General features: G+C 43.3%; 3 protein-coding genes across 4 annotated transcripts; all 3 read right to left on the minus strand.

The window, feature by feature from the left end:
* Positions 1-391: 391 nt before the first annotated feature.
* GLIPR2 (GLI pathogenesis related 2) lies at positions 392-27,511 on the minus strand. The gene is made up of 5 exons (XM_063326381.1): positions 27,152-27,511; positions 14,359-14,467; positions 10,865-10,968; positions 3,015-3,092; positions 392-2,010 (listed from the first exon to the last, which is right to left on the minus strand). Exons 1-5 carry the CDS (start codon positions 27,162-27,164, stop codon positions 1,850-1,852), a joined length of 465 nt encoding a protein of 154 aa, XP_063182451.1. The 5' UTR covers positions 27,165-27,511; the 3' UTR covers positions 392-1,849.
* A 12,501-nt stretch (positions 27,512-40,012) lies between these two features.
* On the minus strand, positions 40,013-46,793 carry BLOC1S4 (biogenesis of lysosomal organelles complex 1 subunit 4). Of its 2 annotated transcripts, XR_010069985.1 has the most exons (6): positions 46,520-46,793; positions 46,054-46,125; positions 44,951-45,052; positions 44,332-44,466; positions 40,724-40,971; positions 40,013-40,473 (listed from the first exon to the last, which is right to left on the minus strand). XR_010069985.1 is itself a non-coding variant. In XM_063326380.1 (5 exons), the coding sequence occupies exons 1-5, from the start codon at positions 46,733-46,735 to the stop codon at positions 40,873-40,875; spliced, it is 624 nt and encodes a 207-aa protein (XP_063182450.1). In that variant the 5' UTR covers positions 46,736-46,793; the 3' UTR covers positions 40,013-40,872. The 2 variants fall into 2 exon arrangements, 1 of the variants encoding a protein (XP_063182450.1); XM_063326380.1 differs by having other exon boundaries at positions 40,013-40,971.
* Positions 46,794-47,701: 908 nt separating this feature from the next.
* On the minus strand, positions 47,702-116,801 carry PARD6G (par-6 family cell polarity regulator gamma). Its single transcript, XM_063326382.1, has 3 exons — positions 116,659-116,801; positions 102,898-103,120; positions 47,702-50,619 (listed from the first exon to the last, which is right to left on the minus strand). The coding sequence occupies exons 1-3, from the start codon at positions 116,728-116,730 to the stop codon at positions 49,760-49,762; spliced, it is 1,155 nt and encodes a 384-aa protein (XP_063182452.1). The 5' UTR covers positions 116,731-116,801; the 3' UTR covers positions 47,702-49,759.
* Positions 116,802-144,179: the final 27,378 nt, after the last annotated feature.

A 144,179-nucleotide genomic window follows, 5' to 3' on the forward strand; every position in this document is an offset into this window, starting at 1 on the left:
GTTGCAACATTTGTCAGCCGAGGGTTGAAGAGGGGAGGGCCCCAAGGCTGTGGTTCCCGAAAGACGCACACCTGAGGGGGAGTGGAGCGGGTGTTCTTTACCGAGAACACGTCGACCGAGAGAGGGGCCAGCAGAAATGAAAGGAGATAGGAAGCAGGAGTTCAGGAGAGAAAGCGGTACGCCTCTTCAGCTTCGGCTCCAAGCCTTAGCTCAATCTTTGTATAAAGGGAGGACAGACGATCTGCTGCACGATTTAGCGTTTCTCTTCTTTCTTTCCTGGACTAGAATACTTGCTGCTTTTATTTGCTCCGTGTTGCAAAAGCAATAATGTTAACATCCTGGAAATAAAATTTGAAGATTCTTCAACAAAGACTCAGGTAACAGCAAAGGCTTGAGTAATTCATATTCAAAAATATTTAATTTTCAGATGTTCATTATCTGTGTTAAATTCTTGGTTACCGCAAAAATATTGTAACGTACAGCATCACAGTGACATATAATCAAGCCGTAACAGTGCAGTTTATTACAACTGTGTATGTAAACAAAAAGAAGTATTTCTGTAATGACACTCTTCATGAACCAAATTCTGGCATACAGAATCTCAGCAGAAGTCAAAAGAAACATTTACCAAGAAAAGAAAACCCCAAATTGAAGCACAGTATATGAACCTGGCCAAAATGGCCCAATCCACATTTCAGAAGAGAAAAAAGTATCCTCAGAATTCTTGCTTGCTTGCTTTTAAAGAAATTCAATCTGAATTTTTTCAAGGCATCAATCCAGCGTGTGAGATATTTTTACTATTATTGAATGATATGCACGAAGAGTAAACATCTCTTAATTACGACCATGTGAATACCTCATACTGTGACATTATTAAAGGAGACAAGAGATGACTTGGGAATGTTATCGTCTGTATAGCATGACACCTGCAGAAGATATTCCTTTGGAAGTAAAAATAAGTTCTTGAGAAACGAAATCCAACGCCCTCCATCAAAGAAACTTTTTTTGTGCATAAATATCTAAGAGAAAAAGTAGTATCTTACTTTCCTGTAACAGAAGTAAACGATTTGATTATAAGACAATGCACATACTGTAAACTGTAAGAGGGGGGTCGAACTTGAAATACACTCATCTCAAAGAGATTTTCAATATTAGCACCTAAAATGTAACGCTGGGATTTAAACAATTTTAGTAACTTTCAGGTCATGCACTAGTTATGGCTTGCTGGACAGATACAATTTTGCCGGCAACATTTTAGTGTTCCGTGAGATCCTCTTAATAAAAGCACACAGGTCTGAATGCCACTACATTTTACACGTGTATCTTTCATACGGGAAGTTTTTGCATATGTTCCACCTGCAGAGAGCAGGCCCCACGGTAGCAGGAGGTATAGATAGAGCAAGGAAGTTGCAGTTATTAAAAAATACTGGAAAACTGGGAGTACGTGATACAATCATAAGCTGGTATCTTCAGTTTACAGAAAGCTATAAATTCGCCTGTTTAAAAAGAGACACCCAACATGTGCTTACTCACATGCTGACACAGAGTTCATGCAAACTATTAAAAAAAAAAACAAAACAAACAAAACAACCTTGTAAATTTTACCCTTCCGAAATGCTGCATATACTTCATCCTCAAATAAACTGAAGCCCCCTCAGAAACAACAGGGACCTAATGTGCAGATTGACTCAAGCAACATGGAATTGCTTCCTCTGTAATGAGAAGTGAACAGCAGTATCGAACAGGAAATTTCAGTGAATCGTACTTCATTTCAAACACTGTTAGGTCCAAATCCAGGTTCACTTGTCATTAAGCAATAAGACTACCTTTATAAGGAAAAAAAAAAAAGTTATTTTCTTGGAGGAAGGACATTTTCTTCATAATAGCCTGGATTTACTACATTTCCAGCTGGATCATATCTAGCCACCACAAACGTAGAGCCGTCACTAGCAGATGCTTTTCCAACTCCCATCTTTTTTGTGTTCTTCCAAACCATTGCTGTGAAGTGACCTGAAGAAAGAGAATTAAACATACGCATTTATTTTAGGTACTAAACCTATAACATTCCCTTTAACACGAGGGCACGGAAAGAAAGAACAATACAAAACTGTTTCTTTCTCTAACAGGAGAACGAGCTAAGGGCATGAAAAGAAAACTAAATCTAGCATTTTGTCTTGAAAAAGCCTGATCTGATCTGGTTCCGCACTACTATTCCCATTTCCATGTCCGTTATCCAAATAAGAACACCTAGTAAGAGAATCATGAAAAAAGTAGTTTGACGAGTATCTAATGTAAAACCTGACAAAGGCATCAGGGTCTTTACTCCCTGCAGTCTGAATAGCAGTTCCGACAGTGGTTATTATTCATTTGCTTTGACCACCTCATACTCCCCCATGTGTCTGCATGTGCAACCGCTCAAAATAACACTGTTTTTGTGGCTGCTCCTGCCTAGTTGTTATAGCCACCTCTGCATTGTGCTGCTCTGACAGTTGTTCCCTCTCTGCACAGACAAACCCCACAGGAGAAAATCATTACTTTCTTCATCTGAAGCAAGCTCAGGCATATCTCTTGCTTGAGCACTATTCAAGGAACAATGTTCTTATGTTCGTTCAGATTGTCAATACGCAGTCAATGGCCTGTGGCTGATCTCCAAATTATATCTGAAGTTACCTCCATGATTAAAGTGATATAACTTGGTAGAGGACACATGTCCATGTAAGCAACAGCACAGTACATTTAGTAAGACACCTATATGATTCCAATTTAGTATTTTCTACAAATTAATCTCCCTTAAAAATAAGTTGCCTTTTAACTTACTCATTTCTCAGTTTCCTTTTACCCTTTTGTCAGTTTCTAATGTAAAAATTTGGGGAAATTCTAATATTTTTTCCCTCTATTTTTTTTTTCCTAAGAAATAAAGGTAGATTATTGAAAAATACCAAAACAAGTTGGCTAGCCAATTTCCGAAAAGAAAAGCTCCATTGTTGAAGAAACGGTGCCTTGTCTGAACTTACCTGTCCCAGAAGAAAACCCTGGGTTTTGAAAGCTGTAATTTTTTATTTCACTGTACCATCTGTCAGCCACATCCTTTCCTGAAAGACAAAAGAAATCTGCTGTGGAATCACGACACAAACACAGAAGCGTAGCTCACTTATAGCCTGGCCGGCCAGATCTTCTGTTAATAGGTGGCAAGAGCTTCTAGAAACAAGGAGAAACAGCCTTTTTACTGAAAAGAGTTTTTGAAGTGTAGGTAACGTGGTAGTATGTGTAATTTACCAAATAGTGTTTTGCAATAGCTGTTGCTACTCAGTTACTAATTAGTCTGATGCTTTTTCTCGAGCGTCTCATGCCATCAATGCCACCAATGAGTTGAGTTCTGCTCGATGCAAGCACAGTCCATGAGTTCCTCCCCTGGAGTGCCAGGGACTGCGTGGCCGGCACGGCCCGGCTCAAAGCCTGGGCAGGCCACCCACGAAACAGCTGTAGAACCGGGCAGAGTTCATCCCCCTCAGGGAAGGTGTCTGCAGCAAGGTGCTCGCCTGGTAGGACGGAGCTGATGAAGAGCGCTATGCTATCACCAACAAACAGATCAGGAAACAGGACCACCCACCAATTCTCGCCTGCGGTTAAAACTTTACGACGAAGTCAGAAAAATCTTTGGACAAGAGAGGCCTGCGTGGCACAGCATTTGGACTGAGATGGGGCAGAAATCCCTGTAGTCCTCAAAGAAATCATCTGGCAATTTAACACATTGAGTTTACATTTTTTTTCTGCCCGCAATCTTCTGTAACTTTCAGTCTGGAAGGTAGTAAAGACACATCTCCTGCACCTTGGATGAGTGCTCCTGTCATTAGGCTTCTACATACAGCTTTCACCAGCTCCTCCCTCTTGGAAGGTGTTTGAAAAAACTTAAGTGAGCCTTGACAGGTTTTCTGAGCAAAAGCGCCCAGGGACCTTTTCTACAGGATGGCCTCCCACCTGTGGATCCAGGTGTACGAAGATATCCCCTTACAGCTCCAAGCAAACCAAAGTAAAATGACACTTCTGAAATCCTCTCGTTTTCCGTGTTCTCATCAGCATTTAATACTCCAAATTTCTGAGTGCATTTATTTTTAGCTGTTCTTACTTAGCATTTGAGCCATTGCGGACGTCCGCTTTGAGGCACTCTAACTCAGGGCACTACAGTCAGGCACCTCAACTACACGTGCCTAGGAGCTGCTGCTGCGTGGAAGTCCTTGTGTCCAGCGCTGGCTCATCTCATCAAAGGCTTTTACTGTCTGTATAAGCTGTATAAGGACTATGACTATGGCCAGTGATGTAGTACTGTATGTCTGTGAGTCTCTAAGGCTGATGTTTGCCAAAGAAATAATGCTTCCTTGTTTTCTGTTGAACAGTTAAGGATAGAAAGGAGAAGATTCTGGTAATCTGCAATGGATTCAGTGGAACAGGCAGCCCAGAGGGCACGAACTCAGACTAGAACTTGCTCTGTACTCAAAAGTCAAATGTTACTTCTTTTCCATTACTGGTTCTGAGGAAATTCTTGTGTCAAACACTGTGGGGGGAGAAGAGGGCAGGTTTTTCCCTGAGCTACATCGATAATGAAATTTCTGCTTAGCATTCCAGGAAGCATAACGCAAGGCCACTTGATTTCATAGCAAGCTGCCAACGCTGTTAAGCCTACCGTCATGAAGAACGCTGGTCCCTGGTGGACTGTTGGCTGCAGATCAGCAATGACTCATGTTTTGCTATTTTGCAGCAAAAAGTCTTAAACTTGCACTGTTCTAGAAGTCAGACACTGCGTTAACGTCTTTAAACTTCAGTTGCTTGTGAGTGCAGTCTGCTGAAAGGATGGCGTGGTTAGCCTGGCAAGCTGGCTGCCAGAGCCGTCACTGAAAAGAAAATATTGGATGAAATGCCATCTCTTGAGAGGTTTGTGAACTGAAAGTACTATGAACTTATCTATGCCACGCTGTTTGTTAGGAATGGTGCTCTCTTTGTAAAGTCAATTTACATTTTCTACATAAAAAGGTAGAAAAACTTCTCTTGCCTCCCAAGGTAAATGTTTCAGGAATAACAATAGGTTCCTTCTTTCCCTGCTCTCCCTGTGCCAAACAACAAACCCTGCAGACTTGTTTCACAGCTCAAGTCTGTAACACAAATAAATACTTGTTCATTTGTTACTCACACTAAAGCTAAAATGAAGACTGAAAGAAGTGCAAAGAGCAATCTTTATGCAATACAAGGGGAAAAGAAAAAGCACAGAGTAAAAAAAACCCCAGCAAATCATCCTCTCCTACCCCAGACTTCAAAGCTATGAATGATTTAGATGTGTTTGTGGCAAGCTGGGTCGCACAGAACGTGACTACAGACATATCAGGCCTTACGAAGCACGTGTATTTTATGTGCTTAAGTGACTACTCTGTGCATTTTACAGATGTAGGACCGCACTCCTACTGCTACCAGCGCTCCATTCCCTTAAGAAGTGTACCTAGGCCCCCTGCGACAAGAACTTAAAATCTCCATAATGGAAATATTGCAGGACACCTGTAAGTTTTGACAAACACAGTATCTCCTCAAAATACTTTTTTTTTTTTTCATTTAAAGAATACCATCCTGTGAAAATTTGGTAATTCTTTAACTCAAGGGAAATGGCAACGGCATCAGGTAATCCCTCAATCCTGTACATGAAAGACAACGAGCATAGTTAGGTAGCACTATCTATGATGCATTAATTCCCAGCCTTCGTGGATGAAAGCTTCCAACTTCTTGCAGCCGGGCAGTGAAAGCCTAGAAGCTGATCGCTGTGCTCCATTTTTCATGTGCAGGGTCAGGTTATCATTATATGGCATTGCTGTCATCCTCCTTGAATTAAAAGAGTCATTGCATCACAGGCTGTGAGAAATTAAAGACTGGCTTTTTCCCAGGAAAAGAGAAGATGACCAAAGGACTAGGTAACTTTTGACAGTCTCTGTCATGAAATCCTGTTAAAGAGATCTCCTGGAAGTGAAGGGAATGAATTATATCTGTCACATGCCGCAGGAGGTGAGGGGAGTCCTACGTGGAAGTTGTTACCACATGAGAAGACAGGTAGGTACCTGGTGATTAAACACGCTCCCTTTCCTCTGAAATACTTTCCTTCTGATTCTTTAGCCTGTGGGGAGCAGTGAAAAATGTGGCGGTGGGACATAAGCCAAACTGGTGTTGGAAGTGACCGCTGATACACCGGGGACTACGGGAAAACTCTGTGACAGCCCAAGCTTCCCAGGGCCTAGAGAAAATGACCCAAAAGGGAACAGCAGAGGGGTCTGCAGAGCACCGAGCCTACCTGCTTTAGCAGCAACTTCCATCCTCAGGCTTGCTGGTTCAGAGAACTGACCACAGTGTTTCCATTTCAAACTATCACAGAAGAAGTGATGCAGTTATATTTAGCATCCATTTCCCTTGCACTGGAATGTTTCATTGAAAACAACTCCCACTCCAAAAAGCTCCCCCAAAACAGGCGTTGGTTATTGTTCAAAATGCATTTCAATCAGAAGAAAAGAACACAGAAATCTCACTCCCACCCCCTTCCTGATTATAGCAGAAATAATAGAAGTTTACTTCTATCAAAAAACACAGATCTGTCCTACAGTCAGCGCTGCAGCTTCTCTTCTGTTGCTCCCCTTGCAGAACCAATTAGTAGATTGCTATTTTTTTTTAGATATCCTTCCTGTTCGCTTTGCTGTAAACCACATTCACAGTTTCAAAACTTTCTCTATGGAAACACAATTCGACTCCACCCTTCTCCTAGCGATAGCTGACTGATGAGCTGCTCGGTTAGACTTATTAGATGTTCATTTTGGAACAGGCTGAATCTTGCTCTAACGAGTTTCTTCAGTACCATGACCCTCTGGAAATATCTATATTGTGCAAAAACTTGGTAAAACAATCCTCGAATTAGTACCCGGGTATAGTTCTGCCCAAGACTAGGTCCAGAATCAGCATAGTGGTTTTATTTTATTTACCCAAGCTAAAAGCTAGTAACGTGCCCGCGCTGACTGTGCCTCCAGCTGACCATCTGAGGTCAGTCCATACACAGGAGTAACAGTCCTGGTGTGAAGTTCTTCCGCTGATACCACTCTCTGAAGGATACAGAGATAAAAAGGGGCCACTGCATGCAAACAGGTGTCAGTACTCTTGCCTGGCCATACCCAGCATCTCATCAGTTGTCCTGTTACCTCATTAAAATCCATTTCTAACTATTCCCCTGGGTGAGGAGCTCTGTTCTGTGTGGATGTGCGTGGGGGGGGTGTGTGAGTGCCAACAACTGGTATCAGACCAAGGGTGGCAGGAACCTGGGTGTCTGCGGTGCCAGCAATGGAGCACCAGCGCGGCTGCGAATGCATGAGGACGAGCAAAGCGCAAGCTGGACTAGCTGGCGAGCAGGTGAAGCGGTCCGGGAGGAGTCGCTACAGGAGCGTATGGGCACTGCAGGGAGAAGGGGAGTCCTGGCTGATGGACAGGGAGCTGTGTGTGCGAGACACGCTGTACCGGCAACTGCAGTGGAAATGCAGCCTCAGGGGTTTGTTCATCCAGGTGCCAGCAATGGGGAGACTGGGATACAGGGGCAGCTACTGGGCAGACTGAGTGTCTGAAACCAGCTGCTGCAGGGATCCACATTGGAATTTTACTTCCATTACTGAAATATACATATAAGATATATTATTTGATGTTATAAAAATATAAATTTTATATGTTTTTTTAAAATCCATTACTGGAAAAAATATTTTTACATGTATATATTATTTTCTTTATATATATATATATATATGTTCCAATAATGGACTTCACTGCGATCGGCCAGAAAGGGGAACAGGATGAGGCCACTGGTGCTGTTCATTTGAATGCCGACTGCAGCTGTCTGTGCTGATCCGTGTGGCCACCTGTATATATATATAAGCATGTACATGCTGTAAATGTGTGTTTGTGCGTGCAAGCCTGGGAGTACACTCTCAGCCTCACTACTGGGGGCACAAAGCTGTGGCAGACCTACCACTGTAGTTGGCTCCCCCTAACATTTAATTTCTCTGGGCCCAGCTTTACTGTTTCTCCTCATACCAAACCATCGTTAAACCTTCAAGTAATCCCACTGAGTAAACTGCTAAAAACATTCTAATAAAATCACACAGGACGTATTTCTGTGCAAGGATGGGCAGCACCGTGGCAATCTACTAGGTACCCCAAACTTCAGAATTTTCCTCAGATGTTATTCTAGCTTTTGTTATCACAACCTTCCTGCCACCAGTCTGAGAGGAAAGAAGGTAGATTTAAATGTGCCTCAGAAATAAAATATCTACCTAGATCACAGTCATACTGATGGTTTTAGGAAGTAATCCTCTACTTCCAGCATTCTTCATGCAAGTCCTTATTTTATTTTACTTTATTTTGTTTAACAGTATTGTATAAGCCTTGTCTTAGATAGCAGGAGATGCATCAAGGCAGGCTCTCATTTGGAGCATGCTCCTCCAGGACTTTGGCAGAGGGTGTCTGGGCCGCTCTGCCCACTCGTCCTGATCTGTAGGCAGACCCGGGTTCCTCCCATAACAGGCGACAAGGTGACAACATCCAGTGAGTTTCTCTTACGAACTCTTTAGAGTTCACAAATTGCAGCGCCCTTACAGGCAACACGGCACATTCTTCATGACCCCACCAGCCGTCCCAACCAGACTTTAATCATCCAGTGCTTGCCTTCAGCCTTCCGCCACATGAGAAATGAGACGAGGCATCCTGAGAAGCCTGACATACTACAGCTGCCAAGGCAGGCTGCGGTCTCTCGCATTAGTGGCAGATGACAGCTCACTTATTTGAACACAAAGAAAAGTCTGCCACGGAGCAGTTCCTGCAGAACTGGAGGGAGGAAACAGCTGTCAACTATTTCTTGGATTACAGGGATAAACATATTTCCAGCCACAGCTTTAGGCTGTGTAACTCCAAAATCCTGAATACAATTCAAGGTATTCTTGTACCAGGAGAGGGGTCAAACCAGAAGGCTCTTATAGTTGAAAGCTTAAATCTTTCTCCGAAACAAGAAATACATCTCCTGGCATTATTACAGAACTCAGTAAGAGCCGAAATAAACAATAGCATCACTTTTTTTAGAGAGAATACAGAGTATGCTGGAGGTTTATTGAGTTTTGCTTTATCTGGGAAAGAAACCGGAAGACACTGCCTGCTTTTGTTAAGCCCTTGAATGGATGCCTTAATACAAATTTCAGCCTCATTGAGCAGGGTACAAATTAACTATCCAAAGAGAACTACATGAGAAAAAGAGGAAGAATGAACTGACTCCACAGAGATGAAGACTAAGGCCAGATGAGAGAATAACTTTCTTTGAAGAACCAGTTTTCTCATTCTGGTACTTTAAATGATCCTGCTACATAGGAAATGTAGAAGTGTTTTACAGAACAAAAGAGGATGTAGCTTAATTTTCTCAGCAAGATATTCAATCCTGTGGATAAAAAAATAGCAACAGAACTGCTCAAATCTGGCAAGTTATGTATGGAAATAGTGCACTGAAGACAACAAACAGGATCCAGAAAGACAGGCATTATATAATTTATGGAAGGATTTGTGTGGTTTGTTTCCAGAGCTCTAAATGGGAAATCTGTGACTTTAACCTCGGGGGAAGGAGCACAGGCGATTAACACAAACAAGAAGGAAGAAGTAAGCTCAGTCAGTGAGTCATAGCCTCTATACAAACTTTGCCATACATCTGTGTTTTCCCATGCTGCTCTGAACCCTTGCCTCAGCCTCTTGCAATGGACAGAATGCCAAATATGAGTAGATCAAATCGTATTTTTCCACCCCAGGTTTCTTTTTCAACATGAAAAAGTACCCATTAGGGACTAGAGTTGGCACTTGCAGAGGAACTGAGGAGCGTCCCCAGGTCTAAAACCCGCTGCCTAAAATTTCCAGCTCCTTCAAACAGGGCCTCCAGCCTGCAGAAATGAGCTTCTGTTTCCCTGAGGCTCCGCTGGAAATTCCAGGGGTAGATAGGAATAAGGAAAGCAAGTGGTCACTTTTAATACATCCCACCTGCTGTCTCAGCAGGCTAAGGCATGAGCCCTGCCCGCCGGAGAAGGCAGGAGGGAAGAGCCTGCTGAACATCGCGCTGACTGAGGGCTCACCGCAGGCCGTCAGCCTGGCCGAAATTCAGCTCCTCGGGCTTCCAAACCAAAGGCTGCCAGTTACGTGGTACATTTACGACCAGAAAATATACGGAGTATTTTTCTCTTCAAAAATGAAGGCATGGAAAAGGGCTCCCTGCTTGCTGGCAGAGCAGGAGAGACTAGACGTCTAACACATTAGCCTCTGTCACTTTGGTGTCCGCCCTCTCTCCCCCTGTTTTTGCCCCCACAAACCGGAACTGCTGCGTAGCATCCAATGGCCATTTTTCCACCTTCCTCACCACAGCTGGCCTGTGGTCAGCCCTGTCTTTGGCTGAGACAAACTGAGGATAAAGGTGATGTACAGGGCACTGACAACTTCCTCCTCTCCACCCGTGGCCATACAAGTATCACTCAAGACAGCTCCACAGCTGGGACATATGAAGCAGCTGAGCTGCCAAGTCCTAGCTCCAAAGGGACAGAGCACAGTACCACAGTCCCTTACCCCCTCCATGCGGGCACGTGCTCCTTGCTCTCAGCACATGTAGATGACTGCAAACCACTATCCTGGCCCCCTGGAGCCTGGGCTGGGCTGTGGTGGATGCATTTTTGAAGCAGAGGTAACACCAGTACTCTTGCAACCAGACGCTCTGAGCACAAAGTACCTGAGACAAGCCATTTATTCAGTGTCTGTGAGACAACAAGAGAAGAAAGCTTACCTGGTTGGTCATAGGATGCCCATGCAAGGTTTTCTCCACATTTTCCATTAGCAGACTCGGAGCTGTGTTTGAGGACCCTCGTGGTAGCCAGTTCTTCTGCATACCTAGCAAAAGAATCCACACATTGAGTCACGGACCACAGCCACAGCGAGCAGAGAGGAAGAGGAGCAGGAGGAAAAGGAGGAGATGCAAGCAAGAAATTTTGCTGGAAGATGACAGCTTGAGCCAAGTTACTCAGCTGCAAAGCCCTGAAGCCAGGGATGCTTTGCGCTTACATAGGTCTAGGAGTTAGGCAAAGGGAAGGCCTAGAGGTCATTTTCCGTGTCTTTCATGAGCACATGTGTCACTGTTAAGAAGGACCTAGAAGAAATCAAAGGGCAGATTTCCCCTCACCATGTTCTGCCCAGCACCTGGAAATCCACCGGCCATCCTCAACTGCAGCTGCTGGGGAAAAGGGAAGTACCTGCAGCAATTGCTACAGGTGTCACCTCCCAACATTTCTAGGCCCCCCATGGGAGTAACTTAAATGTTCTTAATGAGATGAAAAAAAGACAGAAGCAGTCAAAGCAAGTGAAAAAACCCCACATTTACAAACGTTAAAAAAAGTCAAATGCAAAACAAGAGCAATGTGCCAGGCAACAGTATGGAGAAGGGGACCACTTGGAAAATCTGAGGCAACAACTGTGTACACCAACATAGGGATAAGCAGCACTGTTTCTATAGAAGCTGACATGTGTGAGAGCGTGGGATGTATTGTCTTACAACAATAGGGTTAAGAAGAACATCATGAGTAAAACAATAATTCTCTTTATTCAACATTGGAAAGGCTTCAGTAAAGAGTGAAATTGGAAAGACCATTTGTTACTTCTCAAGGCACAAGAAATAGGAGGCAACGCACAGAATCATCAGGTCATAGATTTAGAAGTCAAGTAAGACACAGCACTTTTTCCACGCTGTGCAGCAGAAGTCATTGCCATAGGACGATGCAGACATGAAAGCACATATGGGTTTGAAAAAGAGCTAGACAAATTTACAGCGGGAATCTTCAGGGCTTATTAAACAACAGCAACAAAAAAAATGAGGATTCAACCTACTGCTTAGGAAAACCATACTTTCAGGAGAAATCTGTGATTTCCAGGAAAAGATAATGGGGGAAGGATCACCACATTTGTTTTGTCCTCCTATTCTTTCCCTAATCGTGAATTACTGGCATCTGCCAGAGACAGGAAATTTGTCCAGCTGAACATTTTGGCCCAAACTAGTACTTCAGTCATTAGGTTCTCATTTCCTTCTGTCCTAATCCTCCCACCAACACAACAACAAAAAAAGTATTTAGCTACGTCCGTTAACCTAGAAATAATGAAAACTTGTCAGCTGTCAGCCTGCTAGATCCTGAACTAGAGGATCTCTAGATGCTCCTTCATGCCCTTTATCACTACAGTCCTGTAATTTTTCTCTCCAAGGATTCCCACATCCCAAGCAAGAGGCAAGACTAGAACAAAATACACGCTGCACATGGGCAAAGTTGCCAAGGATTTGAGACAAAGGGTGATTAATTCGCTCTAGCTTAGGCAGTTGAAAGCATGAGATTTGCATCTGAGATCATCACCCTATGCTTCATTTCAGTCAGAGATAAACAGACACCTGCTGAGGGTGACTCATCTCATGCTAAAGCAGGGATCCATAGTCAGTTCATCTAACCTGTCACAATTATTGGAACTGAAAATAGTAGGAAACAGACCGTTTTCAACACAGATAGAGAAGCACAGAAAAGTACCCAGAGATACACCAAATATATACCAACAAAGATATCAGATATAGCTGAAGAAATGGCGAACTACTTCTTTGAATTTAAGATTATGCAAAATCTGTCTTGACAAATATGAGATTTCTTATATTTCATGTCTTTCGTTCAAATCAAACCATTTCTGCTTTTTGCTATCGACCAGTTTCACCAGTTTCTGAACATTTGTCTTTTAATTCTTCCAAGTTACAGACCGCAACCAAACAAAGGTTTCCCCATCACTGTAGGGAAAGTCAGCTGAGACCAGAGAGGACTGTAAGGAATTCCAGAATGATCTAAAAATATCCAGCAAGGGCAATAGCACACTTAGAGATAAATATGGAGCAATGCATATTTGACAGAATAATCTAAACTATTCATACAAGTTGACTTGTTCAAACCAACTGTAGCACTTTGGAGACGCGACAAGTGTTATTGGCAAGTCAGTGAAATGTATTCCTCGTTGTGAGGCATCACGTAAAACAGAAACAGAACAACCATTTGAAGAAGGGAAGGAAAACCCCAGCAGATTACAAAGGTATGTGGATGAATCACTGGCATTCCATCTCTTAGAAATACTGTATCCAGTTATCATTGTGTCTCAAGAAAAAAGAATGTGAAAAAATAAAGACAGAATCAGATTTTGCTTGCTGCCAGAGGGCACGTCCACATGCCACATACATGGTGTGTTGTACAGCACAACATCTGGTGGAGACCTCTGGTCCGCAGTGCAGGACCTGTTGCATCTGTGTGACAGCACAGTACCGTGCTGGGACAGTAAATCAGGTTCTGGAAAGGCTACAGCCTCTCTGGCTCCCAGCCAGCTGGCATGGAGAAGTCTGCATCGTTATGGTGGAGAGCCTAAGGGAAGATGAGGTCTCAGGGATCAAACTGGCCACTATTTAGCTATGATGGAAAGACACTTATTTTCTGCAGAGTTTAACCAGCTTTTACTCCTTCAGGTATCTCCTTTGTACTGTGAGGATCAGCCTGAAAAAAATGAAGATTTTCAAATCTACTTTGAAAAAGGTTTCTGTAAAGGGAAAGGAAATAATCTGGTTGTCACGTCTACAGCAAAGAGGACTCAAATTTCTGGAAGGAAGACTTAAATCCATCCAGGAAGGCGGATCCACTGTACATTAGACTGACAAGAAGTTGTGCAGTCTTCAGCAAGGGAGAAGAGGTAAGATATGTCCCTCCTAACAGACTAGAAAACAACGTATACTCATTTCGCTTTTGGGGCAGGGAGAGAGACAATTTGATCTGAGATTACTTCCTTCTGATTCCATTGATCTTAGACCAGTCATCACTTCCTACCGTGAAAAAGATTATTTTCTCCGCTATTTCAGCGGCAGTGGGTATTCTCCTGCAGATGGCAACCCATCATCTGACAGAGGTGGTGGTGAAGCAAGTTTTAGGCAACTGTCCTCTGCAGAGGAGACACACCAGTGTAGACAGATGCAGCCCACGTCTGGAAAAGGGTGCAAGAAAGATTTATATAGTTGTAACCATGGAACCAGCTGGCGCTATGTGATGGAGAAAGAAGGGATGAAAAGAGCTGGGTAGGGAGACAAATGGAGTTCACCCATCCAGCAAGTCTTCATTGAATATCAGCACGTCAAAAGGCAAGTATTTTTGCAGTATGCACAGTCAAACCTAGTAGATAAAAGTGTCACAAATCTCATTAGAGAAAAGAAAGGACTGAACTCACTGTTGGGCTCCTCTGTTTAACTTCTTGCAGAGTTTTAATGGGGGAACTCCGTGTTTCTTCCTGTAGTCATTGTGTGCTTTCAAGACTTCTTCAGCAAATTGTTTGGAAGCTGAAATCACATCAAAAAAATTGGAAAGGTCTGTCAAATACAGACATCAGTGAAGATGGAAAAAGCATACCCTGTAGCTAAGATGCTGGTGCAGGCTGGACTGAAGAACAGAAGCATACAACCCTCATTACCTGGGAGGAGGACAAAATGAACCGTTAATGCTGTCCATCCAGGAACTAACTCTAAGAGACACTCCCAGTGGGATGGTACAGACTCACTAAAGGTTGAAGAAAAATGTGAACCTTATTCCTTTCTTCAACAGCAAGGTGATTTAAGGTTAGTCTGACTGACTTTCATTTTGGGATTTCAGCGCGCTGCATCACCATTGCAAAGTCTCAGAGTAGGCAACAAATAGGTCCTTTGAGGAGGTGCACTAAAAATGCAAATTACTGTCACTGGTAAATATTTGAATTGCAATGCTACTGCAAAGCTTTAAAAGAGCTCATGTTTGTACCCTGGTAAACTTGGGACTTTCAGCAGTGCAAGGCAGAGGACGAACAACAAGTCACAGTACAATTCACTTTGATGGCAATTTCATGTTACCTCCTTTTATGACTTTGCTGATTTTTCCCAAGATTCAGAGGAAAGAAAAATATTCTCTGTCATGGGTCACCCTGTGGAATTTGCTGCTTTAAGAGAAATTTGGAACCTGAAACAGGGTATTGGGACACTTAGAGAAGTACGGATAGCATCTTCAAAACAGAAAGACAGTTTTCACTTTCTCTGTCTTGATGAAGCTTCTGAACAGACCAAGACATTTTTGAGTATTTACTCTGCTTTTACTGTGACAGAGGTTTCTGCATTTATTAATGATTCATCAGCTTTATTTCTGAATATCGCAATTAGCACGACTACCATCATTTTCCTTGTAAGACACTTTTGAAGCCCAGACAGACCTCATGATTAGAAAGCGTTTCCTGTTCTTAACTTTAGATTTCTCAGCTTCCTCTCACTACTCGATCCTAACAACTATAATCAATCATTCTCTCCTTTATTAGTGTGTACACTATTCCGCTGTTTGTCATGACGCATTTTCCCACAGTAGAGCTGTCAGTTTGCACATACCGCTCTCGTAACTTTTTCCTAAGGTGATTACCCAACCCATGCTCATGCTTTAAGCTGTTCTCAGAGTTCTCTCCAGTTTCCCCAACAGCTTTAGGATAATACGGCAGCCTAAGGTAATCTCAATATCCAATGCACATTACTGTTTCATGCAGTAGCTTAAACCTTTTGAGCACGGTCTGTAGTTAGGCTGCCCTTTTCCAGACCAGAGCGTCATTGTGGACATATATCTAATATATTCTCCATCAACACGCTTTCAGGCTACATTTTTTTGGTATAAAATTATTGGCGTGAGATGGCTAAGAATTCATCAACATCACTGTTGAGCGAGATGAGATCTGCCCACCACTTTCCTCCTCTTAGGTTTTCCTTCAGTTTTGTGTGTCACAAATTGCGTATCTTCAAACAAAACAGGCACCTCCACTCTGGTGTTTATACACCCACGCACCCTTTTGCTAACAAACCTGTCCCATTCCTCTTATTACCGTTGCTCACAGCTCACTGATTCTATTAGGCCAGAGTCCTAAACCTCTCATTTGCTCCATCATGCGGCGTCATGACCTATTTCTAAGGCATCTGTCATAAATTACTGAGGAAAGCAAGCCTATGGCCAGCTCACTTAACTTCACTGATGCAGGGGTCCATGCTTCCAGCAGGGAAATTTTAAGACAGCCTGAAAATCAAAGAAGTTGAAATGCACAGCTTTGGAAGTTGCATCACGTACTCCAGGCTGCATTTTTCTGCACAAGACCATCTTAAAGCTTGTGGCTGTTATCACCTAGACTTAATATCTCATCCACTCAGCATTAATTACTAGACAAACAACCTGACCTGGAAGTGTGAGGGTTTCTATTCAAATTATTTACTGTCAATGACAATAACAAATTCAAATTCTAAAAAAAAATAAAATAAAGTCGACTGAAACACAGGCTTTGTCAATTGTCAGTCCATCCATTAACAAAAGTATTGCACAATCCAGTTCTGTACTAATACTCTGACTTACGAAGACCGACAAGGCATGGACAAAACTGAGTTTCTTTTAGCCACAGCAGGCACCGCTATGCTGTCCCTGGAGAACCTCCGTCCTCAAAGGTGGCTGCTATAGAAACACTTATCTACCGTGACTCAAGCTCATGTGCTAACCGCCCCCCTCCGCACGGCTTCTCCTGTGCGTGCTGATGTGTGGAGAGGGACGCCCAACTGCCAAATGTATTTCAGATTTGTTTTGGAAGACATGTTAAGTTTTTCCATTTTCCCAATGTTCCATACGCTGAGAAGCCAGACATTAAAAGTGAGAGTTAACGGGAGTTTTCAGGCTCCCACCCAAATGGGAACAGCTTCCCAAAGAGCTCTGGAGACGTACTTTTTTCCCTTCATGTAATCTGCTTAAGCTGCTAGAAAAAATTATTTCCTGCTGCCAGGAAGTTAGTTTTGGCCATGAATCATTACACAGCTTTATAAGTAAAACAATTAAAGGTATTAGATACAGCTGCTTGCTTCTCATTATTCAATTATTTACCTCTATTTTGGATTCTTCTGGAACATTGGCTAAGATAATGACAGCACATGACAATGAATTTCCAGGCTATGATATGGTACAGAGCACACCTTACAGTTGTTATGTTTTTGGAGTTACAGTTTCATTGATCAACTTTGTGTGACCATGGAAAAGTAAGCAGAGATATCTAGGTTGCCTTATCCCATCAGATTTGTTTTTATGAGTATTCTATTTCTCCATTTTCTTACTGTCTCTAAACAGTGCCAATCTCTTCTTTGAACCCTGTCTTCTCCTGCTCTGTTCTTCCCTTAGTTTGGACATCAAAACAGAAGCAAGTTATCTGAACGTGCTTTCCACAATACTAGCTGCTCTGCATGATCTTTGCAGCTGTCTACTGGACCTACTTTGCTGCTCTTGCAGAGCTGCGAGATGATGTGCAGAAAGAGTAACAGTAAAATATTTCACAAAAAACCAAACATGAAACCTCTCCACCTAATACCTACAAAACAGAAACGCTGTGGGCAGCCCTTATGTCACCATTCAGGACGCACAACGTTAGACCAGGCATGCACTTGACTAGCAAAAGAGGCATGTTTTTTTGTGACTAAGTGTTCACCCCAGTGATTCAAGGAAGAGCACAATATCAGTTTCTAGAAGTATCATTGTCTTCTCAGTGCTCTCCGTCCTATTGCTTATGGATTAATCTGCACTGGCAATTTTGTACTTTCCATACATACTAATTATTTCTATTTAGCCTTCAGATAATTAACATATAACACAAACAACAAGAAATGGACCTCATGTAGAATCCTACACAGAAGCATACCATTATGTTTGTCTCAATCCCTCTTTGAACCATGACACAGGCCTCAACTCTTCGCTCAACGTGTGCATTACAGGTAAGTGGAGATAATGACCACAACTTGCAATTCTGCCCCAAAATAAATAATTCGAAATATGCTCATGTAATGGCTAGAGCAATATAGCTGAAGAAAGCTACAAAATACACTTCAGAGGACCCACCCTTCTGGAAAGGGGTAAACACAAAAAACTGATACCAACAGTCACCAATGTGACTCATATTACCCGGGACACTGCATGTTACCTCCACACTCGTTCCTGCCCAGAACAGAGAGAGGAACATTAGACACCCAGGCAGAAAGAAGCCAAGCACCAGGATAAATGGAGAGGACACAAAGGCAGAGTGGACAGAAATCACATAAAAAGGTAACTGGCTAGCCATTTAAAGAAATCCCTTCAGTCTCCTTTGACTCTGCAAAATTGCTTTACCCTACTGTGATAGCAGCAACGGAGGGTGGAATGAGAACGCAGGAAATCCAACTTTTAATATGCCCAACAGCTTTGTGAAAAAATCCACTGAAGGCTTTAGGGAACTGCAAAGAAATGATATCAAGAAGACCTTTGTTACTATCTGAGGTAACTGAAGATACCTCTATTTCGACAAACGTCTCAAAATATATTAACAGATTGGAAAGAAACAAAATTCTTGAATAAAAGACATTCCGGGTTCTAATGACAACATTTTCATGCAGACCTTTCTAAGAGACCCGACATATTTATTATTAACAATTTTTGTTAATAATCTTTATCCTCACTTGAATTGTAATACCCTGGAAACTAGCCCCAGCTGAATCTTTCACACTCTGAGAATAATGTTCCTTCAACGGAGAAGTGACGGGCACTTAACTGATATGAGAAATGTTAAGAAGGTAGTTATGCCTCTACTGCATTTTGCCTCTGCACTTCCGTTTGAAGACACAAACGCTCCAGGATGGACTTATATTGGGCGGCTGCTGCGGTGCCACAGAGAGTGAATACTCCATGTTTCTTTCACCATGTATTTGACAGTAACATCTTCAAAGACCGGCCATTAATGCTATTCCTAAATACGTCATTTGAGAGGATGGATCTGACACTCCAATTCATTAATCACTTCCGGCCGTAAAAACTGACTTCCTCCAGTGCGAAACTCCCCTGTACTCTTTAACAAAACTGTCTGATTGCTTGGAAACATATAGAAGAAATGAAATCTTGTACACATCCTGGACAGAAGGAAAGATGAAAAGCCTCATAAAGCCTCATATCCTGTGTGGGGTTTAGTTTTCTTCTTTTGCAGCAGCTTTGAACTAAGAATTCAATAAAAGGGCAGCATCTCCATCCCATACAATGATGGTAGACTATTTCCCTTCCAGTTTGAATTATCCTATGACCTTACTAAAAGCTAGAAGAGAAAGTATTGCTTAAAGGCACGAAAGAAATTGTGGGTTATAATTAGACATGAGTTTGAATTAGACACGAGTAGTTTCCTGGAACTTTCTTGTGCTTATCAGGCTGCTCAAAATAGCTTTCCCTTCAGCTCAGGAGATTCCCCTTCAGGGAGGAGATTCTCTGTTCAGTTTTGCCTGAACTTTTCTTACACACCTGCTTATCGCTGGGGCGAGCTTCAGGACAACACAAAGATGTTTGAGGTAATTGAATCTGATGGACAAACTTCTCACTCATTATCTGGGTTTCCTCTACAGCAAGCTGGCAACTTAATAACCTTGCATTACCTGTGCCATATGACGTAACACACTGTTTTCCCCCATACCCCATTTGAGGCCTATTGCCTGAGAATATGAAGCTGCCGGTGTAATAATGTTTCAATGACATTAGTCATGTCACTATTTGATTGCAAATCCTATTCTTGCTGTAATAGACAGTGTTGATTACTTCCTCACTTAAGGCCTTTTATAAACTGTTAGGCAATTGACTGCCCTGATTAAAAAGGAACACCTGGTAAACTGGAAACTGCACAGCTCTGAGAGGCAGCAGAGCCGTCTGTGATATAAGCATTTTTAAAAAAAGCAACGCTAATCAGCAGTCTTGAGCACTGACAGAACCAAGATGTCACTTTCCTTGAGGGCAGGGGTGGGGGAGAAGTCCTTTGCTTGCAGCTCCTCTCTCCTCCAAACAATCAGACGAACAAGCCTGTCAACAAGTAGTCACTATCATGGAATGGTCATCCTGCACAGGGTTGGAACCAACTGCTCATCATATCTAGAGAAGCCAATGTTGGCTTTGTGGGAGAGGCAATCAAAAGTATTATTTTTATGACTGTTCTGCCATGGTGGACAACTAAATACTGTAATCGTGCCACACACCCACACAGGCAACCCTGGCAGACAGTTAACGTGTAAGATGTTAACCCTTTTAAAAAGGCTAAGGAGGCCCTCTCATTAGCAAGGCCTTGTATTCTTAAATCTAATTACCACACGATTCCTAGAGTACATACACTTCAAAATACAAAGCCCCATGCAACCTCCAGGTGTTAGAACTGACCACACTATGCAGGAGGAGAAAGCAAAACAATCTTCTCCATTTCTTCTCTTCCTCCCTCCCCAACATCATACCTGCTTAGAGTTTCTAATTACAGTAATTTACGAAGAAAATAAGGTGCAATTGTATTCACTAATGAGCAACAGCAGAAATCAGAACTTCCCTACTACCAAATCTGAACTTCAGCCATTAGGTTGTGATTGCACCTTATAACAATGTTTGCATGACAGCAGCAATACTCTTCAGCAAGTAACAACTCTTTAAGCCCTCTGTAAGTTATTTGCATGTCGAAGTTGAGTAATTTTTGCTGGTCACTTATTCATATTTTGGACGATGCACATTCTTGTGCTTTGTGGATGGGCAGCAATAGAGAGAATCTTGTTGGTACCCAGTGCCAAGTTCATTTTACATAGCGCTGTCTGGTGCTAATCAAAGACTTGCAAACTGAAGAATTTTGCAAAGAAGAAGAAATGAAAAAAGTAAGAACCATCCCCCTTCTTCTGAGATATGCTCCACCATTTTATACCTCTACCATTTATGTTCTACCATTGCTTGGGGTATTCATACCTGAACTAGTTTTCAACTCATTAGCTCCAATACCCTCCCACCTTGCTTTTCTGCCAAGAACGTCCAAGCTAGCTGGGGCAATGCTCAAAGTATGTTTATTTATGCACCTCCCTGAGTCTTGGAAATACGGCCATGCACATTTCTTCTGATCACCGATGTGTAAACTCACCTATCCAGTAGCCCAGACCAAGCAGGGAGACACAGGAAGTTTTCTTTACCCACGTTACACAATCTCATTCTCATCCCCCTGCGCAACAGGCTAAACCCCAGTTTTCATAACTCAAAATCTTGAAAAACATGTTCTCTATTTCATAGAACCACAGAATGGTTTGGGTTGAAGGGACCTTCAAAGGTCATCCAGTCCAACCATCCTGCAACGAGCAAGGACATCTTCAACTAGATCAGGTTGCTCAGAGCCCCGTCCAACCTGACCCTGAATGTTTCCAGGGATGGGGCATCTACAGCCTCTCTGGGCAACCTGTGCCAGTGTCTCACCACCCTCATTGTAAAAAATTTCTTCCTTATATCCAGTCTGAAAATAATATATTTAAAGGATTGAACAGGCACATTGCCCCTACACCAGCCCCTGGAAGGTAAAATTCCACCTAATCCCTGAAATCTTTAAACCTCTTGATTTCAATGTTCCTTCTGCAGCTCCTGTTGCTTACACACCAGCTCAGTGCTTGGGACCAAAAGAAAAAAGAGAGATTGAAGTATATGCAAGGAATTTACATGCATGCCCACACCCAGTGACTGCAGTTCCTTTGCATTTCTCCAGAAAGCCAGTGCCACACCTACAACATATGTCATGGACATCCCCTCCTGTGACCTGCCATGGGGGCAGTTGAGGGGAATATACTCCTCACAGTCATAAATCCTCATACAGCAGAGCTGTAGAAGCTATAGAAGAACTATCGAAGTCTGCACACCAGAAAACACTTTTTTTCATTGTCAGGGTGACAGAGCACGGGCACGGGTTGCCCAGAGAGGTTGTGGAGTCTCCATCCTTGGAGATATTCAGCAGCCATCTGGACACGGTCCTGGGCAACCAGCTCTAGGTGGCCCTGCCTGGGCAGGCCTGTTGGACCAGATGACCTCCAGAGATCCCTTCCCACCTCAACCAGTCTGTGATTCTAAGCTGAGGTCTGTTTGAGTAATAGGTCTTCATAAGGGAAAATTCAAGAACAGGTCATACGCTACCACAGTTCATGCCAAATCACCTATTGAGGATCACTTGTTAAGTGCCCAACACATGCCAATGGCCCACAGAATTTACAAGTGTGATAAACACACACATAGGGTACAGTGAAGCATGTATTCAGTAACTTAACATCTGCCTGTCATAAACCATCATCAGAGCTGTCTCATGGGAAACAGTCCCCCCGTCCCTTGTATTTACATTTACAACAGGGCATGGAGACCTCAGCAACACATGCGACCCCATTTCAGCTTTGTGACACCCAGGTGTATATGAGGGGCCAGCCCTCACAGTCGTCGTTAGAAGGCGGCTCCCAAACACTGCACCTACAATGGTAGCACGGCAAAGGTTCAGAAGGAGGGTTAACTTACCATTTCATGCAGCGCTGCAATGATCACGCTTAAAGCTGAGACCACATGATTTCTGTTCAAAGTGGAGATTCACTCAAGTAACTCAGTTCAGTCAACATTAAATGATAATACATAATGTTTGTGGTGGCCTTAAACAGGCCCATATTTTCTTCCTCCACAGCACCCCAGACTATCACCCCCTCATGCCTGCTTGCACAGGAGACAGTTCTGGACCAGAGCTGTTGGCCACCCACTTGGCCTCACCTCACCCCCCTCTGCAGGGCCACCCAGCCCAGCTCTGGCAGAGCTGCTGTTCAGACCTTCAAGGACCAGGCAGAACTTGGTTACATCTGCCTGTAAAAACATAACCTAGATATGCTCCAGCTAATCTTTCGGAGAACAACGTGGCCTCTACCAAAACAGCGATCTGAAAAAGCCTTCTGGTCCGTTGAGATATGTAATAAACAACAAAGCAGTTAGAATCAAGAGACTCATTTTCTCATACTTTTTGTTCTTGCAACTAAGGCAAATTCGAATCTAGACAAGACAAATACCATCAGCTGCACTGATAGAAAACTAAGGGTTTGAATGTTTTCACTGGATTCCAGTAATAAAAGCTTTCTTCCTGCCTAATTTTTTTTTTTTTTGCCAAAGATTTCTTGGAAGATTCAGAAAGGAGAACTGACGGTTTTTGATGTGCAGCTCTATGGCATGGGAAGTTTGGTAGGCATCTCGGTTACTAAAGACCATCACATTCTGTCTTATTCTTTGTGAGCTCTTCATACTTGTTTTGGTATTTATCTGCCTTGTGCATGAGGAGCTAAGGCTACTAATCTCACAGTCAACGGGAGTAACCACGGTCGCACAGGGTGGCTGCTGCATTCTCCTCCTCTCCCCCGCCGAAGCCCTGATGGTTCAATAGCCAGGTCAAAATTGGTTCCAGAATACTGTTTGCCAAAGCCTGATGACGTCCCGCCAGATTTTCTCTATTTGACATTTATTGAACTTAAACCAAGTAATCTGTGTTTTCTACACACAAAAACTGGATTAATGTGATGTTTCAAAGGTCCTTTTCCCACCACACCTCCAGTTCAGTTCTGGTGTAAAGAGAAACACCCAATAACTTGTATTAATGATGGGTTCTGCAAATGCCCTGCTGTTACCAAACACGAATGCTCGGTTGCTTGCAGTTTAGGCTAATTAATTTCCTCTCTCCCCACCAGTCCTGTAAAACCAGCCAGCATGAAATGCAATGTCATTTTGGCATCTTGCGAATATCACATTTTTCAGAAAGCAAACAGGTCACTTCTCTAGGATGCTTGTACTTTTGTTACAACCTGCTACGGCTGTCTCCTACCAAGATGCTAACGTGCAAGTTTGCACTTCAGATCAGCTGAAGATGTAGCTTGCTCCACGGAAAACACGACAGTCCTTTTTACTGCCCAAAGGTGCATCTTAAGAGTTAAAACCAGCACATGCTTCTAAGGAAGATTAAGAACAACACGGAAAACTGCACCAAGTTTGGTTTCTGTCTCTTTTCTTTTTGCCAAAGCCCCTTCTCGGTCCTTATTTTTGTACTGACTCAACAAGCAGCACAGTGGGTAACTCCCAGCTCTTTCTCTGGAGTCCCACCCACATTTGCAGAAGGGGGAAAAAAGAAAATAAAAGAAAACCAAACACTGTAAAAAGATAACCAATATTTACTGAGCCCGTCCTTGTCTTTGCCTGATAGCATCTGTCTGTACCCAGTAGCCAGAAGTCACAGGGCGATTCCTCTGCCGTCACCTCTGCCTATTTTTTAGGGAGTGAGCGAGGCGAGCTCCCATCCCCCACCCAGCAGGGCCGGAGGGGAAGCGGAAGAAATGAGACTTTTAGCAGCCTTTTTCTGCCACCATCCCAGCCTTTTCGGAGACACCCACCCTGCAGCAGAAACTCCCAGTGCTCCAGAGCGGAGGAGTGGAGCTGGCAGCCAGCTGCTTCCCGGAGCATCGCCGGCAGCTGCTGGAATATGGATATCCCCTCTGGGGCGAGGGCTGTCCGCAGGACCCCGGCCTCCGGCCGCCCGCAGCTGCGGGGTGTCAGAGCCCAGCCGACAACGGCAGGCTGAGCAACAGGGCAACAAAGAGCGGCCAGCTCACCCTCCCCTCATTTCCTGCAGAAAATACTCACCCCAGTCTTCTCGGGGCGGGGGAGCCTGCACCACCCGCTCATCCAAATGCTGTCCGAAAAGAGAAGACCAGGGGGAGGGCAGAGGGGGTCCCCATGTTTGGCTTAAGTATTTACAGATGTTACGGCCATGGGAGGCGTTTTTCTAAACCCGACGAGGGAGTTTCAGTTTGAACTTGGTTTCAGCAGCCTGCAGCTTCCAAGGAAGAAAGCTGCGTCAGAGGTACCGATGTCTTCCGACACTCGGCTCCATTCAATGAAGCAAAAGCCATGCAAAGTCTCTAGCTCTGATACTTGCAACAAACATTGCTTCAAATATAATCCAACAGCGAGTAACAACACATTACTAGGGAACTTTTGTTAAAGAACTGAGATTTTCAGCAGCAGAATTTCTTTGCCTGAGGGTACTTAAGCCTCAAGATAAATTTACCGAAGACAAAAAGCTAAAGAAATTGCTCTGAAGAAATTTCTTGTAAAATAGGGGCCCCGCTTTACATAAATTAGAGCATGCTTAAATTTATGCCTCCACGTAATCTCTGCCTTAACCTTTCTGCCCCAGGAGAGGAGTGAGCACTCTGTTTTGAGGTCAGACAGATCCCAACCTGTTACGTTTCCATACATCCCAGTAGAGAGAAAAACCTGCCTGCATCATGTCCTCAAGAGTACTACAGCAGGAACATGAGGCATTTTACACAAAACACAGAGGAAGCGGTACTCCGTAAAATAGCTGCTCTCGCCCATTCAAAGGCAAACCACACTGAGTGATGTCAGACAGGAATTTAAAGACTTCAGTGCACTGGAAAGGGCAGATGGGATTTAGTCAATAAACCAATTGTCAGGACAGGATCTCAGTTTTACGATTCATCTAAAAATACTGCGCGCAGCTCAAAGACAGTAACCTGGACCCACTCTACCATTGATTTGAAAAGCATGACACAAGTCACAAAACATTTTTAAACTGTACTTAGATCTCAAGCTCTGTTTGTATAACCGCTTAGGGATGCAAACATTACCCAAGCCTTGGCAAAAGGAGTTTCTGGTCTGTCATTGCTCCTAAGCGTGGAACAACCAACTAATGTGCAGTGATAAATATGCAGGAAATAACAAAGACAGTAATTGCCTTATGACTGTATTAGCAATCTGCAAACAGAAACTGTGCGCGTATTAAAACAAGAGGAGATTTCATCATTTTGGGACTGGGGGTGCACACTGGATTTCTCTCTATTTCTTTTGCCCAATTGGCTTTGCTAATGTAACGTGCAGCTGCTACACTTACCGGGTATTTGTACTTTTTATGCTACTAGCAAGGAAGTGCTGAACTTGACACTTCTGAGCAACTACAGTTGTTAAAATTGCTGTAAGGTTATTTACTAAACCCCAATCCACTTGAAAACACAGGCAGCTTCCAGGACGTGGGGCCAAACCCACCCACTGGCAGCTATCTGGTGCTTCGCCTGGACTGGGTGTCACACCAGTAAGCCCTTTACGGTCACATTTGCAGACAGCTCTGATCTCATCTAGGATGCTGACCTTTAAAAAAAGAAAAAGGAAAAAAACCTCAACACACCCGTGCTGAGGCCCATTAAAGTGTTACCCGCACAAAGATTTTCCTCAAGTTTCTCTGGAAGAGGCCTATGGTTTTGAGTGAATCAAGTACTAGGGTTTGCTGAGCGTGTCCTATACGTGCTGTTTACACACAGGACAGACAGAAAATATGCCGCCAGGCTCTGATTTGTCACAGAAATAGCGTCCTAACCACAAGAACAAAAATAAACCCCCCGGTTTCCCAGCCGTTTCAGAAGATCGGCACAGATTTTCGCTCATGGCTCTAACAGGACAAAGATGCAGAAAGCCCTGGGCACGAGCTCGCTCTTCTTAAGGTCTCCGGCTCCTTGGCAGCTTCAGAGGAGTCTCCGCCAGCCAAGGCTCTCAGAGCAGGGCACGCAGACGGCCGGCGGCCGTGGGGAAACGACCAGCAATGGAGCCAGTGGCAGGGAAAGGCTCCACAAATATCCGCACAGCTGGGGAGAAACTTAGGAGCTGAGCAAGGCTATCTATCCTCAGTTAAACGGTAACCAAATCTTAAATGTAAAGCTTCCCGACAGGAGGGGTGACAAAAACCATCCTCCCCACCCCCCCCCCCGCCTCAAAGCATCCTGCTGCCTATCTGAAAGGCAAGTAACTTTTGTCAGACAGCTAGACACAAGATAATTTTAAAGCTACAGGGCTTATAATTATTTCATACTATCAGTTACATGTAAGCTGTATACAAAATACAACTACCTCTGCATCATGCAGGTTAGGATGGGGGGGGTGTCGGTTTTTTTGCTCTTTTAACCTAACTCTGTGTCGGAGAGAAAGCTCCTCCCCGGCCGTACCATGCACAAATGAAAGCAGCTTTCCCCGCAGAAAGCCACGAACGCTTTAGCAATGCTTTCCGAGCACAGAACCGGGCACGGATATTGCAAGAATACACAGCCAACTGCACGAAGGCATTCGCTCACCTGATTTTCCCATGATCAAGTGGTGTTGGGTGGTTTGTTTTTTTTTTTTTTATTTTAATTTCACCTGATGCCTCCTCTCTTCACTGAGTTTCGCTGCTAAGTGCCGGGGTCGAAGCGTTGGCAATTTCAGAGCAACTTCTTCAGTCGCCGGCGACCGCTGCTGGAGAAAACTCAGCAGCATGAACCCGTTACCGCCCCTTCTTCAGAACTGGAGTAAGCCTGCCCATGCCTTATAAGGCATAGGGACACCGCTCTTTTTTTCTTAAAAAGATCCTGTTTAGGGTCAGGAGCTATTTATCCTCCACAGTAACCAAGCAGCTCCAAAACACCATATGGTTTCACATACCGATTTAGCTTAGTAATCGTGGCTGCCTTCTGATAAGCGGAGGCTGTGAGAAGAAATTCTGCTGACAAATAATTCTGCTGCCACAGCGGGCACAATCCATGAGGTTAATTCATACAACTAAATACTTGTTAAAGTTTTACCCAGTTACTGTATGTAAAGTTGAAACAGGCAAGTGACAAGGCAGTTTGAAGTATAACTACATTTTATGTCTAAAAAAATCCCTTTCTGCACTACATAACCTGTAGAAAGTATTAGTAAAATGCAACATAAGATTTTGCAGGTTAAACAGGAACCGTGCTCATTATTTATTTCTGTAAAAAGACTTGGATGTGCATACGCTTCATTTTATCTGCGCAAGCACAGTGTGCCACTGTTATCTTCACGCTACATCGAAATACCTCAAGCTAATCTGGCAAGTATTAACTACTTCAACTATGGTGAACACGATGCTTTGATTTGACTTCAGAAGTGCTGCACCTCTCCAAACAATAATTCAGTTACGTGTTTCCAACTTCCATCTTTCCTCGTCACAAAAAATCATCTGAGGCTAATCCTTCACAATTTTTCACAACGCCTTTCAAAATTTTGAGGTTCTACTTGGTTTTGTGCCAAGTCTGCTGGCTTAGCAGGTTTTAATTATCCTTTGTATGACTCTGGAGGCTGAGCTCCACGACAAGAAAAGAAAGGAAAACTCAGAAATAAAAAGATGTTGGGTTTGGTTTTCTTTTTCCCTTTTTAAACCAGCGGCAGCAGCAGGTGGGGAAGACAACATCCCTTCACTAACACACTGCTCCTCCTGAGGTTGCTTCACTGGCGAGGCTGAAACATCGTCCGAGGGGGGGTTACTGTCTTATCGCTGATGGGATCACCACCCAGAGGAGGAAACCGCAGAGTGTGAGATCACACTCATCTTCCCTTCGCTGGTAGCAAGGCAGGCAGCAGAGCAGGAGGAAGACGTCAGATAAGGTGCAGATGGAAATCTTTTCCCATTCCCTCTGCCCTGAGAGTGTTGGCTGTTGGCTGAAGAGCAGAGTGGAGAGCTGGAGCTGGTACTATCAATCAGAGCCCTTTATCTGGAGGTGAAAGCTGTTGCTTTATTTGCCTGCAGGAGTGAACAAACCACGGGCCTAGCCTCTAAAAATGCTCTGCTACGCTTGAAATTCTGGGTTGCACTAGTCCTAGGACATACATCAGTGCTCAGCAATACCCTGTGCCACCCTATGGCCATGACAAGGAGTAGAAGGGAATTCAAATTTGCATAACTGGGAGTCTCTGGTATTTGAAACGTTCATTTATATCCTCATAGTTGATTGTTAAATTTTATACTGTTTATGTTTTAGATCTTTATAACATTCAGCTGCATTATAAAGCGTTATCCCCTCGGGACCTGGACTGCTACTAAGAAAGCAGTATCAAGATCTTCATACGTGACCAGAGACACCTGCTTGTGATTTTCACAACATCCTGTGCAATCATAACTTGGAAAAGAGGGTTTCTCTAATCTGGCAAAAATCCAGTGTTACCTACAGGAAAAAAAATGGTGCTTTTCCTGATCGGAAAACAAGGAAATCAAAATCACTGCTCAGGCATGAAATACGAAAAGCATCAGTCCAAAGTAAATGCAATGACTCATCAGAGACTGGAAAGCAATGTAAGCTGAGATACACAAAAACAAAGAGGAAGAAGGGAGCTAGGCTTTTTTAGCATTTTAACATTAGCTGATGAAATTTCCACGCTAACGACTATTGCTGATCTTATCAGATGAAAATTTGGAGGAAGTATGTACAGCAATAATTAAGAATGTAATCAAGTCTTTGAAAATAAGCCGTTAAATAAAAGCCACTGATAGGGAAACTTGCAAGCTGTAAATCATTAATATCTTTTTACCAATTTCAGGTAGTATCGAACATACTGGAATCTGAATGGAAACAAATGGGATTTCCCATTTGCTTTATGATGTATCAGAGCTCCTCCAAATGCATGCTTGTTTAATTACTGCATGATCCCTTTACGCAAAGAAAACACTAGGATGACATTGGTATTATCCAATAGTGGGCACTGGAAACTATTTTACAGGAACAGAAATGCCCTAACACAATTAGATCTTGAGTCCAGCATTCTGCCTCCTATAGCAACACCTACTAAACATTTCCGGAAAAGACGCACAAAAAGTACAATGTGGATTGGCTCATTTTTAATTGTTCCATCTTTACGCTAAAAGGAAAACAGAGCAAAAACAGCTGGCTAGAAAAAGTAACACTTAACTACTAAAGACTGGTGTGATAAATACTCTTTCTGGAAATAGGTTATAGAGCACATAAGAAGGAAAAATGCAATTTGAAAGGAAGTGCTTGAATCACAACAATCAGGGAGTTTTAGAGCTAATTCATCTGCAGTACAGCTATTTCATCTGCATCCTGAAAGTCTGCGGCTAAAATTTTGGTGTCAAGCAAATATGTGACATTCAGATGACAAAACTGATTCCTCCTCCTACCCCGTCTTCCCTTTTCTCCCGCCAAAGCAAATCCATTTCACCTAGCCGCATCAACCCTTTCTCTTTACCTTCATGTGACTGACCCTAATGCTTGGAGTCTCATAACCTCCTCTGGTGCCACCATACGTAAACCCACGTCCTGCTTCACTTTCTTGTCTCCTCTGGAAGCTTCCTGCACCCCATCCCACCAGCGGTTTCTCTTCACTGTCCCCCAACACTGCCCTGTGTGACCTGCTGTTCACATTGTGATCAGCCCTGGGTAGCCACAGGCACTCTTGGGCTTCCCAACAGACTGCTTCAGGGCACGTGGACTCAGCAAGGCCAGTGTGGTGGAACTGGCAGTGTGAATTTCCAGGCCCAGCTGGGACTGTGCTGCTGCCTCTTGTCTCACAAAGCCACGTGTCTTCACAGACACGTGCTGACAGCCTCCATGTAGGCTCTCCAGTAGCTTCCACCAGGCAGACATATACAAATAAATCTGTAGAAGCTCAGGACTAGACAGATGTCTTTTTGACAGAGCAGGAAACCCCAGGCAGACCCCAGGTTACCTGTTGTCTTCCCAGAGGTCTGCCTGCACACAGCTGGGTACCAATCTCCACCTGGCAAGCGGAGATGTGGCAAGTGGACTGTCTGTTGTGAGGGCCCCAGTAGCACCACGGATTTCAGCCTGCGGGTTTCTGTTCCAGCAGCAGCGCAAGTGCTGCCTGTGCAGATCCGCACCTGCTTGCAGGCAGGTTCAGACACATTTAAGAAGGCCTGAGATGAACCTTTTCACATGTGCACGCTCTGATGGGTCCAGTTGATACAAACGCCTGTCATCATTAATGTTTTGAATCATTAATTCATTCCACCATTTGCTATGAATCAGGTACAATTAGGCTCCCGCACAGACCGAGACAACCATCTGACAGGGCTGTCATATGTAAGCCCTGCCAAGGAGGCGTGTATGCCGCCCAGCCTTCTTTTAAACACAACACTAAGCAGTTTCTCTGTAAGTCCAACCATACATACAAAACGTTTGTGAGTAAAACTAAATATAATAAATCTGTTCTCCCCAGAGACTCTTATCCAGTGACCCTAAGGACCAACAACATTCTTATGAATAGATCCTATATGAATAACATCATATACGGTGTGTTCAGTTCTGAGCCCCTCTGTACAAGAGGGACATTGACGTGCTGGAGTGTGTCCAGAGGAGAGCTACCAGGCTGGTGAGGGGTCTGGAGACCAGGTCATATGAGGAGAGGCTGAGGGAGCTGGGCATGTTTAGCTTGGAGAAGAGGAGGCTGAGGGGAGACCTCATTGCCCTCTACAACTACCTGAAAGGAGGTTGGAGAGAGGTGGGGGTTGGCCTCTTCTCCCAGGTGAATAATGACAGGACCAGAGGAAATGGTCTGAAGTTGCAGCAGGGCAGGTTTAGATTAGATATTAGGAGGAATTACTTTACTGAAAGAGTGGTCAGGCCCTGGAACAGCCTGCCCAGGGAGGTGGTTGCGTCACCATCCCTAGAGGTGTTTAAGAAACGTCTAGATTGGGCACTTCAGGGCATGTTCTGAAGGGCAGAGATTGTAGGTTGTTGGGGTTTTTTTTCTTTTTTTTTTTTTTGTGTGTGTATCGTTGGACTCGATGATCTCAAAGGTCCTTTCCAACCATGAAGATTCTATGATTCTATGATTCTAAGAACCACGAGAGAACAATAAAATGATGCACCAGACTATCAATGCAAGTAGAAAACTGCATATTGAGGTAAAAGGAAAATGAGGCAAAAAATTATGGCAGAATATTTGAGAATATTCCTCCTGTCCCAGTTGTGCCAGGCTTTGCTTGTGGGACCCAAACTGGTAATGCCGTTTCCCCTGTAATGTAATCCAGGCTGTGTAGCAGGTCACAAAAATTTAACTTTAACACAGCTGGATATGTTAATTTTTATTGCAAGAGGCGATATTCACCTCTGCTTTCTAGTTTGGCCATAACTCGCAGGTTCTGAAGAGACTGAAAAGAACTGAGGGTACAAAAGGGTGCAAGGGTACAAAAGCAAGGCTGTTTCTGCTGTTTGTCTTTTCTCAGCACTGTGCTGCTACTGGGCGGCCACATCCACAAAACCCTCACACAGAAAACAGGAGACTCTCACTGCAGAGTAGTCACTGACTTTAACTTCTTCCTACACATTGCAAGATAAAAGTAGCGCGTGATTAATCACCAACAACAATCTTAAGGGCTGGATTCAAAGCCAAGCGTTTAGGGACAAAACGTGGGAATACTGTTGTCCAAAGGAGAGTGCGTCACGGGCACTGCCTTTCTCTCAAGGGGCCCAGCGCCCTCCCCAGCTGACATTCTTCAGGCTCAGTCCTTGACCGTCTAGATGTCTGGGAGTACAAGTGCACAAATGTCACCAGAGCACGGCAGTGAAATGCCCACTTCAGCCTCAGGATGTTTCTCAACATGGGCTGAACTATTGGGGTTCCAGCTTCAGAAAAGGACCTGAGGAAAACCCTCAGCATGGTCGCTCTCAACTAGGTCCATGCAGGAGCTTCCATAAGAAGTGTCACTTCCCACCTCTGCAGATGCTCAGGGTGCTTCCTCTGGACCCTGCCACGGAGAAAGACGTGCAGCCCCGATCGCTCTACAAGGGGCAGGGGCAGCTCAGCCTCAGGGTACAGAGAGGCTAAGGTAAAGAGGGGGAGGAGAGGGTACCCTGGAAGGACTTCTGGCACAAAAATAGGATCTGAGGGCATTCCAGAGAGAGTTTCTGTCAGTGCTACAAAGCTTTATCTTTCTCCTCCAAGGCTGCAGTGGGCTGAACCTGGTGCGTGGTGTTAGGACAGTTTACAGGCGCTCTGCTACAGCACAGTATCTCGGGCTGAGGTTAAACACCATTTTTCCCGGACCACTGCTCTGCGGCAATGATAAGAAAATGCCAATGACAGCCCAGGTGAGCACAAATACACACAGGAGTCAGGTGACGAGGCCAGCTGCTGACCTCCAGTGGAGGTACATCCATACATAAACACACTGACTCCACAGCATCTGCGGTTTCACCGCCTTGTACATAGCCCTGCAATCTGCTACTTTTCATATCAGATCCACATATGCAGCAACCTTTGTTTTATCAAAACCATCATCCTACTAACTGGAAGCACCTCCTGCTTAACAGACACATATTTAGCCATTACATTAAAATATCCTTGTATATGAACCATTTTATGAGTCAGAAAGTAAATTTGAGCAGTTACTCATGAATGAGATCACACGATTATGATAGGTCCTGAAAACGTCGGTTTAAATGTTCAGAAGAAGACAAAAAAGCACATCTGATATTGGGAATAACTAGAGAAGAAATAGAGAAGGCAGCAGAGAATGTGATTGTGGTACTGTTTAAACCTCTGATTTGCTTGTGCCTTGAATTTCACGGGCAGTTCTGGTTTCCTCATCTCCAAAAGAATAGAGCAGAAGTGGAAAAAGATCAGAGAATGGCAACAAGGGCATGGAAGCTTCATACGCGAAACAACAGAGCTTTGAGCAGCCTGGTCTAGTGGGAGGTGTCCCTGCCCACAGCAGGGGGGTTGGAACTAGATGATCTTTAAGGTCCCTTCCAACCCAAACCATTCTATGATTCTACGATTCTTCAGCCAAGAGAAGAGATCATGGAAAGGGAAGTTACAGACATTATTACAAGATGATGAGCAACACAGATGTCTAATGACTGTTGATTGTGTCCTCCAATACAAGAATTAGATGATATTAAAAGAAGTTTGTGGGAACAAGGTTAAAAAAAATGGATGTGGGATGCAGCAGAGAAGGTGATTTAGCAAGGAGTCTTTATTTTTGTATACATTGCCTCTTGTCCTACCAGCGGGCACTGCGGAGAAGTGTCTGTCTCCTTCTCCTTCATTCCCTCCCTTCAGATATTTATACACGCTGATAAGATCCCCTCCAGGCTGAACAGTCCCAGGTCTCTCAGCCTCTCCTCGTAAGAGAAATGCTCCAGTCCTGTAATCGTCTTTGTGGCCCTAGACTGGACTCGCTCCAGTACGTTCATATCTTTCTTGTACTGGCAAGCCCTGTAAAGACTTACCAGTGAAGACTGAGGCACAGAAGGCATCGACTACCTCAGCCTTTTCTGCCTCCCGTGTCACCAGAGCCCTGCTGCATTCAGCAGTGGGCCACATTTTCCCTGGTCTTCTTTGTGCTGTTTATGTACTCTTAGAAGCCTTTCCTGTTACCCTTCACATCCCCCACCAGATTCAAGTCCAGGTTGGCCTTGGCTTTCCTAACCCTACCCTGTAAGACCAAACAGCATCTCTGTCATCCCGCTGGGTCACCTGCCCTTGCTAACATCTCCTGTACGTTTCCTTATTATGTCTGAGTTCAGTTAGAAGGTCTATGTCTGCTCCTCCATGTCACTCCTCCATCATCTCCTCTCTAGCAGCTTTCCTACCTGACCTTTACATCAGGCTCTTCTCTTTGCAATTCCCCAGCATGAATTTCATTTCCATATTAGTGAGCCATTCAGGTCCTCAGAGATAAACTCCAGCACCATTACATCTGTGTTCCTCACACAGCTTTGGTTCAATCTTCATACTCCTGAAGAGTGCTGTTTACCACCCTGGGGCTATGCCTGTCTTAGCAAGTAGTTCATCACAGCAGGGTCAGATCTGTAAGGAGAAACCTGATGTCCAAGCTAAATGTTTCATTGAGTTTCATCTTGACTTAAGACTAGCTCAAGGCCAGCAGCATGGAATGAATACCCAACAGCAACTGTAGCATGTCAGATAAACTCCTAGAGCAAGTCTCTGGCTATATTTGATCCAAAAAGAATCCATTTCACACCCAGAGACAGTTCCATGGTGCAAACTAATGAGTGCCGGAATGCAAACTCAGATGGGCACTGGAATGTCATCTAGCCTGCTTTCGCTGATCTCCTTCTATTGTTGATTCTGTGTCCTCATAGTTTCATCCAACACTCTTGGCAGAGTCTTGACTTACCTCACTGGTACATGCAATGAGTTTGCAATGACACTGCTCATCTACCTTGTCAGCTAACAACATTAGAGTTGATTTTCCTTAGGCAAGATTTCTCTGGCATTACTGTGTTGTGTTTTCCTTCCTTTGACTACAGAAACACAATTAAATCAAGGAAAAGTCAAGCTAATAAATCCAGAAAGAAAATACGATTTTTGTTCAATTATATTTTTAGTACTTTTCCCCTCAATAAATATTTTTCCCTTAACAGTCTTCCAATACACTGGATTTTAGATAAAACAAGCGCGCTTCCAAAAAAATTCCCAGCAACCGCTGACACCAAGAACAAGGGCACCGCTTATCACTAGCAGTTGAATCATTGTACTGAAGTTGATAAAACGTTACTGGAAGTAGGCATCTGAGCAGGACGCACCGCCCACAGACATCTCTGCAATGACAACAAGAAGGTTCTTCCCAACACCTAATTTTTTGTTCTTCTTTCCTTCCACACTTCCAAACAAATTGCAAAGCCCTCCTTGTGGAGGAAAGGCCTAATCAAAGAAGCGTGAGGAAAACAGATGCTAATTCCATAGGACAACTTGTGGAAAAAGGAGTCCAGTACTCCGCTAGGGCACTTCCCTGGCTGCACATCTCACTGGTGACACCACCAGGAGGAACATGTCCCTCTGTCATTCAGCTTTGCTTGCCTTCTCAGGGGGACTCCAGGGAGTAGAGGGGTGTCACCCCTCACCCCTGTGTCTGGACGTCAATGCTGGGGCTGGACTGTGTGGCTTGGCAGGCAGAGCAGTCTAATGGTCTGGCAAACTCTACCTGCAAGTCCTACTGCTTTCATAAAAGAAACAGTAATGGCAGCCTGGTCCAGACTGTCCTTTCACAGTTCTTCTAGTCCTGTTAAAGCCCCTCTTAAAACTGTGTACTTGGAAGTAGTGTACCCTGAGGCAAAAAAAAGAAACTGTGAACAAGTAACAAAATTGCATATGCGTGTCAGGTCTGTTGTGGATCTTCATTCATACCTCCCGGTTCAGGGATCTTGCCTTCATCTGTTCGTGCTGCTCAAAGCTCTGCCACCGCAATTTTACGCCGTAGCATTTGTCCTGGCTTATCTCCTGGCTATGCTGTTTTCTGCCTCTCCCATTCCTGCACGAGGCTCCTACCATTCCTTTTTTTTCTTTTCTTTTTTTTTTTTTTTTGGTATGAATCAATCTGAACCAACTTTTCCGCCAGTCTGCAGTTCTCTGCAAACCTTTTAGATTGACTCACCTTCAGAGAAACTTTTCAGATGCTCCTGTCCTACTCAGTGCCAGCTCTCAGTTTTAAAGTCGTAGGATTGTGGGAATTCCAGCTATTGCTTTTTCTTTTTTTTAAAGGTTGCCTTCTAGACCACTTGCTTGTAAAGAAAATCCTGACAGTGTCACCCGTAAGAAACAGGTGGCAATTAATTTATTTTTAAATAACATAGGCGTCAACCTATTCTCAAGAAACTTACAATTTCTGAACATTGGGAGATGATAAATCAAATTGGAGTGTTATCTTTCTTTTCTTCATTGATACTCAGCAAGTGCTTCCCCCCCGCCAAATTCTGTCCCATTGTCTTTTCACTCAGAACCCTCTAAAGGAATCCTTGCTAACATTCAGTTCATTTTCTTGGCTCTGTCAGCTCATTTATGTACCTGTATTTTCAATATGCTTTTTTCAAGACTCAAGGTCCTGTATAGATAGCACGTTTGACTGAAAACATCATATTTTATAACTATTTATATAATTTTAATGACTTTTTTCTATTACTTAAAATAATACTCCATCAAATAATGTACAGCCAATATTGAAGCTGACAAAAATTAAATTGTGTTTTGAGTCTTCCATGTGGATTTTAGACAGGATACTTTGTTTTTCCTATCTTTTTGTTTTGTCTGGTATAATTCCAAAGGCATTATTTCAATTTTTCTTTTTCAAACTGGGTTATCTACAAGTGACTGCATGCAGTCTCACCAGTGTTGTTCAGCACTGCCCATGAGCAGTACCTTCCATTTCCCTTTTTTCTTCTTTGCCTCTTAATTAGCACTTCTAAGACATGGATCATCATGCGTAATTTGAATACTACTGATACTGTTTTGCAAAATCCTAAAAATGACCAGTGTTAAAAGTTTGTGCGTAGGTAACGTCAAGCAAGAAGGCAAAGAGAATTCCCTAAATCTCCGAGATCAGCTGGAGCTGGAGCCTGTACTACCACCTTTAGGCTGTACTACCACCCATCGGCTTAAAGTAGAATCTACAAAAGCAGCAGCGGACAAAGCCTCTACTCGGTTGCTGCAGCACAGCCTGCCACCGTAACCTAGCTCCTACGAGGCTCTCAATCCCCACGGCTGAAGATTCCTCATTCCTGATGGATTTAGCTGCAGTGGCTAGACAGATTACTAACCCCCGTTACGGAAAAAGAGTATCCTCTTTGACCATAGCTAAATGTGACAGGGATTTTGGCTTTTTAAGGCAGAGTTTCTGTCTGGGCATATGGTATCTTCTCGGTAGCTGGTCCAAGACTAGAATTTTTTCCTACAAAAAACTGAGGGAGCGTGAAAGTGTCATCACTTGAGATGTTTGGGGTTTTTTTTGGTAAGAGAACCTTAAAATATTTACCATTTTCAAATGTAAAGTTATCTTCATAGCTGTAGATACAAGTTGTCTTGCTCTTCTTTCTCGTTCTGGAAGATGTTTCACTCAGGATCACTCTCTACAGGTCAAGATCTTAGTATTTGGAAACAGTTCCTGTGCAGGACAGAATCCAAATTAAGCTTGCTATATCCTTCTGTAATTTCTTTAGGTTTTATAGCACCTGCAGTAGCATTGCTTGAGTAGAAGAAAATGTGTAGGTCCAAAAATAATTACATACAAATATCAATCTTTTCATGCCTACTTCAGGCATAGTTTATCATATTACCTAAATATTTAGGTAAGACAGATCACATTTATTTTTGTCCAGGAGCTATGAAAAATGTGGACCTCTGAATGTTATTCAGTCCATCCTGCGTATCTTGCGAATGGAGCTTTTGTTATAGGTATCTATCTTTTTACATCTTACAGTAAACAGGTGTCTTTTAGTAAGCTGCAGCATTAGTTTCAATTAGATGCTTGCCTAAAAAGTACCTAAGAATATAAAAACTTTTAGTATTATCTCCGCTAACATAACTTTAAAATTTTTGCTTCACATCACAGAAGAAAAGATTTGCATGTAGACTCTTTTGTTGGTATTAAACATGAGCTTGTTTCATACACTCAATAACCAACCCTTAGCAGCGCAGCTCATTAAACATAACATCTTGCTTTACATCAGTTCTATCTATCTGAAGAGTTCTTCATGTTAAAAACAAGTAAATTGCACTATTGTTACCAGTTGCATACCTCGGAACCCAAGCAAGAGGAGAAAGATGAACATTGTACAGAGAAAGATACAAGTACAGCTTTCTGGGCATACGAATATCGCTATCCATGGATTTTGAGATTTAGATTTTATTTGCAGCTGGCAAAAGTAGTAAATATTGAGCCTAATTCATAATATAGTTATTACTGGTTTTACACTAATACAAGATAACAACGGCAGAGAGAATAAAGGAATATTCTATGAGTCTTTCTTTACTGAGTGTGAACACTTGGGATTTTTTTAATGCCATTCGTGCTTGGTGAGACTGACCATGAACAAGGAGACAGCCAAGGTCATTCAAATTCAACAGCAGACTGCACATGTGGATCTTGTCAGTATTATGAGAATGCCTTAGTTTTATAACTTTTCTAGACTACTGTTCACATATGAACTGTCACCTTGTTATTCTGTATCATGTATTTTAAAAGCCACAATTTATTTATTGTCTGTACTTTTATAGCATTTCCTTAATAAATCTTCCATGTACTGTCCATTATTTTCAGTAATAAAAATATTTTGGAGCATTTACAACACAGAGCTATACTAGTTATAGGAGTTAATGGGTTTTGTTTGTGGTGTGCTTTGAAGGTATCTTACATTTTCCGTACGGCTGTTTAACCTAACTGCCCACTTCAGAATACGTGATTTTTTTTCTCTTACTAATATGAACAAGTCAGCTGCATAAGCTTGCTGAGATCTTTATTATTGTCCTATTTTAAATTATAACATCAGTTTAAAAACAACTGCACTTTTGTCACATCCAGCAGAGGGCAAAGTTGTTATTTAAGCAGTTGATTGTTTAGTTAGAAAGGTATTCTAAAGTTAGTTTAATTTCTTTTTTGCAACATCAGTATTAGTGCGTTTCAGAGTATTTGGCTGCAGCCCTACACTAAGTTATAGGCATGCAATTGCATTAGATTTCACTGAGGAGTGATAAATCTTCAGGGATTATTTATGCATAAACTGAAAGGTAACACACCTTTTGGAAATACAACTGTTACTGCAGCAAAACATCTAAAAAAATACACCTAAATAGTAAAATATGTAGATATTTCTGAAAGCAAGGAGGAGTATGGGGGGGGCAAGGGGAAGCCCTTCTTCAAAGTTAAATGTCTGTTCCTTTCTGTGTGTTTGCATGTAATTATCTTTCTAGACTTTTTATGTTAAAATTCAGGTAAGTTTTACATTAGAACTGCTTTTGGAGCCTACTAATTTTGACTTCACAATCTTTGTTTTAATTTTTACTAAACGTTGCTTCAGATACCGTTGAGAACCCGGTCCCAGCTGTTGTTGGGAGACAAGACGATACAGTAGTCAAAGCTTTGTCCATTAATATATAATCCTTGCTCTACAACTGCATACCTTTTTCTGTGCTTGCAACACAAAACAGCAGACACGATGTTGCTTTCCTAACGCATTCCTTATTCCTCTGAAATTTGAATTTTGGATATTTGTAGTGAGCTGTATAGGCAGTAAAACAGCAGTGATAAAATTGTTTAGAGGAATACAACAATTTATGATTAACACCTGCTAGATATTATACAAGGCTGTGTGCAAAAAAGGTTCTCTGAAACAATGGTGCGGTTTGATACGGTCAGGTGAAACGGCAGACCACAACAGGGGTTAGATAGCTGTTAGTTTATTGATAATATACTCTCACTGCAATCAGTGCGGGGAGCCCCAGTAACCACATGGAGGGTTATGAGGGAAAAGCAGACAGCCTGGTCAGGCACCCGATTGAGGCTCCGTCCAGGGACATCCCTGCCTCAACTTCAATACTTTTTGACAGGATATATATATAAAAATACATATATATATCGTGCCCACCTGGTTACACATCAAAAAACACAACACTGCAATAATTAGAAGCTAAGGTCACCGTGACCTCATGATCATCAGTGGTAGCAGGATATTTGCACATGATCTAGTCCCAGTTCACAAAGCATCGAGCCATGCCCTTGACTCCTCGCTGATCTTCCGAGTCCTCCCCTTGCAACTTGTATGTCCCAATGTGGTGCATTTCTCTGTACAAACTGCAGGGACCAGGTTCCAAAACTTGGAGTAGATGATTTTATACAGTTTTTCTTTCCATTCAATCAGTACATTAGTGAAAAAAAAGAAAAAAAAAAAAGACATCCTTGTCGTATAGCTATTTACACTTGCAGCAGCACAGATATTTGTGTTAAAAGATTTATGTACAAAGTATGTTTCCTATTATTTCACAATTCAAAAAAAAAAAAAAGCAAATGTATTCTTAAGTTTCTTCACCAATATAATCTGAAAATTTATACTGTGTTTAAGGAAGACTTTTGAAATAATGTACACAAAGATTACCTGAAAATACTGCCTGAAGGAAGACAATCAGAATGGCAATATGCCATCAATAACGCTCAGAAATGCAGCTATTTTGAGGTTAGCATTTCTTTTGTTCGCTTGGCTGTCTTTATTCTGGCTGATTCGTATCAATCCCAAAGTAAAAGTCATCAATAAGGTGCTTCGTTAAGACATGGAAAATAGTCTTCAGTCTTGAAGAGGACTGGAGGTTCATAGAGGGTCTGTTGTTGTCGTGAGGAAGACGATTTCTGCAAATAAGATAAGTTTATTTTTCGCCTTCTTAAAAAAGCAAGTTTTAAAACAAAGCCTACAGAGCTAAAATGCAAAACAAGAAGAGTTTCAAAGGCGTATCTCCTTAGTCAGGTAAATTTTTAATCATGGCTCAGATGGGTCTGGCATGTTCTTAGTGAAGAAAAGCAGCCTTTGACTTTTGGCATTCTATCACCTGAACAGACCTGAAAGTGTAAGCTATGCCAGCTCTGCAGGAGCCAAATGGGTAATTTTTTCCAGCTGATGGTATAGTCATTGTAACCTTCATCCTTCCAAAGCCATATACCTTTACCTTTCCTGCTCCAGCTTTTGAGTTCTCCTCAGCCGCTTCCTTTGAGTTAACCCTAGCCGGTCTTCTCATTTACTTAGTTAAAAAAGTCTTCACATGGAAGCACACCTAGCAAATGTTTCTTTCAAGAAGGTTGCTGCTCCTGCTGAGCTTCTTCATCAAGTACACGCTAGAATATACGTACTATGACATACCGTTAAAAATAATATGGTAGTGGACTGGGAAAGGCTGTTACACTGTTTTTCAGGAAAAGCGAACACATTTCGTTTAAATATTAACTGTACGTTGTTTTGCTATACCAATGCTATATGCTATACTCCAATGCAATTTGCTATACTCACTTAAAGAGACAGCAGCAAGGACCACTACTGCCTATCATGTCAGCCTTCCTGCATGTAAGTAATGCTGCACAGCAACACACACCCAGTGTATGTTTTCAATACATGGTCTTAAATAGAAGGCTTGAAATCAACACTTCATTCATGAAAAATGCTTTTTGACGCAGGAAGTGATTTTGATGAACTACTTTGCAGAGCTCTCAGTCAGCTTGTCTGCAGAGTTCTTCAGGTACTTTTTTGCCTGTCTGCAATGAGGAAATTAGTCTTCACCAATGATAAAATTAAAAGTATACCAAACATCATTAGTATACCTCCAGTTTGGAATGATTTTACTGTACCAAAATGAGGATATAACTAAGCATAGCTACCAAACAGCTAAGTGGAATTTCTAATATTCAGTTGAACTGTGTATTTGTACCCTCTATATGAAATCTCCTGTTATATACAGAATCACTGATTTATGACATTTAAATTGTATTTGTCTTTAACTTTATGATACCATTAATCTCTCTGAAATAAGCTTGGTTTGCCATTCAAGTTGTAATGAAATAAAAAAATATAAACAAACATCGGATCTATAAATAATGGACATTATCAATGTTCTCTGTATCTGAAATTTTGACAAATGTAAAAGTAATCTTTGAAATCAAAGTTCTGTTTTTAAAAATTATTTCCTATCCTGTATTGCCAAATAAGAAAACACCTTGCAAGCATGGGAAACTAAGGTCATGGGTATTCTGCAACTCATGACACTGATTTAAGAGGCACTATATTTGCAAATGTGAAAGAAGGGCATAATTTTAATCCAGTAAGGGAATTCATAGGCAGGCACAGTACTCACAGTTGCCTAAGTACACATTTATGAGTAGTTATCTTTGCAGCTGCTTAGGAGACATTTTTAACTTTTGAGAGAGTCTACATCCTTAGTGATATTGTAAGTCTTAACAGTACTGTACTTCACACTGCCTGGTATTCACAAGGGAAGAACTCGAGGCAAAATCTGAAAGGGAGATTTTGAATACACAGCTTGAGAAATACAAAATATATCCTTTGTGTAAAGAAACAGATACGTTTAAATGGGAAGACAGTGAGGGGACTCAACTGAATTAAAACTGTAGCAGAAAAACATGAGCTATAGCTACAGTGAAAATCATGACATCAGTACAGCCTTCTTTTCCAAAGGACTGATATATTGAGTAAGCCAGTTAAATGTTCGACATGAGGAGAAATCTCTATAGGGATTTTCATTCAGACATGCTTGTGTTTACTAGTGAAAATAGATCTTTTACCATGCAATACACAGTACCACTGTGGAACAGTGACCTGCCTTTTAGTTAATCAATTAATACCAGTAATTTCTGAGGGCTGATTTTATTGCTATCCATACACAAACCAAGAAACCACTGGACATGCCAGGTTCAGCTTGCTGACACTTTCAAAGACTTCCCACCTTATTAATTATGGTAAAAGTGCTAAGCTGATAAAAGCGTTTCCATGCAGCACTATAAAAGCACTTTCTTAGAACTTCCAAAATTTTCAAATGAAGATTATAATTCCATGGTTGACAACTGTTTTTAGCAATGAAATGGAAAATATTGTTGAATATTCAAGGCAACTGCTGCAGTAGTTTGATTTTGTAATTGGTTCATGAATAGCAGCTTTGTGTGGTTTTTTTTTTTAAAGAAAAAATGACATCTCTCTAAACTTAAACACCAAAAACAAAGAATGGTGAAAGAAAAAGAAGGAATGAGAAGTTAACTAACTTAAAGACAACATGAAAATAGCAGTGGAGAACAGGTTTCCTGAACTAAGTCTCACCAAGACAATATGTATTCTTTTTCCATCTATTTTTCTCTGCTGCCACACATGCTTGCAATATGTAGGAACACAAATACCTCAAAGAGCCACAAGCATCTTCCCCTCCCCTTCTGCAAACCTACTTAATTTCAGCATTCTCACCAGTACTATGATACAAAAACCTAAACTAGTACAGGACGAACACAGAAAAAGATAAAGAAAGAATCTGGGAGCTGACAAGATGCAAAGAGGAGTACTTATAAATGGTGTATTGGTAGGCGATGCCAAGAAGCATGAGGTGTACAGAAGATTTGTTTTTTTATTTTTTTATTTAAACCAGGAGGTTATTTTAAAACTAGGGCACAGTGCCAGTTTAAGGTTAGGTAAGGCATCTCTCTGAAACATACTAGAGAGAGCACTTCAAGTGGAGAACTTCTGTGGAGAAACAGTTCACCTGTAGTAACAGGGAAAGATGGAGAAAAACACACCCTTAGAAAGCTTAACAAGGCGCTTATGTGATTACTGAACTGTGTGGACTGAGTACAGGCAGAACCTTTATTTTAAAAATATTGTGCAGTGTAGCTTTCATGTCCTTTTCTGTAACATTTCTGCAGTGATATTATTAATGCAGTACAATCCTTTAACAGTGTTGTCCGTACAGGCTCTTCCTACTTGCTTTATATACCATCAGACATCAGGGATGCTTTAACATAAAGGCTTGTGCATTATGTGCTCGTTTCTGCCCTTCTGGGTTTTTTTTTATTAAGTCTGAGAACTTTGCAAAAATCCTAATACAGTATATAAGTGTTTTACAGTTAAATTCAGACGTATGTGTAACAAACTTACTGTTTTAATCATCCACTCTGGTAAGCAGAGCAACTAAGCTGGTCATGTGCTAACAAAAGCTTACTTACATTAAGGAAGGATGGCATGCTGATTGTGTGCAAGATTTTCTTGAATGTGCTTGGAAAAGCTCCAAGGTCTGTTTCTGCTTTTATGACCCGTTCTTCCAGTCCAGCTACGCTGCTTCCAATCATCTTCACAAAAGCCTAGTGTGAAAAAACCCAAAGAAATCCAACTTTTTCACTAACAAATAAAAATAGAAGATTATGTATTTCACGACAGTGGTGAAAGTTCCATTACTTAAATGAGAAGGAGTCAAAACCACCATGCTTTATTTCCCTTCCACCTACAACAAATCCATTTTATTGCTGAAAAATTACTTGAGATACTTACAAGGCTGCAAAACCAGGTTAAATCAAACAATCAGTCTTCCTTTCCCTATTTTCAAGTAACTAATTTAGATTTCTTAGAATTTAGACTTCTATCTGCCTTTCTACTAAAAGTGGGAACAGGGATTTGAATCAGAGTTTTGAAGCTTTACCAGGCATCAACAGACTTCTCACTCAACTAGTTTCCAAACAGCTCCCAAAACAATAACTTTAAAAGAAACTTGACACGCAATTACAGTATATCATTGATTCTTCGCCCTATTGAGAAACAGAATACACCTAGAAGATATCAGATACATACCTCTAGTTTGTCAATCTTCCTGTATATCTGTCTCATTTCCGTAGCTTTTGTGTAAATTTGAGGTATACTTTCATTGACAACTTGAGAGGAATCACTTCGAATCTAAAATGATCAAAGAAATAATACAAAAGCCAATGAATAACCCAAAATGTTAAGTAGTAGATTTTATTCTGGAAACTAGAGCTGTGCTCAAATTAACAGGTTAAAACTCATAGTTTAAAAATACTAGATTAGTATTAGTATAAAAATACTAGATTAAAACTAATAAGCTAGCTTCTTTGTACAGTTTAGTAAGTGCCTGTGAATAAAATTTATTTTGTGTAGACAAGTATTTACCTTTATAACTGTATTAAAAATAGTCTGCCTCAGCCTCGTAAGAATTAAGAGATGCAACATTTCCTAAGACATGCTCAAGACATGCTAAAGAATCAAATATATTACACTAAAATTTTTACTTAAATTGTACTACCTGTATATTTCCTTAACTTTACTAAAAAAAAAAAAAGACTTTTTTATTATTGGTTAAAAAACAAACAAAACAAAACAGCAAAGTTCCCCTAGAGCAGTGCAGGAGAACCACATGTGCATGCTTTAAAAAGACAGCCTGTACACCAGTGTCAGCTTATAGAAAATTCAGTGCCCCTGTCTCCTCACATGCAAAAGTGAAAACAAAGCTGCCTTTCTGATGAAAGGGTCTCCTAAAGACAAATCTAGCTTTGGAGGTTTGGCAACTCTGATTAGATACTTTGATTACAAAACCCAGAGAGGATGGGTTTTTTGTTAAAGGAGAAGCAGCACACTATATTGTCCTTTCAAGTATCTAGCATTATGCCACCCAAAATTGGATTCCACGTACGTAAAGGACAAATATACAAACAGAATTATAGAACTATGCAGTTATACAGCTATATGGGTATATTTGCTCTGACATGAAAGTTCAGTAGTTTTCATCAATGACTTATTTAATTGTCAAGTGTGTTTTCATACCAGAACCTGTCTGTCTAGACCAAAGGCTGCTTCCCATCTCATGTTTTTAAATGAGAGGATACATATTAAACTGCATTCTGACTTCAAAACCACAGCTACGTGCAAGTTATACGTACCATGTCCAGCATTCCCACAAACTCATCCACTCTGGTCAGCAAATCTTCTAGACTCTTGTCTAAGCTTTCTATCTGCAAAATGGAAATCTTTTCAAGGTACTTGAAAACAGACTCTCCCAAAGAAAAACCTCCGAGTACAGACACCGGCCCGACTAAAAACAGTTTAATAGCAATCCCCCGGCTTTCCCACCTCCCGCCGTCGTTAAGCGCCCGTGACCAGCCGCACCGCTACGTCTCGGCCTGCCCAAGCGCCCCCCCAGCTCCTCTCACGGGCCCAGCGTGCCCAGACGCCCCGCTCTCTGCGGTCGCCCTCCAGTGACAGCCCCGGCCCTCCCGCTCCCCGCCACGGCCAGACGGGCCGGGCCGCTGCCGGGGAAGGGCCCGCCGCTGCTCCCTCTCCCCGGGGAGCCCGGCAGGCCGGGCCGCAGGGGCGGCGCGGAGGCCACCGCCCGCCCCGTCCCCTCACCTGCTCGCTGAAGAGGCTGCGGTCGGCCAGCAGGTAGGCGGAATAGGCGGCGGCGGTGGCGCCGAGCGACGCCTCCCAGGCGTCCTCGTCCTCCGGTTCCCCGAGGCCGGACGCGCTGCTGTGGCTCTGCGAGACGTTCCCGCTGTCCGCGCCGCCGGGGCAGGTGGCCGGCGGGTCGGCCCCAGCCCTCTCAGCCGCTGCCGCGGCGGCCGCCATGCTGCCGCCACCGCCGCGCGTCCCCGCCACGCCTCGGGCCGGCCAACGGCCCCTCACGTGAGCGGGGCGGGGCCGGCGCAGGCGCACTCCCCACGGGCGGCGGCGCGGGGAGAAGCGGGGTGTGCGGCCGCGGGGGTGCCGGCCGCGCGTGAGGGCTGCTCCAGCCTCAGGCTCCGCAGGAGCCGCTGCCTGCCTGGGTCCTGCCGGGGGTGGTGGGGGCAACGACAGAAAGGTGGCTACTCCTGCCAGCGCCTTTGTGGAGGATTTGTCCTTTAAAGAGGACTTAACGTCCCTCTGGTCCCTCAGCCACCCACCGTTAAAGCCCTGTCCAACAATTTAATGTCGTACACGAAGGGGTGTCGATGTGTGAAACCTAAATGGTTTAGCCTTGCAGGGTGAAGTTCATCTTAAAAAGACAATTAGTATAAGACGACTTCAGTTATTGATATGATGCGTGCAAAACCAGAAGCTTTTTTTTTCCTTTTAGATGATGCAAATGGGCACAAAATGCTTCCACGTCTTAAAAGTTACGTTGCAAAGTAACATCAAAGCATCGATGTGTCAGCTTTGGAGCTATTCACAGCTTCTAACTGAAAGCTTGGGTACAATACTTTTGAGGTATGAGATACAACTTTTGTTTCCTTCTTCTGACACGCTGAAAGAGTCTGGATATTTTATTCAAGCCGGCTTTATTTGGAGAGTGACAGAGCGGGGCAGGGCAGCACTGAGCCACAGGCACCCAGGGCTTCTTCTGAGAATCCAGGTTTGAGTGTAGGAAACTACTTGGTTCCCATGGGAATCAGTATAACAGTACCCTTTAGTAAAGGCAGTACTGAGGAAAAAAAAAACACTATGGGAAGAAACTTGGTACCAGTAACAACCACAGGAATCAAAGTCTGTACTGGTAGAGAGAAAAGCATTACTAAAATGGTTACGTATTTGCAGAGTCATCAAAACCAGGTATCTTGTTTCCACAGGGAAGGGAGACGCCTCTAAGGAAAGATGTGCTTGATATAGCGCAGAAGTAAGACAGTGCACATTTTATTGCAGACAGTCACATTTTCATCAGTTAAATAAAGTAAAATGAGTAACTTCAGCCAGAAAAATCCACTTTTATATAAAAGTAATCTTATTTAAGGTGTAACAATTTTCCTGATAAAATGATCTGATTGACTGAAGCACGTCCAGGTATTCATTTTTTTACTGCCCCAATAATCAGATTTTTTTTTTTTAAAAATGAAAACCTTTGGTAAAGTACAAACACAGCTTTAAGAGGAACAGAATCAATGTTCTTTTCTTACTGTGCTGTGAAAAATAAGTACAGTTCTATAACCGCTGTGATACCTAGAAGAGGTTTAATTATAGTACGTGAAAGAATTTTAAAATAAACTTTTAAAGCAAATCTAAAAGAAACATACTACGTTCAATGTCCCAAATATATTTAACAATGAGCAGAAGACTGGTTGTTCCACAGGTATTCTAAATGAGCGACAATGAATTAGTCCACACATCATTTGTCCAGCCATTACAGATCCCAAAATGGAATGTAATTTTTTTCAAACCAAGACTTCTGAATTTTCATATCCATACAATATTTAAGAAATGTCTATTCCACCATATAAAAAAGCTTTAATGTACTACAAAGTTAAAAACAAAAAGAAAATGACATAAGCTAAAAGTAGAAAAATACATTGTAAAACATTTCTATTTTGTTCCTTACACTGATCAAGATATAACAAAATATTTTAGATTAGACCACTTTCATAAGTTCACGGCATTTTCAGAAGCAGACAGTTATCGACTCAACAGCCACTGGTTACCCACTAGCCAGCATCCAGTGAAGATGCCTGGCCATCATGAACATCCAGTATATTTTAAGTTTCTAGAAATCCTGTGTAGATATTAAGCTTTATGATTACTAGAAGAGTCCAAAAATAACAGAACTATTCTAAGTTAGGTTTGACAGTCAGTCAGCACCCCTCCCCTGTATAGCAATTACCCAATCTTTTGTAAGGAAAGGCCTTGTGGATTTAGGTTGCCACAAAGGTACAAGCAGGGACCCGCGTCAGCTCTGAGGTGAAGGGGACAGTCCTACCACACTCCTCCATTTTTGTTGCTTTCTCGCTTGCATCCCTAAAATTCACATGAACCATGATATTAAAAAAAACAGACATGATGGGGAGGGAAAGTGGGAAGAGAGGTATTATCTAATAAATATCGAAAAAGAATACATTTACAGATAATGGTGCTGAACCTAGTTTTAAGCCTTTATTGTCACGTTTTTCTTGCCCCATGCAGCACGTCTGTGCTGCAGGCAGCCCTGCCTCTGACCAGCGGGTGGAGCTGATCGCACAGCAATAACAGCAACATCCTCCAACCTTGCCTCCTCAAGCTTTTTAAAAAGAATAATAATATATATAGTTTCATTTGGAAAAGCTATTTGCAGCATCTCCTTAACGTTGTTACCACCGGAGTAGGAAACCGCTACTTTTATAGAGCTTGTCTGGATTAGACATAAGGTTGCAAATATGGTGTAAACAAGTTAGTGGAAGGTCTGTATGTAACACAGAAGATCGGATGGCTATTAAGAAGCACTCTCTTTTAACTGGTGTTAGAAGAAAACCAGATTCCACCTCAAATAGACCTGTCTGTTACTATTAAAATCTAATTTATATACATGCATGTATAAATACATCCACCCATGCATTCAAACCCAAGTATGTGGCACTGCCATTGGCGGCCTATATGACTGCTTAGATTTATACCAACTAAAACAAATTTGTGTTCTCACTTTAGGGCTGGGACATAAACCAGGTTTTACACTCTGTCATTCTCCTGACAAATTTTGCACTGCATGACAGTTTTATGTCTAACTCCAGATGCCACATTTCCTAGAAAGCAACAATTTTCTGCACCCATGAGGTCTATGAGAATATCAGCTCTCTGTTTTGTGCATAGCATGTTTCAAGAGTCAATTTTCCCAATTGGCACTTAAGACTGAAAGGAGAGTTGCGGGAATTGCTACTAAAGTGTAATGACTGTTCCATCCTCCTCGATACCTCCTCTGGGGATAACTAGACTGTGTCGGGGATCAGTTTTTAAGGAACTGAGTAATTTGTGGATGTTGCCGTTGCTTTCTCGGCCAGAGTTGTTGTTGAGCACCAGGTCCCTTTGAAGTCTGTGGCTAAGGCTGCTGCCGTTGATTCGAGAGAGGCTACTGGAAGTAAGGCTGTGCAGTTTGGGAATGTGCTGTGGCTCCAGACCGCCCTCGATGACAATGTCAGCCTCTTCATCGCTCTCCATTTCATCAGGGTGGAAGTTCTGCAGCACATGGGACGTAGGCAAGCTATGGTGACTAGCAGTGCTGTCTGTCGACTGGCCAGAGCTACCAGACATCCTACTGCTTCGAATAATATTGTTCCTCTGGTTTGCTGGCTTGACTGTGATAATAAGATTATGGCTGTTGGCAATCATCATGTCTGTGACTTGGTCAAGAGTCTTTCCTGCTACTTCAATGCCATTAACTTCCAGGACTTCATCATTCACAGCAAGCAAGCCTGTGCTCTCTGCTAAGCCTCCAGGAACCATACGAGAGATGAAGATACCAGGTACTTTTTCTAGTCCATGAGGAGTAACCCTTACGCTGGTGCCATCGCGAATGTAAAATCCTAAGGGTTTCTCACACCCATGTCGATACAGCCTCACTCTCCTGTGTGTTTCAGGAAGGATGTCCACATCGATAATGGAAGACACTGGTCTAAAATCATGAGGCATGCTAATGTTAATGTGGGGACGCCGGCGGAGGTTGTCATTGCGGAGTGTCACCAGAGCTTTCTTTTTCCTTGATAGTGTGTTGGTCCCAAAATTACTGTAGTCCACTTCATCTGAAAGAGAAACAGTACCAATGTATCAATCAAACAGAAATAATTCAACAGGGCATTTTCCTCTTAAATATGGTTCAGTGAAGCCACACTCCTCATAATATGGAAAAAACCAAATTAATTCTTCCACTTACTCTGACTGTTTTTACATTTTATGTCTATCAGCACATCCTTCAGGATAAATGAGTTGTTTTCAATGACTACCCGTATTTCTTCCATATTTTGAGGGAAAAAGACTTCTGATTTTCAACTCTTGTTGTCAGCTGTGCAGAATCTAATTACTTGCAGCTGCAGGCTTAGATGTGAGACTGTATTTTCAGAGTTGGATTGTAATTTTACATAGACATCTCAAGTGGGCAAGGAGTGTATACACATTTCTAACCTAAAAGCCTAAATCGCGGAGTATTTTAACATCCAATACACAGCCTTAACTGATAGCAGACCTTAGGTACAAACATGAAAGCAAGGTGTGATAGAGTAGCTGGATATGCGTTTTTAGCCTAGCCTTTTTTAATAAGTGATTTATGTTAATATGCATCCCTCAGTACAGCACTTTTCTCTTTGGAATATTTTACTTCATTTTATTGCTATCAGATTCAGCTGAGAAGTGCTAAAAGCACCAAGTACCAAAAAAGTTCTGTGTAAGCAAGCAGCCTGGTAGAAAAGAGAAGCAGGGAGAAAGAAACTGCTCTGCTGCCTAGTCCATATGCTAAGGGTCCCAGAACAGACACAGACTCACGCACTCCTGCCCTTGAGAGGAAGATCCATAGGAAAGCAGCCTACGTAGGGTCTACTGATTAAGAAATTGCTTAAATATTTCTGTCTCTGTAGTGGTATCTCAGGGGTACATGCAAAATGATCACCTTTAAATCTGCCTAATAATATAACAAGTTATTCCATATAAGAAGCTCATGTTGTGCTTTGCATAAAAAAAATACTTAGCCATGAAGTTGTTAATGTACAAAATGCATCACTGCATTTCACATTAAAAATACTGTGCATATTTTAAGCATGAAGCATGCAGTAGCTGGAAAATTATTTCACCAGGAGTTTAAGCATACTAACACTTTTCAGATAAACTGACAGACTTTCAGTTTATTCCACTGTTGAAGACGAGCAGTAAAATACGAAAAGTACAATTACAGAACTGCCACTAAGAAAATCTTCCCTCTGACAAATTCACCCTGCGTAATAATGTTCGAGAAAGTAAGACAATACCTCTACCTGATAATGGTTGAAAAAAGATGTGTTAGTAAAAACAAACTCATAATTACATTTTTATTTCTTGCAAGGTCTCCTTTTCAAGTCAGCTTTCAAGGCATATTATTGGCAGACTTCAATGAAGGGACACTAAGTTACACAACTCAAAGGACACTAAAAAAAAAAAGTGCTAAGCAGCAACCTGATCTAACTGAGCCTGCTCGGAGCAGGGTGTTGGATTAGCTGGCCTCCAGAGGTCCCTTCCAGCCTAAATTATCCTGTGATCCTACATAGCTGGGAAAAAAAAATCGTTTTAAGATTTCAGAAAGAGTATTTCTGCATACTCCTATAACTTATTTACACTGGCTTTACTAGCACCGAGGACATCACAAGGCATCTAGAAGGTCATCCTGAAGGAAAAGCTTCTGGGAAATAAAGATACTCATTGAAAAAGTTTGTTGTGTTCAACTTCACACTCACCTCTTGTCTCTCCTCCAAGGCCATTCAGAGCCATACCACCCATACAGGCCCTACTGTGTTATTTAGACTGCAGTGGCACAGAACTCCAAGTCTTTAAAATAACTCAAACATGAGAAGCTCACAACTGGTTCCTGGAAGCATATACACAGCCAAGACAGTGACTGTGTGGAGATAGCATCTTCTCAAGTCCACCTGGTGAGCAGGGTCAGTGCAGTTGTCTACGCTTTTGAATGCACAAGCCACCTGTGGCAGCCAAAGTCAAGTATTAATCCTTTTCTTTCATCAACAAGATCACCATCATCTACACTCACCTAGACTTTAAGTTTTGATGGATGATTTTGAAGGTTGGCAACAAATACTTTCACCTTGTAAAGTATGGGTCCAGAAGAGATGTCTTTCATCACCACAGCCTCAAACACTGTGCCCTGCTCACCCTCACAATTTACTGATAAGGTTCTGCAACAGCCCTACAAAAACAGCTTGGGGATTCAGATCTAGAATTGAAATTCTTCCTCACTTGAAACACAGCGCTGTAGAATAGTAGCACTGTATGTTAAAGCCCAAGACAACCTTTCTCCTAAAATTTCAATTTAAGATGGCAAATAAAATTACATGTGGGTTTATACGTTTAAGACTGTCTCTTGCAGTACTGGCAAACCAAACTCAAAATAAAAGCTGCATCCCTTAAAGACTCAGAAAATAAGGTTGGCAAGTGCAGTTTATTGCACTTGGGTGAAATGAAACACACACCTTACTTATCCATCTATTCCCTGAAAGCACCCAGGTAATTGTTCTCTCCCTCTCTCTCTACGTTAGTGTATTAATACTGAATTACTTTAAGGCAAACTTGCAAAAGCTTTACAAAATAATTTACCTGGGAAGATTTGTCGATAACACTGTTTTCTTGCCTTAAATTAACAACAACTCAAGAGTTCATTCTCACAATACGTAAGTTTGCAATGATCAGTCAGTAATGTCACAGGAGAAGTATGATGGTCCTCCTGACACGCATAGGTCATTTCTGAAGCAGCTTCCTTTGGCTGAACCACCACCAGGGCAATGGCACAAAAGAAATGGTTGTTTTGTGCCTGTGACCTCCTCACCTGTGCTCAGCCCACTAATCTGTCTCCCCAGATGACTGCCAGCATTCCTAACCTCTGAGCAGCTTCAAAACAACCACCTCCTTTAATAATGAAAAGCCCAGCTTACCACAAAAATCTTTTTTCCTCCAAACATGAACCAGGCAGAAGCAAGGATGATATTACAAGTGATATAGGCTACTCTCAGTGTTGGACCACTGACCATTTTTGGATTTAGTATTTCACGGCTGAAGCACAATTAAAAAAAAAAAAAAAGAAGTCCATGTTCTGTTGATGACTGGATTTTTTGTGTTTTTAGAACAGCGTCAAGCATTAGTTACCAACTCTGACCCTAAAGAGGATTACATATGAGAAGGATGAAGTCCCAATTTTAACAGGCAAAACTATTAAAACCTATTATAGGTTGGAGAAATGAGAGCTAATTTGGAGAGCTTCTACCAAAAAAAAAAAATCAACTAACTATTTTCTAGAAAAAAGTTAAACTGCAGAATACATGCTCCTTGACAATACAGAGTTTATTACATTATTTGTATTCAAGATGACCCGCTCACTAGCAATTACACCTGCTTGGGACTTCACCTTAAAATTAAAAATGAAACAAACACAGAACAGAACAGCTCCCCCCTTGCTATTCAGAGCCACTACTGTTGCTGCAGAAATTAAGCAAAGTATCTCTGCTGAAGTTTAGCATCTTCTGTTGCTGTAGCTGCAGAAAGCCATCGGTTCCTAGCACAATGAAAAAAAGAATTTCCTTCCTCACAAGGTAACTGGGAGAAGTCAGTCTACTCCCTCTTATCAAGTATGGGGTGGTCAAACAGAGGTGTATTGCCTATTTCCAGTAATGCACTGTTCAGCTGGCACACATCAGACTGAAAACTATATCATTGCATAATTTACGACGACACACTTTTAATGGAAGGTCAGTACCACATATCTTAGGTTTTGAGTTTCTCGCCATATAGGATTGCAAGAAGGAATGCCACTTCAGCTAATGGAACAGACTGCTTGATGCCAGGTCTTACGAAGACCAGTATATACCATATGGAACCAGAGAGAGCTCATTTTTCTTGTTTCATTTGTTACAATATCAAATTCTCCTTTTGGAGAGCAAAGAGTCTACAGAAATCTGTATGCATACTGGCAGGAGAAGTGCCATCAAGCAGCCCACCTGAACAGTGCTTAAAGCCTCATATTCTACTAAGTGTCATGTTTTCCTATGTCTTGAATGAGGCTGGAGTGAGACGTTACATGCAGGTCACAGAGGGTGAATTAGTCTTTTAGGTGCTGGATATGTCCCACATTTCTTAGAATGGGTCAGATTACATGGAGCATTTTCATGTACAAGGTGTAGTGCTTTCAGACAAAGATGTACTATGAGCTGGACGGATAATCCTGGATAACCACTGAACTTTGGAAGACTTGGACCTGAATTTTACTTGTGCACATAATTTGCCTCCTACTGAAAATAGTGTTCCTGTAAAAAGAGGTGAACAAGAACATTTACTACAGCTGGAGACAGAATCCTCAGCTTTCCAGTTCTGTCCTACATAAAACCGCAACCCACAGCTACACAAAAAAATACCTCCAACTCATCTGTAGGCACTGAATATTATTACAGCTCTTCTCTCCAACAGCTTCAGTTTTCAGTACATTTTAAGAAACGTTTTGTTATCTGGCAATGAGTTACATAAAACCTTAAGTATTTTGGCTGCATCCTTTCTGTTAATATATGCTATTTTTTTTTTTTAAATAGAGTTGTCACTAACCATATACCCATGAGGACCCTTCTGTTAGAGAAGATATATGCTACAGGTCTCTGTGCAGAGATGTACCTGTGCTCACTTTCTTGACGGCAGTGGTGGTGTTGGTGTTTGTTTGTTTTTTTAAACTGGTAGAACTACCTCCACTTGTCCAGCAACAGCAAAACCCATTAAAGGAGGTTTTCACTTCCAAGCATGGATATTTTACTATCAGAATATTGTTATTTTTTTAAGCATATGTAGAAAGTTGTAGACAGTAACATCATTGAGGTCCTCTTCTATCGATTCTGTAGTCAGCCTGTGACTTTACGGACTTCACCTTCCTGGTGGGCATCTTAAATCCTGTAGTTAAGTCACAGTACATAACAGCAGAGCATACTTAAAGGGCTATTTATAAGGGAAAGAAAACTGCTTAGAGCATCTGGTTGTAGCCAAAAGAATATTGTATTTCTTTAATTTACATGAAACAAGAAATTATAGACCTTCTGAAAAAACCACCAGGAGCACCACTCCCACTGCTTGGACAGCTGCTTTTCATAGGAACTGCTTGCCAGATGAAATACCAAAGCTTAGCCAGATAAGATTGTATAAACAAGCTGAATTCCACAGAGAAGCAGACTGCCAGGCTCCTATAGGAACAGTTCATTTCAGACTCTACGTTTTCAGTGTACATGCACTCATGGCTTATTATTTCCTCTGGGAACTGTGGAACATTAGTTGACAGCTCTGGAAAGTACTTCAAAGACAAAATTACTTCCACTAGGGAGAGCAGCACTTCAGGCAGCTTGGGAAGGAGGCCAATGAGTCATTAATAGTGACGGGTAACCCCTCCATCCAACAGATCTCTATTACTGAGCATCCAAATTAGCAGCAGTCAAAATTGTTTCAAGGGTATGCGTCATGTTTAACCCTTCTACCTTTTTGTGTCCCAGCTACAAACACTGTCCATGTTTGACACAAGTTGCGTTCAGCGTCTATTTTCTCAGAAAGATCAAAACCAGAAGCATTTGTAAAAAACAATCAGACAACAAATAAGTTGGCAGTATCTCATTTGTGACCTGTAAAGCTGACCACATGCAGAGGGATTTAAAAGGAAACAGATATGAAGTGAACTATGGCTTGGGGGGAGGTCCAGTGCCAATATCATTCATCACGGAGTATTCAATGGAGGGAAAAATAAGGTTATCTGAATGCTAACATTGCATTCTGTGTGTTACAAGAATATTAAAAAAAAAATCTAGCTATCACTGCTGCCAGCAACCTCTGAATGCACCAATCTGAAAAAACACACAGTCTGTAAATAGTTGTAGTTGCTATTCCATCAAAAGTCAAGTAATGTATCCCACACATGCTTACTCCTCTCTCCCTTCGTATCACTGCATCACAAGGAACCGGACACAATGTCATTAAGAAATTCCACCAAATAATTGCACTAGAAGGAAAATTTGAGAACAACATCCTACTCTAGTCTAGCCCCTACAAAACCTAGTAAACTGCAGTGTTGCAAAAGGCAACATTCCTTCTATAGTGATTGTCTTCTTACTTAGGAAGCATTCATTATCAGGTTAGGATTAAAATCTGAGGAACACAAATGCGTGTCTGTACTCCCAACAAGTTTATAAACTCAAAATATCCTGCCCTCTTTCAAGAAAGTGAACGTTATTTTGTTCCTTGGCATAGCATGTTAGAACAAGCAAAACTATAACTGCATTAGGCTCAGGCTCTCTTTACGGTGTCAGACACACATAAGAAACATTTTTAGGCTGCTTGCCTTGAGGATGGAGACAACCCCTTGGGAATTTAGCCTGCATTGCTGGTGTGGCCTCCTGCACTTCTCACTGCTTGTCATCAGAGGCCACTGTTCCCTTGCTGAACCTCTTTCCTTCTCGGCAGAAGGCCCTTTATTCTTGACTAGCTGCACTGCTCTAAAGGAGCAGAAGTTGTTGCTTGACCTGCAAGTTTGCCCCACGAAACAAGTGAGGCATTTGGAGGAGAAGGGTGCTACTAAATGTAAGCAAGTGCTCAGGCCTGTACCTTCCAAAGCCATCCTCAACCTCACCAACATACAAACCCAGCTGCTCAAACTAGCCCAAAAGCCAGCTATGGGACTCCAAATTTTAGAGGTGAAGTTGTGGATAGTGTTTACTAAGATTACAGTTACTAGACTTGTCAGGGTCTTCCTCCTCTGAGTGTCAGATGTGACTTCTATTCTACTATAAACCATAACAGAAACAGCCCTTCTTCCCTTGTTTCCCTCCACAAACTACATTATGCAAAAATTCCATTACTGCAGCATTACAAAATTGTGGGGTTTGAGCTTTGGCTTCATTGTTGTTCAGTTAGTTTGGTGTTTGTTTTGGGTTTGGGTTTTTTTGTTGTTGCTTTGCAGGGCAGTAGTGGGAAACTGGGAGAAGTCATGTTCCTCTTGCACACCTCAGCCATCAATCATTATTGCATTCATCCCAAGGTCACAGGTGCTGCTATGGAGGCTTTATTGGTGAGTTGGTTTCCCAGCTGGTCAGTAGTGCACAGGCACCCAGCAGCAGTAATGGGTGGGGGATGCATGCAGAGAGTAAGAGCATCACCTGTAACCAGCTCTCCTGCTGGCTGGAGCCTGGCAAATCAAGCCTACAACTCCCAGCAGCCATCAAAAATTCCATCCACTCAGTTGATGGTATCAAAATGGGAGGGCTATCAATCCTATTTAAAGTGGTGAAACACTGGCACAGGTTGCCCAGAGAGGTGGTAGATGCCCCATCGCTGGAAGCATTCAAGGTCAGGTTGAATGGGGCTCTGAGCAACCTGATCTAGTTGAAGATGTCCCTGCTCATTGCAGGGGGGTTGACTAGATGACCTTTTAAGGTCCCTTCCAATCCAAACTATTCTATGATTCTATGCTTAGGAAGAAAAAGACACCACCCCCACCGCCCCCCCCAAATCCCAACAACCATCACTCTCCAACCTATAATTACCTGCAATCTTTTCAGCAAGTCATCATTATAAACTTTAAAGTTATTAAAAAGCAACCCTTTAATTATTTTATTTCACCCACTCCATTTTTGACCTGCAAGAAGCAGACTCTTCTAATCACTCAGAAGATCAGTCAATTGAGGGGAGCACCATTTACTCCCCATACAGGCATAAAAAAGATCTCTTCTTTCTGAATGAAAATTTGTACGTTATGCAAAGATCAAACTATATTAACTGCAAATACAGTAAAAAATAAATCTTATTAATGACACAAAAAAGGAGTGGATTTTATTGAGTATTCTGCAAGTATTGAATGTAACTGTTTCCCAGCTGCTAGCAGCAAAATAGTTACTTTTTGTACAAGTCTAAAGTTTGGAAGATAAGAAAGGTAAACAGAGTTGACAGATTGAACTGAAGAGCAGATTTTTCGAAAATACCATTGTGTTTTTCACAGCTGCAATATTTGGAGAAAATATCACAAGTAAAGAAAAAAACCAAATTCACCTCAGGATCATATTCATTCAGAATACAAATTTTATACCTCTGACAAGAAAAAAAAATTGTCTCACAGTAGTCTCAGAAGCAGCTGCAAATGAAGCTTGGAAGGGCAGGACAAAAAGGTGGTGTATTTGTACTAGACTATTCACACAGCCATAGGTCAAAGGAGCAGGTCTGGAAAGACTGCAGTACTGAACCTGATCAGAAACATCATCCTATAGACCCTGATATTAAAGGGGGCCTTTTCCTCCTTTCAGAGGTAACTTTATCAACATTGAAGGCCATTTCAGGGCTCTGCTCAACAGGCAGCAGAGATGAGCCATGCTGGGAAGACAAGACCTGTATTACCCAGCTAACACAGCCTGTAGTTTGCCCAAGGGAAACTGAATCCAACCTGGTATTTCACATTTCCTCCTGCTGCTTTCTGCCACATACCCTCCTCTGCTGGATGCTCTCCTCTTTTCCAGTCCAGAGTGATCCTCCCTCCCCAGCTAAAACCTGACAGCAATCAAGAATTGTCTATTATCCTGTGTTCAGGTAATGCTAATCGCATCTCTGTAGCATGCCAGTGGTTTTTCTATTTGGAAAGAAAAGATATCCCAGAGCTGGGAGCACTAGCTTGGGATGAGGTATACCTGCAGACCTCCTGGGTAACTTGTGGCTGAGCCACTAAATTCAGAGGGCTCTATCCCCTGCACCTCCTTAGGATGCTTTTCTACTTTCAAAAAAAAAAAAAAAATAGTGTTGCCAGGACATGCACATTAAAGGACTTGAGTACTCACAACCAGAGCAGTGGAGACATTTGATTGTTGCAAACATTAAATCTGTGAGATACAAGGGTACTACCAAGACAGACTGTTTTCTGTTCTGAAGTAATTCTTTCTCATGCGTTCTTTTGCTGAGTAACATCTTATTCATGCCAAGCTAGTTCAGACAGGCAAGCTAGGAAGCTTTTTTTCACTTGTACTTCTAAATTCCCAGTAAAAATAACTAAAAAAAAAAGGAAATCCCCAAACTGTGAAGTTCATATTTAATGAAGACTACATCTCAAAGAAATAAATGGTGGTCTCTTCCACACTCTTTACCCTGGATTGTTCTAAAAAGTCACTACCAGAGCTTCTCAGAGAAAGATGTGTTCTTATCTAGTTAAAATTCTTATAGGATGCATTTTCTCTCGCTTCAAAAAAAAAGAGGACACAATCATGTTTTTATAACTTCACTGTTGTGGTGTGATAATACCACATACATCCTGCAACGAGGGGGAGGGAGAAAAAAACATTTACAGTGCTTTACAAAGCACTTTTCTGGTTCCTGCCTCCAAGCCGGCAGATTGTAAACAAAGTCCAGATTCTGCCTCTTATCACAGAATTAAAAAGGTTTCAAAACAAGCATGCCATAAGAAATTAATTACACCACTTGTCTTTCAAGTCGCAACCTCTGGGAGTCTCCCAAACTTTGCTGGCTGGAGTCAGATTAGTCACAAGATAAACACCCCTCCTGGGCCAGCCCAGCGCAGGGCTCCGTGCCACTGCACCCTCTCCCCAGCCCCATGCAGTCCCTGCCCCGGATGCCCTGGGATGCAGGGCGCTGGCAGGCTCTCCCCTCCACCTGCAGCCTGCCGGATGCACCGGGATGCCCTCCCTGGCTGGTGGGACAGGGGAGCTGTGGGAATCCCACACAGTTTATCTCCAGTGTCCTGCTGGGACAGGAACAGGCAGCACTGCCCCAGCACAGACACATTTTCCAGTCCCCTGCTCCCCAGGCTGGAGCAGGCCAGGGCGGGCAGGAGCAAGCCCAAAGGCAAGTGGAGAGGGAGCGGCAGCCAGCCCTGGCAGAAGCGAGTCAGAGCCAGTCATCCTCCACACCAAGAGAGTACGGTCAGTGCAACCCCGTGCTTCAAACGTAGGAATGACAGGATGGAAAAGGAGCGCCAAGAAGAAAAGCAAAAATGAGGGCCCCTCAGGTTGCAGAGAACAAGGGAGGAGCAACCTCAAAGCACTGCTAGTACAAAGCAGAAGAGTTGCAAACACGTTTTATATAAATCTATTTAATGTCTATTAAATAAATCTATTTAATGTCTATCTATAAATCTATTTCTAATCTGGAGAATAAACAAAGTCAAGAGCCCAATCTAACTATTACAATGCAATCTGCATCTGTAACACTTGAGTTTCCCCAAGCTGCCCCTCCGGCACCCTTCCCCCTTCAGCGTACAAGGCTACTCATCTCACAAATGGAAATCACTGCTTCTTCCAGATATAAACAAAGCCAGCCAGGCAGCCCTCTTCCTGATGACACGTCGCAAAGTAGTAAAAGCTGCCTGCAGAGTGCAAAATAAGATTTTTCCTGATTAAACAGTTCAAGGAGGGCTGCCTTGTCTGGGATTTGCCCCATTTGCCCACATCCTCCCTACAGAGCCAAGCACATGTTGGACATCTTGGTGGAGCGAGAAGCTCTACAATACACCTTTTTTTGCAGCACAACAGTGGATATTTAAACATTAAAACCCTACCACATAAGTTCTCAGTGTGAAGTTTATCATCACCCTTGTGATGTTCACCCCCCTCATATGGCACATTACTATGTGGTACCCATAACCTCTGCTGTGATGGCAGCACTTACCTGGGCTACAGGAGCGTGTTACCATTTTGTTTCCTCAGCAGCCATAAAAGCATGAAGTAAGAGGGTCAGAGCAACACCCCCACCCCTCTTCCTCAAAACAGAAACAAAGCCTTGCCTAATATACAACTACCATGGCTTCTCCAGCTGAGAACAAAATAATTTTTTTACTTTTAGACTAACAATATCCTTTCTTGGCCATCACCAGAAAGCAAGGGGCACTTCATTCTCATCCCTCCTCTGTCAATAAAAACTGCTTGTTTTACTTAAGAGCAGCTTAAAGGATCGTGGCGATTCTGGCAGAAGAATCTGCTGTGTAGAGTTATTGGCTAAGTGATTTCCCCAACATTATTTTTGTAATGCTGTATTCCTTTCTCCATCACTGGCTAGGGCTCCATGCCCAGCTGTGTACACAAAATAATTAAAGGCTGCAGCCTGAGCAAACTTTGCACCTGAAGGGACTCTCCAAGAGCAGCGGATGTTAGCAGAAACTGCGTACTTGAGGGGTCCAGCCCTCAGATGACCACAAACTGGACTGTGAAGCTTCTCTTTTCCTAGAATATCAAGCACTGATGTGCAAAATTGAAAAAACAAACAAGAAACAAAACAACAAAATACACCAAGGTTTACACCACTGAAAAAAACCTGGCTTCTTTCTTCAAGCAATTTTTGAGACACTTCTTCATTATTTAAGTGTGGTAAACCAGTGGCTGGTGTACTTTTTCTTTAAAAAAGTGTTTCTTCCTATGAGCACATGATACAAACAAGGGAGTGGCAGACAGGAAGTGATTATTCAGAAATTAACAAATTAGATCAGGTTCCATGATATCAGAATAAAACATGACATGTGGCAAGTGAAGCTGACATTTAGTGGCTCAAATGTAAGAAAACGCTTTCTTTATTTACTAAACCTAATTCAGGGTTCATAAAAGCATTTTGTCTCCTTAATGAACACCAGTGTTGGCAGCTTCAAGCATCGATATGCCTCCTGGGGAGCACAAGTTACTCCATGTATTTCACCAGCAAAGTTATACCAAACACTGCAGTACAGACTTCCAGCTTCTACCCAAACAAGTTTTTTTGGATGAAAGCATAGCTTTGCCAGTAGCAGCAGCAAGTCTCTGATGGCACTGCTGCTTGAGGTTTGACTGGCATGGCTGCTCCAGAGGTGCTAAATGCAGATACTGCTCAGGTTCAGCCCTCATCTCCACTAATAGCAATCTCCTGCCAGTACGAACAGAGCAGAGGTTTCCAGTGTCACCCTTGAGTACACCCAGTATTCCTGCCACTGGGAATTCTGTTCACGATCTCAATTTTCCTGTTACGCAGCAGGTAACACTGAATCATTACTACATTTGCTTGTTAAGTGACATTGTTGGGGGGTAGGGGCAGACATATACCCAAAAGAACATAAAAGTGTTCACAGCCTGATACCTGCACTGAGTGAAGTGCATGGACCGTGCTGGGACACAGCTTCTCCTGTGCCTGGAAAAATTAAGTTGTGGCCAGACCACAGCTGTGCAACTCCTTAGTGTGCACTGACTGATTTACTACCATTGTAAGTTACAGAAAAGTCACCTTAAAGAAAAGCATCCCACGCAAGAGGGCTAATTACATAAAGCACTTTTCATCTGTGGATCCCAAAGTGCGAAGAATAAAAATTTACTGTTTGTGAGGGACTGAGCTCCCATTAGAATGGTTAAGCTAAAAACCTGGAGAATACATCAGAGGTTACGCAAAACCCAGCAGCTTTAAAGGAAGGAGGAGGGATTTGCATGGTTCAAAGGCAGGAAAGAACAGATGCGGTACATTAGGACTTATTTTCATTACACTGCATAGCTTGCTTCCAAGAATGCTTTCAACAGAAGCATCCTCCCAATACAAAAGGCAAGCGCTTGCTAAGTTGACTCGGACAAGCTTGAATACAAGCTGCATCCTGGCCCACAGACAGTGAACTGCTACTGGTAACCTCCGCTCACCACTTACATCTCACTTCTAGTTATGAGACCTTCCTCCACCTTCAGTCCTTCCCTGTGTATTACTGTGAGCAGCCAGTTCATGTCTTCACCCCCCCCCCGTATGAAACAAGAATGAATTAAAAAAAAAAAACACCAAACAACAAACCTCTGCTTTTTTTAGACAAAAGTCTAGTGTTCCTTTTCCGTGTCTTTCCTCACCCCACTCTTAAATTGCTAGACAGCATCAAGAACTGGCAAGATCTTTAATAATAAGATCAGGCAGTATTACTAAATCCATACTAAATTCCCACAACAGGAGCCAAATGGTGACCGAGACAAGAATTTTTATTTGATGACGCATCCTATCTTCAGAAAAAACTGTTCCAAGGACATGGAAAGTGAAGACAAATAGTTATATAAAAAAAAAAAAAGACTGGCTCACAGGTTGATGTGATCAATGCGTCTTCTTGCTAAGATGCTCTTTGGGGGGATACAAACACTGAGCACTAAGCTGTGCTTTATTTTAACATGTACTCATTAACACACTAGCTAAGGAAACAGCTTATTTAAAGTCTACCAACTACAAAAAGCTTTGCGGCTGCAATGTAGAGATCAACATTAAGAACCAACAACTCACTCTCAAGGTTAAAAGAGAAGTTTGCGTTGTGCTTATGTTAAGCCTGACAGACATGTTTAAATGTGGCCAAGAACTGAAGTGTAGAAGCTTTGTGTTTGGTACAGCACTCCGAGGCACAGCAATGAACACAGGGCACCTCCTGCAGAAACTGAAAAGACCCAAGTGCTTCCTCCCATGCTGAGGGACAGATAGAGCACCAAGGAGACAGGTTAAACAGGTTTCACAGTTAAAGACACCTGCCCTTGGCTTAGCAGCTACACCACATTAATCCAGAGAGCTGCAGTAAGGAAAACAATAAAATAGAGAGGTAGGAAAGCTTTTTTTACAGGCTGCTTTTCCCTTTACCCATCCATATTGTATTTATCTGCTTAGCTCCAGTTTTTCTTTCTGGGTGGATGCAGTTTAACATCCAGATCTCTGTGCTAAAGCTCTACACAAGACAGCTCTTCCTGCCTTTGCCTGTATCAGTACATTTCACACAAGTTGGGCCTGTGGCCACAGCAAGTCAAATGATAGGTTATAGTTGAAAAGAATTCACCTCAAAGCCTTAGTCTCCACCTTTTAACACATAGATACAGTACTGAAAGTTTAAGAAAGAAAATGGGGAAAAAGGCTGTGGCTATGAATCACTTGCTTGTCCGGGCAAGAAAAAAAATCTTGAAAATCCTGATCCTAAGAGTACCATGAAGTACACTGAAAAAGTGATGAGGCACTCAAGACCAGCTAGACTTTATGGATATCAAAAAAAACAGTCAGTGGGAGAGTCTCATTTGTAACACACGTCTCCTGCGAAAGCACCACCATCCTGTTTGGTTTTATGCCTCTCGTGTCAGAGCAGTCAAAGGCCAACATAAAGTTAACATGACAGATTTCACATCAGCTGCTTGCCCAAACAACTGGGGAAACTGTTTTAGCTGAGCTCTGCTCTTTTGCTCGCTTCTGATTGTTGCGTTAATTAAAAAGTCTTGCTCTTGTGTTACACAGCCCACAGGATGCGAGGAGGAGATTCCTAGCTTTATAATCATGTTAGTCAATAGCTCCCAGCGCTCTCACCGCTGCTACGCAGAGAGCCAGGACTGCACTGTTGGTTTGACAGGCTGTGGGAGGATGCTGCGTAGGAGACTTGTCACATTATGCAGAGTCAGCCTGAGCTCCTTCACAATGGGAGCTTTCTGCAGAAGCGTAACATAAAAACCTCCCTAAAACTACAGGGCCATCTGAGCAAATTCCCCTAACAGAGAGCCAGCCCGGCAAAAATTCACTTGATAAACAAAATGCAATTGCTAGCTGGCAAGTTACTGGATATGGATGTGTCACTTTTGGGCTCACCCAACCCCTAATCTAACAAGTAAAAAATATTACTATTGTCACCTCCAAGCTTAGACTTAAGAATTTCCATCTTGGAAGCACTACAAGAAATGAGTCACTCTATATACCTTGGCAGTGATTTGCAAGCCAACAGGGAATATCCAGAAGGAAATAATGTCACCAATTGGTGAGGCAGCAGCTATGTTTACCAGCTTAAACAAGTTTGTGTCTCAGTACCTCTAGTTAAGTATGGCCAGCAGCAAGTCTCCAATTCAGAAGTCATCTACAACTTAATATGCCTGAAAATTAGAGCTCTTTAAAAGTTATCTCAGTTGATGAAGAAAAATAATAGACATTAGGATCACACAAAGTGCTGAGTTCTTTTGAATACCTGTATTGCCCTTGCCCGATCCCTGCCCGATCTTTAGCAGAATGGGAAGTTTGGACAGTGGAGATGCATTTGGTGGGATGCGAGAGCAGCTGCCACCCTGCAATCTGTCTGGACAGCAGGAGGAACTTGAGGAAGAGCCAGCCGAAGGAAGCCTTCGCAAACAGGAGCCAGGCGTGGTGGCACAGGGCACCCAAGGGGACAATAACCAGAACTGCTCAGCACAGACAGGAACGGGGTGGGGAGCTGCCAGCCTGAGCGACTTTTGACAGCCTGAGGAAGATTTAGCTTTCTGAAGCTAAAGCTAACTACCATCAAGAAACTGCAAGGTGTGAACAAGCTTAGAAGGAAAAAATAAAACAAACAAAAACCCCACCCAAACCCATTCTGTACTGATCAAGCTAAGTTCTGAGGGAGATACCAATAAATGGAGACACTAAATAATTAAGAGGACTGCTTATGTGTCAAATGAGATGCTTAATACCGTACAAGATGACAAAGATTCACTGGCTAAATCTAAGAATAAACTGAGGAATTAAGGGCTCTCAACACATCCATTTACTACATAACCTCTAGCAATTTACATATTTGTTGTATGTCTGATGAGCAGTGCTAAAGGCGCATGGCACTGCACTTAAGGAAGTCTTCCTTACTTCACTGCAAACAGGCTTTTAATGTGGCTTACTCCAATTTTGAGCTAAAAGTTTACTTTAAGGGCTATAAGAGATGCATCAGCTTCACCTTTGAAAGAGACAGTAACGGGGACTAGCACAGAGCCAGGCTTACAGCATGGTAGAGTTTAGATAATGTCAAACCAAAGGCTGGCTAAGAAGCTGTGAGAATACCACCAAACAGTCACTGGAGAAAAAGTTTATTAATTGAGCAGGGTCCTTAAGCTAGTTTTCCTATGTCTACTTCTAACAGCTCTATTATCCTTAGAGGATTTATTCTTTCCAGAGTATGACAAGTGCCTTCATTACCAGAAACATGTTATAAACAGTAAAAGCTGGACATTTGTACAAGCAAGGATCACATGCAACAACTGCCTATTTTCAAACAAGTGACTTGCAAAAAATGAGGACACAAATCCCTTCTACTATGTTGATTCAGAAAGCAGGAGCCGTATCTTGTCACCTTCTTCCCATCCCAAGGAGTCTGTTATCAGACAGTTCTAACACTATACAAATATCCTTTCTAGCCTTTTTATTTGTGTATATTACTGCAAGCCTTTAGGATGCTTTTATTAAGGCCTCAAGTGGAAAAAAGTAACTATGAGCACATACGCTTCCCTTTTCTCCTCTGGAATTTATAGATGCCTTAAGTAGGCAATGAAATAGGGTAGAACAGTTTGACTAAGATGCTTCAATCCTCAGGTTTTATCCCCTTCACAGGAGATCCTATCAGCTGCCTGTGGTTAAGAGGCAGAAGGAAAGGTGGAATATGTTTTTAACAATGTAATCCCAAAACCACAAAATAAAAGCCTTGCAAGAGACTAATTTTCTTTAATAAAATACTAGGTCTCTGCTTGCCTACTTGGTAGGGCACTTTAAACATCTGTATTTTCTAAGTAGACAGAACCTGTGCCTTTGCAAACACAAGGCATTGTTACAAGATCTGTGTTCATTTGTTCTCATGAGGAAACAGCTTTCCAAAATTTGCTTTAAAATTCTCATTTTTTGAGGTATCAGTCATGGGGCAGCACACAGAAAGTGTCCCTAACTGGCATTTACAGTTATTGCAGATTGTACTAGTTGCTCATGCAGATATTACAGCTGTTAGCACACACATATCAACAACCACAATTCTTTGCAGACTCTTCAAAAAAAAGCCTGCCCTTATACAATAGTGTTCCCACTATACCCATTTCAAGAAATCACTCAAGTTACAAAGGAGATAAATAGATTTAAGTGACCATCTTGCTATGGCATTTACAATAGAATTAACTTGTAAAGTTTGAGAACTTGGTGTAAGCAAAACATTTGCACAGCAAGTTCTCTTCAGATGACTAAGCTACCACTGAAACAGGCTGAAACTGTGAACCACAATTCCTCTCGCAGGGGCCTTTGCCAGCTCTGCTGCCTACTGCCAGTTTTCACCAGCTCAGCAGCAGCCACCGCCACCACCACCTGACAAACTGCTTCCAAATTCGACATCTGTATTGAGCCTTGCAGGCAAGGCAGTGAGGCTATTGAACCTCACAGGCAAGGTAAAATGTCCAAGGACAGCAAGAGAGTTCAGACTTCTTGCACTGTAGAGCACAATTATGCAGAATGAAGGAGGAGGAGTTCTTTTGTTTCTATGAATTTACACAAGATCAATACTAATAATTTCTCTCAATTGCTGTAGTAGGGAAGGTCACATAAAAAAAAGGAAGACAGACTACTGTACCAGGCTTCTTCCCTCCTCCAACATTTTTATTTTCCCTTCTTCACATCTGTAATGGAGCATGAAAGCTGTTGCTCTGTCCTACTTGCTGTCACTCTGTGGCAGCAACACAGACAGGAGATTTTAGCTCTAAACTTTACAGACTGAGTTATAACGTGTCAGCACCTCTGATGTAAAAAATATGCTGGATTGCACCCTTCAAATGATTTCCATCAGAGGAAGTCATGCTATCAGTGGGCTGGAGAAAATGAAGGAATTCCTGTTTACTGCTAGACTTGAAAACTTACTTGGGAGGGGACTTACAATTAAAAGCTAGCACCTGAAATACCACACCAATTTGTATGTCATTAACAGATACATTTACCCAGAAGACCAACCTAAAGTTTGTTGATGAAGAATCATTGCAGAAGGTGAGCAGCGAGTAATGTGAGAGGAATGGGACATGCAGGAAACATGACTCAACGCTTGGTTTGGGTAGGAAGTGATATCAGACGAGAGATATGGTCCTGTCCTCTTGGAGGACACCCATGCAGAAAGGTATATGCTATGTCACACTATTGTGCTCCCAAATGTCACTGTCAGGGCTCAAACTGCTATACAGATTCTGATACTGAACTGCCAGAACGCAGAGACTTCAGCTTACAAAAACTATGAGCTGTCATTTTATTTTAGGACAGGCTTGATTTTGTGATGTTCTAACATTTCGGGCAAGCTGTATTACTCTTACAGGTCCCTTGTCCTTCCAGTTAAATCATGAGCTGTTAGCTGGACACTGGCTCACTAAGAGGTACCTTGGACTTGCAATTCAAACCTGACCATATACAGATATAGGGAAAGAGTCAATACAGTTTCCAAGTGTGAGAGTCAAATAATGTTGGCAAAGCTGGGGTTGCCACTGTGAGGAGAACCTACCTAACATCCCACAGCATGCATGAGTGGCTTCCACATGCTGCAGCCAGGGCTGAGCACAGCTCTGTCCTACTATCAGCCTAGATATCAGCCTATCACTGCAGAAGGGGAAGTAGACACATTGTGGGTCTTCTCATGAGTGCTCCCACCCCCAAATAAAAGCCAGATTCCTACCCAGTGTTGAGAGAGATGAAGATACCTGCTCAGACTATCACCACAGCTCTCACAAGCAAGGGCAGCAAGACCCTCAAAACAGTAATTGGCTCATTACAGAACTGTAATACACACACAGCAGATTTGAATTCTGGTTATTCACGGATGGCCGATTCGTACTGATAGCGCATCTTTGCCAAACCCACCCAACAGGCTCAGTCTGGACCCTCCAATGCTGCCAGATTCCCATGGACATACCTGGTCTTTGCTAACTAAACTCCACCCTCCACTCTTTCATCCTGACAAGCAAATAGGTTGTCCAGGATACTCCAGGCTGATAAGCAAACTCCTTTTGATTACTGCTGATTGTATCAGTACAAGGAGCACTTCAGCAGCTGGCTTCACATAACACAGAAAGGTTGAGGGGAAAAAAAAAAAGACCACAACACACCAATAAAACAAGAAAACAGGCTAGCTATAGGTGAATCTCCTGGAGAACCACATAATTTTCCAGCTATTTGCCTGATTCACTTTGCTTATGCAGCAGCCCTTTCTGTGTAGTCTCTCCCGACAGAGATCTTCACAGCAGTGACTGCATCTGCATTTTTGGTAGCTTGAGTCTTCAAATTCTATACATAAAATAGGTATCATTCAAGCTTGTGGAAGAAAATGCTTGCAAAGAAAGCACTGGTTTGTAAACAATCTTCAAAATCTTCCTGTAAAAATAATGCAATATTTTTCACATTTATATACTAAATATACATACTCACGTTCATACATACACATGAATTTCACAATTTTCAATCACATCTTTTCATTTGCTTTGGCCCACTGCTGTCTGGAAGACAGCCACGCTATATTGAACATTTCATAGTTTCCAAATCTAGGCAAAACAGGCCTAAAGACAATCTGGATTTAATTCAAAAATAAACTTTGCCTCGACTGAACTTTATTGGTGATTCTGCTTGTGAAGAGGCAATCTAAGAAGGCAAGGCCCACCTCACCTTTACGTTCTACTTTGGCTGAAGAGAGACCTTCAGCGTGAAAGCTTTGCTCCATTTCCACCAGCAAGGGCAGAAAAGCAGTATGGAAAACACACTTGAGAGGCAGTAGGAAAGAAGTATCTATACTGTTAAGTTCTGAAGAAGGGCTCAAGACAGACATGTGAGTTACAAGGACCACATCCTGCTTGTTGGTAGTTTTGCTGGAAGGAGATTCTATCCATGAGCAATTCCAGCATGCATCTCCATGCCTTGCGCTACAAGTTTGGTCTCAGACTGAAAACTTTACACAACTGCTGCACCCAAGGTTGAATCTGGGTAGGCTGCTTGTCCATTCTTCCATCCAGCTTTTGTGGCTAATTCAGTCAGTCCCTGACTATCTTCTCAGGCTGCAAGTAGGCCATGGCATGGCGTGGCCCTAGCTTGATCTCAGGATTGCCACAGCAAGCCAAACGCACTGCTGTATCTTTCTCCAGTCAGGACAGTGGTTTTTGTGGCCAGCCTCTGAGCAACTGGGAGGAAGTCACTGCTAGTTGCTGCAGGTCACTGACTACGGCTTTTAGCCTCTCCCCATGGGAGTCTAGAGGTTTGGGATTCATCAGGTTAATGAAATAGCAGTAACACTGCCAGCAGTTCCACAGGCCAATATTATCAAAATTATTTTCAGCATAACCTTTTCTTGACTGTGGGATATCAAATGCATTAACTGGTTCTTCTTTTCAGTTCTAACTAAACAAGGAGAATTTTCCAGGCCAAGTCAACTCAGCCAGCCCTCTCTCAAAATTACCACCATGAAGTCCCCACTTCATTGTCCTTCTCCTCCCTTCCTAAGAAGTCCTGGGATGAAAAAAAAAAAAAAGAAAAAATCACATAAATATTCCAGGAGTATAGGATTATTTCATGCAGTTTGTGTGCAAGTTTATAGCAAAGGCTACCAATTCAGGACCAACAAGTTACAGCTCAGGTTGAAAACATTGGTCCTGAGAGGTAAATATTCCTAGCTCAAAAGCCTGAGCCTAGCTTGCTCCAAGTCTGATTTTGCAGACTTCGCTTTGGAAAGGATTCTTTTCAAGTCAAATATGTATGATAGCTCTGTATCAACTATTTCTGTATGCCTTTACAGTAATCAGCAATCTTACAGATGTTATCATCTGACTATACAGACACCACCTCTAAAGCAGCTACTGAGGAAAGGCGACAGGAAATAAAGTCATGACTTCTGCTTTCAAGATAAGGGACTTAAGGAGAAATACTTGACGGATAACAAGCTAGTAATTGGCTGTCCATCTGTCCTGGCTTCAGAATAAATCTTTGAAACTTCTCTACCAATCTTTGAGGAGCTCCAGATCAAAAGGACAATCAAGAGCCTCTGCCCTCATCAAGCTCCTCCTGGGAAAAGAAATGTACGTGTACACACACACGCTGGGCCACAGATAATGAAAAGCTCTGCAGAGTACTCCCTGAAGCTAGGCCATGTGGCTAACATCAGAGGGATGGTAAATTCTGTGTGAATATATCTGCATGGAAAAAGACCTTTAAAGTAAGATTGCTGACTGCATGGCATGCATTGCTCCTACCGTTATTGGCCAGCAACTTGCTCCAAAAAGAAAACTATTGTTTGTACAGCTTGTAGCCTTCTAGCATGGAAGGGAAGCTGGCCAATGGATTTACCAGTCATGAATGTAACTCCCGAGTACTCAAATACAGGCCTATAACCCAGATTCTGCTCTAAATGTGAGAGAACCTCCTAGTTCAATCTGCAGAGAACTGACAGCATGTTACTTCAGTATGAGCAGAGGGACCTGGAGAAGGGACAGTGCCACAGCTCACTTTGACAATCTGATCAAATTTTGAAGTGACACCTTATAAAGAAAGGAAAAGGTTGCATCTGACATCGAGTGAGATCTAGAGCAACAGCAAATGAAAGACAGGGTTGTTTTTCCTAGGAGGTTCTGACAGGAGCTTAAAGCAATGCTTATGTTCTGGCCAGTGTCACTGACAGAGGCCAGCAGAGCCACAGTGATGTGCCGGCACATGAAAGCACTGTTAAGTGCTACTGTGGAGGGAGCAGAAAGCACCTGACTATCTGCTGATCTCACTAAAACAGTGGCTACTTAAGTAAAAGAAAGTTTTCCAGAAAACCAAATGCAAGAACAGCTTGTTCTTCAGACTGTCAAGCTTATAGATATCCACTCAAAGAATCTGGATTTCACAGCAGAGGCATACAAGAGAGTAGTCCAGTGTACAAACAGACAGTCAAAGGCTGTCATGGACACTCAGTCAAGGAGATATTTAAAGCAGTACAAAGGCTAAAGAGAACATGAATCAAAATAAGTAGGAAAAGAGGACAGAAGGAAAAAAAAAGGAGGGGGGCAGTGCTGAGCTGATGACGACATTACAAGGAGCACTGACTACCAAAAAGAAGCACTAGAAGTATCTAGAAGAGTCAAAGTCTTTATGGTCCTAGAAGGTTGGCCACAGGGGAAGAAGATAAGAAAACAAGAGGCTCAGGCTTCAGATCATGAGGTAGAAAGAGCACTGTGGCCAGCACTGAGGAAATCTGAAATTCTTTATTCGGGAGAGGAAGGAACTGAAAACTATTGCTAAAGACTGAGAGGACCTCTGTAAATAGACCTAAGTAAGTTTCCTCAGTCATCTCACTTCAGTCTGAGATATGCTTTCCTGAATGCAGATTCCAGGAAGTAGATAAAGTTCACAATTCACACCACCTAGACACAAACTGGTAATTTATTTGTTTCGTCCTCTCTTTCCACCCAGTATTCAGGCAGAAACCCCTATTCCAACCTGACAACAAAGCCTTTTATTTTTTCCCCTAAAGAAAGCAAGCTTTAGCTTTTCTCTTCAAATGATACATTAAGAACTCTAGTTTGTAAGGCTTCCATCTGCTGTGACCAGATTTACAGGGCCACATCATCAGCTGTCATATATCATCATCAGTCTACTGAAGTCATGGAGCCGCAGCTGGACCTGCTTCATGAGCTTCACAGTTTAAACATCAGTCTGATCCACTGTTAAGTTGCAGAAAAAAAAAAAAATATCTGTCTTTCAGAGATTTATCTGTCTTTTAATCAGGACAGTGAATCCTGGCTTTTTTTGGCCAAGTCTTCAAGGTCTGGGCCTAGTCTTTTGCGATCCTCTTCCTGCTTTGTCTCTCAGCAGGTATCAAGGGAGTTGCAGGCCTTTCACTATGCCAGGTTTGAAATACGGCACTTGGATTCATCATAAAATTCTACATGTTAGGGCCAGTTTGGGCCCATTAACTCACATTATGCAGTGGAACTCCACAACATCATGAAGCTCATTGAACTTCACAATCCCTTCTGCCTCTCATGAGAATCAGCTTCCTAGACAGCTGAGACAATTCCACACAGCAGTTATTTCAAGCTTCCCCACTCCATGAAGATGGGTTGCTTGAGGTACCAAGGATGGCCCAAAGTGCTTCCTGCTTGAGACACCTTTCAGTGAAGTACCTCAGGGCACCACAATGCTGCTGCTTCTGGCTGATCTGGAAGCCCTCAAAGGTGGCGCCCACCTCAACTGTTCAGAATTGGACACCAACCACCCCTTGCAACCTTGCAGTGTTTTACTCTTTACTCTTTGCAGAACTGAGTGCTGAGATGTCCTCTCTGAACAATCCCCAGCACCTGCTAGGCAGCAGTCCCCACAATGAAGATTTACTGCTGGCAACGTGCAGACAGGTGGATTGCATGGCCTGAAGTCTGCATAGGTGTTCAAGAAACAGCACTTTGCAAGCTCTTTAGCCTACAGGGATAGATCTATCACATCATGTCTAGGTGACTTCTCTATGAAGACTGAGCATAACTTACAAGTGGGCAGGAGGCATACCATCCTGCTTCGGCGCTGCTGAAAGACAGGAGCATTGCTTAAAACCAGGACAGGACACAACATCTCCAACTCAACAACACATTATGCAAAATAAACTTTGATCCTACCCTAACGCCATTTCATGCCTATTCCCCATGCTTCTCCTTTCAGACACTGAAGTCACTGAGTTATACTGCTCTACTTCCACAACTGAGCATAATAAAAAAACAGTACTAAAGGCAGAGGAGACAGGAGGTATGGCCAGCAGCTGCGTTGCACCCAGCAGAGAATTCTTATTCCCTACAAAGATGAGACCACAGAGAAAAATCTAAGTCTGCACAGTAGTGTCAGGTGTGGGGAGGAGGGATAAGGGTGGTGGGGGTGGTGGCAAAAGATGATCTCACACAGCTATCAGGAAAAACAAGAGGGAGGGAAAGGAAAGAAAGCACACCTGACAGACATGTTAAGAGATGTCTGAACAAGAACGGGGCTGGCCCAAAACCACACTGAAGTTCCTTGGGAGCAGTGGAAGTAAAAGTAGTTCTGCAACTGAAGGCTTATCAATCGCTTATGCGTGAATGCTTTCCTGAATTCCTGAAGAAAGTGATTTAAAAGACAGGAATCAAAGGATGACTCTAAAGTCTCTCAACAGGCAGGAAGAGGAGAGCAGATACGGGCAGAAGGGACAGCATAGGAAGAGGTGTGAACACTATGATCGGGAAAAGCCAAGACGTACAAAATGCCCATATGCCACACCACTGCCTAGAATGATTCTTATCTCCCTTTATTTGAATAACCAGTGCCACATTGCTGACTCCCTTACATCTGACTCTTGTAAGACATCCTTTCTTCAGGAGTGGTAGCTGCAACCTACGAAACAAGCAGCTGCTGAAGGAAGGATGCACTGAGCCTTCAGTTGACTTCTAAGTCATGCAACTCAGTCGAAAGAGAAAAATTCACAGAGCCATTCTGGGAAACAAGAGTATGAGAATTACATGCTGAACTATTGCCATTAGTTTACTACGCACGTTTGGATTCACTTTGTCTACAACTCTTGCAATCCAGAAGAGGTGGTCAGCTTACTTCCTAGGGAAGAAAGCAAGCCTGCTGACACTAGGTTACAGACTTAATCCTGCAAAAAATGACACCGCCTTGCGAAAACAGATTCCAGCCTAAGCTTGTTTAGGTAATTAAGACAAAAGATCTTCCACCCTACCTTTGCTATAAGGTATTCCAGTACAACTGTACCAAACACTTAGCCTCAAAACATGCCCATTCAAGTTTGGATACTGGATTCAACCCACTTAAAAATTCTTCTGCATAATTTGAAAAACTGAGCATGTACTTCATTAACAGCTGGTTGATTAGCATTAATCAGCCATTTCACTCCTCTGCCACCATCCTTGTAGCCAGGGGCTTAAAGTATTCATTATAGTCACTCAATTTATAAAAAAAACTTTGTTACGTGATAATTATGATCATGACTTAAGATTTCCAACAGGCCTTTCTGAAGTCAACACCACCAGACTGACCCACCTCCTGCAGTGCGTGTCTGCCCAAGCCCAGCCATGTTACTCCATGAGTATAGACTCCAACTCTTGTATCTGGCAGAAATGCTCTATCCTCACCATAGCAGGATTTCGCTTGTGTTATAACTCCAATACTATCGCATAGAAGAACATATCTTTAAAGATGTAGCTATAGCTGTATGTCAGTAATCAGTGCTGCAGGAAGTTAAAAAAGTAGACAAGGTGCTAAACTCATTTAGTGCTTGTTATAGTTCATTCCTGTTTGCATGTATAATTCTCTAACAATTCTCCAGACAAGCATAGCATACTCAGTAGCAGCACAAGCCTCTCTCATACAGCTCCACCTCAACTCAGAAGCAGCAGCGCTAGAAGCACAGAATAAGGTATTAGTAAGCTTTCAGGTTTGGAAGGAATTTCACTGAGTACATGTGTCCAGTCTCTTGCTACTGCACCCAATATCAACGGATGGTCTCCTGAAACCAGTTAGATCCCTTTCTCTACTTTGCATGATGGGAGGCGCACTCAAAGCACCAATGCTCTGCTGACAGAGACCATTTGAGCAGAGGTATATTTCTGATCAGTTCATAGGCATTTATTCTTTTGCCAAAACAAGCCTTCAGCTTCTGCACCTCCTTCCCCCTCCACAGTCTCACCCATCAGTGCTTCATATATTGACACCTGTACAACTTTTCTTTACATGACTCTCTCACCAGGAGCAGTCACCTTTGGAATGGCACAGCCAAGTCTGCCATCTAATGAGCCCCTAGTTTCTATCTTTCAGTCACTGGATGACAACACCCTGAAGAACAGTTGATTTGATTTCAGGGCATCTGCCTGCAAGGAGATGCATTTCAGAGCTGCTGTTCCATTATTTCACCTACAATGAAGTCAAGAGTTTACAGGAACAGAATAAGAACGGACATGTTTGTTTTGAGAAGCTGGGGCTTGAAAATGTGAGTGGAGGAGAGGGCAATGGCAATTAAAAGAAAAAAAAAGTACAGTTCTCCAATTTTTACCAGAAGCTTACTGAGAAAACATTAATGTTTTCTGGGTATATTTGAAATGCCACCCTTCACTTTCACAGGGTTAACAGAAGACAATTAAGTCCTTTGTTTATTGCATTTGCTTATGTTGCAAAGGGAGGTGGGGGGGCACATAGAAAAATCCAGGCTTTGGCATCTGTTTCTCTCCCCTCAGCCCCCCTGATATTCCTTGACACACCAGAACTTATCATGAAGAAGTCCAACAAATTGCATGAGCAGATTCAAGTATGTCAAATTAGCATTACCACCCCTCACCCAGTCTGCCCTCCCACACCCCAGGTAAAGCTATTCATTGTATAAGCACCACCTGCTGAAAGAGTAGCTCTCACACAACTGAGATTTTCATAAGGTAGTGAGACACCTCCAGCCACTCAAGGAGACTCCAGGAGTAAGAAGAAAAAAAGGAAAAAAACCAACCAACCAAAAAAAAAAACCCAAGTCACAGCTTCACATCGGCAGGACCCACTGTTTCTTCTGCTTCAGGTAGCGGGGTGAAGACATTTCACAACATCTGCCACTGTCCTTGTCCAGACTCCAACAACTGCAGCCCTTCCAGTCAGAAGAGATGCTTCCCTAAAGTTTCTCTCAAGAAGCCCCTAACTTCACAGGAGCAAGGAGGTAAGAAGTCAGCTGTCCCATACAGTCATGGTCGCATGAGATCACTGGAATGGTCAGCACGCATCTTGCCGGCACAGACATATTTGTAAAGAAATTAAAGCAGCTCAAGAAACCCACTGTGTGGCCACCTACGCATCTGTGGAAGTCACAGCTTGGCTGAATGTGCTGAAGAGACCTACGTAACGCTGGCAAGCAGAAACAGTGGCCAAAAACAGCAAACCAAAGTGGCATTAGCATCAGAGGGGAACCAGTGGTTAACACCTGCGGCTCTAAGTCAGACCTGCAAACGAGCAAGGTTACAGTGAACAGTTTTTCAAAGGCACATACGGGATTTAACGAAGTCCTATGGCAACGATAGGAAAACCATTCATTTTGGATGTTTCGAGCATCAAAACCTATTCGTTTTTATTCCACCATTAGATAGCAAAGGCATTTTCAGCAAAGCCAAAAATAAGTTAAAAAAACCAAACAAATTCTCCCCTCCTCATACATAACAGGATAGGGTAATGTTGCTTTCCTAGTTCAGAGGCAACTGCTGAAAGAAGGCAGAGGGCTGTTCAGGGTGGAAGGAGCAGCATTGCCAAAATCAGCAACACAAGTATAGGAACAGCTTCATCCCCAGCCTGCTGGTGAAGCAGCTCCCCTTCTACCAACACACAGGGGAAGGGGAGCCGCCAAAGAAGTAACTGAAACAGAGATGCATGCTGGGGATAGATTCCTCGAAGAGTCTCATTAGCAGAGCAACTAGAGCCTGATCTCCCTCTTTACTACAAAAACACAAAAACATACTCTTTATTAAACTCCACTTGCAAGTGATTTCAGAGAGACTGGGAAAAGGGCAAGCTTAATAACAGAACATGCCTGGAAGGGATAAAGCTGATTTTAAAAGTCAATAAAGCGTGTGTTTTCATTTAAGAAACAAAACTTAGTCGTGGTTTTAATAAAAATCCAACCCTTATTTGTTTTGGAGAAGAAGGGAGATCAGTGTGCTGCTCCCTTCACCTCCACAATTTTGAATCCATCTCATTGATCCTGGCAATAACAAACAAAATTCTGCTCATCTCTAGAAGTTTGCTCCTAAAGAGAGTGTGAAACACAGGCACATGGTGGGTGGAGAGAGGAAAACCACTTAGAGATTCTTGCATTGCTTCAAAGATTAATCTAACTTTTTCATTTTAGACCAGAAGCAGCACAGCAAGATAGGGATTTTTGTTTTTAAAGGGCAATTAGAGCCTTCCTCCTCCATTTGTTCTTTCTTTGGAAGAAATATTTCTATTGTCTTGACATTTTGGAAAGGAAAAGCCCCACTGTGATTGTTTTATGGCAGTTATGAAATGCATCAGCCACACAATATGCAGCCCTAGGTTTGTGTTTTGGTTCTCTTTTAGGTGCCCAGCCCGGGCTGTGCAGGCATGAAATCATTTGCCCGACAGCTCAGCTTCTGGTCACTTATCTAAGGAGAAAATCACTGATGACTGCAAACCAAGATAAACACCCCGATGTGCACAATGGAAGAACTTTGAAAAACAATATGCTCTTTTAAAGAGAGCCCACACGTTAATGACCCATTGCTATTCCACCTTAGTCACTGCCTCCACCATAGTCATATCTTGGTATCAGCCTATTCAGGCTCATTTTACTCCCATGGAAGATATAAAAATATTTGGTTTACTGAGCATACACAGAGACTAAGAACATGCTACCCAGGAAATCATGCTGCCACCTTAAACTTTAATCTTTTATCTTGAGAAAATTTGCCAGTACCAAAAGAATCACAGTCATGTTGCCTGCTAGCTAAGGTCAAGAGTTCTATAACGCATTGCTGTACGATTTTATCAGGCATGAAAAATGCAGAACTCCTCACGTGTGCCAGCAGCCACCCCACAACACTTGCAGTGAAAATTGACGTATACCAAGTGAGCGAACAAGGAAGATTAATTTTCTGACCGTAAGCAGTTCCCTGGGGATACTTCTGATTCCTGAAAATCTTGCTGCCCATAAGGTGCTTGATTTTTATGCAACATGACTGCAATTTTATTTCAGAGTTTGAACAATGGAATTTTGGGCAGCCCCAGCCAAGACACACCAGGACAGAAGACCACTGCATTTTTAAAGGCAAGGTCTTCATCCCATACAGCAGTCAAAAACAAAACCAAGAATCCCCAGGATTTTAGTCTCAGTTTGGGGGGGGGGGTGGGAGAATTAAATAAGTATTCGATTCCAGATTTCCCACAGTGATTAACATGGTTAAAAAATAAGACGCAAGAGCTGTACTTATCCAATCGATTTCACACCATGACACTGACAGTAAGAGGCCTTCCTGCCAACAGCTGGCTCTTACTAATCCTTCCACTCAACCTGCTGAAACACGATTTTGCACCCAAGGCCACATGCAAAAGCATTTGGCTCAGAAGCAGAAAAAGAGATGCTGTTAAGCAGGGTGAGTTCCACACCTTTCCTTTCTATCCCCACAAATGAACACAAATAGTGTCTGATGCCAGATCTCACAGGCCCTGTGATGGAGGAAACAGCCAGGAAATGCTTCTTTAAAAGTGGGGGTGGAAACTTACACTATAAATTAGGTACAGCCCAGTAGCAGGTGGGCACAAGACTGCAATGCAAAGCAGCCTTAATTTCAGATTGAATTAATCCTAAACCCAGAGATTCATAGTATGTTGTTGAGGTCTCTTCTGCTAACTAAGTAGAAGACACTGTGCTGTCAAGAGTCTGCTGTGAATTCCTTATGCCTTACAACTGCTGACTTTGATACGAAGATCAAGGATGTGGAGAGCAGCTTCCAACATAAGTGAACTCCAGCAGAGAGCATTTTAAGAAGTTAACAGAAACTAGGCTGGACAACAAAAAGTCAAAACCCAAGCAGGTTCAAGGCACTCCAGCCCCTTCCTGCTAGAACATGCCATGTTTAGTGGAATCAAGTTTTTATGCCTCGATCCAGGGAGGATTTCCTTTTCTAGGACAGAGTAGCATACTATTTCCTTCCCTCAAATAAAGGCAGCAAAACTAGGTCTTCTGAACTTAACTTGATTCAGCAATGCTGGCATTGAATTCTCATCAAACAAGGGAGAAATAAAAAAAAAAAAAACAACACAAAACACCACACATAATAGTTCATTCAGAGACTACCTTTACGCTAAGACTCAGGAAATGGATGGCAGAAGTTTTATTATAACTAGAGGGGGAGCATTTTTCTTTAATAATCTCCACAACTGAAGTTACTCAGGTGTGTCTCCAGCAGACCTAGTCCCAGACACATTACATAGTCAAAAGATGAAGTCATCATCAGTGCAAAAACCAGTCTAGCCACCAAAGACGGAGGCTCTTCTCCCACTCAGCTACTTCACAGCAAACATCTGATGTACCTGAACAGAGCAGAGCATGGCCAACCACCAATGCAAGCAGCAGGCTCACCAAGAAGAGGCAAGATAAAGAGCACAAGCTACAAACTCAGTAACAGAGAGCCCTGCAAAAGCCTGAGTTGCTGAGCTGTGCAACTGCATCACATCACCAGCACCCCAAGGGTTTAAGGAACGCTGACACATGTCCACCTCAGAGCTTCAAAACAAGACAACTAGCAAGCCTTTAACACATTGCTTTCTCCTATGTCAGAAATGCATCCCAGCCACAGAGACACACAGCAATTAATGGCTGGTTAATGGTTGGAATTGCTTCCTGAGCTGGCCAAAGCCAAACATAAAGCATGATGAGCTTACGTGAGGCATGTTCCATTTAGGACACAGCATCCTTAATTCAGATTAGGTTTTGTTTATTGACTATTCACATCAGTCAGTAATGCTCCCTTCCTCTCCCATTTCAGGCAATCTCAAAGGTGTGGGGGGAGAGGGAAGGGGAAACAATATGCTCTTCTTTCTTCCATTCTCCTAAAAAACCCAACTTGCAGCTTTGGGGTTTCAGTTTTAACAGTAAGCAAGTGGTTATACAGATGGTGTTGGGAATTGCAGTGGTGAGATCATAATCCAAGGACAACGGCATTGCACAAGTTTTACTTGCATTTTCCAACCTGCCCATCATTTGTTACTTGAGGCAAACAGTATACTTGGACTTCAGAGGGTCTGAATAACATACCTAGTTAGATCAAGCATGTTTGAAAACAAAGTCATCCAGACACACGGAGGGCAAAGGGTGAGGAGATTCATCTCCAAGAAGACAGCAGACTGCACCATGGGATCTCTAGCACGTATCTAAACTATGTTGTTTTGGAACAAAAACTACCAGTGGGATTTAGGAGACGACAGAGAAGCCGACTTGTTTTTTTGCTTGACTCACTCACACACAGTTAAGAAATTTGCTCAGCCAGACACTGGTTGCAGGCAAATTGCGAACACACACAGAGGACATACAGCACCAATTCCTCCCGCACCTTGCCAACATGAGGAAAGCTAGTACTTCACCTCTAGTGGGTCCAATCTTTCTAATGCTACTCTCTTTCTTACCCTGTTCTAGAGAAAAGCGTGCTTCTTCCCCCATTTTATTTTTTTATTTTCTCTTATTCACCTTCCTAACCATTTGAATCTGGGCAAAATACTCCAAGGCTGCAATAAAAGCATACGCTTATGGTGAAAGCTACACATGTATTTCTAAATAGCTCTGTAGGAGTACACTGCAGCCATGGAAAACTCCTACCATGTACCACTTGTACAGGACTTTGATATGCAAGGTCTAGGAAGGCACCTCAATAGACCATTTAGTGCAATGCTCTACAGTGAAACAGAAGTCAATTATCTCCTAGGAAGGGAAAGCCAGCAAGATAATGAGAAAAGGGCTCCTGGCAAGTTTCAATGACAGTATGAAAGGCAATTATAAAAAATAACAATAAAAAACCCAAATCCACTGGAAGGAAGCATAAAACTCTGCCACACATGCCCACTGTCTTGTTGGGGTCTGCACATAAGGTCTGCAGCCACAGATTCCAGCGTTCCACCTGGGCAGTCTGTCCTGCTATACCACCACACTAACGCTAGCTCTGCATTACCAAGTAGTTTGGCCCACCTGAAGCAATCTATAAGACAATGATATAGAAGGTCCCAACATCCAGAATAAAAGGTTTACAAGGCTTTTACTTCAGACCAGGTCTCCTGCCACAGACCCAGCACGTCAGGTGAGCTAGGTGGCCCTTTTAGGTAGAAGGAACCCATCTTGCACACCCTGATGCTGCTCTGCAATGCCAGCCAGCACACAGGGCAGAGAGGGGGAAAATCAGAAGGTTTACTTCAGAAGTGCTCTCCTGATCAAAATCAAAACATGAAAAGCAGACATAGCTATCTTCCAATGCCTTTACCCCACACCAGCATCAGATGTATTTTCTCCTCCTTTGATTAATCTGTTTAATTTGGGGAAAAACAGAAGGAAAAGTTTCCTAAGCCTCTTCACCTTCTCTCTGCTCACCCCTGGACCTTTCTTTCCTGAGATGAAGGGTTAACAGCCAAAAAAAGAACACAGCACATTAAGTAGAGGCTCCCTCTGGGCCAAATTGCTTTTCAGATGCCAGCATGCTGGTTTTATTCATGAATACATCCTGCTGTGTTTGCCATTGCAGCATGTTTTTCTGAGATGTTCTCTAGTTTGCCATTGACCACGCTGTATGAAACTATTGACTTTAAGAGCAGCTTTAACAGCTACTTTTGAAGTGGACTCCCCCACTTGCAGCATAGATTACGAAGCGGCTCAGGCCTGGGAGTGGTGAGGGAGGAGGAAGACACTGCACAGAGACATCCATCACATGGGATAGGTGCTGGGCTGCTGCTGAAGCAGAGGGAGACGGTAACTGGGAAGCAGCAGCCAGGTCAAGGACACTGGCACAGAGGGGCCAGCAAGGCTACTTACTGGTGGCATGGGAAAGGTGACAGCTGCCCAGATGATCTGATAACTCAGAGCTCCCCAGTCGTGGAACCTCACCCCCAAAATGGGCCTTATCATCAGCTTCCACCAGGCTTTCAGGACATTGCTATGCAGGGCCATACAACGAGAAAAGTTGGATGCTTTGCTAGACTGCAGGGTCTGAAAGCATAATTTGGCCCTTTATTATAAACTCTCTTTTAAAAAGAGATTGTAACTTGTGGGAAGTTTTGGCAGAGAATGTAAATTCCTCCCCCCCCCTTTTATATGCCTCTAAGAACTTCAAGCAATAGTCAAAACACTCCCAAGACTTTCAGTTGCTGTCTCAGCTTAATACTGGGCCATATACTTTTTCCCCTCCCACATGCATATCCTCCCCAGTTTTCCAAAGATCTACCTTTGCCAGGATGTAAACAGGCATGGGTTACACTTCTGAGGGAACAGGCTGCACAAACCACACAGCAGATCTGCAACAACTCCTCAGTGGACAAAAGAGTGCTTGGGAAAGGGGAGAGGACAGCACAAGGGGAGCAGTGTGCTTTTCTCCAGACTGAAGATACTGAGTGGGAGTGTTTTTGTTCATTTCAAGGGAAAAAACCCAATAAATTCTTATTAGCATGCATACTATAATTCAAAATCTTATGAGCCTCAATGCAATTGTAATGTGAAAGAAATTGCCAAGCAAAGAACTTCTGTGCTACAGAAAACTGTGTATAAGTGGAAAAACTTCAGCAAGTAAGTTTTCATCCTCTTCAGGAGTTTTACCTCACACTGGCATTTCATTTCCTCCCTCCATCACCCCAGTCAGTGATGCTCTCAAGGCTGATGGCCATTGCCTGCATCATTCTCCTCAGCTAGTTCAGGAAACTATGACCAAGGTAACTTGATGCATGCAAAGGGGGATTGAAATCAAACTAGCAAAACAATGTGAGTAACAAAGCCAGACCCCCCCTTGCTTTCAGAAGAGTTTGCTTCTCTGCCCTCAAACAGCAGCCTCCTTCAGTCCCAACTCCTTGCAGAGCCGCTCAGTTTTCAGTGAGGCCACCTTTCCTTTTAGTCCCCATGGTTCTGAGTAATCATCGAAGGACTGAGGTTAGCCTCCGGAAACCACCAATTTTCTTCCTTCCTATAATGCTTGGCAATAGAGCCCATACGAAGTTTTGAAGAAAAATCTAACCCCAGAGGGCATGCATTTGTTGACTGTCACCCTAGCAACCCTTTTTGGTGCACAAACACCTGTATTAACACTACTAAAGAACTATTCACACCACATGTGCTAGAAAAAAAAAATCGAGGCATAGTAGAGCAAATATCTGTTTATAGTATAGTGAATATCTGGTGCTAGTCACACATTGTAATTCCCCTCCTCCACTTCCTCTCCCAAAAAGAGGGCATAGCACAGGGGAAAAAAAAGAAATACACATAGTTCTGTTAGTTTATCCCTGGAGCGACAGGGCCACTACTCTCCTATCCACAGCGGACAGCTGCTCTCCCAGCCTGCTCCAGACACCGGGCACAGGAATCCAAGCTTGGCACCATGCTAACCCAACTATGTGGCTTCTGGAGCAAAAACGGTTCATGTCCTGCCAAGAGAGCCCAGAAGCAGCCAAAATGCAACTGCCTGTACCACTGTCTGTGCAACTAGGCCCTTAGATACTCCTTCTGCTTGTGTTTTCAGGTCGAAGTTTTTTTCCTTGGTAACTATGAAAACTAGACAACTTGCGAAAGCACCTCAGAAGTCGACTACAAGCTCTAGAAGCAAGGGCTTTGCAAATAAAAATGACCAGCACTGCCAGAGCTAAATAAAGCAGATGAAGTTTAGCAAACTAGGAGTATGTTAGCTATAACATACTTTCTCAGGCATCACTCTTTCATTCTTTGAAGCTACGAGCAACAGCATGCACCACAGTGCTGTCTCCCCAGCCTGGATGAAGGATTTATCCTCTGCTACTTTAATTTTCTGCTCCTGGAGTTTTTCCTTGAAAGTCTCCGCCCCCAACACTGCATTCCCATCTATCTGCCCCCAAGCACTTGGACTAAATTAAGCCAAAAAAATCAAAGCCAGATGATTATTTATTAAACAAACAGGATACATTTTGTCTTTGGTAGAATTAAGTGCTCCTGGTAGCTGTAAACTTTAAACTTTACTTTGGGGGGGAGGAAGGAAGCAGTGTTTCACTTTAGGAGAGCACACTGAGAAGTCGTTATTTTACTTAAAAGCCATCTGCCTGTAAAATGAAACTGTACACGCACGTAAGAGCTAACAAGCTATAAACAAGCATCAACAGCAACACTCATATTTCAGTGATAATAGCTGGCTTTGATCGCATTTCTTCAGACTACCCTCCCCTTCAAACCATTTTCAACTCTCTCAACTCCTGACAAGCTTATCTCCCACATCTGCTGATTAAAAGAAGAGGCAGAAACTGGAATTAATGGGGGTGCAGGGAGGGAGCTAATGCACCTTGTTTCAGTGCGAAAAGCTTTACCAGGATGCAGAGAGGTCCCTGACAAACAAGGGCCAGCAACACATGCAAATGAAAAAAGCCAGTTATGTACACGGAAAAGACATTCTTAATTTTTTCCAGAGAAATTCTGAATATTTTGTTTCCTGTGAGAAAATAAGCATTTGACTAGAGATCTCCTAATCAGGAAACAGACATGTCAGGTATTTCTAGAATGCTAATGAATGTACAGAACAGAGCAGGGATTATCTGCTGCCTGCCTCAGCTGACACCAGGGACTCCCAGCATCTGAACTCCCTCCTGCTTTTATTCAACTCACAGTTTGCACACAGATCTTTTGCATGAAAACAATACAATACACAAAGTCAGTTCCCAAACACATAGAGAGCTACATGTGGAGCTACAGGAAGACAGAGCTTAGAAGCCACTTGCATCAGGGATTGTTTTCTTCTGGTCGGGGAAAAAGAGAAAACATATCCAAGACAAGAATGTGCAATAAAATCAGATTAAGGAATGTTAGTCACTCCTGGCTTCCCCTCAAAACAGAAGTCAAAGACTTTCTGCCATTCATTCACAAGATGTCTAAACAGTGAGTCTTGCTGAAAGAAGAAAAAAAAAAAAAAGAGAGAAGTGAAAGGAGGCAAAGAAGGTTGCTCTTCTGAACCTACTAATAAGCTCCCAAAAGTGTTTTTCCTTCGTCTATGTGCTAAAAGCCAAAGCAATCCCTGCAGCATCAGCAGGCACTGTGGTCAGGGCTGGGTTCCAGCCAGCCAAGAGTGCAAATACAGTATTAAATGTATTCATACTTTCCCACTGAGACAAAGCCTGAAAAGCCTAACCACTGCTCCATCCTCTGCGCTGCCTTTTCCCAGTTAAGCCTCCTGATATTGCTTCTAAACAAAAGTGTCCCTGACTGCTTCCATCCATGTTTACACAAGGAAGAGGCTGAGGGTCATGGGCTGGAACAGCTGAGAAGAGCAGGCACATTGCTGGAAACGTGTCCACTCTTCTTTGGATTTGGCTTAGGTACTTGGTGGCTTTGCTGCTGCAATTCGGCATCCATTTACACAAACACCAGTGCGGTTCTCGGAGAAAGGAGGATTGTAATTGAAACCACCAAAAATAACCATTGGCATACGACACTTGTTATTTAGCACAGACCCCCTTCAGCAGTTTTCATGGTCATGATTCAGCAGACACGGTGGCAACACTCCAAATTAAGGTCTCATTCTCTTTTTCTGCAAAAGGACCATGGAGCTGCACAGAGCAGCCTAGAAGAGGACCTCATGCCCAAGCTCAACCAATTTACCACCACACTGCATCCCAACCACAAGAGAAAATACAGACTAATACAGTTGCAGACAGAGAATTATGCTAAGCTTTCACAAAGCATCTCCCAGGGAACTCTGTCCTCACAAGCAAAATGGACCTGGGCTACTATTCCCAGCAGTTGATGAGTCAAATAACTTTGTTACGAAACACTTGCTTAAGACTAGAGTTGTTATTTAAGGAGCCGGTATCTCACCTGCTTCACAACGATAATATAGGTACACGAGACAACACACCCAGAACATAGCTCCTCTCTACCTACAGAAGTGATGTGCTCTGAAGCTGCTTTTCTTTGACTGTTTTAAGTGTGTCACGCTATCAGAGGAGCTGTTTACCCAACTTCTGCTAGGATTGTATAGTTGGACATATATCACTTCCTAGTAGTTCCAGAAGCTAGTGAATGTACAAAAAAAAGCTGTTGGTTTTGTTGTTCTATTTTTTAAAAAAAAAAAAAGAAGGAAGATAATTTAAAATGAAAATTCTTCATCAGTAACTTTTTCAGGCAGGCCCTCTTTCAGAATGGCTATATGAGGTGACATCTCTCTAATTTTTGTCACACAGAGAGCAGCAGGGGTTAAATATGCCCTACACTTCTTGTAAATATATCTCAATTAAAAAAAGGTTGTAAGCCACAGAGTTTCAGAACAGTTGAAATAAAATTCCCTTCCTTCCCATAAATCTGTGCTTAAACTTCAGGCACAAGGTACCATATTTAGCATTTCCAGAGGGATGCACACAGAGATGACCATGAGGAAGATGGCTGTGGTTGCAGACTTCCCTTTAAACACCTTCTTTTGCTGCGAGAACAGACAAGCACACTGTGTCTGGAGAGAAGTAGTTGTTTACCAGCTCCCAACTTACACATCCACTGGGCAAGTGAGCTCCGAAGACATGAGGGTTTTTGTCTTGGCACTGGTCATGTCAGATCCTCTGAGCTGTCAGACACAACCGCCTTCATATATGAGGACTCAGAATCTTCTAAACCAATTTGGAGGAACGACTTTGCTCCTTGGAGTCTTTTTAAGGTTTGAATTGAACCTGGCACCTCAGCTTTGAATCTCATCATCGTCCAAAGGTCCTGGGCTGCTGCCTATTCAGAGTGTTACTGGTCATTGCCCCCTTTGGAAAGATAGGAATCACAATACAGATAATAAGCAGCAGAGCACAGGAGCTGTATTACACTGGTGAATGGAGAGACAGAGAGAGAAAGCGACAGACAGGAAACAAAAAAAAAAAAAAAACACCAAACAACAGTGGAACTTTGCATTTGACAGAGTTTTGGGTTTGTTTTTTTTTTTTTAATCAAAGTAAACCACTCAGAAATGTATACATGTGTTCTGAGCAGATTACTTATTGTAACTATTTTAAAGCCATTAGCTGGCAACTATTTCCCAGCTGAAGGTGCACTAGACAAAACACCCAAACTCTTTAGTTCTTTTTTCCTCATTTTGTCTTTAAAAATAACTAAGTGGCATGGGATCTAAATGTCCTAAAAACACTTGATTATTTTTTTTTCCCAATCAAGAAAAACCTTATCAGGCCAGTGCAACAGCTGTTCACTCAGGTCTTTGGGGGATGATGAAGTTAGGCATATGACTTGCCCATCACAAAAGAAAAAAAAAATAAAAGGTTACCCACCTTCAGCTGTTGGGAAAGCAGAATTCTTCAAGTTGCAAAAGCACACGTTTTATCATGGAAATGATTAAATTATACAAGAGTGGCTAGTGGCAGTGACTATGCCACCAAACTGGCAGACGCAGCACTTGTGTGAACTAGTAGCTTGGTAATTAGCCTCACACCCTCTGTTTCCAAAAGAAACACTATTTTGAACAGTGAAAAGAAAAGCTCCCCATAGAAGCACTGCAATGCAAACAAATTCAGGGGCTGTATTTCAGTAGCTCTATTCTTCCACACCTTACAGCAAAACTTGTCTTATTTTACTGACTTACTGATCCAAGAATTGATGTTGAGATTTAGATAAACGTATCAAGTATAGACAAACATTACGTGCAACCACTCTGCTTTTTCCAAGTGCCAGTATTCTCGGTGCCATTGACACAGATAAAAGCTTGAAACACATTCTATACTTTACTACTCAAATTCAACTTCCAGCCTCATTGTGATGTCCTCCCTGGCGGGGTGTCTCCAAAAGCCAGATAGCAAGATATCAGCTCCTTAGGCCTCTCAAGTTGCTGTTCAGAACAGCTACTGTTTCTGCACGTATGTCTTCAAGCCAGCTGGTTGGAATCACTAAGTGCTATATAGTTAAGATGACTATTCCTTTTAAAGTTATTCATATTTGAACTACATAATTATTTATGTCTTGAAGCAAAAGATGTAGGAAGCAAGGCTGTACAGACAGAGTATGTGAATTCTGAACCCAAGGCCTTCCTGGGTTCCTTTTTAAAACCGGTAAGATTTTGCTGTGTTTTTTTCAGATCTTTCCTCATCTTTCCCATAGATGTTTATCATTTCCTGTGGGTTCTCTCTTCCTCTGCTTTTTGAATTGTACCAAAACTTTCTGTTTATGGGTAGGTAGATTCTGGAAGAAACCTCAGCGATATGAAGACTGAAATCTCGGAAGCATTAGACGCCCTCCTGCAAGCTAACAAAGCAGCCAAGTGCACAGTTGCAAGTTACATGCAATGTGAGCGCAAAAGAGACCCACACTGCATCTGCACAGGGACAAGACTTCCGCTTCGACCCTGAACTCTGCCTTTGTGCTCTGCACCAAAGCGCACCGCTTTTGGTATTCATGTATTGGATCAGCTCACAAAGCCCATCCGCATGCACTGCAGCCAAGTGTCACATTCAAGAGAAGAGGGATTCATCCACTGCATTGAATAACAAGCATTCCTGATTTATTTTAGGCTGTGTGAAAGCTAATAACATAAGCAAATCTCATGTTTTCCTTGAAACGGTACAAACACTAGGAGTCAGGAACCACATCTCAGCAAGACAGCAGGAACCAAATCTGAGTAACAGATCCCACAACTGCATGGTACAGAGTGTGAACATGCTCTGGTCTGTAAGCCACGCCATTCAGCATGAGCTGACATAGCCCCATCATGCAAGAGGGATGCAAGGCCGTGCTGGAGCTTTTATGCACCTTACAGACACAGGACTGTAGTGAGCTGCCTTTACAAGCCTTTGGACCTCACCACAGCCTCTGGAGCCCTCAGCACAGGAAGGACATGGACCTGTTGGAATAGGTCCAGAGTAGGGCCACAAAGATGATCAGAGGGCTGGAGCACCTCTCCTAAGAAACCAGGCTGAGAGAGTTGGGGTTGTTCAGCCTGGAGAAGGGAAGGCTCCAGGGAAACCTTATAATGGCCTTCCAGTACTTAAAGGGGGCCCACAGGAAAGATGGGGAGGGAGTCTTTATCAGGGAGTGTAGCAATAGGATGAGGGGTAGCTGTTTTAAACTGAAAGAGGGGAAATTTAGATTAGATATGAGGAAGAAATTCTTTACTGTGAGGATGGTGAGGCACTGGAACAGGTTGTCCAGAGAAGCTGTGGATGCCCCATGCCTGGAAGTGTTCAAGGCCAGGTTGGATGGGGCTTTGAGCAACCTGGTCTAGCAGGTGGCGCCCCTGCCCATGGCAGGGAGTTGGTCCCCTCTAACCCAAACCATTCTATGGTTCTAACCCCAGAAATACCTCTAGCAGCATTCCCTCCACAGTGATCCCTCCTCAGCAGGGGTGCAACTTCTCCTTGTTACTTCTGTGTATTGCTGAATAGCTGCTTGCACATGTTACCAACACTGACATGCCTTGTAGCACCAGGAAGTCTTTTAGGTAAGGAGACCTGGTTTGCTGGAATTGCTCATTCCACACCAGTTGGAAGGGTACCATTCAGCAAGTGCTAGTGAGCAACTTAGCTAACCAGGTTTACACTAGCAGGAAAACGATTTCTTCTCCTGGTTGCTGCTGATGCATATACAGAAATATCACCTTTACAATTCTCTTTCAGCTCTTCTGAGGCATCCAACTGAAGCGGTCTGAGACAGAGGCAATAACGTTTCTGAAGACAGATGGGCCTAGTGACTGATCTTCCAAGATAAGCACAACACACCCATAAACCAGACCAACAAGACTCAAGAGCACACTACCCACACACTGTATGACACCCATCAGTGTAGAAAGGCACCTGCACCACACTCTGCAGCTCCAGTACTTCCTTATGTTGCAATATGGCTCTGGGAACTCAGGAGGCAATGGATGAGAGGAAGGGTGTGGGACATAGCCACCACTTACCAACTGAGGTACAGCATTGGGAAAAAAAAAAAAAAACAACCACAAAAAACCAAACACTCAGGGAAATACCGCTGCTCAGCCTTACTCCAGGCCTCCACAGGTAGGACAAGTTAGTTGCAGTGATGCTCTCCATGTGGTCTGGGATTCAACACTGGTGAAGCCCACTGAAAGACAGGGCTTTGTGCGTACTTTCAACAACACCCTTCCTCGTGCTTGCCATCACTCTGCACTTCCCAGAGCTGATGCAGATGACACGTACCCTTGCTGAGGGTCATCTGAGCAGAGGAAGCCAAGTTTGTTGCGGCAAGCTGTTTCCTGTGATCTGCAACCCATGAGCTGGCTCCTGTGGCCAGCTGCTTCTGGGAATGTTTCAGGGAGGGGAGATGGGTTTTGAGGTGCTGCCAAGCCACTTTGCCCAGAGCAACAAATGTTAAATCACAACAGATATCCAGTCTGCAGCTTCTTCCAGCGCTCCCCCTCTCCTCTCTATCCCCTCTGGATGACATGGCATGCCCAAGATGAGCGTAAATACCTCTCCTGTACTCCAGAGTGCCCCTCAGTGCTTGTACAACAGAGATCAGCATACAGCAATGAACAACATCTAACACAGAACCTCTATTACAACCCACATGTACCACACTTCTTCGTTACGCTGTATGTCCCCTGTAAGGTGACTGGGAAAGTGTGCATCTGTCAGGGGGAGTGTGTTATGGTATGGTAACCAAATAGATCAAGGAAGGAAAAGTCAAATCCCGCTTAAAGCAAAATACGGCACAGGCCAGTGCTCTTCTAGGGGGCAGGCTGGGACCTTCACAGCAGCCTGCAGACAGCTATTCAGTTCCTCTGCTGTATCCAGCGCAAGAAATATTAATGCAACAAATCCTACACTGTGACATGAGCTGCCAAGTAATGCTGTCACACAGCCTCTGAAGTCAGCCAAAAAAACAGGGAAGGGGAAATTCTGCAATACTCTCAACCAGCACCTTTGCATCCACAAGCAAAAGACGAGACCTAAACAGAAAACTGAAGTTAAAAAGTTTCCTGTTTTTCATAGTCATGGCCCAGTGCAGGCACAGATACCTTGAAGAGGTCAGAAAGGCACCAACCACACAATTACTCAAATAAACTAAAACAGAAGAGAACCTGATGTGCCTCTGGGCTTGGCCTATTTACACAAGAAGAGGTGTTAGCCAGATCTAGTGAAAATCATGACCAGAATTAGCAATTTCAGTCACCCTTGCAAGTGTAAAGATTGCTAGTAAATCAGCAGCAGCACTGTCTGCAGCACAATTATTGTCTGTCCAGGGGAAACCCTTGTGATACAACCTTTCAGGTACAACAAGCTGATAAATGGAGACATCATGTGGTTACCCCACATGGACATGAAGCAACCTAACAGATGAAGCAGCAACTTTTCAACTGTAGCACTGTAGAATTCAAGTTCAGTTTAACACTGGAAACAAGAATATCACACTGTGAGAGAGATACAGGTAAAACCCACCATGAAGAGGTCATCTTTAGCTTTGAAGCTCCAGGGCTTATGCATTAAGCCCCAGTCTCTCCTCAATTCAGGCTTGAGGACAGACCGGGGCTTAATGCATAAATGTTAAGTTGGCTTCCTGTATGCTACCCTCCCCTCTCCCTAGTACACAGGCAGAAATTTTAGAGGCAACGAGCACATTGCACATGTGTCCAGTGCACTTTTAAGTGACTGAAGAGTAACACAGGTACAGCAGAAATTGTCACCCTTCCTTCTATCGATAATCTTTGTCTCAGCTAAGAATTGTTCTGAAACAAAATTTTTAAAACATCTTGTTGCATATTGTACTTCAAATACGCTATACTTTTATTTTTTCCCCTCTACAAAGCATACGGCGTGTTAGAATTATGCAGCTTCAAGGAATGCAAGCTTAGGGAACTCAAATTTTTCTTGTTGCTAGCGACAAAAGACACCACCTCTGGACTTATTTATGGGCTCTATTCAGATTCTTGCAGTTTGGGTGGAATTCTTTCTGAAACTTTACTGTTTTCTGGTTAACACGTGTTTTTTCCTCTCCTTCGCTCATGCCTGTTGCATTTAAAACTAGACCTTAGTAAGCACACGAAGGCAAAACCATAAGGATTACATTATTTTGTAAACAAAATCACTGCATCTGCTGGATACATACTACTAAAACTACCAAACTGCTTGGCAGAATGAAAACAGAGAAGCAATAAAGCAGGCTAATAAAGTGAACAAGCTGGTTGCCATCAGTGTCCAACCCGCATTCATAACTGACAGACCTCCTCCTATCACACCTCAGTGGCTTTTAGGCCTTTTCAAATCCTCAGCTGATACCTTAGCTTTAAAGGAAACAGTTGTGCTCACCTACAGCAGCTGAAGATGAAGAAATGCAGTTTTGGAGCCTGCTGCTACCACCAGCTGAGTAGCCTCACAGTGCCCTCGCTGTGGCAAGATGGTGCCTTCCACCAATTCCACTGGATTCCAGCTCTCCAACTTCCACAGGCACCACATAATTTCTTATTCATACGTAAATTCAAGTTAATAAAAGTTCTCCTTCAAAATTTGACAATGTTTACTTTTTTCAAAATTCTCAACTCCTCCATTATTTCTAATGCAAAAGGATAATCACAGAAGAGAACGAATTGGTCGAAGACCCATGGTAACAGGCAGATTTTCCTCACAAGTTGCTATTTCCATACCTGCTCTATCACTGCCACTCCACTCATCCACTGATGTCAATATTCTCCAAGCCTTCTAGCACTTGGAGTAAAACAGGCACCAGCACGCTTTTACCCAACACACACTCTTCTGCCCAGTGAGCAACAGCCTTGCAGGGCAATTATAAAACTAAGGCAAGGAGTAGAAAGATGAGAGGAAGAAAGAGAAATAAGTGGGAGACAGAAGCAGAACAGAAAAAATACAAGAAAATTAAGGGGGGGGGGAAATATGAGTGGTGTAGAAGTTGTTCATATGAAGTTTTTAGAGGTTACTTAATGTCAGCGTATGTCAGGAGACTGAAGAGCAAGAACAACAGTGAAGTTTTCTAGGTTAATGGTTTCCTTAATATTCCCATGGGATTCTTTGCTACTCTAAACATAGCACAGAGGAAAAAATAAGATTGGAGTAGATCATCAGGGGCAGGTTCAAGAAAGAGTTCTTTCAACCTCCCCCAAACTGCTTTCTCTTGGAGTTGAAAAATATCCAGAGTTCTTACACACTATTAATGCTGATGCTGACATGCAAGTTTGGAGCTTGCAATCCCAACAACACAGGCAGTCTGAAGACAAGAGGAGCTTTCAGTCACTTAAAAAAAAATTGTTTGACTCGAATTATAATCGTTGAGTTATATTTCAAATTAATTTTTCAATGCCTACTACAAACACCTAACAGAAACATCCTCTCGGCACAAAGAGTCTACTGATTAAGCTATCATAAGCCCTTTAGTGTACTTCAGAAGTTTACAGTACTTCAGAAATTTAGCAGAAAGCCTATTCCTGAAGGCCTAAGCCTTGACTTAATGTTTGTATTTGCATTGTGCTATCCACCCTCCCTCACTACATGAGAGTTACTTTGAGCTTGTGAGGTCTTTTCAGGTAAAATCTGGTGTCAAAGAAGAGACTGTCAAGTGCATTTCATTATCATCTGCACATTGTACTTGTTTCCATCACTTACAGAAGGGAAATGACAGCTAGGCACAACAGGAAAAAACCTGAGCCATGAGCAGGAAACAGAATCTCTTGTTTTGACTACTAAGGTAAAGACAGACAAATAGTGGAAAATGCTCCTCATAGGGACTTTAACAGAGGTGGATCATTTGACAAGTCTTCCTCACCACTGCTTTTATACCATAAAGCCACCTGTTAGAGCAGCTTCACCACCTTACACAAAAAGGGTCAGACCAAGGAAGAAAACAAAAAAATAGTTTCACTTAACACTATCTTTAAGTAGACATAATTTGGGGGTTCTTCTATTCGGCTTTTTAAAGAACCATCAAAGCAGCAATCTGCAACGCTAAGACAACAAACAGGAGTTTGGAGGGACAGAAGAGAGTGGTTATTTGCTTGTTCTTATGTGTGTTACCAGCAAAAGCAAAGCATGGAGTTGAGTAGAGGTTCCTATTCAAGGCTGCACAAGTTCCCACTGTAAACAAGTTTCTTTAGTCTAAATTCAGGAGAACATGTCGTGCTGGTACCAACTTGATGCAATTTTTAAGAAGCATCAACTGCTAAAGTCTATTTTTATTAATAATGCATTTGATTATGTGTTTTCAAAGTTATTAAACTTTGAAACTGAAACCAAATCCCATGTAGCTTTAACACAGAAGCACAACAAACATTTGCTGCCAATGGCAGAACAGCAGCAGCAGCAATTTTGCCAGGCTTCTGTTCCATGCTCACTCTACACTGCAACTACTAATATTTATACAGCATGTATTTCTGCAACAGTTCCCACTACCAGTTATTGACCAACACGACAAAGCCCATCTGTAGGCTATGGTATTTCCACACATTTTCCCCTCCTTTCATTGAAAATTCTGGCTTACCAGGGATTCTGGCTGCAATTAAAGAAACTGGTAATGAAAATCAAATATCCTTAGACTCTAAAAATGGATTTTTCAAGGAGAAGGAGAGAAGCAGCCTTGTGCTGGCTCTGCTCAGCCACCAGGTATCACTAACCATGCCAGCAACAAAATCCAAGACTGTTTTTGTGTTTATGTCTGACAAACCAGATTAAAAACATTGTTTTTAAAGATGCTTAATAAAGTAGTTGAAAGATAATGATTACCCAGTCTCATCATTTGCACATGAAAGGTGGAACAGAGAAGTTACAGTAATTTGTTGCCAGACTTCACTGGAACAAACAGCTGCATTTTACTTATCTTCAGATATCAAAGGACTTGAGTGGGACAAAGATTACTTGGCTTGACAAGCATTCAAAGACCCCTCCAGCTCAAAAACAGAGATGTTTGAGGAAAATCATGAAAGGATTTAATTTAAGCCTAGCAGCAATTCCTATTATACTAGCATGAAATCTACCCCCATCCCCTAATCTTGTCAAAGCTAAAACAAGATGCTTTGCAAATACAGTGGCATTGCACATTTCCAAAGGCTACAAGCAGACAAGTTCTTTCTCCCAGGAGGCTTCATGTCAGTGTTAAGTCGCTTTACAACTACTACAGTCTTGCCCATCCTATGCTAGCTCCTCAAACAATTAGTCTTCTGCTGAAGAGCTGGCTCAGAGAGCACAGCTCCTGGGCCACACCAGTGCCAGGGCAGAGGAGACAGGGTAGCAGCCCTGGTACAGCTTGACCAACAGCAGAACCGCATCCTCCTGTGTGCCCATGAGCTACACTGAGCATCAGAATAGTTTCTTCTCTCTCCCCCCAACTCCCTTTGCAGTGGCAGATAAACTGAAGACCTCAAGTCACCTTCTTTGCATCCTTAATTTTATCTTACAGCCTCAGACTCATGTAAGACCACTGTAAAAATCTACACGGCTCAACCAAGAGCTGGACCAGAAGCAGTTCAGTATTTTCAACATGTGCTGCAACCTGCTTTATTATTTATCAGATGCCTTTAACAAGACCAGTAAAGTCACATTGTTCTTGTTTGAAAATACAAGATTTTTAGAAGGTGAACTCAATGTCTGTGGTATAAAATAAACAGGAAGGTTACTGAAGAAGTTAAAAGATGATACAAAAGACTTCAACTCAAACTTTTCCAACTGTACCCACTCTAGAAGTCTGGGCAGAAAGCTAAAGGTTTTAGGTAGCTGGAAATAGGTTTCGTTTTAGTTGCTGTCTCAAAGCCAGTTTTTGTGTTTAACACGTGGTTAGACAGCCAACCACCATTCCTGGGGATTATCTGCTTAGAGTATGAAAGACAATAAAACAACCCACCATCGGTTTTTCAGTAGGACCTGGGCATGATTCCCATTAACACATTTTTATTTTAAAACTGAGTGATTGCTCTGATTTTATAATACAAGAAAGCTAAGCACAGATGTTGGTACTTTGAGCAGAACAGAACTTTGCCAGGTAAATAACAAATTGCGGAGTTATGAACTACTTCTGAACATAGAGAAATACGCTGCATGGCACAGCAGTTTAAATACATTAGTCATTGCATGCAGTTGAAGAAAAACAACATCTTCCAATCTTTAATTTAATGTAAATTAAAACAAGCCAAATCCAAAACCCAGCCAGGTAAATGCACATTTCGCCCTGTTGATTTTGGATCAAGCTTTACATGAGAACTGATGGTAGACAGCAGCTCTAACCTCTCCAGGAGAAAAAGCAACAACTGGTGTTCAGTATTGGTTTACTGTTACAGTAATGAACCATAAAAATAAAACTACAAGAGAAAAGACACTTATAGGAAGTTTCTGAAGATTGTACTTAATGGCTTTTTACACACTATCACTTTTCCAGACCACAAAATGCAAGACAATACAGGTATCAGAAGACATCAGCCTTCTCCATCTTCAGGACACCTCAATTAACAGCTGCAGTTCGTTTGTGGCATTTACTAAATTACGTAAGGCCCTGCTCCAGTTAGCTGTACAGAGTGTTTTAGGGTTATTTGCTGTTAGAATACTCTTCAGCTTCTTCAGGATTTTTGGCTTTTATGTTCCTGCAAAAAGTGCAATATTTGAAGAAAAATACGCTGAAATACAGATCCAACATCTGACATTCCAGTGTTTTACCTGTCTTCTACTTGTAGGACACTTACCATAAAACCATTTAAAGTTTTAGAGAGCTTTAAAATTGTCCTGCTTTTAGCTGGAATAGAGTTAATTTTCTTCCTAGTAGCTGCTGTGTTTTGGATTTAGTATGAGAATAATGTTGATAATACATACTGTTTTAGTTGTTGCTAATTGATGTTTACATTAGTCAAGAACTTTTTCAGCTTCCCAGAGAAGCTGAGAAGGAGCATAGACAGGACAAGCTGGTTAAAGCAATATTCCATACCATAGACATCATGCTCAGTCACTGCTTGGGATGGGCCGGGCAACCAATCACCAGGTGGTAAGAGAAACTTGTGTTGTGCCACTTTATTTTGTATATTCTTTTACTATTATTATTATTATTTTCCTCTTCCATTACTGTTCTATTAAATTGTCTTTGTCTTAACCCATGAGGGGTTTTTTCCTTCCTTTTCTCTCTCTTGTCCCTCCCTACTGGGGGGACAGTAAGTGAGCAGCTGCGTGGTACCAGTTGCTGGCTGGGGTTAAACCATGACAAAAAATAATTTTATTGATTGAAAGATTGTGAAATTGATCTAGAATCTGCTTTAGGATTGACAAAGTGCCCCCACATTCATTAATTTACTGTTATTTTTATGGAAGTTGCTTGAGAGCAATAGTAATACACCTGCTGATTCACAGGAACAGCAGCTGTACTCACACAACAGCCACATGCTGACAATCACAGTCCCTACTGACATCCCATGTGCCTTGTCAAGACAGCCTGAATAGTTAAGTTTGTTATTTCTCCAAACCCCAACTCCTTCAAGTTTTCCTTGAGAATTACTCTGCTGAGGGATATGTTTTCATCAACACTATGGATTTATATGAACAAGGCCACTTGCTGAAACTCAGGCAAAACAAGCAGAGGTCCAAAACCTCAAACCACCATCAGGACACACCTCCAGTTGTGATGGGGACAAAACAAAAAGGCTTCCCAGAAGAAGAGGAGCTCATTTGACCTCAGTCTGGGATCAAGAGGAGGCCCTGACATGCTGCTCACCGCCCCTCTGATCTCCTTTGCTACTTGAGCCACATCAGATTTTCTGTTACTGCCCATGCAAGCTCTATAAACCTCAAGAGTGGTAGGAAGTGAAGGTCTGTCTGGTCATCAGCAGCCTCCATCACTTCTCCCAGAATCAGAATTGCTATGTTCGAATTAGAGCCAAGTATCACTCCATTCACGATGCCTCCCATACTTCAGCATCTTGGTCCTGGATCTGCCTCTTTTCCTTGGAAAAAAAGTGCTGCCCCGAGTACTTGCAGGGTGACCAGCATGTTCGTTTTGCAACACTTCCCTGAGTTTCTGAACTTCCTAGGTTATATACACCATAGTAGGTAACCCAAGCAAAAGAGGGGAAACCCTGAAACCTCTGTTATCTGGTAGACCTTCACTTACACCCTTATGCCCCACTTGCAAAGTTCAAGGAGTCATTTCAGGCAGGTTTACAATGAAGAACTCGTTATAATTCTGCTATTTGTTGCATTCTATTTAAGAGCCTCAAATACAGCCTGGTTTGAACACATACTCTGCCTCTGGGAGACAGACATTAAAGCAAGATTTGATAATAACATCATTCAATTTAATCATACAAGGAAAGTGTAATGCATTCATAGTATGTAACACTAAGTCCTTTCAGTTTTTCTATTCTTTGTTTCCGCTTGGATTGATAGCTTACACTTAAATATTTTTGCAGTATTCAAAAGACTGTCTCAAGTGCTGCTGTTTAAATCATACACAGAACAAATGAAGTCTTGAAAAAGTGATGACCAACTGCATCATCAGATAAGCTTTTCCTTCATGCAGGTCTTGGCTAGAGTACAAGAGTTCAGTTATTACAGAGCAAGTCAAACACATCCATAATTCCTTGCATTGTTCTAAGATCTTTGGGACATCCGTCCTTTCCCCAGCAGCAGGCACCTTCCATAGAGAGTTCTGGATATGTCTGATACCAGTTACAGCCAAGTGAATAAATGCTTGGGCTCAAAGCATCAGCTGATATAAATCACTAACTGTGCTAACGAAGTCAAAAGAGTCACATCAGTTTACAACTCAGGACATGACCCATACTTGCAGCCTGGGAAAACAAGTTAAAGGGAAACTGCCTTTTCTTTTTATAGCACGGTTCTCTAATTAGGATTTTTGTCTGCACTGTAATTTGGTATTGGAGAAAAAAGAACAGAACACCACATACTTTCAGCAAATGGATCCCTATGAGCTATAAAAACTTGTTGTAACTGAGTTTACTCAAATGCAACCTGCAAATGTCCCAAAGCCTTCAAGGCCCCAAAAAGTATGAACAGTAGCTGTTGGAGGCACACTGGAATGGCAATTCAAGTCCTTAGTGAAAAGGCTGGCTAATAAGCACTGACATCCCCTGCCTGGGGCGGGAACAGCTACTGTGATCCTGAAAAATTTGGGGCTCAGGAGACTTGAACAAATAGAAGGAAGTGGAATAAAACAGGCATCCCATACCTGGACACCAACCTGGCATGTAAGAGCCCAAACAGTGCACATGTGGCTTGCCTCTGGGGACAAGTGAGGGAAGTGCTTTTGAATTGAAAAAGTGCAAGACTAAGCTCAGATAAAAAACAACTAGGCAAACAAAAAAAAAAATCAAACTAGCAAATTGTTGCTTGATTATTGTGCAAAGACTAAGTTACCTACTTTGGCACTCTGGGAACAAATAGTTAAGCTATTTTAACATGATTGTATAATTCACTTGACAAGATAAAAGGATAACCCAGCTATAAACTGGGAAAACAGATAAAATGACTAATCACGCAGTTGATAAACAGTTTGCTCTGCTAGAAAAAGACCTGAACTTCAACTATTCAGTCCTTCCGTGCCTGCATACTTCTGCCCAGTTCTCTCAAACCCTCCCTACTCTACAAAATCCTGCAAGAACAACCTTTGGCAGCCACCTCCCAGGACTTCTCCCACTGACAGGCAGTGATCCCTGACCCAACAGGCTAGACAGCACGTGCTCTGCATCTCCTTCAATGTCACGGAAGCAGACCGGCCTCGTATTTTACTAGCATCCCTGTCAGCTTAGTTTCCTGCTTCTGAAGTCAGAGTTTAGGATGTGAGCTGAAGCACTGGTGGCACACCACAATTCCCTGGATGGCACAATGATTTCTTGGTGCTAGTCACCTTGTTCTCTAGTACAGGTCTCCAGCAGAAGGATCAGCATGGCTCCATCACCCCAGTCTGAAGACAGGGAAAACAGCAGTGGTATGATGGAGCAAAGGAAGAAGAGACAAACAAGATCTCAGCATCTCCTATTATTGTTGAAGGGAACAATTTCTAAAGACTTCTTCTCAGAAAAGGAAATAGACATGATTGTTTGGGAGTATCCACAAGTATGGATCTCAAGTGTCCCTTATTAATTGCATCTGTAATCAAAGGGATGGGCCAGAATTTACTGTTTCCTTCAGCTTTAAAGAGGGACCGCAGGAGGATGTATGTTGGTAAAGCTTCAGGCTTTGCCACATGTGAGGAGGCATGGGCCTGTCTCCCCTCTTGTATGAGCTTCCTCACTTGTCAGCATTATTCTTTCCACTGAACAACAAGCAAAAGAAAAGCTTTTTAAAAAGTAAATTCTGCAATTTTCCATTAAAGTTACAAGTTATAAACACTCACAACTAGCATACTTCTACTGCAGAAGAGGAGGGAGCATTTTTTCCCCACATGTAGTCAACAGTTTTCCCTCATTTGACTACTTCTGCAATTAGCATTTTGGTGGCAAGCCCCCTCCCAACACAGAGTTAGGGATACTCCATGGCTTCAGCAGTCTGCCCAAGCAGAGCAAGGACAGCTGCATTTTGAACAGGATTGATCCAGAGACATGAATAAACTCGAACTGATGCAGGCATGACAAAGTCATGCAAGTGATTTCTCGTGACCTGACCCACCATGAACATTCACAAGCCCTAACAGGCAGTGCAGGAAGGAGACTTAAATGGACTTGTCATCTACCTCCGCATTTTCTGCACAAGAAAGGAGAGCTAGCAACCTAAGTCCTCTCCCACAGAGATTTCCACTCATCTGACAGAACACAAACAAAACAAACTGCTCTAGACCTCTTCTCCATTGCCTCCTTGAGCACTCAATCCCATTTAAAAAAAGGTGGCAGACAACATGCTCTGAATTGGGAGGGCCACACAGCCCTGGATCTCTCTAATAACAACAAATCAAACCACACACTATACCAGCACATACTAACAAGCAGGCTGGAGCCTCCTGCTAAATCCTTATCAGTACAAATGTCCACACAGCAGAAAGCCCAAGCCAAAAAAGCTACATGACTGCTCGAAATCTCACATCAAGTCTCATTTCTGACTCTGTCACTGGCAAGATTTTAGTTCCAAAAGCCCTGTAATTAATCACTACATGACTGAAAAAACTATGGAAGTAGTGTTAACACAGTGTTAGGTTCCCCTGGGATTTGAGGAGCTCTGTGGGGAAGACACGTTGTTACAAAAGTCATCTGAAGCAACTGCCAAACACGGTCTTCAAGGAGAAGGTTTCCTCTGCAATAAAAGCTTGACAAGAACAACACACAACCACTTAAACCTGATGTCATCTTGACATTTGGGCAATTCTGACCAACGTTTGCTTGATGATTCAAAACGGGAAGATTCGACACTCCTCAGGGTAAAGACAGAGGGGAGAATCATCATTTGTCTGTCTGCCAGTGTCAACATAGTCAAACAAGGCCTCATTTGTGACAAAGCTTTTTTTTTTTATAACTACATATCTGTGTGCATTCACACACTACACTGGCATGAATCATTTGGGTATGACACTGACTATCAAGATGGACAGATAAGATTTCTAAATGTGAAGCAGTAGTACAACACTAGGATCCCCTCCCTCCTCAGCTCCCTCAAACAGGTGTAGCGGTGCAGTTGGCATGCTTGAGTGACAACACAGTACCAGCAGCACAAGGTACGCTCCCCTTGGAAAAGAAGGTGCTCACGGTGATTCTGAGCATTCTATTACCCTTCAAACACCTTGCAGCCAGGAACGCAGTCCCTCTACCTGCCCTGAAGTCATACCATTCCCACAAGCTGTAATGAAGTGCCTGAAAGGAGGAGTAAGAGGGCTCCTCTTACATCATTTCAGCCTCTAAATGGGGGCCATAAATATGCTCTTTATCTCGCCCCAGCACACTCTGGGGCAGCAAAATGAAATTGCACCTTACCTTGTCTTTGTATAAAAACCCTGAGCAGTGGATGAGCACTTGAAACAGCCTTGAAGAAGTTGTCATCGTTATTAATAGGGAGAAGGTCTCCATGCACATCAGCATATCCGATCATCACTTCCAGGTTGGCTATGTGATGAATGTGAAGAATTAGTTTGTAGAAGTCTTCAAACTTTCCTGGCTTGTAGCGATCCAGGGAGAACCTTCGGAACTCTGCTCCAAACTGCAAGAGAAAAGAAACAGAGCACCAAATGTCACCACAGCTCAATGCTTTAGCTTGGCATTAGAACATGGTGTAGATCACCTCTCTCTTTCTATGACGAATATAGTCACATATTGGTGCTTTCAAGTCTACTAATCACCTTTCAGGTTGTCACATTAGAATATAACCATGGCTACCAAGACACCACCACCCTGCTTGACAATAGAATATGCTCAAGTGTGCCAGCTTAAAAGAAAGAGTATTTTTTAAATATTAAGTTGACATTGAAGCCTCTAGAGGATAACTGCATTTGTAAGGTTTAACTTTGAAGTTCCATCATTCATTATCATCATCTTGGGCATCCACAGAACCATTCTTCTCCGAAGCAGAAGTGTTCACTCTACTGCTTTCAAAAGAAGTTACTCAGCTATTCAAACCACCTTATAAAAATTCTTTGCACATTTCCCATCAATACCGCTGGGATGCCAACGACAAGACCTTTAAAGAAGTGTGGTATGCAAGTGCACAGCTTGTTATTAGGAAATACACTCACTCTACATGCCCCCTGAATTTCCTGATATCCCTACAGGAGGGGGGAAGTTCTATTCTAAGTTAGTTTTCATGGCTTAAGTATTTCTGTGACTCCACTGGTTTTCATTTTTGAAGTTTTACAGAACAGTAAGTGGCTGTTAAAAAAAAAGGGGGGGGTGATTTGGCACAAGACAATTGAAAATGTTATAAATCCCTCTGTGAAGTTATTTTAACTGCGTCAAAGACTGAGGAAAAGATTTCAATGGACCTTATTTCTGATATTAGATACCAAATATGCTATTAAGAATAGGAGGAAAAAAATTAGATTCTCTAATCAAGGAAAAGAAGAGAGTGTAAAAACAGGCATTTAGTTAAACTAAGTAGCTTAAATCATCTTTCTGGTACATTTAGTTTCATAACTCAGATTGTATAGTACTAGTAAACTACTGTTCATCAACTGAATCTCTAAACCATTCTAACTCACTCCTGAAAGTGAGTGGAACCACATCCAAAAATCCAAGAACAAGGAAGACTGTGACTAGGATCTCAGGGAAGTTCTCATTTGCGAAGTCAGTCAGTACCAGGGCAAGTAGTCAAAGACAAAAAGCTAACAAGCAAACACAAAAAATAAACCTGAGAATTTTCTGTAGATAAATTCTTCCTCAAGATGGAGAATGACTTGCTTAGAGGTTCTCAGATGTTAAATCAACTTATACATGCAAGCCACTCTTTTGCTGAGACTAAAAGAAGTATGAATCATCACCGTAATCATCTTCAAGCAAAAAAAAAAAAAAACAAAAACAGAAAACACCCAAAAAACCCAACAACCCTACTGGCTTTGGGTGCAAGCATGTTCTCAAATTACTTCCGCAGTTATGAAAATCCCATTCTTCAGCATCAAAGCCTAGTTGTGATCATCTGAAAGCTTGTTTAGTCAAATTATGCTGTTTGTTTGTAATATTAACTGCTAGTTACAGTTCCTATTTCAATTCAGAATGCCCATCCAAACGCACAAAAGCCGAACAAACCACAACTGGTTCCAATGGAGGAAAAACAGTCCTCCTTTGTCCTCCACCCCCTCCTCTCCAGAAAAATCCAAGTGGCAACTTACTTCTGTTGACACACTTCAAACTGAAACAAAGCTTATATCTTTTTATTTGAGAAGTATCTTAAAGTTTTCTTTTCCCTAGATTCAAACAATAAGTGACCATTTTCAAGTGAAAAGTTTAACACGTACATGGTAAACTAAAGGGGCGGGAACAAAATCTTCATAGACTTTGTCTAGGGCTGCATCTCCTGTTCTGCATACCTGAACAGGAACACAGGATTACTTTAGGCAAAAAAAGCACCAGGACAGGGTATTTGGATGCCAATCCCAGTAACCACTTACTGGTTAGTCCACTACCAAACAGACAACTTATTCAGGACCATTAGCATACACAGTACTTGCAAGGAAGCAAATGCTGTGCAGTCTCACCCCAGCTAGTACAACACCCATCCTACAAAACCACCCTGAGACCTTGGGGCGGTCCATCGGTCTGATCGATGTCAGGCTGCCTGACATATGACCGAGGCACAGGCCAGCTCCTGTGCTGAGGCATCACGCTCAGTGGGGAGGTGACATGGGAAAGGAGAGAGGAAAGAAGCAAGGATAGTTATTTTACACATTAGTATGACCCAAAGTTCAGCTTAAACTGCCACATGAGACACAGCTGGTGAAAGGGCCAGGCCTCCCAGCCTAACCCCCACAGGCAGGCTCAACACAACTGCATCGGTGGAGCATGACACATGGGTAACAGTGCACCCACAGGGACACAGTTGCAGACTTAGGGAGCTGAGGTCTGATGCGAACACTGTATAGTCAAATGAACTTGTTCACATGTTCAGCCTCAGGAAAGCCCGAGAGACAATTTCCTTCTCCTAGGAACAGGACAATGGTAAATAAATGCAAGCAATTTCACTTGTGCTTTTTGCATGATGCAGCCCTTTAAGGCAAGGGAGCGAGAAGGTGATTCTGCAGAGAGGAGCACAAGGAGGCAAGAGTCTCTTCAAGAGAGATTTAAGCAGATAATGTGGACGATGTTGCTGTTTAAAGGTTTGTGTTACTGTAGTAATAGTTTAGCTGATTAATTCCCTCAGTGCATAACACAGACAGCAACCATTGTCAACAGGTCTTTTCAGAAGAGGGGGGAAAAAATGCTTCAGCAGTGACCGTTCATTCATCATCCCTAATGAGGCTGATACAGAGTATCAGAGTAATAACAGGTTTTGCAGTACCGCACAGCTTGGAAACTGGGTACTCGGCATTGTATTCAGCCAGGATTTCAAGATAACATCCACCACGTATCTTCCAGAAACTACAAATTCTGAGGGCTTTGCACAGATAGCCAAGATTACTATCTGCTTTTCTAAGCTACAAACAAAGTTCATCTTTACTCTATCCCTCCACAGAAAGAGACACAATGACTGGTGTCTGTCAGCAGAGTATCTGACAGAACAATACTGTATTACACTGTTTGATAAACCAACAGTTTTAACAAGCAGATTAGTTTTCCCATGATGAAGTGATTCTGACCTATTTATCTAATGCAAATACAGCATCTACTATGGCAGAAGTCAGAGGACAGGATGGTCCAAGGGAACTTAAAAGAATTTAGTCTGACAGAGCTAATTATGACTGAAAAAAAACCTAGAAAGAACTGTACATTTTTTTTCCACAAAGAATAAGCTCTGCCCCAAGATCATCCAAAGTATCAGCCAGCCACTATGCTTGCTGTCTACAGCTAGATGACAGAAAGCACCCAACAAAATGCTACACATAAGCAAGAAGACTGAGCAAAAACAGATGCCAAGAAAAATTAGCAAAAAAGAAAAAGCAAAGTGTTCTGATAAAAGTTGTGTCAAAAAAGAAGAAAGTCACAGCTAGCTGACCAAAACTTACACAGGCTGACCAAGAGCAATCAACTGCTTTTTTTTTCTGGCTAGGAAGGACCAGAGGTCAGAGGAGAGGAGGGAGCAGGATTTTGAGGTTTGTTTACTTGGAAGGCTGCTAGTTTGTGAAATGAAATGGAAGAGTTATTTGCAAGCAAAAGAGATCAACTTTTCTTCTTTAAATTTGAAGTTTCAAGAAGTTTACAGGGTCAAAAAAACCCCTATGTTTATGAGGTGCCATCCCTCTAGTTTATTGCTGGTTTTGAGTTCAGGCTATTGTAATAAGAAAACATCAAAGAGCAACATTTAGCAATAAACATGAATTATGTTAGCCACCACCTACTTCTCCCATGAAGCAAATATCAGGAACAGAAAGAAAAACACACACTCTTATGCTTGCGTAGACCGTAATTTCTGCTTACCTGTGAGATTTTCAAAATGAGGAAGACCTGATCAGGGTTGCTTTATTGGTGAGAAGAAGCAGAAGCCAAGAAAGAGGAGGAGAGAAGACAATGTAAACGGTCTTGTGCTGGCTAACTTCCTCTGGGGCTTCAGAGCTCTGCTGTTACATTCATGTCTGTGTTTCTCTGCTCCCTTTTTCTCCTCCAGCCACGTCCTCCCCAGCTCACCCAGCACCTTCCTGCACTGCTCCCAGTCTCACAGCAGTCGTTGCTAGTGGCAGGATGCCACCAACTAAGTAGATTTTCTCTGCAACGAGTTCTCTCTTCTCCCCTTCAACCAGCTGCCCCAAAGCAGCTCTGCTCCATCCCAATGATCAAGCTGGTGGGAAGTGTGGGATTTCATGTTCTGCTCAGTGCTGTGCTCATCTCTTGCTATTTCTTCCAAGAGAACAGTCAACAAGAGCAAGACAGCCTCTGTTCTATTTGCCCTTCATAGGAACCCCACCACAGACACAATTTCACTACCTTCTCCCTCAAACTTTTTTCCTGATTGGCATCGTGCCATACTCCTACCTTTCTCCCTTGTATTCTCCCCTTTCACTCCCCCTTAAAAATACTGCCATGCTTTAATACCTTCAATTCTTAGAATAGTTCCTCTCCCCAAAGAAACTCAGTGGTTCCCCTTCATTTTCATGCTTCTTGGACACAATGCTTCACGTCCCTGCTTTTCATCTGAAGAACAGCCTTTGCAACCCCTCCAACGGTCTCTGTCCATGACAGAGGCTCAGTCAATGATAACACTTTTCTCTCATCTGCATCTACTCAGAAGATGAATTCAGCTTCTTTCTGTGTCCCCATCACTCTCAGACCAACTTGTGTTCATGAGACATACCCCCCATGCAATCTCTTATTGATTTCTTCACAAATGCTCAGCTGCCAACTGAAGGGCAACTTAAAGATGACCCTTTTCCCTCCTTCACCTACCTTCTTTCATGATTATTGGGTACAATACCATTACACTGCCTTCCCTAGCACCTGTAACTCCAGCACCACCCTTCATCTAGGCAGTTATCCAGGCATATATCTATATGTTAATTACACAGATCTTTTCTGACCAACATCTTAAATCCATAGACACCATTCAGCTACTTATCTGCACAGCTGGGCTTTGCCTGGACTGCTGCTCTGTACTTTTCCCTAGCTTTCCTAAACACTCTTGCCTCACTACTACCCAACTAAGAAATAGTTGGGTAGTAGTTTGTGAAAGTAGCTATCCCCAAAAGCCATCCAGCCTGTCCTTCTGAACTCATCATCCCTTTCTTTGCCACTCCTGCTCCAGTAGTTCCTCTCCTATCAGGTCACCCACATAACTGCTTTCTCCCTACCATCTCTCTCATTCAGTACTGCCTCCAAGCAGCACACAGTGCCAGCCTTCCTCATTGCCAGCCTCAACTCTTGATATTTAAACCCAGTCAAGAAACCATCATTCACAGCAAAGCCTTTAAAATAAATCGTTGCCTTAAGTGGTTGGTCTACCTTTCCAGGAGCAAATCTCTCTTTTTTTTTCTTCCAGTCCCCTACATCTCTGGGAGCAAACTGAATTCTGTTTGCAAAGGATGTAGACCAAGCTCATCCTGTATTTTTAAGAGAAGACAGAGCATCACACACACCATCGCACCACATAGTTTTAGCACAAATACAGCACAGAATGCATACATCCATGGCTTGTCACCATCAGCATGAGGGGGAAAGAAATATTTGGCACCTTGCCACCCAGAGGGACAAAGGACTACTGAATCAGGAGGTCTGGTCAACACTGCCAACAGCAGACAACTCCATGAGCCTAGCTTCCTGCAGAAAGGCAGCCCTGCACTAGTACACATCTCTAGCAAGAGCAGACCACTTTCTGAGTAATTACTGAGAGATACCTGCATGATTACAAGACACCTGTAACCAGTATGGGCTCTGGCTGGTTGCAAACTTATTTAAGACCCTTTTAGTTTCCACCAGAGGTTTCCCCATGAGCTCAGAGCCAACAACAGCTGCAAAGTAATTTGATGGATACACACACATACACACCTAGCCAGACCTGACGGGGGACTGGGAACAGTTGTGCAGGGCAGAAGCAGGAGGGATGGCCCCAGGCTGGGCAGCCCTGGGGCTGCTGCACCACACCCTGCCCAAGACATTTCTCCCTCAATTAACTTCAGGAATTTCCAATGGGAATGCAACCACCTCTGTACAGGGAGATTTTTCCTTCACTTAGAGGGAGGGAATGTCTCCAAAGGTGCATTTCATCTTTTAACTTCTGGCCTGCATTGTAAAGGTAATTAGGGGCAAGCAATCAATCCTTGGAAGGGTGTTTCTTGGTTACTAAAAGGCTCAGATTCAGTGCGCACAAAGTCTCTTACAAAGGGAATGATAAGGGACTATTAATTGCACCCCTGAAGAACTCCTTGGAGGTGGCTAGTCCTACAGCCTACCAGACAGAGCCTCCACAGGTATTTTAACCTCATACAGGAGACATTCCTTTCTGGCTTGACTGTAAACAACTTTTCAACTTTAAAGAGCACCTCAGCAAATTAAAGGTTCATTGTTCAGTGTCCTTTAGGACTGTTTCAGTGTGGCGAGACTAAAATTCAGAAGACTACTCGCATAAGACAGACTGTCTGGGTGAAGTTTTAAGCAGATCAGAAATTCCCAAGTTACTAGGCTAAAAGTTATTATGAAAGAAAAGGTGAGAACCTGGAGGCAGGATCAAGAATAGGAGAGTATGGGAGGTGCTGAAACACAAGGTAGGAGCCCTAGTTTTCTGGCCATTGCATCGTAGGGACATTGATAACCATCAGGTTAGCACAGCTAGCACCCAAGCCTGTAACAGTATATTAACTTTGGGAATATTGTCGGAGGAACTACCATCTTTCTGTAAATAGATTTTGACTTACTTTTTCTTTTTTGTTACATAGGGCATGAGACTATAACCCTAGCACCAAAGCATACCCTCCTCCATCCCATGCTCTGTGAAGCCAGGTAACTCAAAGCACATTGCCCAGCCTTCCCTCTATCTCCTACAGGCACTATTGCTCATATAGCACCAGAGTACAGGTCAGAGAAGATACACTGTGCTAGTGCTTATTGCAGCTGTCATCTGAACTATCACAAAATAACATGTCTGCAACACCTTTTCAGATGAAAAGTCTGGCCTCTCACCTGTGAAGGGCAGCAAGCATGCACAGGGCTAACTATTGCAGCTCAGCTGCTGCATGATAACTTGTTCAGCTGTATTTACTTTGTCTCAAGTCACCTAACCTTTTAAAGACAGACTTGAGTTTACTGGGTAGGACCACTTCAGAAAGTCAACCTACTATGAAAAACAAAGATTTGTAATAACAGAGCAACCAGGAGTTGAGCAGATGCTATTTAGCACATCAGAATAAATACAATACCTGCCATCAAAAGCCCAACAAACTGGGAGGGAAAGGAACAGAGGCAAGACTTCTTAAGAGATTAACGTTTACAGTCTCTTTCTCTCAACACATTTTGCAACAATCCAGACCATCTCAAGTTGCTATTGCTGTGGCATACTGTCTTCATTTGAGAGGGGGAAGCATTGTGGTTTTCTAAGTCCGTGCCACATTTGGTTTGCATATAATCAAATATGTTTTGAAGCTCAAAACCAGAAGTTAAATCAGCTGGTTACAGGGCTTTTCACTGCACTTATTTTAGTTTTATTCTAGGTATGACAAGTATGACCTTAACTTGGAAGAATATGAAGTAATGCTTAAAAACTTAAAGCAGACAAAGTCTGTTTTAACATCCTGTAGGTTTAAAAAGAGTGATGCTTTTTGATCAGTTTTAAAGTGTGCCACACATGGAAAACATTTCTTAAAACTTCAGAAGGCCTGTAAGGCTTCAGGGCTAGAGCGAAATCAAAGTACAAAAGGCTGGAAAACACAATTTGTAGACCTCTCTCACTTAGTTAACACCAGACAGAGACAAAACAGATCTTTAAAATCTCTTTACAGGGGACTGGTAAAAGCAAGTTTACTCTTACTGCTATTTCTAGAGTTATAACACTGCTTGGTGTCATACTTTATACCTTTCAAATACATAATGTGTGTACATATACTGTAATAGCTAAGCAGTCATGTGAACATGCAAAGGTGTCTGAGCAGTATCAGCAACTTTTAGAGCGGGGGAAAAAAAAAAAAAAAGGATGTGAAAGGTTTAAAACAGCTATCTTTTATGTAACAAGCACAGGTACACTCCTAAGAAGAGATGACGACACATGAGCAGGACAAACCACTCACAAGCTGTTTGGGTGTTACATCAGTCTAGCAGTTGGGTAGACTTGCTGAAGCACAGACTTCTACACTTGCCCAAGACCAATGCACATAATTTTACCTGCTAGCAACTTCATAAGAACACAGAGCATAGCTGATCCCCAACATGCTTCTCTTTGACAACTGTAACACTATCACATCTATACTCTGGACACATCAGAATATGATTGAAAGTTTATTAAAAATCCATTTGCAGCATCCATCTGAACACCAACATTTACTGGAACAAAGTCAAAACAGGATGGGAGAGGAGAGCAAAAATAATACGGTTATAGTTAACTGGATATATTTATCTTAATGGGTTTGTTTATAGTAGTAGGATGTTAGTCACGTTAATTTGTAAATCAGTTTGTAATGCATGAAAACATGATGCTATTAATAAGGCAGAAACGTCACAGTCAGCACTTGAGTCAGGTAGGTATGCTTTTATAATCCTCAGCCATTATCAGAAGTTCCATCAGCTGAGAGGGTTCAACAACAACAAGGGTTGTGGTTTTTTCCCCAAAGGACTATTTTTCTGGGAATCACAAGTGCATTCGGCCTCTTGAAAAAAAGAAAATACAATTCTTACTCACATATATAGGTTGCAGAAAATCATATAGTAGCAGCAGAAAAATAGTTCTCTGCTGCTTTTAAGCCAGAAACATAAAACTGTCAGTTTCAAAGTGGAAAAAACCCTCCACTTTCACAAACATTTCAAAGGGCTACCATTTAAAGGTCTGAGGCAACCTTATACCTCTACTACTACAGAATATCCAAGTGACTGGAAAATAAATGTACACTTGGTCTGATAGCTACCCTCCTATTTGAAAAGCTGCATATATAATTCAAGAAAAAAAAAGTCTCTCTTCACTCAGAGCAGGACAAGAGAAGACTGGCTACGGGGAGCTATAACTAAAGAGAAGTCTCACCATTAATGTAGGAATTCCTATTTTAAAAGTACTTGTTCTTCTGTAGGCCTGCAGTCATGAGGAAAGGGGCCTGCAACCTCTCTGTAAAGCTATGGAGAGAAAATGAAAAATAGGTTTGGGATCTCTTGGCCGCAGGCAGGATTCTTAACAAAACAAACAAAAAAAGCCCACACATCACACACACTGGGCCTGTTGGTAAAAGGGAGAAGAGGGAGAGAAAGGGTCATCTGGAAGCCTTTTTCAGAGATTAGAGGCAATTTCTTTAGAGGGGACTGATACTTCACTTGTCACCCAATGGGGGAAAGGAACCAGAGAGTACTAGACACATGAGAATACACAGTTGTTTTAAGTCAATGAGATAATGTGTTTTCAGATCCTGTCTAAAAGGGCTGAAACATTAATCCTGAGCTACACAAACACCACCAAGATAAGTAGTGAGCTTCTAATTTATTCTGTCATGAAAGACAAGAGACAAGGGATAAGGTGTAATTACAATTCAATTAATATTTTCCTACAAAATGTGCCAATTTCTAAGCAGGTTTCTCTTTATCCTTCCACTTTCCTATCTGGCAATAAGCTTTCAAGTGTTTTGATTATAAGGCCAGCTCTTAGGGGATGAGACAGAGAAACAGAGGAAGCACAGAGCCCAAAGGAAGAGGACTTCTTAAAGCAGAAGACTATAGCAATTTCCATGACTGCCGTGTCTGAAAACAGAGGTGTGCACAGATGGCTGATTTTCTGTTCTCCCCTGCAGTATCTGCCACAACACAGTGATTTGAGAGACTTCTGTAGCATCTTACAGTCTCCCAGAGAAAAACCAACCTGACATACGCCAAAGAGGTATTATACAGCAACACAAAACTCATCCTTCTGTAAAGACATGTAGCCAGAGAACATATCACTGAATGTTCCCACCAGGTAGTCACAAGGCATTAAAATATCCACAGACACACACGTCAGGTGCTGAAGCACGCTTCTGGGCCACGTTCCCAGTGGGGGTGATGGGGTCAGGTTAGGTCCAAGGAAGGTACGGGCTGGTTTAGATCAACTGAAATCCAATCATCCGCACATCTACTAGACAAGGGAAGAGGAATACCATGTACAGTTTTTGGCCCTCCAGCACAAGAAGGATGCTGAAAAACTGGAGTGAGTTAAGCCACCAAGATGCTCCCTCCTTTCTTCCTCTCCCCCCTCTTTTTTTTTTTGGTAATAATACTTTGACACACATCAAGAATCTTAAAATTTAAGGATACTTGGGGATTGCCAGAGAAGTGTCCTATCCAGTAAGGCACAAAGGATCTGACAAATTCTCCCCTTCCAATAATCAAGGGCACAAGCCAACTTTCAAGAACTTTCTTTTGAAGAAAGGGAAAGAAACTCAGGAAATCCAGGAAAACGTTTGTCAGTGCTCACAAGAGCCATTTCTGAATCGTGACTAATGCAACACATCAGCTGGAAGGTGATTTATTCTTTAGGAAGGAACCACCTGGTTATCATAACAGAGGCAGGGCTATCAAAAACCCAGTGTTTGCAGACTATCACCCATCCAACTTCCCACAGCTATTTTTTCCAGAGCTCCTTCACGTCCAACTCAATCTCCAGAAAAGGAGAAAAGCTATTTCACACTGTTGTGTAAAAGCAGCATTCACTCACACCCGGCTCCTCCACTAAAAGGGATTCCACCTGCCCACGACCCACCACTTCCCCAGCCTTTGAAAAGCCACCTGAAAATCCCTTGATCTCCAGCCAGCAGCATGCCCCAGCACAGGAGCTGAGCTGCACCCACCTCTGCTCACCTGGCAGGCTGCGCTCTCAGGCGATAGCTGCAAAATCAGGAGTTCTCAGACTCAACTTTCGAGTTCTCAGGCAGGCCCAGACAGGCCTCGTACTTACAAAACACAGGCAACCAAATGTTTAAGAGGCTGACTACATACAGCTCCCAAAAGCAGTATTATTGAATCTTCCCCCCTGTCCCCCCCCAGCCGTAGATAGTCCATTCAATCCACAAAAAAACCAATCTGTTTTTCTAGATGATCGCAGCAGGGCAACCCAGTGATCCACAGGGACAAGACAGACAGTATTGTAACCAACCCTACAAGATTACCGTGTTTTAACAAGAGGTATAAGGTCTATATACAGTACCTAGCCAGGTGTCATTGGCCAGAGCTTTTCACTGGATCTGCTTTTAAGCACTGAAGAGTAACTCCATGAGAGGGAAACTACAAGCTTTACAGACAAAAGAGAACTATCACACAGTGTCAGTAACAACTTCTGTTTGACAACAACCTGCAACAGCCTGATACATAAACAGTCTAAATATCATTGCACACAAGTCACACTAACAGTATAACCCCACCAGAGAATTCAACAGCACAGCCTCCAATGACCCATGCTACACATTAATGGATCATCACTGAGTGTAGGCCCCCAGCAGGATACTTTGAATTTAGCCTTTATTTTAAGTTTCCTTACAGTATAGTTTTCTAAAGTAACTTCTGGGCCATCAGCAGCAACAACCCTGAGCTACAGAAGACCCCTGGTAAACCCTTCCGACCCATACAAGTTTATTTTCCTTCTCTCCAGAAGTCCACAGTCATACATACACTTACAATCTCCCTAATCACTCTGTGTCTGTACAACTACATAGGATGCCCTTACAGGATTCCGGCAGCTATGAAGGAGGCTTTGAGGTGCTCATTATAAGGTTACTTTTTAATTGTTAATAGAACAAACTCAAGCTATGGCGATATTAAAGTAGAAGAGAGAGGATGAACTTAAAAATTCTTATATGCGGCCACTGTTTGAGTTTGAAACTCATACAGCACATGGGGTATAACTCAGTAACTAGAAAAAAGGATCTGGAGCATTTGGGGGCCGCAATGAATGTTGTGGGTGGGTTACACCTTAGAACCATTACAGCTGGACTCAATGATCTTTTCCAACCTAAATGATTCTATGATTCTAAGCTGAACCAAAGCCTTCCAGCAATGGAAGCAGGACAGAACTTTCCAGACCAGCTGAGCCCTTTCAAATGGCAACAGGAGGTTAGGAAATAAGGGCCTCAACCTACACTTCAGGTGCCACCTTTAGAAACAACTGGAGAGTCCCTTGGACATAATGTAGTTCTCCTACTGAAGCCATCCCACCATCCTCAGGTCTGTGTGTTGCTCAAGGCTGTTTGATCCAAATGCAAATATTAACAGCAGCAAGGGATAAAAAAATAGGGAGCACTGAGCACAAAGTCCCAGAGATATTGCCTCCAATACCATCTCAGCAGGTGATCAGGGCTGTGCGCAATTCCAGGACATGCTAACACTACTCTCTGCTCTTTTCAACTTATACATTGCCTACACCTTTTCTGTTACATGTATATAAAACACAGACTTCCAGGGATTTTTCTCAGTTTTGCTTAAACACTTCTTATTTTTGCACACAGAGGTGGCAGCCCAGATTTTGATGTGCTGGTTCAACCAAGAGTGACCAGAGCCTCTTGAAGAGAGCCCAGCAAAACCAACCATAGGCATAGCCAACTCATACCATCATTTCAAGAAGCCGATCTCCAGCAGGCAGCTGTTTCTCCACATGACAGCCCTGCAGACCACAACTCCAGCCCCAACCATACCAGCTGGCTGGCTGGCTTACGGCGGGTGCCGGCACCCCCAGGTAACGCCCGGTAAAGCCACCGCAAGAGGGTGAACCTTTTCCTCGCAGATCTCGCTCCGGCTTCCCCGACTCAGATCCTACACCAGGATTTTGACCGGGGAACTCCGACCGGCCCTTCTCCCTCCCAATCCTCCGTCGCTCCAGCCAAACCCTGCCGGGGGACCCGACCCACTACCCGTGAGATGCTCGAAGCACCCGGGCAGCTGCTGGGGTGGGGGGAGGCAGGACCACCCCGGGGGTGGCCGGCACCGCCTCCGCGCTCCCACCCGCCCACCGCCGCCCCCGGCCCGAGCCCCAGCCCTCCCGCCCGGCCCGGCGACCGCCGCTTTCCGAGCTGCCCCACAAAGTTAGCGACAAATCCCCTCGGCGAAACAAAAGATCGAGCGGGAGCGGGGTGCGCGGGGTCCCCGGCGCCCGCCCGCCCGCCTCGGCCACGCCGCCGCCCCGGGGGCGGGCGGGGAAGGGTCAGGTCGCACCGCCGCCGCCTCACGCCGGGCAGGGGCGGTTCGCCGGGGGCGAGGCCGGGAGCTGCGCCCGGAGCGGGGATCCCGCCTCTCCGCGAGCTGCCGCCAGCCCGTCACCGCTCTCCGGGCTGCGGCTGGGGCACGGCTCCGGCAACACCGGGCGAGGAGGCGGCGAGTTGGGGAGACTACCGGGAGACGGGTGTGGGGGGGGGTACTCCGGGGGGGTACTCCATTCATTTTCGTGAGAGGCGCCGGGAGCGAAGCGGGGCAGGGTGGGCGCCGCCGGCGGTCGAGGCCGCGCCGCGCTCTCCTCACCTTACTCTTCACTTCCACCGCGCTGCACTCCAGATACCGCAGAGTCTGAGATTTGTTGAAACTCCGGTTCATCTTCCCGGTCCCGCTGCCTTTCACTCACCCCCCCCCTCCTCCTGCCGCCGCCGCCTCTCCTCTCCTCTCAGCGCCGCTGCCTCCTGCCTGCCCGCCCGCCGCGGGCCGCGCGCCCCCGGGAGCCGTTGGCCCGGCACGCGGCGCCGCCGCTACCCCTCCACTTTTGTCCCCGGCGCTCCAATGAGAGCGGCCGCTCCGCTGGGCTCGCGCTCCGGCCTGCCGACAGCCGCGCGCCCGCGGCGGGCGGGGCGGCAGACCACACCCCCCCGCTTGACCACGCCCCTTTAGTCACGCCCTCCCCGTTTGGCCACGCCTCCATTCGCTTGGCCACGCCCCCGTCCGCGGCCCCCTCGGCGGCGGCGGCCCACACACGTGTGCGGGGGTACGGGGTAGGGGGGCAGGGAAAGGCGGGAGGGATGGCGGTAGGCAGGGGGTTGCTGCGGGGACTGCCGCCATTGAGGGCAATAGCCGGGGCTGGAGGGGCCTCACGCCACCCCGGAATACAGCGATTTTTAATTGGTTTTATTTTTATTTTGCACCTGCACCACTGCCAGCCTTTCGGGGCATTTTGCAGGAAGCTTCCAGACGGCGCTGATTATTCATAAAGAGTGTCGGGATGCGAAAAGCGCTGCCAGTCGTTAATTTGAGACCACGGATCGTCAGGTTTGGGAGGAGAGTTTCCACCACTCCCTGCTGGAAATAAATCAGGGGATGGCCTCCCCTCTGCTAGCAGCCCTTATTAATTAGCCAGGTTATTAATTTGAGAATCTCAGAGGAACTTTACTTCTTTCCATCTCCTGCCAAGGACCTTTATGATTCAAACAGACCTTTTTTCCTTTCAGCCGATTTCTTTCAGTAACGCTGAGAGCCCTTTGAGAGTGGTATTTTTTCCTACACGGTCCTGCCCGAAACATCAGTCGTGATGTAAAGAAGCTGAGGACAAGGCACAGACCTGCGCAACCAGTTCTCTACTGCTTGACATCTCCTAGGAGGATCGTCTGCCTATCTGAGGCAGGAGCATAAAAGTCCCATCAGACGTGACATCTCCCCTCCTCCAGACCCGCTGGGCAGGTGGCAATAGCAGTGACGGGGAATACCCATGAATTTAGGGGCAAAAAAAGGAAGAACTAAGTTGACTTTTCACGCGACTCTAAGTGGGAGGATCAAAGCGTTTGCCCCAGCTACAAACTAGCTCCAGCTTATTGGAAAATGGATCTGAAACGAACGCTTGCCACATGTCCTGGGCCTGCGCTGTGTTTGGAAGGCTTGCTGTACGTTAAACTGGAAAAATAAAGTCTTAGAGAGCTGAGAAAGGAAATGTTTGTATGAACTCGATCTTTCCCTCTTTTTATCTTAGCGTGAGCAACACAGCGGCTTCGCTTCCCTGCTGTGATGGTGGGGGCCGAGCTGTGGAGATACGGCGTCCCCAGGGGCGCTCGGGGGCTGAACGTCCTGTCCCTTTTGGGATGTTTCCATTTAGAGATGGACCTTGAAACCCAACAGCTGGATCCGTATGGTTTAGCGGTTTGACATCTGGAGCAACAAGGCCAGTTCACGGGAGTGAAGTTAATCAGTAGCTAAAGAACCGGTGTTGTCGTGTAGCTTCCAACGGGGGGGAAATACTGGTATTACTGGTATCGCTGGCAGCGTTAGCAGGGACTTCAGGTGGGATGTTATCTCAGCCCACCTGTCCTCCAGCTGACCCTCAGAAAGCGACCCTGCTGTTTGCATTGCCTCCTCCGTCAGGAAAGAGCCGCGGGAGTGCTCTTACATATTTCAGGCACGTGGTGATGTGGGTGAATTCAAAATCACAATCCCAGAGAAGGGAAGAGCTGTAGAATTTTTTGTTTCAAATTTTTAGTTTACTTTCGTTAAGGAGAAGTAAGTTCTCAACAGCTGGCAATCAATAAGCAATTTAATTTTAGTCTTAACTTTAAATTTGGTACTTCTCGTGTTTGTGATGTTCATTTGAGAAGTAGAGATTAAACTCATTTGTCCTTTTTTATTTATTTTATGCTTCCTTCAGGGAGTGCATATGCTTCATTACCATCTCTTTTACATTAATAAAGACTCTTCAAATGAATAATGCCTACCGAGCTGTGTGTAACCGGAATGGGAATTCAATGAAAATGAACAAACAAAACATATATTTGGGGGGTGAGATAAAAGCTGGTAAGACATGCTGGATTCGTAAAGAGTAAAGATACGATTTTCAAAGCGTAAGACGGGTTGATTCACCAGCGGGGCTAAGGGGACTTCCACGCTCCCTTCCCTGTCAGCAGCAGCCACTGAAGGTCCTGTTCATATTTCCACCACCACATGAATACACAATCCTCCTCTTCTCATCTACCCTGTCTTTGAAGCTGACAGGTGTATTGAGGACACAAATTACTGTATTTGGGGAGTGGAGCTAATGCTGTTTCTATTTCTTCTGTCCTACAAGAATTTAGAAGTGGTAGATCACCACCCCTCCTATTTTTTTTTTATTCACCCATAGGAAGAGCTGCTTTTCTGCTGTTCCATTCCTGCCTGCTTTTTCAACCTTGCGTTAAACATTTATCGCAGTAAACAAGGTGAATACACTAACATGAGGAAATATGCTCTTTATAGCTCCAAAGAGGCTATTGCTAGCAAAAATTCTTTTCAAACTACTTCAACAAAATTTGTTTTCTGTGGCTTTTTCTGAGTTGATCTGATTGCCTCTTAAAAAAATTCCATCGGTAAACCTGAAAAAGAAAATTTCAATTGGTTTTGTTCAAGTTTTAATATAAGTTGCCATGACTTTAAGCATAACGATGAACAGATTTGTAAAATACAAGTGTTTTACTTAAAAAAAAAATCCAATTTGAGTTAAATATCCATTCTTTTGTAAGTTAATATAAATGTTTTTTACCCACTCTGGTCCAGGGAATGATCAGCTTCTGGATAGCTCGTTGATAAGGCTAAAATAGGTGCATGCATGAGTAGAGGGTCACGGTATGAAAAACTGGCTGTATACTTTGATTAGCAGAAAAATACAACAATAGAATGTAATTATGTATTAAATATTATATTTTTTATTAATATTATTTATTTATTAATATTAGTTACTTATATAAGAATTTCTTAAAAGTGAATGCTTCTCAATGAAGCTTCCCTGAAATCCAGTTCAGCCCACTTTTGTAAATTCACTAAGATACACTTTCTTTTTTTTTTCCATTTCCAAATTACTTCCAGGTTTAATCCCTTTCCTCCAGAGCAGAGCTGAGGCACAACGACTAAGACAGCTTGAGAAAACTCCTTCTTCCCTTGCCTCCCCTTCCCATTCCTGCCCTGTGCTGTGACGAGCAGTGACTTCAGCTCCAGGTACCAGCAGGAACCAAAACACCGTGTGTCCTCCCAGGCTGCCCCGGCCCCAGGTTTCACCAGGCGCTGCAGCCCCTACCAGCTGTTTTTCTCCTCAAACTCAGTCACAAAGATGGTTTTAATTTAACTGCTTTCGCTCAGGCACCTTTCAGGGATTTTTTTGTTGTTTTTTTTTTCTCATTGCTTGCCAAGGGCACCACATTCCTTTGACAATTTCTATAAATCTTCATCTGTTTTGGTAATCCATAGTTAGTTTACCCTGTTTCTGACCTGTAGGGATTTTAAATCACTGTTTCTTGCCGGGTGCCTGCCCTCAGCCCTTCCTTGCAGTCTTGTCCCCAGCTGCATCTGGAGCACGGGGGCACGTTTGCTCTCCCCCCGCCACATAAGCCCCTTCCTGTGTGCAGTGCTGACACTAAACACTCTCGTTTCTTGCCCTAAATGTGGCAGGGGTGCCACAGCCCAGGGATCCTAATAGGCCATTTAAAAAATATTCAGATATTCCTGTTTTCGAGGCTTTTCATTTACCAGGCCAATGAAAAGAGCTGCAACACGTGCCTGACTCGCGCTCCTGCAATGCTGTTTTTCAGCATGCAAGGGGCTTCCCTCCGACTAGCTGCATGCCTCATTAGTATTAATACCTCGTCTGCTTGCTCTGAGAGGTGAAAAAATACCCCAGATGCACATCCAAGGATTTATCTTTCTCCTCCCTCTCCCCACGCCAAATTTGCATGAGTTAAAAGTAGCAAGTCCTGAGGCCTCGGGGGAGCTGCCGCAATGTCAGACCGTTTTCGGTTTCTTTAAATGTAAATCAAAATGAAACAGAGGAGAACCAGGATGACGGCTATTGTTTCGTTTGTAGCGAGCGGTGTTTCTGCCACAGCGAGGATGGTTTCTACTTCATCAAGCGCAGAGGACAATGCCAGGGAACAGCAGTCGCCCCAGCGCAGGAGCCTACCTAGAGGGGAGCAGGAAGGATAGTGCCACCAGCCATGGCAGTAATGGATGCTCCAGGACAGGAGCACCAGCTGCTTCAGTGGTTTTCCATTGTCCCGGCCCTTGTTGGGGTGAAATGTCTTCTTTTTCTTTCCTTTAAAGAGGTTTTGCCTTGGGGCCTTCAAGTGATGTCTGTGCGTTTAATAGCAAAAAGAGCGAAGAGAAGACGGCTGTTTGTTCTCAAGGGGTGGGGAAACCCGATGCTTCTTTTCTACCAAGATGATGAAGCACTGAGGAGACCTCTCGCATGACTTTACTACAAAACACTCCAAGAGGAGAGGCCAGGGCTGCAGCTGAGGGAATGCTACCTGCTGAGCTGCACTGCAGAGCTCACAAGCGAGCACAGAGACGGGTGTTTGCTATTGCAGCTCCCAGGATTTCTCCAGAGAACTGCTCCACACTACCGATGTCCTTTCCCTTTTTCGTTTCTCCAGAACACGGCTCCCCACCCCACCGCTGGGCTTTGCCATCACAGCTGGGTGGCTGGCCGTGCCCCAGGAGGCCTCAGGATGGCGTGAGTGGCAGCTCTGCCCCAAAAGCAGGGGGGAAAGCCACCCTAACCTTCCCCCTTTGAACAGGTGTGCATGCTCAAAAAGGCCAGAAGAAGCACTGAGGGTGAGAACTTGGCCACAAAGGGATGACAGAAGCACTGTATAGAATCACAGAATCGTAGCATCACCTAGGTTGGAAGGGACCTTTAAGATTATCAAGTCCAACCATTAACCTAACACTGCCAAAACCACCACTAAACCATGTCTCTAAGCACCATATCTACCCGTCTTTTAAATACCTCAAGGGATTCCACTGGACACTTCTCTGGGTGGCCTGTTCCAATGTTTGATAACTCTTTCTGTGAAGAAATTTTACCTAATATCCATTCCTGGCGCAACTTTAGGCCATTTCTCTTGTCCTATTACTTGTTGGGAGAAGAGATTGACCCCCACCTTGCTACAACCTCCTTTCAGGTAGTTGTAGGGAGCGATAAGGTTATCATGATTATTTCAGAGCTCAGTTTTCTTCTGTTTTGAAATAATGCCGGGACGGGAGCAGTGTGAGTGCTGCTGATGTGGCGGGGGGAGTGGGGGAGGTCCCCGTGCCATCTGCACGCAGGTACCCTGGCTTCAGCAGGTCAGATCTACATGCTCTTGTGTCAGACGAAAATTTGCCCCTTTGGCTTAACTGGTGGATATTGTGTAACCAGTTACGTGTTGACCGATATCAGCCTGCAAGTAATTTGGGAACGAAAGCTGCTGGGATACCACAATACCAGTGGGCACACTCTGAGCATCACCAGATACGGGTAACCCTCCCCAGTAGGTGGGCTTGTCCTCCTTCCAAATTACACCTAAATTGGGGTTAAAAGCAACAGTGCTTTACAAGGATGGTAAATGTGAGTTTGATTCGCAGACGTGAGTTTGGGGGTGGGAGAAGGGAGGGGAGAGGATCATGCTTCATATTCTGCCCCCAAAGCATGCTCTGGCAATATGAATCACCAGATTAAGACAGTGCCCAAAAAATATAGAAATATTCAAACTATATTTGTTCTGCACATTATTTGCTGAATTTCATGATTTATTCTCCCTCTCAATTGCTTTGATTCTTGGTTTTCCATTCGTAACTAAGGAGAAAAATACGAAAAAGCAATTACACTTCCCAAATGTCATTCATTTCATCAGAAAAACAGATCTCATCATCCACCAGTTGTCCATAGGTATGTCCTTCTACTTCCACACGGGGTAAAAATGTTGTTTACAATGTGATTTATTGCCATGGAGCATTGGAATCAACACAAATTTTACGTGTGGTAGCTCATACACCTTGCATAGTGCCAGCAAGGTTTCCATGTCCACTGCATGCTTTTATGGCTTGATAGTAAGTGTAACAGAGACTAATTAAAAATAAACAAAACAAAAGCAACCAAAAGCCAATAGGAAGAAGAAAAAGGAAGAAAGTAGAGGTTCTAGCAAAGAAGATGGTTTTAATGCTCGGTAGTATGGGTTTGGGACATTCAATAGCTGTTCAAGAAGCACTGGGTTAACTTTTAGAAATTTTCTTTAAGTCTCTAGGTGAAAGCGGCTGTGCAGATAGCAGCTACTTATGATGTTAGAATGCTGACTGCAAATACTTTTAAAACAGAATTGATTTAAAGGCTGATCACAAGCCTAGGATGTGGGAGCATCTGCCTGGTTCTCTTCCCTCAAGAGAAAACTGCTTCACAGTCCCGTTATTGTTGGTCCTACTTCTACAATAAATTGAAGCATAACTGTAAGCTGGCAAGTGCAGGATACATCTTATAATTAGTCCAGTGCTATCAAATAATTTATTCAGTTGGCATCACCTTTAACTTCCCAGGCACCTTTTCTGTGTGAAACTGTGAATGGGATATTGGGGCACACACCGTGACACCGGAATAATTTTTCTGCTGTAGTTACCAAATCTTCTAATGGAGTTAAGGTGACCAGGTCTTCCTTAAATTAATAAAATGGAAAGAAAAGTAGTACTGTTAATTTTCAAAGTCAGCGTCTGTACAAGAAAGCGGCTATCATGAAGTTATGATCATGCCTGCCTTCTGCTTACGTGTGTACTTAAGTGCTTATCCAACTTGCTTAGTGAACAGAGAAACCTGCCTGTGGCACCCCTCTGCAATTCTTCTCAATCTCAAACTGGCTTTAATCTCTTCGAGGTAACCATTCAACTCCCACGGATGCCATTTACCACCCTTGTTAGTCCTGGCAGCTGAAGTGTGGGGTTTGGTAACAAGGTAGGAGAGTACGACTTTGCACAGCCTAAATCAGACCTTCACCAAAAGCACAGAGCGGTTGTTAGCCTGGCATGGGATGCAATTAAATGGAAGGAGCAACCAGAATCTCCAAAAAAATCTAATTTGTTATGAACTTCCATTTGGGAAGTGGCTAAAAGTCACTTCAAATAAACGATCGCAATATTCCTGAATTTCAACTTTAAGCAATTTGTAAGGTACCATGTCTAGTAGTGACTGTTCAGTCAAGCCCTCTCAGAAGTGGTGGTTAGTGGTCTCACCTGCTAATAAGGGAAAATAATAAGAAGCTGTCCTAGCCATGCGAGTCATACAACATACGACTCTTGACTGTTCACTTACTAATTTGAATTCCTAAAAAACGTAACACACCAGCTGAAAGCTTCTTAGTTAATAAAAAAAAAAAAGGTCAGATGACTTTTTAAGTCTGCTTTTTGCAAGATTTATTTTGGCAGATCTGCTAGACCAGGGGCAGTGTTAAGATAAAGATAGATTCAAAGATGTAGTTCCTGATTAATAATAATAAAAAAAAAAGGTTAGAGGGAAAGGTCACATATATTCACATAGCAAAATCCATCCGATATTTGCCAAACCATTGCACATAGCTGTAGCAGGCTGAAATCACCTGATCCTGTCCGAACTACTGAAGCAAACTCCTGTATGATGAGGCACCGTGAAGCTCTGATTGTTTGTGACTGGACATAATCTCTTCCTCACCCACCTGATTTGCAAAGAGGCTTGCCAAGAAGCGGCTCACTACGTTAGAGACGTCTTTCAGCATGCCTTTGTGCCCTGCAAACACTGAAGTTTTAAATCGTTTGTGCACAATCAATCCTTTCCAGAGCTTTCAGCGAGGGCAAACAGTCTCATGTGAGGCTTGAGGGAGTCCTTCAAAGCAGCTGTTTAGAAATGCATGAAGCATGAGGCACATTATATCCTCTTCCCACAGGCTGAGGGCCAGATGTTCAGTGGGTGTAAAGCGGTAGAACCTCAGTGTGACTTTTTCGGGGGCCACGATGATTTATACCAGCCAAGAATCTGGCCCTCAGTGTTTCAGCCAAGTGACTTCCCTGACCTCTGCTGCTGAAGGGCTCGGTTTTGTAATCTCTGGTCTCTTCTCTGATCTCCATCCCGCACCAATATCCTCTGTGAGGTGAGAAGGGATGGGAAGTGCTCAGGATTGCTGGCTCAAGGTGCTGAAAAGAGAAATCTTTCAGAAGATTCCTGATGCTGCTTCTCCAGGGCAGTTTGCTAAAGTCATCACAGGCTTTGGGTTGTGGTGCGTTTACATGTTTTCCTTCACGTGTTTCTGCTGCTAGCAACATATGTAGGTCCTCTATACCTATTTCCCCTCAAAGCAAGTTCCCTTTTGCACCCTCTTAAGATCAGGAAATGAGAATATTTTTATGCAGGGGTGATGCTCACATACTTCTCTTTTTCCTTCATAACTTCCGTCTTCCTGAAGCGTGAACGAGGATTACTCCTATGAGTATGGATTTCAGAATCAGGCCCTTTGGCCGTTTTGATAGTGTCATGGGAGGAAAAACTGTTTCCCAGAACCAAACAATTTTATTGCATTCCAGAATCATGTGCAAAACAGGGATCCCATCTGTTCCACAGCATTCCCACTAAGTACAGTTCTGCCTGTAGCTCACCAGCGTAAGCAGTTCAACAAAGAGGCCTCAGTTTTCAATGATAAGGTTTTTCTTCAAAATATAAGACACCACTAAAAAGGGCTTCATAATAATTTGCGTGTTTGTCAATGTGTATTTTCTTAAATACTGTTTTGACTGGTAAGGCCACTGCAGAGTAGTACAGTGCTACAGCAATCGCTCTTAAATTAAGCCTTCTCTGAGATCAGTTTTGCCAATTCCTCTAAATCCGCAATAAATGAATAAATAATAAAAACATTAACCTCGAAACTGATGGATTAAAATTGGGCTGAAGTAGACTTCCTTATTTTTTTTCCCCTGACAGCTTGAAGAGTTTTGAACAGAAGGTGCTTGAATGCGGCACTCTAGGTCTGGGCCATTTTACCAGAGGGATTCTGAATAAAAAGATTATGAAATAAAAGTGAGAGAATTTATTTTAGGAGCTTTGTCTAACTGAGTGCAGGTGCCTGGGATTTTTGTCATCACTATGAACACCAGCAAGTTGTGCTTAGCAAGTACAATGAAGGACTTCTGGAAATACTAGGTAAGGGTTTTGTAGTTGCTTAATTCTGTATCTCCCAGTTTCTCAGTGTGTCTGCTTTGAGTCACCTTGAAGTCCTTTTAACGATCCCTCCGTCTGACTGCTCGAGATTCCCCTGACAGCTCTGCTTGTGCTTTTCCTTTCAGAAACTGATCTGAGAAATAAAATGCAATTTCAGGGGATGCTTGCCTGGGGAAAGAGATCATTGTTTGGCTGGGAAGTCAGCCTTACTGGCGCACATGCTTTACCTGCAGGCAGGGAGCATTGCCCACCAAGCCCGGTTTGCCCTAGCCTCCCTGTTTCCAGACTCTTCCCCATGGCCAGAGGAGCCAGGGAATATATGTGTGGCTCTCAAAAGACCCAACTCAAGAGAACTGGAAGGGAGTTGTCTTCCGAGGCAGAGGCTGAAGTTGTTTTCTGTTTTTCCTGTGAGGGTTTGGAGGGAGGGCAGGATATCTAGCAAGCCTTATTCTACTTTTTCCTGTCCAAAGTCCACCTGAGCATATCTGGTTCACCAGCATGGCCCCGTAGCCATGACAGCTCTTTCCTGTAGTCCTCACACGCACATAGGTCTAGGATGCGTTGCTGGAGGATGTCAGCAGCTTCCCTGGTCTCACAGGATGTTTTTCACAAGGTGTAGGTATTACAGCTGTCATCCATTGCCTAGATTTTTGTGCTGGCTGGGATGTTCCACGATGGAGGCAGTTTGGTGTAGGTGGCCTGTAGGACGCAAGGGAGACAGGTCTGACATTCACTCCTTGGGTTCATCTGTAGTTGCAAGCACCATGAGGGCCAAATGCTGGGCAATGACTGAGAGATACAACTCATGGACAATTAAGAGACATCCATCGCCTGACTAATGACTAATGACTCATAAGGGTATGAATGCCTTTGAGAGTGCATCCGTGGTGAGGCCATGGCTGGCCCTCGGGATTTTGAAAGGGAGCAGCCCAACCTGGAGAGGCTTCCAGGGCTCCAAGGTAGGGAGAAGTAGTAAATGTTAAAACTCCTCGTGATTTTCATCTCAGTAAGAAGACTTTCTTAGGATTTTGCAGGGGCACAGTACGTGGTCTGTTAATTTTGTCAGCAACAGGCCAAAATGTGTTGATCTTCTGGCAGGTGGGAAGGCAGCTAGTGGCTAAGGTGGGGAGGCCAGGGGAGGGCTTGGTCTTCAGGAGACCAAGTAGCAAGTATAAGCTGGTCCCTCAGCTTCTTCATTTGTAAATCAGAATGAAAAAAAAATAGCTGTACCTCCACATCACAGTGTTAGCATGCGGCTTAATTAACTTCTGTTTATGACACCCTGCTGGAAAGGTGTTAAGATAATTAGAAACGTAATTCTTACATCTGTTCATGCCTACTCCGCTGGGGCCACAACCCATGATTAGGATTTCTAGCAGATGTCACAATGCAAATGGTGACGACTAGTAAGTGGAAGTACAGTAATGAGGAACATGAGTGGCTCTCCTCCCTCTGAGAACAGGCACGCTCAACTCATCGCTGCTGCCCACACATCAGGTGAGGTCCCTTCCAGGGACTTGGCCCTACGCCGTGGTGCTCCTCAGCTCGGTGTCCAGGGGGAAGGGAGTCTGTGCTGAAACATGGTGTTTTATGGTGAACATCTAGCCTCTGAAAAGCAGACTAATCCATTCCATGTCTTCTACCCTCCCTGCAGGCAACTACACAGAGAGGCATTCGCCATTGGAAAGGATGTTTTATTGATGCTGTTAAGGAATAGAGTGACATCATTTAAATTTTTTTTGAACAATGGCCTTTTCCCCACAATTGCCTTGGCTTTTTTTCCCTTTGCACTGGCGCCACGCGACTGGCTGGGATCTGACGTTATTCGTGATGCTGGGTGCCAGGAGAAAGCAGTGTCTGGAGAGTGGGTGATTGGGAGGAGTCAGCAAAACCCTGACGGGTCCTGGTTGGTTTTTTGTCTGTTGAGGGGAGTGGTGGTGTTTGGTTTTTGCCTGCTCCAAACTTGTAACTTGTTAGGAAAATGCCTGCCTGCAGAGCAGGGATCCAGCTTGTTGGTATTTGAGGCGCTGGAGGTAGTGACGCATATGGATGGGAGGGAGCCAAAGTCGGGTGCTCTAGGTAAGGGCTGGAAGCTCACTGGACCAGAGTCAGGCTGAAGGTCAGAAATAGACCAGGGTCCTATAAATAACAACATCCCTCATTACTCTCTTTCCTCCCCAAAGCAGCTCAGTCCTTTGCATCAAGGTGAATCTTGGTTCTCCAGCTCTTCCCCTGCTTCTTCCTTTAAGTTCCTCAGCCGCCTTTGCTGCACGGCATTCCTCCTCCTCAGCCTGACGCTTGTTTCTTCTGGTGCAACCTGGAGCTGTTTCTCATCAAGCCTGCGGTTCCTGCTGTTCACAAGAGTGACAGGTCCCCTACCCCATTTGGGTGTCCAGGCCCAGCGTGACCTGCAGGAGCTAAGCATGGCTAACCTGGGGAGGATTTTCTGCAAATTTAACCATTCAAATCAAAAACAGTTGTACTGAACTGTTCTGTGAGGACTCCTCACAGAATAAAGGTTTGGAAAAAATTAGATGCATGTCTGTGGCGATGTCGGAAGTCTCCTACTCAGCAAAATGCTGTGCAAATATCATCTGCGTGAATACAATCTTTTTCTCAAATCCTGCTAACATTAGTAATTTCCAAATGAAAGATCACACAATTTATTTCTTTTAAATATGGATAAGAGGTACATTCCCTAGCCTCTTCCTTGGCAATGGTGGAGCTGTTTTGCCTGAGAGAAACAATACAAAATAATCCCAAACAACCCCCACCAAACCACAAAAATCCCAAACTGAAATCAACTCCCAACAAGACTAAACTAGCCCAAGGTAGGCGCCCAGGGAAGATTTCAGCTCGCTCACTTTTGGCAGCGCCGTAAGAAAGCAAAGGCAGGGTCCTGTGCCAGGAAACGCCAGGAAACCGGAACCCAAGGCGTCCTGCCCGTCTCACCCGCTGCACCTGGCCGGGGCACTCGGAACCCCATTTTGGGTGTGCTGTCTGCGTACGAGAGGTAGTCTCGATTAGGAATTCCTACTGGCATGCTTGCACCTGAAAAGCAGCTCCAGCGACTTTTTTTTTTCTTTTTTAAATGCAAAGCAGTATGAAATATGCGAGGCAGGAAGGAGTACGTGAGGCCGTTTGGTCAATCACTGTGCAGAGATCGAGTACTAGCTTCTAAAACAACAGTCTCCTGGGGCATTGGTTCAGTGCTCAGTAGTAGTTGAAAGGACAAATCAACTCTTGGATTTGTTAGGAGGGGAGTGGCAAAGCTTCACCAATGCCCTTAATAAACCCACAGCAAGCATCTTTCTTGAGTATCTGGTGTGTGGTTCTAGTCCCATCTCTCAAAGGTGCCATAGCAGAATTGGAAAAGGTTCAGAAAGGTGCAACAAAGCTGGCTGGAGATGTGATACAGCTTCTCTACTGCAGAAGATGAACTAAAGCTCCACAGAGAGCTGAGATGAGAAACTGGAGAGGTTATAAAATCATTAAACGAATGAAGGTGAATAAGGAGTAATTATTAACACTTTATCATAACACAAGAATTAGGAGGCTTCAGGTGGAGTTATCAGATAGCAGGTTTAAAGCAAACAAGAGAAAGTATTTTTCTCCCCTAGCACATCATTAAACAGTGGGATGCTGTAGGATGCTGTGAAGGCTAGAAGATTAAATGAGTTCAAAAGCACTTAGACTCATGGAAGAATGGCTACCAGGGCTAATAAACACAGAGCTGCAGATATGTCCTTTGAATCTAGGAACCTCTCTGCTGCTACAAGCCAGAAGAGCACACGAGGAGGAGCAGCACTGTATGCTGGTCCTCCTCCTTGATTATTTTTTTTTAGGTTCCTTCTGTATTCATTCCTAGCCTTTTGCAGAGAACACAGGCTGAGTGGCATTGCACATACGGTTGTTCTTCTACTTACAGTGCAACAGCTGTGGAAATACACCATCTATCATATTAGGCAACTGTGAAAGCAACGCGGCCGAGACGTGGTTCTCTGGGCTGGAAGTTCATTAATGCAGACCCAAAAGAGCTACATCAGGGATCAATTTTTACTGTTCATTTTCAACTACAAATAACTGCTTGGAACGCTAGTCCTTTCCAGCTAGGCTTGGTGGATTGTGCTTCCTTAGAAAGATTACAGTCTATAAAATAGCCATAAGCAAGACAAGTACAAAGTACGCTTTGGCTGGATGCTAGTCTTCTCTTCTCATAAAAAGTATGAGATTGGAGTAATGTGCAGCATGTTTTAAGTTATGTTGTAAAGTTGCCTCAAAACCACTTCTTGGGGGAACAATAATTCTTGGGAAAAAGTGCCAGCTAAGAATTAATACTGATAAAACCTACATTTTTCTTCCTGGGGATTCTCATGGGGAATGTCTAGTTTTGCTATTTTATCTTTGGAAAATGTGCTACCAGTTGTAGGTGGTTTGGAAACAGATTAAGTGAAGGAGTAGGTGACAGGCATAAATATAAAACAAGAATAGTGAACCCTGTGTCACTGAGCTTGTCACATGTGATTTGAATACTCCTGAGAAGATAAGCAGTACCTTACAACCTGTTAGTTTTTGAGCCAGCCACCAGATTGCAGGAGCAGGTCTCCCAGCTTAAATCAGCTTCAAGGTGGATGAGTGAAGAATGTTCCTGGAAAAAAAAAAAGAGGAAAAAAAAAAATCTCCAAAGGTATCTTTTCCCTTTAATACACTGCCAAGGGTTTTCTTACAACAGGAAGAGTTAGTTCACAGGGACTGGAAAGCCAGGATCTGGGCCTCAGACATAGTAGTAGGAAAGTTAAAACGTGAAATTATGCTACTAATGAGCCTAAGACAACTGGCAAGTCATTATCTCCTGTCAGAGAAGCTGGAAAAGCAGTGTAAGGAAGAAGAGCCTGTGCTGCCTGCAGGGCAATTTTGGCTGTTAATGAACCTGGATGAATGAAAGAACATCAAATCCAGGCCAGGAGTCCTTCTCGTTTATTTCTTCCTGTAGGAATCTGTCTGAAGCTGCTTGGTACACTGCTGTCTGACGCCTTCGGGCTTCACCCAGTGTCATCCCACCTTTGAATAAAGGACCTCAAATCTGTTGCTGATGGAAATTACTAGCTTTAGACAACTGCACCTTTCAGATCCCCGTGTTCTGCCTCCTATGTTGTGCACCATCGCTTCCTTGTGAGGTTGCTGATGGCACTGAAGTGACCACCACGGATGGGCATGGCCTGACACAGCACAGCACAGCTCCTCGCTTTTACCTTGGCATTCCCCACCATCCTTCTTCTCCACACAGCAGCCTGGGCAATTTCGATTCACCTCCTTGTTTCCCCGGCTGGGCACAACCCGGTGACTTTGTGATACAAGTGTGCTTCCTCCTAGAAAAGAAAGCCATAGGGAATTTTTTTCCCTCTTTCCACTGACAATGTGTATTCACAACTTTCAGATTAATGGCATCTGACTGCCAGTTTAGGAGTGAGCTTTTCTGTTATTAGTAGCACGTCTGTGTAGGCATTTTGTTCGTGACTGACTGCAAGCTAATGTTCAGCTCTTTCTTGTCTTCCTTGGCGTCAGTGGTAGGACATCAGACTGGACTGTATTCATCTCGTCAGATTTCAGACTGAGCCTTTGATACCAGGCCCCACGCCATGACAAGATTTTCCTCTGGCCTTGAAGAACATACTGCCCCAAACTTCATCATCTCTTCTCCATCTGCATTTACACATCATCTTGTCATTCCCTGATACAAGATTTTCTTTCCCTCAGGCCATAGACCACTTACTCTCCAAATGCATTGTGTTCATTTCACCACGCCCTAATGATTTCTGACAGTTTTTCCCATTTATCTACCTATTTGGGCAATGTGGTATAAAGCATTCCCAGTTCGGTTTTCAAGAGGAAGGCAAAGCTCTCCTGCAGTTAACGTGTCGCCTTATTTTAGCACTTTCACACAAACCTACATTAGGGCCACCATGGGGTCATTAACTGTCACTCTAGCTTCCCTAACCGTTAGAAGATGGCTAGCCTGTATTTCCCAGTGGAGAACAGGAAAGACATCCAGAGCTCCCAGTGAGGATGAGGGACCTCTTGGTAGGCAGTGAAGCCTGCCCCCTGGCATTATGCTGGGTTTTATATATAAAACAGGATTAAAAATTTCACTAGCCTCTGTCGGGCATTTCACTGTTGGGTCCACTGTTGACAGGACAGAGAAAGCACCCTTACACCCAAGAGACCCAACATTCAATATTCAGTGTGAAAGGGGAATAGTAGATTCAGCTTTGCTTCCTGAAGCACAAGCTCGCGTGGAATAGCTGTTTATTTCCAGTGACAGAGGGAAGAACTCTTCATTTCTCGGAGTTTATGGAAAAAAAGAAGCTGACAAGGGAGGGGAGAAATTATGGAGATGAAGTAGTCAGCAGAGCATGTTTCCCATCCAAATAAAATACACAGGCATAGTATTTTTTTCCTAAAAGAACCTGATATGAAAAACATTATCATTGCTGGGCTATGGGAAAGGAAGCATTTTGCCTTCTCATCTCAGCTTGGTTTCAGCAGATAGGCAGAGCTAAAGCTGCCTTGCACAGCTCACAGAAGATGAATTTGCTTATCTTAAAACTGATGTTTTCCAACTGGAGCCTGAATCCTGACCATATGAAGGCACCTGTGTATCCAGGGAAGCAGAGCATACACAGAGCTAGCTGTGTACCACTGGAGTCAATTTAACTTTGGTTCCTGAGTTCAGGAAAAAGTTTTATGGGTTGCCTGGGAATTGCGTATGCTCGGTACTTCATAAAAAGGGCTCATTTATTAAGGACGTTCAAAGTAGAGTCCTATGATGGGATGATTGATTGAAAGACAGAGCAAGGGGGTGAAGATTATGTGTTTTGTGGATGACACCAAGTTTGTGCTGCCTGGCTATGAACCTCCAGCTCTGGGAGCAAAGAGCACGAGGCTGGGGCTCGGGTTGGGACTCATAAGCCGAGCTTCAGGAAGCAGCAGGAAGAGGAGTCACATGTGGACCCTGCTTTACTAACCCCGGCACACCACCACTAACGATGCCAGAGACCGTTCCCAGGAAACAGAACTTGCTTGTTCTGTTGTTAAACACTTTTTTTTTTTTTCCAAATCATTGGACAATTTCAAAGTATTGTTAAATTGTTAGCATAGCTCCTGCCAAACAGCATCTTCCAAAGAGCTCCTGGCCAAGGGACCATTCCCAGAAGGCAGCTTGGGTGTAGGCACGCTCTTTGGTGGGTAGAAGAGGTTAAATATATGGTCATGGGGCACTTACTTAGTGCCAGGGAGTGGGGCTGGGCACGGTGAATTTACTCATACAGACATAGCTACAACTTGTACAGTGGAGTAGGTGACAGAGCTTGATTTGAGTGCTCCCGAACAACCTATTTGGGAACCGACAATGATTTTAAAAAGGGGTTTTACCAAGCCAAAAACAATGCCTGCAGCGATGCTCTGGATGATACCAACCCATGAAGGGCTGCAGGCATTCTCCCCTGATGCCTTGTCAAAAAGCCACACAAATAAGCGATCATCTATCAGCCAGGGGACAGCCAGCCTCCGAAGTGGTACTCGCTTCATGCCAGGGAGTTTGGATACCAGGATACCAAATGCTGGCTTTGTGGAGGAAAAGGAAGTGAAATCACACATTACAAACCCTGTTTTTAATAAAGTGGTTTTTTTTCCTTTTTGCTATTGAGTTAAAACATCCATGCAGACAATCCTTTTGGGTTGTAAACATTTGCTTCTGGTAGATTAGCTTGGTTGTTGCCCTATTTGCCGTGCTGGTACTTGAGAAACTGAAAGTGGAAATGAGTAGAAAACAAAGGGTAACAGCTGAGCTTGTGTTCACCCTCCGAAGTAAGTAAATCAAAAGCAAGTAAATAGCACAAATAACGTAACTGATGATTATAAGACTACATAGGATCCTCTCAAAACGTGGAAAGAAACGAGCTACTCTCTCAGCCTGCCTGCTGCTTATGGTGTTCTTGTTTAAATGTTGTTCAAATAACAGTGTGCCAAGAAATATAAACTGCAAACACAGCATTTTAATAAACACAAAGTGAAATAAAACAAGCCAGAACAGATCTGTTGGCTCTTGCAGTTTTTTGTTTGCAAGATGGGGAGGCTGGAGGTGGGGGGCACACAGGGAGGGTATTATTTCTTGCACATGTTTGCCTGGTGCTGATTAACAGGGGCGCTGTTAAAAACTTTCTGTGACTTGTTACAGGCTATAATCTTCAAATTTAGGGCCTTGTACTGCTCTCAATCTAGTCACACAATCCCCATTAAGGAGCATAGAAAGCCCGGAGGAGTTTGTGTAATAGGCTTTAATAGTGCCTAAGAAACAAAAAAATCTCCTTCTTAATTGTGCCCAAACCATGTTTTCTCACATTTTGCAGAAGGACCTTGGGTACTAATGTATTTTGCAATCATATAATCTGTTGTTCTTTAAGAGCGTTCATGTAAATATGGGCTTAAAACAGATCTGGTTAATAGATATGATCAGTTGACTAGTCAGATATAACAGCAACTACAGAGTAGAAATGTTAAGGACATCCCAAATGTGAAGGAAGCTGAGCAACACCCTTCCTTTCCCCCCATACACCCATTATTTTCCCTCCCACATGCTCCACCGTTTGTTAGTGCCGTGGTTAATGGCAGCATCTCTGAACTCACGTTGCTCAGTTTTACTTCCACTTTGCTCAGCCAAAATCCCTGTGAACTTCTGAGCTGAAGCTCCTGCTTCGAATCCCAAAGGACTGAGTCTTTTCCAACGAGTGGACAAACCGCTGCGGCTGTGGTGGTTCCCCTTTGCCAAATCGCAAATGTCATGAGTGCCACCGTCCTGTGCTGGTGCAGGCAGAGGGGCCTCATGGATGGAAAGAAGGGGACAGCTCAGAGAGCTTCTTTCTAAGCACGAGCACCGTCAGCATGAGGCTGAAGGTGGTGGGGCTCAGGGACCACAGCTCTGCTCCCTGTCCCACACAGCACGGCAGCCCCCAGGGCCATGTCACCCCAGGGCCGGGCCAGGCCAGGCCAGGCCAGGCCATGCCGCCCCTGCCCCTGCCCCTGCCCCTGCCCCTGCCCCTGCCCCTGCCCCTGCCCCTGCCCCCGCCCCTGCCCCCCTCCTCCCCTCAGAGCAAGCTCCCGCCTACTGTTTTAGAAAATTAATGCTAAGTAGAAAATGATGAAAGCATATTACCTGTAAATTACCTGACTAATCACATTCTCTCTCCTGGGACCTATTATGCTTCCAAGCCTGCAACTTACTCATCCTTGCAGGCAAGCTCTCCTCGTTTCCCAGTTTTGCTCATCAGGTTTATCCAGAATATTTACTAATTTCTTTGTTTTCCTCCAAGCTAACAGTTCAGTCCTTCCAAGCACTCAGGTCTCCAAGCTCTCTCCGGGAAAGTAATTAAGCACATGCTTGACTTTAAGCATGTGAAGCTGATGGCTATTAGGAAAAGGGCAGGCTCTACCACATTCTCCTTTTTTTGCTAGCAATTCCTTAGGTAGATGGGAGGAACTGTCCTCTAGAGATGCCTGCCTCTCTCCATTGACTTATGAGGAAATCCTGACAGCCTGTACACCAGTTAGGAGCAGTCTGAATATACCAGCCACGACATAGCATGTGCATCCCTTGAGTTGGGTATTTTGACTCACATGGAAGATAAGTCAACCACTATTTTTAGCATCCTTTATTGATTCCTGTATAATTTCCCTTGCTCTTCCTGTGGAAGTTCCTTCCTTTCCAGTAACACCAGCATTTGAAGTAGCACATCAATCCCTATTATGTGTCAAACCTGACTTTTTTTTTTCCCAAGCCTCAGCATGATGCGGAAACTCTTAAACACAAAGTCTTCCTGTAATTTAAACACCCAACTGTATGTGTAATTCAAATAAGATGTGGTGAGTACTAATGAAGTTACCCCCGGGCTCAGCAGATAGCGCAGCTTTCCGGATTATTCGTGGGAGGGTCAATATAGACCCACAAAATACTTTATCTTGCCAGAGAAAAGAAGGAACGGCTCATTGAAGGCTAAACTCTAAATGACTTTGGCTCTGCTGACTCTGTAACATCCCTTTTGTGGTTCTGATTTATTCTGCCCTTCTGAAAATTGCAGGAAAAAAGCGGTTATTCACAATTTTATTGTATTTTCTCTCAAGCAAACTGGCTTTCTAGCCCCTCCAAAACCTCTTGGAGGAGCTGCTGCTTTTAAAACCCTTCCACCTCCAAAAAGAATTGATGTTTAAATCAAACCAAAATAAGGGAGGGAGTCTGGCCACTAGTTAGAAAAGTCAGATTTAAAGGTGAAAGGTAAGCACCAAGTGCCAGCACCTACTATGTCTTAATAAACAAGATCAGGCCATGTGAGATGAAGAGTCCACCAGTGTTTTCAGCCTCAGCAGTGGTGTGTGTTACATCAGAGCTTTTTAGACTAAGATCTGTCTGTGCGTCTTTATCCATAAAGCACAGAGCAAAGCAAGTGCAATGCAGTTTGCTCATTAACTAGTTTTTCCTCACAGATTTGGTATTGGTATGCCAGCCTTTGTCTCAGGATGAAGAAAATGCCATCAATTCTGCATGGGATGACAGCAGACAGAAAGGACCTTGATCGTTTTCGCATCTTAAGGAGAAATAGCAGGAATTTCTATTGCTTCCACCAAAGGTCTCAGTGACACATTTTTAAGAAGCATCCAGCCCTGTAAAAATGCCATGGGACTAAAAAAAAGCTGGTTTCTTTTATTCTACTAAGTATAAAAAATTTGGCCCAAGTCTGTTAGAGTTACATGCCAAGTTTTCATTGCAGAAACTGTGAGCAAAAGCATTGAATCACAACCACATTGAAGCACAGGGACCCACCACCTCCTCAAGGTTCACAATCTACCACTCACGTGAGCACTAGAGGGAGAGAGACGAGCGGAGGAAGATTTAGCTATTTATGCTACATGTGCATAGCAGGGAAGCCAGCTATGGGGCGTGATGCTCTGAATTTTTGTCTCTTCCACACTGGTCAAAATCCTCCCATTTTGGGGAAATGAAGGGGTTAACTGAAGTGACGATGCTTGTGATCCTGCTGTGCCTCCCAGCAAATACTGCTTTTTGACCACCACATAGGTAAGGGCACCCCAGGTCCATGCTGAGCTGCTCAGTAAAACAAGGGGCTTCCTTTGGCCTCTCACTGCCCGTGTTTGGTGACACAAGTGTGGAGCTGATCCACACCAAAAAAAGGAAAAGGGCCATTTTTTCCTCCTGAGGATATCATCACAGACCACAAAATATGGGAAAGCTGGGTAAGCTTTTTGTTAAAGCTGTTTTCTGTCCAGGTCAGGTGAGCCCTGTGGGGATATGTGAACCCCAAAACGCTCTGACGGAGGCTTGAAATATTTGGTCCATGGGGACAAACTGATACACCTAATGTCACAGAATAGTTTTCTGTGCTCGTACCTAGGTGATCAGTTTGGGTTTTGAATGCCAAGACCAGATGCTTAACAAATAATTCACAGGCTGCAATATTTTTATCATTTTCTTCTGAACTCTGAATAGTTTTAAATGCTTCCTGAAACTCAAGTAAAAGCTAAACTCAACAACTGCTAAGCAGCTTGCTCAAAAATTTAGCTGTCTACCTTGCTTCGCAGTTCTGAAATGCTTTAGATGAATGTTCTTGTGCAACACTAGCCCCGGCTTTCACGGTGTGCATTAGGACTGTTATAAATAAGTTGGGAGTTACATGGGCCTGACATGGTATTTATGAAAAGATCATATTTGCTCCTTTGAAATAGCCACCCAGCAGAAAGTCTGGCTCTCGTACGAAGGCATTTATTCGGTGCATCCCCTTTAAAGGTCAGGGAAGAAAACTGAGAAGATGGTTAATTGCAAAACTGGTTCTGGAAACGTGCTCTTATCTGCTGGACAAGAGAGGAATGCCAAGAAGGCAGGGAGGTGAGCTAAACCAGGCTCAGGGAAGATGCAAATTCCAGGACCCTCACGTAGGCAGATGTTATAAAAAGAATTCCTCCTGCCTCTGCCAGCTCCGACGAGCGCTGCGCTGTCTCCGACCAGCAGCGTAGGCATCCAAGGGGGGAAAGTGCCCTACACCATTTACCCCACCTACCAATTTTTTGCAGGAGTGGGAACAGGGAGGAAAAATTAATGCTATATTTTAACACGGCATTTGGTTTACCTTGTTTTGGTATGGACTGTCCTTTAAAATCCCAAATCAACCTTCCCATTTGGACATGAAATCTGAAGTGGCAAACATTTCAATGCCAGACCCTCTTTTCTGTTGACTCCAGTGGATTTAAGGAGATTTTTTGACCAACATTGCTGTTAATTTCAAATAGACACATGGCCTATCTGGTAAATAAAAATTGAAAAACCAACCTAGTGTTATTCTACTCCGTCTTCCTTAGGATTTGTTCTTTGAGACTGACGTTAGCCTGTTTTGCCTACTCCAGTACTTTCTATCCACATTCTCACTGATCCCCAAGTTATGTCCATAAAGCACTTTCTGCACTTTGTTAGATGTGGGTGAAGACTGGTGTTTCATTCCGTAATGCATGGAAGCACCTAACTAACTTTTAGCACATCTTGCCTTGACTTTGTTGGGACTTACAGACTTTGCTGAGTAGAGCGTTATTGCACACCTGAAGCACAAGCCTCAGTCCTTCCCCTGCGGCTGGGCTTGTACCGATGTGTTGATGGGCTCGGAGCGGTCCACCACCAAGCGCAGTGCAAGGTTTTAAACCAGGCTTTCTGGGGCAGCTCCAAATTAGGTACCAGGATGCAGGAAGTAAGGATGGGCAGAACTGATCACCATGGAAAGTTTCTTACTCAGGGGTAGATGTTCTTGTTGCAGGCGGTGCTTGTTCTCATGAGTAAGCATAAATCACAATTTCTGAGTTTCTGGCACTGGTAAAACTTACTGAGCAGACACAGAGCCCACCACAGAGGTGCAGGGGGGCACTGGGTACTGCCTGGATTCACTGACCCTCAACTGGAAGATGTCCAAGGACTCCTGAAGCAGCAAAACTTCTTGATAAAGACCAGATGAAGATGTAGTTACTTTGAAATCACAACATGTGTGTAATTCCTCCGTATACACCAGCTGTTTCTTCTGTTTTATTCATCTAGAAGTAACAAAAGGAGATGTCAGAGCTTGTCTGGAGTTAGGTGACAAGCACCATATGATGGAGGTCCACATTTCTTAACTGTAAAATGAGACAGGCAGCATGCCAGTGAGACCACAAAATAAAGGAAAACAAATATTCATTTGTGGTAGCACTCTAAAGCCCCCACAGTTTCACATCTCCCTTTTATATACAGTATTGCTGGGTTGGTACCACTGAATGAATCTGAACCAGTTAAAGAAAGCAGAATTAAACCCCAAAGTGCTTGTTTCTGAAGTGAGGTGGGCCGTGTCACCCGAGAGCTCTGGGTTGGTTTGTGCACCCCGTGCTCTGGTCAGTGGGTGCAGCACTGAGCTGGGGCAGAGGTGCCTGGAGCATTGCCCTGACCTTGGGAAGCCTCTGCGCCCCCACTGCCATTATTCCTTTTTTCACCCTCAGGAAGGCATTAATTGCGTCACGCTTCCAAGGGCTGCTCTTCTATTAAGCTACGGCTTCATCCCCTCAGCCGGCTGGAAACGCTGGGTTTCGCTGGTGTTTGCACCGATGCAGCCGGAGAAGAGAGCCAGCCACAAATCAGGCAGCAAAACATGTAAGCGCTGAATGGTCTGGGGTATCCAGCCACCTCCTGCCAAGTGAATGAAACATTAGCATTCTGCTCTCCATCCCACGTCCGCGATCGTTAGGGTAAGAATAAAATATGAATGTAAAGCGCTTGCACAACAGCCATCAGGCCCTAATGAGATTTCTATCCTGTGGTCTCTTGGATATTTTAGACTGTCAGGCCCAGCACTTCACAGCATATGGTTTAGATTTATGTTTTACGCATATCAGACTTAGGGCATGCATCTGGAAGAATGCGTTTAGAGTGGATAGAGGTGAGCTGTTGTGGAAAAATCTTCAGCGTCTCAAACCTGAGCTTTGCTTCTATTCTATTCTATTCTATTCTATTCTATTCTATTCTATTCTATTCTATTCTATTCTATTCTATTCTATTCTATTCTATTCTATTCTATTGTTTTCTACTCTACTCTACTCTACTCTATTCCATTCCATTCCATTCCATTCCATTCCATTCCATTCCATTCCATTCCATTCTTTTGCCTTCCTGTATCCCATCTAAAAGCAATGTGGAGTCCTGCCTCATTTCTGTCCCTGGAAAGCTTACAGTAATTACTAAATTACAAACCTTCCCTTCTCAGCATTCCTAAACCAACCCACAGGAAAAATACTGCAATTAAGCATAAGGAAACCTAAATGCTGGGATGGCTACTTCAAATGCGTGTGCCAGAAAAATGTTTATTTGTGGATAAAAAGCCAAGTACTATTATTTACCCCGTTCTGCACCTGGCCAAATACTGTAACCATCACTTCCAGCAACTATATGGATTTGAAAAGCAGGGCTCCACAGTAAACTACCTGCCCCATATAACAAGCGGTGAATAAAAAAGGGGAAGCTGGAGCTGACGCATGGGGAACCCTTTTCCCCCCTTAGCTTTGGGCCTCTGCAGGAGCACAGGCTGGTGCTTCGCTGGAGCACAAATCTCCGGGATGGCACAAAGTGTGTCCCTCACAGTTGTGCCGGTGGTGGCATGTCCATGTTGTTTCAAGCCAAATGCACGGCTCTTGAGACACAGGTCACAGGTCTGAGATCCACCAAATGGGCACTGGCAACTGCTGTGATAGATCCTGGCATCCCCCTTGCACCCGCTTTCCTTCTTGAATGAGTTACACTTGTTGGAGGAAGACAAGAGGGAGGGAAGACATGCAGCTTGTGCTGCTCAGAGGAGTCTCCTCGTGGTTATCCCTGGAGCTCCTTGTGGAGCTACGTGATGGTGATGGGTGCTGGCACTCATTTTAGTACAGCTAGTAACTATCATTTTATCCTTTTAGGTTTTTAATTTACAAGCAGTGGACACCTACAGTCATCTCAGTGGCTCTGCCCATCGCTGAAGATATTCAAGAGTCCTATCTGTATCCAGAAAGGGAGACCAGGTCCTTAATTCACTTATGAAAGGGCTTTGAAAGTGTATCTATCTATTTGATGCTGTTGAGAAGTGGGAGCCATATAAGGGATGTAAAGAAAGTAATATAAGCCTTGTCCTTCTCTTTAGTGAGTATAATTGACTTGGTCAGTATTTCTCAAGGCCACTAACCCCAAGATAGCATCACTGGGAGGGATAACTGAGAATCACCTGGAGGCTTGCTGAAGAGGACAACTGGGCTTTTGCATCACCTCTGCTCTGAGGGAGCATCCCGTGAGCCACACCAGCACGCCAGTGAAAGTGAGCCTTCGTCAAGAAGGCGGCAGCAGATTTAATTCAGAGGTTGCTTATGCCTGTGGTGTGAGCAGGCTGAGTGTCCCTGGCCCGGGGCCCCTTCCTTTGCTTATTCTTGGTGTCTTGTGTCCATTGTGAAGTGCCTGCTAGTGGCTCTCTCTTGACTAGGTCGCATTTTCTACTGCATGCCTCCGTAATATTTTCGATGAAAGGCATTTTAAGGATTATTGTTCCCCATGAGGATTCGAGGACTTTTATGTCTGCTTTTGTTCTGGAAACAACCTTTCTGGCATCAGGGAACAAAGCACACAGGCTTAAGGCAAACTTTAAAGCAAACCTCATTCCAGGAAAGACTTTTCCTGCCATACTGTTGATAGGCAACTTCTGAGGAGACAGTAACAGCTGTCCTCTTTGACTTGAATGCCTAGGATATTTAAAAACCTAAGTAAGTTGCTTTCTCTTGAGAGGTGCTGGACAATGTCCCTTTGTTTGTCAAAAGATGCTAAATATAGATCTCAGGGACTGCACTGAGGGCTCCAAATTTGATAGCGCTGGCTGATATTCTTGCTGTCTCACTGGGTCAGTTCCTGGTGGCAGTGACCTAAACTGGGACATGAACCGCTTTCTGCTGATCTCAGTCCACCATGTGTCTGTATTTATAGGCATGGGTAGCTGAGAGCAGAATTTGGGCTATGGCGTGGTGTGGGAAACTGCAGGCCCGAAGGCACTAAGAGCTCACCGCAGATCATGCTTACACATAGTGAGTCCCCCAGTGCGTGCTCTAAGCTCAAGACAAATTTCAAGTGATTTGAGTTGATCAGCTAACCGTCTCTTACTGAGGGTTAATTCAAATTACTCAGTTTAACTCAAATTACCTTGGGCTAAAAGCACACGTATGGGTAATTACCAGGAATCACGTGGAGCACTGACTACTCTGTGTGCCTGAAATCCTCTCTTCTCCTCTGGTCTGTCGCTGAAGTGCGCACTATGGCTTAAGAACGGATTCTGGCCCTACCAATCCTTAGGCAGCTCTGCTGTGAAAGGCAGTGAATCCAGCCCCAGTCTGTCCCCTCCTAAATACCCCTCACTGCCGCTGAGGTTTGGTTACATACAGTTACTGAGATTTCTCACTATTCATCATGCCGTGCACTTTCAGGAAAAGCTTTCTTTGCGCAGACCCCTGTTAGCTGTGTCTGAGGTCTTCATTTTGCAGCCTTTTATCGCCAAAATGCTGTTTCACTTAACAAGGTGCTTCCAGCCAAATGACCCTTCTTTATCCCCAGATATGACTTTGAGAGGAGTAACAGAAAGTTCAGCTCTGGTCTTAGACTGGCTCAGCAGCCAGGATTTCGGTAGGAGCTGTGTGAAGTGAGCAGTTAATCTATATGAATAACACATTGACAATTCAGCAAAAAAAAACCCTAAAATGTCAGGAGAGGTTTGTTTCTTCTGTTCCTCCTTTCTGTCCCCACTGTAAAGTGCTATTGAATAGGACACAATCAATATTTTCTTCTTAACAGGAAGCACTTGCGTGGCCAGGCAGGTTTATATTTAGAATGGGAGTGGTTTAAGATTAGGGCTGGGAGTTGCCTCCAAACATTGCTATTACTTCTTTAATGAAATATACAGCTTGCGTCCCTCTTTAAATAGCAGAATGGCCCTGTATAACCAATTATTAAAGCTTGCAAGCCTTCCTCAGGCCCATAGATGGCACATTCCAACTATTTGTGTTCTGTGAAACCAGCAGTGGGATCGAAAGCAGAACAACCTAAAAGACAAGATTAAAACTGAAATGTTTCTTCACAGGCACAAGGGAACGGGAGGGTTTTTTTCCCCGAAATTCAAAGGCAGAGAAGTGAGGAGCTCAACACAGACTTGCTGAATGCCCTCAATGGATTCTCACCATTTGCCCCTTGTCTAACGATAGACAAGAAAAGCAATGTGATGGCACAAAGCGTTTATGTTTTCTTGAAAACAAAAGCAGACTGGAAAAGGAGGCACAAAATGTAATGCAGATGGGAATTACAAAAAAGCACACCACCAATGAATCCGGGAAGAACCACAGGCTCTCTTTCATGCTAGCTTTACAGTGTCCCCAAGCACTGCAGTGATCCTTGTCACACTGGAAAAGCTGTTGAAGGCTGATCAAGTGTTACACCAGTGAGTGGCCTTGCTGGACAAGAAAGGCAACAGAAGGGAAAGAAAAAGGACCAGGGCCCAAGTCTGTTCTGTGAGAGAGCTAGCTGTTAAAAAGCCTGAAGAGGATTAAAGATGGGCAACATGAAGTAGGACCCAGCTGACCCTTCTGGGCCTGTGGTCTTGAGCTTCCTATGCCAAAGTCTAATCCAAGAGCTCGCGTAAAGCTAAAATTGGGTCTTCCTGTTCCATCTCAATTTCACGCAGATTATGCATGCAGAATCTGTATAAAGGGTAAGGGAGCTGGGAACAAAAAGTGAAGTCATTTGGGAATTAGTTATGGATGAGCAAGCTGGTTTGTGTGAAGAAAAGAAAAAGATTTTATGTTCTCAGAGCATTTTACAAGCAGACCTAATTACTGGCCTGCTGTGACCATCAGTGCTGTGTTCTGTTACGTGGAAACACAGGGAACAAACCAACCCCGCACACTGCAGCCTGCAGCAGGGGTAACCTGTTAGGGAGGATGTTCAGGGCTTTTCTGACGACCTGTGTGCCCACCACAGAAG

This window comes from Chroicocephalus ridibundus, chromosome 2, assembly GCF_963924245.1.
Source record: "Chroicocephalus ridibundus chromosome 2, bChrRid1.1, whole genome shotgun sequence".
In the NCBI taxonomy this organism is placed as follows: Eukaryota; Metazoa; Chordata; class Aves; order Charadriiformes; family Laridae; genus Chroicocephalus; species Chroicocephalus ridibundus.

Coding starts and splice junctions, on each gene's coding strand:
- GLIPR2 (XM_063326381.1), bottom strand. Junction 10,969..14,358: donor TTAAACAGAGGAGCCCAACA/GTGAGTTCAGTC, acceptor TTCTTTTGCTAG/GTATGCAGAAGAACTGGCTA. Junction 3,093..10,864: donor GGCATCCTATGACCAACCAG/GTAAGCTTTCTT, acceptor TTTGTCTTTCAG/GAAAGGATGTGGCTGACAGA.
- BLOC1S4 (XM_063326380.1), bottom strand. CDS start 46,735: ATGGCGGCCGCCGCGGCAGCGGCTGAGAGGGCTGGGGCCGACCCGCCG. Junction 45,053..46,053: donor TTGTGGGAATGCTGGACATG/GTACGTATAACT, acceptor TGATCATTTTAG/ATTCGAAGTGATTCCTCTCA. Junction 44,467..44,950: donor GGAAGATTGACAAACTAGAG/GTATGTATCTGA, acceptor TTTTCACACTAG/GCTTTTGTGAAGATGATTGG.
- PARD6G (XM_063326382.1), bottom strand. CDS start 116,730: ATGAACCGGAGTTTCAACAAATCTCAGACTCTGCGGTATCTGGAGTGC. Junction 103,121..116,658: donor CGGTGGAAGTGAAGAGTAAG/GTGAGGAGAGCG, acceptor TTTCTCTTGCAG/TTTGGAGCAGAGTTCCGAAG. Junction 50,620..102,897: donor GGTTTTTATACAAAGACAAG/GTAAGGTGCAAT, acceptor TTTCTCTTTCAG/ATGAAGTGGACTACAGTAAT.